Source organism: Rhinatrema bivittatum, chromosome 1 (assembly GCF_901001135.1).
Source record: "Rhinatrema bivittatum chromosome 1, aRhiBiv1.1, whole genome shotgun sequence".
Classification (NCBI taxonomy): Eukaryota; Metazoa; Chordata; class Amphibia; order Gymnophiona; family Rhinatrematidae; genus Rhinatrema; species Rhinatrema bivittatum.
The window spans coordinates 451,420,731-451,564,909 of record NC_042615.1 but is presented as its reverse complement, the minus strand read 5'-3'; the positions used below and the strand labels follow the sequence as shown (position 1 = coordinate 451,564,909).

At 42.1% G+C, this 144,179-nt stretch overlaps 1 long non-coding RNA gene across 1 annotated transcript in view; it reads left to right on the top strand.

Moving 5' to 3' along the window:
* The window catches only part of LOC115093514, a 1,236,544-nt gene extending 1,234,028 nt beyond the window's left edge, over positions 1–2,516 (top strand). The window contains exon 5 of the long non-coding RNA XR_003857332.1: positions 2,409–2,516. This is a non-coding gene — a long non-coding RNA (uncharacterized LOC115093514). The remainder of the gene's footprint in view (positions 1–2,408) is intronic.
* Positions 2,517–144,179: the final 141,663 nt, after the last annotated feature.

Below are 144,179 nucleotides of genomic sequence, written 5' to 3'. Positions count from 1 at the left end.
TTGTGCTCAGCCTGTTCACCCAGTAATACACTCCCCAGGAGGGTTTCAGGTTGCTTGATCAGTAAGTGTTCTGCCATGCAGCCCTCAGCCTGGGACTCCCAACATGTCATGGTTAATTCAGCCCTGCTTGTCAATAGTGAAACAAGATGCTTGCTTATGCTTACCATAAAGAGTGCGTGCTCAGTAGACAAGAGGATGAAATGGATGGGGTTAGTACCCAACAGCTTCCCTGGAGAGTTGACTACCTAGCTAAAGCTCAGTTCTACAAGTGACTAAAGGCCTAAAGCAATGTGTGGTGGTGGGAACTCCTGCACATGCTCAGTAGTAAAAACTTTATTGAGAGAGAAATGGGTTTGTTTGGTGCCATTTCCGTCAATACATGTCATAGATAATGAATCCTGCTATCTACAGAGGGCCCCTTTTCTGGTAAGCAAACATGCTTTACTTTCTAGCAGAGCACTGGAGTTAGTTTAAACTTGTTTCTCTATTATAATTGTTCCCATACTCTGAAATCCATATGAAAGAAGGAGTTGAAGAATTAAAGTTATTATCTCAGGATAGATATGAAGGATAACTTGCTCCATATGTTAAATTTGGAAGAAGGGAGGTAGATTACCAAATGATTTTGTTGCTTGTGGGAAAATATGTAACAGCAGAGATCCAGGAAGATGTAAAATACTTTGGGAAGAAAGAAGGCAGAACTTAAGAATATGTGATTTACTGTTTGTGCTATAATCTAATTCTAACCTATGGCTTGTACAATAACTCTTTTTGGAGTTTAGAAAATTTTGTTTGGGGAAAAAAAATCATAAACTAAGAAATAGCAATGTGTAATCTAGACAGGAAATGAGGAGCAGCTTATGGAAAGACATTTTTAGGGAACTCCATAGAAGCAATCAAACTCATTCATTTCTCTGAAGTATCCTGGGTCTTCACAAGAAAGGAAGAGGGAATTATGATTTCAATCTCCTTAAACATGAAGATATTATGTGCCTTCAGTAGATAACTTTTTTTCCATTATGATCATTTCTTAGATCTGGCTGTGCCTGAAGCCAGCATATATTTTACAAATCAAAAATGTATAAGAATTCCTCCAGGAGTATTGGGGGGAAAATAAATAAACCAGCTGCAACAACATTATTTTTTTTCATTTCAGTTTCTCTCGCTCATGGGGAGATAACATGCAAAACATGATAGTTTCTTCACTGCAGCTACTCCCATTGTTATCAATGGAATGAAATATGTTTGCTGACACTTATCAGTAACTCCATATAGCTATCCAATGAATACATGTAAAGTATGAATATAAGTTGCTAAATTTAAGTGGCAACTGAGTGAAAGAAATATTTTTCATTTTCTGTTAACGTGTGACATCTGTTAGGTTTCACTATATGGTGCTATATTTTATTAGGAACTTTCCAGCAATAGGAGGTTCAAGGCAGAGTGAAGGATAGAGTGAGATACTTCTTCTCCCAAAGAGGACAGGTCATGGAAGTGGTATATACCATGACTCATTGAGTCTTTAGAAGGAGTTTTGAGTGTATGGAGCTACAGTATCTTCGTCTAGTACTGAGAAGAGCAGGGCTAGACTTTCTGATCCACTGGAGAGAGGGGATGTGACTTTTAGGCAAGGGCTAAAGACCAGATAGGAAAAGTGAAACCCCTGATGCAGGAGAACACCACCCAGCCCAGAGAAGGCTGAAGCTAATAGTTTTCTTTTAAAGGAGAAGCTTTCTGTTCTTCATTGGGACCAAAAAAGAAGAAAATGTCCTTCATGAGGTCCTGAGGGGGAAAAATCTTAAATTTGGACTGATAATGATCATACTTTTTGTGTGTGATACTTTGTACCTTGCTTCAAACACTGGAGGGTACAGAATATACATACAATATTCTAAATAAATATTCAAGTGACGTGAGAAAATAACTGTAAACGTTTGGACTGTCTGAGAAGCTCTTATTCTTGAACTGTGACCTAATTTTGTGGAATATGCTGTCTTTATCTTAGATGATTCGTCTTCTGTGCTAAATTCTTTCTTCTATGGTACATCATGTTTTATCCTCTGCACTGACACAAAACACTTGGACTGGCAATACACACCCAACATACAGAACTCATAGACCCCCCTGTGCTATATAATTCTATCACTGTGTGTGCAGATATGTAGGAAGGGTCTTAAGGCCCTGAGTCTTAAAGCATAAAATAAATGTTGTTTCTTAAAATACTCTAAAAGTAAAGGTTTGTTTCCCAGCTTGAGCAAAGTTATGTTGATTTATTAACCTTTCTTTTATTAAAAGCACATGTAGAGTTTTTGTTCAGTAGATCATCCATTATCTCCTTCAGTCATAAATAGGGCATTGTCTTCCATCCAGTTATGATTTATAGAACAGCTGAATTTTTATGTTTTCAGGAGGATTTTGTTCAGTATCATTTCTACAGCTGCTGCTAAGGGATGAGTGTCCCCAATACAACTGACATTGAAAGCTTCACAACCTTTTGGCTTAGATGCAAGTGCAGGATCTGAGTGGATGATGATCCCTTCTTGGTCTTTTGGCTGAGATTTAGAACATGTACAATATGGAGGATGTGAGGGGGTCTTTAGTTCTCTGCCCCCCATTGGAACTTAATGATTAATGATGTCATGATCATTACAAAAGCAGGAGGATTAAATCTACTAAATAAATAAATATACTGAATTGCTACTGAATTTTATGGTACTTTGAGAGTTTATTTCTGGTGTATTAGCCATTCTTGGGTTTTTTTGTTTTATTTTGGTTGTTTCCTTTAGTTTTTTAATCTGCTGTATCAACTGTGAAATTGTATCTGTTACGTATCCCTTTCTTTGCATTCTAAGGTTTCAGAATGCAAAGAAAGGGAATTAGTTATGCTAGATACTTAGCATCTCAATAGAGATGCACACACCTCTTCCTGTTCATTCTGTGGTAGATTATGAAAAAATACGTGTGTGCGTCCATGTGTGCATGCTACCTGGCGTGTACACAGGGATGCACGATTTTATTACAATCGCGTGCTGAGGCGAGCATCTAATAAAATTCTGGGTCAGCGCACGCAAAGGGGGGGGGTATAATTTTGCAAAATTTGCACGGCAACGCATCGGGGCCTTCCCCAGTTCCCTCCAAGTCTGCTCCAATTAAGGAGCGGACTGGAAGGGAACTTCCCAACCCCCTACACCAACCTCCCTTCCCCTTCCCCTATCCCTGTCCTAGCTTCCCCTCCCCCCCCCCCCATTTTTTTAACTTACTTTTGCTCCTGCAAAGGAGCAGGAGCAAGTTGCACATGCCGGCACCCTGCAGGTGAGCAATCCCCCGGCACAGCAGCAATTGGCCGCTGTACCAGGCGCCTGCCCTGCCCCCCAGATCATACCTTTTAAAGGCCCCAGCACTTAAAAGCATCCCGAGGTTTACGCGCGTGGCCGGACCTCTTTGAAAATTGGCCCAGCGTGTGTAAGGCCCGGCTACGCGCGTAAACCTGGGATTTACGCACACCAGGGTTTTAAAATCCGGCCTTCTTTTTTTTTTTTTTATCTGTACCTTACTATTTTCTTCTATATAATAATGTCCATTCAGTTATGATCAAGTGTTTGTTCCTAATTCTGTTATGTCAAAGTTTCATAATTTACTCTCAAATTTTTAATTGTCCTAAACTTAAAATTTATTTCCAAACCCTAATCCTTTTTCTGTTCATAGAAAACATGGACATATTGAGGTTTATATTCAATGACCCTTAGCCAGCTAAGTGACACTATTTGAATATTCAGCTGCATTCAGCAGCAGCCACTCAACAAGATAACTATTTTTCCTGCTAAATAATTATCCGACTAAGTGTTGGGTGAGACAGGGGCATTTGGGGGCATGGCTACTTATCGAGCTGACTTAGGATTAGATTTTTCATTTCACCATAATTATAGCAAACTGATCACCTGCGAAAAACAAAAAAAGAAGAGGCGGAGGGAGATAGTGATCAAGCGGCCCCAATGCTACAGTGCATTTTCGCCCGCCACACTGCACACTATCGCCCCCATAGCACCAATGAAATAGCTGTAGCTATTTCTGGCACTAATGCAGGAGATAATGTGCGATACATTATCACCCGCAGTACTACAGGCCCCTAAACTTCCTTAACCCTGCCCAAACTCCCTTTTCCCTAGTTTGATTTTTAAAATCTCGATGCGGTTGTTATCGTGATTTGAAAAATGACCCCCTTAGACAATAACTTTGAAATAGCCACGCAGGTGCACACATATGCATGTATGCTGGCTCACGTCAGAGGATGCAGCCATATTATAACATGTGCGTGCATGGTATAAAATAGGCTGCATGCGTGTACATGTGCACACAGTTTTATATGGACATGTACATGGGGAGATTTTAGTAGACAAGTGTGATGCGATTACCAGTCTCTCCAGTTCATTCCCAGTTTGCCTAGATAAAGGATAGGACTTCTTACCCCCCCCCCTCCCCTAGTGTATTAGCCTCCCTTTTACCATATTAGTCCCAATTCTTAAAACCCCGCTAAACTCTTTTTAGGTTTTTTTTTTGTTTTTTTCCAGGATTTACCTGCCATCCATAGCAGAAGTAACGTTAGCCAGATAAGTTAAACCTGGTATTGAGCAAGTCTAAAAATAGCCAGATAAGCTTATCTAGTTACATTGTAGCTGGCCAGATATATTCAGGTGTACGGCTATGCCGCATCATATCCTGGCTAAGTTAGTCAGATATGTTTATTTGCCAAATTTTCTCAGCCAGAAAGTAGCAGAGTATCTACCTAGAGTGGTCATCTATCAATGAAAGCTTGAGTGGCACTGCCCTGCTCCTACCCTAACCCCTCCCATGAGATGCAAAATTACCCTTCCCTTCCTCCTTATTTTTGTGCTAGCAGTCCCTTTAAGAAGCATCCTTGGGATCTCAGGAAAAAAATGTTTCACTCGAAATGTGATAGAATAATATGGCTGTTTGTTTTTTTGTTTTTTTTTAATGTCATTAGCTAGTCATTAGCTGCTTTGCATGCCTTTGTTAATTTTATGAATGCAAAGCAGCATATATATAAAGGTGGAGCAAAATAATAAAAAAAATAGCATATAGTATCAAGAGCTATCATAGCAGTATGGCAATAATACATAATAAATTCCAGACAATGCAAAGGGAATGAGTGACATCAATTGAAAAAATCCAATGAAAAAACACAACTTCACTACTATACAATTCAAACACCTCAAATGTGATTACTCCTGGATGTTAAAAATCGGAGGAAAAAAGACCTCCGTGTCTCATGCTTGTTCTAGACAGAACATTTAGCATTTAAGAGGTCATTTACAATCATGAGTCTTAAAAAAACCTCAATACCCTTTATTAAATTTGAAACAAATTTGAAATGCTCATTTTCTATTTTCTTAAAAATTATGCATTTACATGCAGCTGTGCTCAATACTTAGAAACAAATTTCTCTAGATGTAATTCTCAAACATCTTACGGACCCGATAATGAATTAAACTTATCTGACTGATGTATTGAAGAATGCTAGTAATGAGCCGGATGTATATTGTATCCATTCATGGAATCGAGCCAACATCAGCTGATGTTTCGCTGTGAGGCTGCACCAAGGCAGTGACGCTGGATGTTTAACTACACACAGTAATTTTCCCGTCCGATTGTTAGAACTTCCTGCATGGCTATTGAAATATTAATTTGTTTTGAACTAAGAAAAACAAAAGTTCTATTTGTCCCTCCTGACGCAGCCTCACGATGAAACACGGGTCCGTGTCGGGGGACCCCTTTGTACTGATTCCTGTTATCAAACACTGTGGAGTTGCCATTTTAAAAAAATATCTTCAATTGAATGATGTGTGGACATTGAAATTACTCTGCACATTTCCATTTGTTCTGGATTTGCTAGGGAGTTAGCAATCTGTAATAAATCTGCTGTTAGTTAGACTGCGGAGTCAGCAATCTGAGGTGAAAGCTCCATGAGGAGTAGCAATCTGTTAAGAAAGCTGGGCGTGAATGGGAGGAGCAATCTGAATGAATGGCTCCTAAGAAGGAGGAGTCAGCTATCTTGTAGTTCTCAGATTCTGTTATTCCCCTATGTTGCTAGTTAGCAAACTGTTATGAATCTGAGATAGTAGTGGTGAATCCCTGGGCCGGTGGCAGATGACCACGCACCTGGGAGGATTTCCTGAGAGGGACCACTGGCTAGGCTTGAGTATGGAGACAGACAAACATTAGTTCTTTTATTAAACAGGTTTTGGAAACCACCAGAGGTGGCAGTAGTGAGCTGATATGCCGGCAGGGCTGTGGTCCCTCAGGCAATCGAACCAGGATCCAGGATGGCTGAGCTGTTGGAAAAACTGTAGAAAGTGAGTAGGTATAGACAAGGTTCATGAACAGAACTAGATGACAAAACTCACATAAGGTCTCAAGGAAGCTCAGGAGCTGGAAAGGTTTAGGCCCTCGAGGAGCGAGTACCTGGTTCCAGGAAAAGCTCTGAGAGAGCGGTGGTAACTCACAATTGTTTGTAGCAGCGATAGCTTCCAAGCAGTAGAGAAGCTTCAATGTGTTCAGGAACATGGGCCCTCGAGTAGCGAGTACCGGTTCCTATCTGTAATCTGAAAGTAAAGAAAAGAGCGGGGCCCCCAAGGAGTGGGTACCTCTGGTAAGTCTGAGGCAGAGTAGCTTGGGAGTAAAGCCGAAGCAATCCCCTTGCTAACTCAGTTAGATAGTGAATTAGAGACCTTTAAATATTGGAAGCGGATGACGTCATCTCAGGGGGATGCCCCTGAGGTTCACGCCCTTGCTAGTACTTCAATCAGAGCGCGCGCACGCGCCCTAGGTCATCAGGCAACATGGCGGATCTGCAACGTTGAGCCGGTCCGTGGACGCCGGAGGGAGACGGTATGGAGACGCCGCGGCAGCCAGCCGTCCATCAGACCCGGAGGGAGTCGCCACAGAGGTAAAGAGGGCGGGCATCGAGCAGTGACGGACACAACACCATTGCTGATTTGATTATCTGCGTGCAGTCGTGCTTTGTTATTTTTGAAAAATGTATATTAAATGACCACTGTTGGCAACAGCTTGCTGTTATTATATTCATAAGGTCACTACATACCTTCTACATCATGACATTCAACGTCTGATCTGTTTTTTGCTGCAGTCCAAAACCGCTAATGATGACTTAGTATCAAAAATGCCAGCGCATGCACTCTCTTTATATATGTAATCAACCAATAGGATTCACTCCCTATTCGTCTGTGTCCATGATGATTTTACCATGAACTTTCCCTCTTTGTTCAATCATTGTGTGAGAATTATTTACATCTATTAAATCTATATAGCAACTGCTGTATGTTTTCCATTTTATGCTCATTCCAAAATATGTTTTTGTTCTTTGAAAATTTTATGTGATACCCCGATTCAGACAGCCTGTAATCACCCAAGCAATAACACCCTCAGTAAAAAGGAAACCAGTCAATTTTCAGGTTTAACCCCAAAGGGGAAAAGCTCTGCAGCTTATAAATCCATCTTGATTCCTGCTTAATAATCTTCTACCTCTGTCGCCTCCTCTAGTAATTGATTTTACTTGTTCCAGGATACTGTATCTTAGATCCCAAAAATTGTTTCAATTCAATGCAATGGTTTACCAGTGGTGCTTCTATTTTGACAGTTTTTAGGCAACTTTTATACTCAGCCAACCTTGTGCGTAAATGTCTGATAGTCTTGCCCACATATACCAACTTGTATGGACAAATTAGATCATATATCACATAATCAGAGCTACAGGTGGTGAAATATCTCAAACATTTTTTAGAATATTTTAGACTAATGATATCATCTTGCAACATAATTTGACAAAAGGAACAATGTCCACATCGGTGGTGTCTCCTAGGTTTGATATCCCACAATGTATTCACAGTGTCCACCCTCTTTTCAACCAAATACAAGGGGCTCACAATTTCCTTAATATTTTTTGACCTGACATATGATGTATGTATATTACACTCCTTTAAACAAGGAAGTAATTGCAGAATATCCAAATGTGATTTCACAATTTTTGCCAGACCTGGAGTCAAATTAGTGTATCTTGTGACAAAATTAAGATTGATATCCTTTGTATTTGTTCTTAACTTGCTCAGTAATTACTCTCTATTGGAAAATCTCACTCTCTTGAAACATCTCCTCAATAGTTTAGAAGGACAACCACGTTCCAAGAGATCAGTACATTTTTGTTGGGAATGCTTCTTGAATTCCCTTAGGGATGTATAATTTCTCCGGATCTTAAGTAACTGTGAAAATGGTAAGCTGTCTTTTAAATGTGTAGGATGAAAGCTGCTATAATCCAGAAAGGTGATGCACTGGAGGTGGACCCTTGGCCTGCTGCAGGATTGGTACAGCCCTCTGATCGGACCCAGAGAGCACCTGCCACCAGGAGGTGAAGCACAAGAGGAGCAGAGGTTAGCTGGAGCTTCACCAATAACAGTCTGGGGTTTCTACAGGTTGAGCCCATGGGTATCCAGACTGCCTGGATTTAGGTGGGCCTTGGATTGCCTCCCAGAGAGGTAGCGGAGAGGTGTGCCCACCACGGGCAAGGGTACGCAGCTGATGCAGAGAGGATGGACCAGACCCAAACTGGAAGCTCCGGAGACCTCAGGGAGATAACAGTTCAAGAATGTTCTCCGGGTGAGAGAGGCAGCACCTGCAAGTCTAGGTGGCTAAAGGCTGTGGCTGGAATCCAGGCAGGTTGGTCTGGTAGTCACGGAAGGCCAGAAGAGTGTTTGAATGAAGCGCAAGGGTCAAAGCCAGAATATCCATCCAGAAGTGGTCAGCCAAAGCAGGGGTCAATACCAAGGTCAGTCAGAGTGTAGTCAGGGCAAGCAAGGGTCAGTTCCAGGCAGCAGATGTAGTCAGGCAGGCTGAGGCCAGTACCAGAGATCAGTCTGAGAAGGTACTACCTGAATAAGGAAGCTGGAACAAGGAGACACTGGAACACAGGATGAGGCAAACTAGTACACCACTGTGTCGACCCGATTGCCAAGGCGAGGTCCTGGGGACAGGGCCTCGCTATTTATACTTTGGGCTATGTGATGTCATCGGTGTGCATCTGAGTCAGGTTTCCCGCGCTTGGCCCTTTAAAATGGAGGACGTTGGCAGTGCATGCACCTAGGGGCGGCGCCGAGGAGGCCAAAGATGCGGAGTCCTGACGGGAGCTCCACTGTGAGGCCTGCAGTGTGGAGGAAGCTGGAGAGTGCCACAGTGAGTGTCTGGGAGGCCGAGAACTGGCAGCACTGGTAAGACCGGAGCTGGTGGAGGGCAGCGTGAGGTGAGCAGGTCCGGTTGCGGAACAAAAGGTATTACAATCGACAGTTTTTTTTTGTACAGTGTTGTTTCCAATGCCTCCTCTTGTGATTTGTACACTTTGACATCCAAAAAAGAAATGACTGAAAAGTCGTATTGCATGGAAAATTTGATCTCTTCCTCACAGGAATTCAACAATTCCTTTAACTCTTCTACTGAGCCAGACCAAAGTACAAACCCATCATCTATAAATCTCTTCCATAGAGATATCCTGGCTAGAAAAGGAGAATTCTGAATCCATACTTTCTCAAACCTTTCCATGTAAAGATTGGCTAGTGAAGGTGCCATTGTTGTACCCATGGCTGTTCCAGAGATTTGTTGGTAAAATTTCTTATAAAAAATAAAGACATTCTTTGTTAATGCAATTCTCATAAGTTGCATAATACAATCAGTGGGAACCTCAAGGGGTTGTGGTCTATGTCTCAAAATATCTCGAATGGTCTCCATTAATGGTATTTGTGGTATCACAGTGTATAAAGATTTAACATCAAGAGTTACCAAATAGCAATCCTGAAAATCAATTTCCAAATCCTGTGATATATTTAGAAAATGAGTTGTATCCTGTATAAAGGATTCTATTTTATGTACATACTGTGTTTTAAAAAACTGTCAACATAAATTGATGAATTTTCCATCACCGAACCCTTACCTGGAATTACCGGCCTCCCAGGGGTTAAGGGTATATAGTGGGAATGCATGGAAATTTCACATTAAGGAACTTGTGTTCCTTTATAAACAAAAAATCAAGATCAAGAGCTTGAGCTGTTAACTTTTTGATCTCCTTTTGTAATAATTTAGTGGGATCTGACTTCAAAACCTTGTAATTTGGTATGTCCTGTAGTTGGCTCAATAATTCCTTCACATAATTTTCTCAATCTTGTATTACAATCAATCCTCCCTTATCAGATTGCTTAATCACAATAGATTGGCCCTTTTTGATTTAAATAATTCTTTCCTCAGGTTTCAAATTATTGTTGGACTATATACCTTGTTTAAAATTATACTTTTCATACTCCTCCACATCACGAAGTACAATCTTTTTATATGTTTCCAACACTGGATCCATTGAATCAGGTGGGCACCAATTAGATTTATCAAAAACTCTAGAAATCTGTGGGGTGGATTTCCAAAGGGTTACGCGCATAACCCCAAGAATCCGCTCCTGCAAGCGCCGAGCCTATTTTGCATAGGCTCGGCGACATGCGCAAGCCCCAGGACGCGCGTATGTTCCGGGGCATGGGTGGGGCGGGCTAGTCTGGGGGCGGGGCCAGAGCCTCCAGGCACAGCGGCCATTTGCCACTGTGCCCGGGATCGTGGGCTGGCTAACAGCCGGCGCATGCAACATATGCCTTTCCGGAGGCAGGCACAACTTACAAGACAAAGGTTAGGTAGGGGGTTTAGATATGGCTGGGGGGCAGGTTAGGTATGGGGAAGGTGGGGGAGCGGAGGGAACAGTGAAAGCCATCGGGGCTCCCCTAGGGCTCGGCGCGTGCAAAGTGAACAAGTGTGCACCCCCTTGCGTGCACCGACCCTGGATTTTATAACATGCGTGCGGCTGCACTCACATGTTATAAAATTGGGCGTAGATTTGTGAGTGCCGGATTGCGCGCACAAATCTACGCCCGCGCATAGGTACGAATATCTGGCCCTATGTGTCCCTAAAGGCCAGAAGATGGAAATGAAGGAAAGAGTGCATGGGGGTAACTTGCTGGTGCGATGGTTAATACCCTTAACCAATAGGCCTTCACACTGTTGATGCAACTTCAACATTGCTCTCTGCTTCAATAGAAAGAGGTAACAGGGAATTAGACAGCAACCAACAAGGGTCCTGACGTTTACGGTCTGGGAAACTGATAAGTATGGGGGTGACGTATATGATGCAGCTGATTCTAGTGATGTGCATTCGTTTTGAACGAATGCACAATCCGCAATGTATAGGTCCCTATTTGTTGCATTTGTGGGTCCACAAAACGTATGGCGAACCCCCATGAATGCAACATATCATTAACGAATAAAACCCCCACCCTCCTGACCCCCCCCCCCCCCCACCAAGACTTGCCAAAAGTCCTTGGTGGTCCAGCAGGGGTCCTGGAGTGATCTCCTGTACTCGGACTGTCGCTGCCAGTATTCAAAATGGCGCCGATAGCCTTTGCCCTTACTATGTCACGGGGGCTACTGGTGCCATTGGTCAGCCCCTGTCACATGGTAGGAGCAATGGACGGCCGGTGCCATCTTGTGCTCCTACCATGTGACAGGAGTTGAACAATGGCACCGGTAGCCCCTGTGACATAGTAAGGGCAAAGGCTATCGGTGCCATTTTGAATACTGGCAGCCGACGGCCCGAGAGCAGGAGATCACTCCAGGACCCCCGCTGGACCACCAGGGACTTTTGGCAAGTCTTGGTAGGGGGGGGTCAGGAGGGTGAGGGTTTGTAGTTAATTAAATTTAAAGGGTTGGGATGGGGTGTATTGTTTTTTTTCCCCACTTTAATGTAAAGCGAAAAGCGAATAGCGAATGCAACTAATGGACGAATTGGGTTTCCTCAAAAATGGATGCAACGGATTTGGGTCCCGGCGCAATGAATACCAAACAGCAATGAATATTTTCCTTCTGTGAATCCCTAGCTGATACTATTATAAGCTTGCTGGGCAGACTGGATGGACCGTTTGGTCCTTTTCTACCGTCATTTCTATGTTTCTATGCATATTTTGCTAAACTGCTATACATTGTCCATGAAGTCAGACGTGTTTTAAATTATAGCAACTCTGAGGGAGTTCCATTCTGCCTTCTTGGGCACTGAGATCACTGAAGTAATTGATCTTTTCATGGAAGAGGATTTGTTCGTAAGTAGGTATGGGGAAACCCTGATTATGCATTATTCTCATTTAGAAGTTTATTTATTTATTTATTTATTTATTTTTAGATTTTTATATACCGGTGTTCCTATATGAAATAAAGATCACATCGGTTTACATTGAAACAGAACATGAAAATTGCCAAAAGGCATTACATAGAACAAGGTTATGAAACTTGGAAGTGTACATAAGTTCAAAATTTAACAATAACGTTGTAACATTGATGACCAAAAGATAAAGGAGAAAAAAAAAAAAGACTTAAACAATTAAGTTGACAGGTCTTATTGAGCATAAAAATTATAACGTATAAGTGAGAAAGTCTCAAGTGTCCTGCAGCAAGAGATTAGATACCGAAGTAGGTAGTGGTATGGAAAATGGGGGTTTGTGAAGAAGATATGTTCTTGCTGGTTGGAGGGGAAAAAATGATGATCATGGTCCTGGAAAAGCTTGGCTAAAGAGCCAGGTTTTAAGTTTTTTTTTGAATGAAGAGTGGCAGAACTGTCTGGTGGGAGCGCATTCCATTGAATGGGGCCTGCTGTAGATATGGCACGTTTATGATGCGAGGATTTTGTTGAAGGTACATAGAGTGTGCCTTTATATGCTCCTCTGATGGGTCTAGAGGAGGAGTGAGGGCGTAGTTGGTTACATAATTGAAGAGGAGAGATATTGTGAATGGATTTATGAATTACGGTGAGTACTTTATATAGGATCCTTTGCTTTATAGGTAGCCAGTGGAGGAGCTTGAGAATGGGGGTGATGTGATCTCTTTTATTCGTATTGGTAAGGATTCTGGCTGCAGAGTTCTGTAGCATTTGGAGGGGTTTGATGGATGAATATGGAAGGCCAAAGAGAAGCGAATTGCAATAGTCGACTTTTGATAGAATAATGGCTTGTAGGACCATCCGAAAATCGTTGAAATAAAGAAGAGGCTTCAATTTTTTTAAGACTTGTAACTTGTAAAAACAGTCTTTGGTGGTTGTGCTTATGAATTTTTTAAAATTGAGCTGATTGTCTAGCATGATACCTAGATCTCAAACATGTGGTGAGTGATTTAATATGGGAGTGGATGAGTTGAGTAGGTCAGCTGGGTTTAGAAGTTTGATGTTGATGTCTTGATTGATGATTAGGATCTCAGTTTTGTTGTTGTTAAGAATGAGGCAAAGGCTGGAGAGAAGATGATTGATCTGTTGCAAACAATTGTTCCAGTGAGCCAAAGTTTTTTGTAAGGATTCTGAGATTGGGATGAGTATCTGGATGTCATCCGCGTAGAGATAGTGAGTTAGGTTTAGTTTAGTAAGTAGATGACATAGAGGTAAGAGGTAAATGTTGAAGAGGGTAGGGGAAAGGGAGGAACCCTGAGGGACCCCCTGGTTGGAAGGGATCGGTTGTGATTCTTTGTTGTTAATCTTTACTTTGAATTGTCTATTTGCTAGGAAGGATTTGAACCAGCTGAAGACTGTTCCTTTAATGCCTATATCTGCCAGACATTTTAATAGAGATGAATGGTTGACAGTGTCAAAGGCTGCAGAGAGATCTAGTAGTATCAAAAGATGTGGTTGTTTTTTGTCCATATTAGATAGAATAGAATCGGTAAGAGAGATAAGGAGAGATTCAGTGCTTAACGATTTCCGAAAGCCATACTGGGAAGATACAAGAATGTTGTTTTCTTCCAAATATTCAGATAGTTGTTTATTGACTATCTTTTCCATAATTTTGGCGATCAATGGCAGATTAGCTATTGGGCGGAAGTTAGCTGGATCTGTGGTTGGAAGGTTAGGTTTTTTAAGTAGAGGTTTGAGAATGGCTAATTTAAGTTGGTCAGGAACTAGACCCTGGGAGAGAGAGCAGTTAATGATGTCTGCAATTGGTTTTGATATGGAGTTTCTTATTGCGATGAGAAGGTTAGTAGGAATTGTGTCTAAGGGATGAGATGACGGTTTCATTTTTTTAAGTATGTTTTCTATCTCAAGTGCTGAAGTGGTCTCGAAAGTTTCCAGCATTGTATTTAGTTGAGGTGAGGTAATGTGAGGGAAAGGGGGATATGAAAAAGATGATGAGAAAGAGATAGTCAGTTTGTCAATTTTATCCTTAAAGTATTCTGCTAGTTCTGATGCTTTGTTGAGTGCTTGATCATCAGGAATGGTAGGAGGTGATGGTTTAGTGAGAGCTGAAACGTAGGAGAAAAGTGCTTTTGAATCAAATATGAAATGATGTATTTTTTTTGAGAAAAAATCTCTCTTTGTTCTCAGTATGGTGATCCTATAAGCATTGAGGGAGGTTTTATAAATAGCTAATGTTGTGGGGGATGGGTTTCTCCTCCAAGTGTGTTCTTTATTTCTTAGCTCTTGTTTAAGCAGCTTCAGTTCTGGGGTGAACCAGGGTTTCCTGTTGTCTGGCGAAGGTTGTACTACTTTTGTGATGGAAGGGCAGGTAATGTCTGCGATCTTTTTGGTGATGTTGCACCATGAGGTGGTGGCTGTAGATGCGTTGGAGAGATCGAGATGTGATAATTCATTAGTGAACTGATTGATGAGAAGGTCTGTAGAACAAGGTTTCCTGAATTGAATAGTGTTTTTTGGGAACGAAAGTGGAGGATGTTGTGAAAGCTTGAAGGTCGTGTTGATGATTTGATGGTCCGACCAAGGGACAGGTGAACATGTGATTGTATTTGTGTTTGAGATGCACTGATTAATGAAAATAAGGTCTAAAGTGTGACCTGCTTTGTGGGTAGGGGCTTTTATAATTTGTGTGAAGCCCATGTAGTTGAGAGCCGAGAGTAGGGTAACACAATTTGGGGATTGTGGTGAAGCATCGACATGTAAGTTGAAATCACCCAGTAAGATGGCAGGTTTGTCTGGGTTGAAGTATTTGGCAGAGAGTTCAATGACTGGTGAAGGGTCAGAATCTAAAGATCCTGGTGGAGCGTAGATTAGGCCAATTTGTAAATGATCAGATTTAAAGAAAGAGAGCTCTAATTTTGATGTGGTATATGAATGTTGTAAAGATATTCTTAGACCTTTCTTGGCTGCGAGAAGCAGACCTCCTCCCTTTCTTTTGGTTCTAGGTATGGAGAAAAAATCATAAAGCTGAGTTGGTAGTTGATTTAACAGAGCTAAATCTGAAGGTTTAAACCACGTTTCTGTGATTGCACAGATATCTGGGTTTACTTCAGTAAGGTAGTCGTTTAAGATATGAGTTTTTTTTGAAAGTGATTGAGCATTGAATAGAGTAAGAGATAACAGAGAAAGGCCGAGGAATTGTGTGATTGGTGAAATCATTATTGGAATTAGCCTTTGATGACGGTTGTAGTGTTGTGGGAGAGGCTTAGTTTGATGTTTACGTTGATTCTTGATGATTGGTATGGAGTATTCGCCATTGGCAAACATGGTGATGTATAGGGATAGGGAAACCAAGAAGCATGTTGATCTGTTTGTGTGGTATAGAGAGAATATTAGAGGCTTACTCGAGTGCTCCAAAGAAGATGAAGATTCAAGGGCCAGTAAACTGGCTTATTATTGACCCGAAGCTGGCTTTAGGATCAGGGAACACTATCTGTTGAGGTTCCAGGGTTTGTGGAGATTTTGGATTACAATTTCAATTTGTTTTCCTGTTGATGAATAAAGCTTGGGATCTATTCTCGTCTCCCTTACACGAATCAGCTGACTTGAATCTTGTTGCCAATGTAATTTATAGATTTAAAGATGATATGCTGAATTCTAATCAAGGTATGAAAGGAGAATTAAGCAGATAATGAAAAAGAGTATGATCTCAGGGGCTGCACGAAGGGGCGCACAAAGGGGCAAGCCCTATATAGAAGTATATGATATTTCAGATGGGGATACCCTATGGATTTGTCATTGTTTTGAAATAATATGGAAAATGTTTGAATGGTTTGAACCTCCAATACCTACCGAGTGCCCTTTGGATGACACTTTGTGTAACATGAGACCCATGGGATGTGGTTTCTGGGATATTTTAAGGCAACATAGATTAAAGGGTTTTGATGAGGGTGTCCCCCTTAAGAGTAATGAAAGAATATGATTAGAAGGGACATGACCTGGGAAGGTATAAATCCTGGGTCAGATTGGTAGGAGTTGTCCTTTCTAGGTTTGAACTTTGAAAGGGTGGGACCTCCAGGATGTAGAGTCCTACCACAGCCAACCCATGGGCTAGTGAGATCTGGAGTGCGGCCTGCAGGAAATCCCCCCCCCCCCCCCCCCCAAGAGAGAAGGCCTGAGGTTAAGGAGAGGAGATCATGCAATACTTCCTTCTGAAGAAAATATGCCTAGAGCAAGAGGTGAATGGGTGACCGAAAGACTGGGGTATAGATGACACCAGGGAAGCCTGCCCATTGCTGAAAGACAGTGGGAGAGAGGAGTGCCTGAGGTCAAGAAATTGTGAGTAGGTCATGGGGTCGATGTGAATGGCCACAGAAGACAATTGGGGATTCGAGCTCCATTTCCCCATAGGGAAAGAAAACTGAAGGAATAAAAAGGGGGTTCTCTCACTGAAGGATCCAAATTCTTTTCAATAATGGACTGGGTATTTCAAACCTTGGGAATACCAGATAGTTTTAAATCAATATGGGGTAGATTTTAAAAATGTACACCCGCTGCCCAGCAAACACACATGTACTCCCGATTTTATAACTTGTGCGTGCAAGTTATAAAATCGGGGATCGGTGCAATCAAGGGGGTGCACAATTGTGCACCTTGCAAGCGCCAGGCCACGCTGCCTTTCCCCATTCCCTCCCCCCAACCTAACCTTCCTCCCCCCAGCCCTACTCTAACCCCCCCTCCTGTACTTTGTCTTACCTTTTGCGCCTGCCTCTGGGCAGGCGCAATTTTTGTGCGCCGGCATGCGATCCTCAGACACAGCGGCAATGTCCGCTCTGTCAGAGGGCTCTGGCCCCTCCCCTGGACTGCTCCTTTTGTAAAGCCCCAGGACTTACATGATTCCCGGGGATTTACGCACGTCACTGGGCCTTTTTAAAATCTGGCCCTAGGTGTTTTATTCTGATTGCATTCATATCCTGTAAACTCAGATTTCAGTACAGACTGCTTACCCTCTTCTGAAATGTATAAGTTGCTGGCTGTAAAATCCAAAAATATAAAGTTAGGAGTTTGGTTGTCTGTGAGTGCTGTGAGTTTATTTGTGAAACTTTTTGTATGCTAGCACTAATTGAGAATTAGGGGGGTGGGGGTCAGGTTCATGGAGGAGAGGAGAGGCAACACTTTCCCTGTACTAGCCAGGAATGGGTATTCTGCCCCATTGCTTCTAACAGGGTAACATCTCTATGAGCCACAATATTGAACCCATAAAAAATTGAGAGCTTGACCCTCACCATATGTGAAAAGAACCTCTCATCATTTTAAGTGGCAAGGAATTGGGGTTACAGAGGCAAAATACTACAGACAATATCTGGAAACTCTGTCACAGTATCCAGATGGGAAGCACTGAGGAGAGTGGTGCGAGATGAAGACAAAAGGAAGCACATATTTGTGCATGTTCCAAATCTACTTGTCTCCCAATGAAAAACTCCAAGACATTTTTATGGAGCAATTTTTGAAAAGACAAAGTTGGTATGATAGTAACATTCAGCTCTGCTTGATCAAAAGTATAGGATTGGAAGTATCCATTATTACTCTCAATGGAAATATTCATTGAAGTGCTTGTGTGTGTACTTCTACATCACTTTAACATGCAAAAAGCTAGGTTTTCATTATTGAGCATTAGTGGTGAGCATACATTTCTTTTTCATCCCCATTTCGTTTTTGAGTCGAGGGTGGGCCATTTCAGTCCACCCCAGGATCAGAAATTTGTTTTCATTGCCCCAACTCTTCAAATTTAATTACATACTACCCCTACCTCTGGCGCCATTCTGATTACTGGTAGCTGATGGCCCAAGAGCAGGAGTTTACTACCGGGACCCTCACTGAACTACTATGGACTTTTGGCAATTCTTTTTTTGCTTCCTGAAATGTAACACATATGACTTTTATTTTTCTGGGTGTACCACAAATAATCTTTGACCACTGTCATGCTTCAACTGACATCTCGGTCCCTCCGCCATCTTCAGTAAAAGAACACTATTTACTCTGAAATACAAATGTATATTGTACTTGTCAAGACCCTTGTATTCTACCCTTTTTTTCCACCATTACACTGCTGTGTGTTCATTTCATCCATGAAACTTTCTAATTACTTTCTCATTTCCATCAACCTCCTTCCCATGCCTTTTCTCATTTTAATTTATAGTGTCTTCATACTGCTATGAATAATGATTCCCCATGTTAGAAAGACTGACAATCTTTTGAGTAATATCTCTTTTCAAGGTTTTATTGCATAGATCAAATGCAGGTTTTAATTTTTTATTGTTGCTGTTTGCACTGATTAATTAGATGAGTGAAAAATATACTCACCAATCTAGTAGGTCATAAACTACTGTGCAATTCATTGATTACTGTTTTTTTTTTTTTGAAATATTGCAACAATTTGGGCTGACACTTATGACTGCCATGATTTAAACACAGCATTTTGCCAATTAATACTCTAATATACACTTTTTTGAAATAAATAAAATACATCATATTCCTATATGAAATCTATTAAATAGGCAATAGTATTACTTTCTCCATCTCATAGATATTTATTATAAAAATTTACAGTTATTTAAATATTTATAAAATGAGAGTTGAGAGCAGCAGTTTTGAAAAGCAGTTAATAATGAACAGCCATCAAGGGAGTCGTCATAAGCACAAAGTGCTTTGCAACTCCAATACCTTCAATGATGCAGAAGCAGACCATCAAATTTAATTAAAAGCAGTCAGAAAATAAACTGAAAAAAAAAATGAACTGTAAAAGCCTATATTTTGCCAACAGCTCAAGGCAAGCCAAAAAAGAGAGCCTTGAAAGTTGTAATAAGTTTTAGTGCCTGCAGATTGTTATCTGCTCTGTCAGATTTTAGCATCAGTTAAAGTAGATTAATAGAGCAATCACTGATTCCTTATCTCCGATCCTTCTGTACAGTCCATCCATATGAGACTTCAATCATAAATAGAAATCTGGGTGGGTCAAAATTTCAATGTGGGTCCTATCTTGCTTGATTTCTAATTAATTCAGCCAATTAATTGAATTTAGTATTTCTTTTCGCCTTTCGCGACGGGTCAGCTGCTTCAAAGTGGATTACCATGTAATGCCAAGCGCAAACACTTGTTGGACATTTTCCTAGTCAGGAATAAATCATGTATTGGCAGATTCTGATCCACCTAGGAAGTCCCAACAGTTATTTTTCACAGAGACAGAAGTAAAATCCCCTGGTATACACAGTACTCTGTCTGCCACTAGAGGCTCCTATGGTGAAGTGAATGATAAGGTGGTTCATTTGTACTGTGACAGGCAAAATAAATTTATTGCTACTTTAAATGCACAGATTAATGTGGATCTGTGAAAACTGTACCACAAGGACAAAAACAATTTACCCTAGATCATTTTATTTTTTACAATGATGTGCTTTAATGAAGTTAAAGCCATCCTGCTGTGACCTTATTATGTTTTCCCATATCAGTGAGAAATAGAATTTTTTTTTTTTTTAAATTGCAGTAGAACTTATGAAACTGCAAGAAATGTAAAGGTGTACCTCAGCTACAAATGTGGACCTGAATATAAAAATGGGAGGGCAGCAGCATGTAATATGCTATGTCAGGTAAATAGTTTTGAAGACAACATATATTGTGGGCTCTATAAAAGAGGCTAATTGACTAGAGAGGAGTGAAAATGCCTCCTGTGTGAATCCGAGGTACTTTGGCCATCTTGATAGAACAGGGTGTCTCTCTCTCTTTTTTGTAATTTGGTGAGAAAAGCAGGTTTCATGTCTTATATCATGAAATCAACACAATTAGGCTTAAAATGAAAAACTAAAATAATAGTTAATTTTGAAGACTGTTGCATTTTTGCAAATTCTCAAAGGGAACAATATCGGACATTACTTATTGGCATATAACAGCCAAAGTGGGGAATGGGAGCTTTCTAAATTTGCCTCCAGCAAATGTATTGCCTTACTCAATAGTGAAATATATTCAAGCCCTCTGAAGGACTTTCCTAGGCTGGGCAATTTCACCATGCAGCTGTCATCTAGTCCTGTGTTAATGGATGGATGTGGGATTGATTGATCACACAGAATGGAAAATCTGGAGGGGGAACCCAAACCTTCAGGGAATTCTTATGAGCACTGACTTCTGAAAATCAGCACAGGCACTACAAGTAGGGATGTGAATCGTTTTTCAATGATTAAAATTATCGTCCGATAATTTTAAAATCGTCTTAAATCATTAAACAACACGATACAATAGGAATTCTAACGATTTATCGTTAAAAAATCATTAATCGGGTTAGTGCGCACTAACAGAAAATGATACAAATTGACACTTTTCAGGTCAGTTAGGAATGAATATGTATTCCTATTGGCTGGCTGCCCTCTTATTTATTGATGTTACCAAGGTTCCCACTGAGGTGATGGTTGGGGGGATGGGAAATGGAAATGGTTGGTAGCTTGACAAAAAAAGTAATGTGATCAGTCAATGTGACTAGAACTTGTGCCTATCCCTGATACCGGGAGTGTTGTGATCTTCCTGCACACAGTTCCCTAACCCTGATACCGGGAGTGTTGTGATCTTCCTGCACGCAGTGCCCTAACCCTGATACCGGGGGTGTTGTGATCTTCCTGCACGCAGTGCCCTAACCCTGATACCGGGGGTGTTGTGATCTTCCTGCACGCAGTGCCCTAACCCTGATACCGGGAGTGTTGTGATCTTCCTGCACGCAGTGCCCTATCCCTGATACCGGGGGTGTTGTGATCTTCCTGCACTGAGCAGGGATACGGCACTGCGTGCAGGAAGATCACAACACTCCCGGTATTAGGGATAGGGCTCTGCATGCAGGAAGAACACAACACTCCCGGTATCAAGGTTAGGGCACTAGTGTGTGCAGGAAGATCACAACACTCCCAGTATCAGGGATATGGCACTGAGTGCAGGAAGATCACAACATCCCTGGTATAAGGGTTAGGGCACTGCATGCAGGAAGATCACAACACTCCCAGTATCAGGGATATGGCACTGAGTGGTTCTATTTTTCTATTGTTAATACACGGAGTCTGGCTTCTTGGAGTTTCCATTTCAGTTTTTGTCATTTGTGCTACTTCATTTTGTATTCTATATTTGGTGAGAGTTTGTGTTCTGCATGCAAAGACTGAGATGAAGCATTCTTTTAGCATGTGGTTTCTCTGTAGGGATCTGTAGTAGCTTGGCCTGTTCTGTTTTCCTGATAGGAGGTGTATTGATATTTTAGATTCTGGTGTAATTTTTGGTATTCTTTTTCATAGGTGGGGTTGTTATTCTTTGAGTGTTGGCAAATAGTACAGTGTTGATATGGGAGGACCATACCGAAATATAGGGGTGTGTACATATATATGTAAATTATATTGTATATGTAATTGGGTACCCATGGGCCAGTATGGAGAAAAATTCCCCGGGCCATTATTTTCCCCCAATCTGCCCCTGGTCACTACCCAGGAAAAGGATCTAGGTGTCATCGTGTATAATATGTTGAAATCCTCTGCTCAATGTGTTGTGGTCACCAAGAAAGAAAGTAGAATGCTAGGAATTATTAGGAAAAGAAAGGAGAATGAAAATATCATAATGCCTCTGTATTGTTCCATGGGGTGACCACACCTTTACTGTGTGCGGTTCTGGTCATCACATCTCAAAAAGACGTAGCAGATTTAGAAAAGGTACATGAGGGTGGCCAAAATGATAAAGGGTATGGAATGGTTTTGCTAGGAGGAAAGGCTAAAGAGGAGATGAAACAGCTGAGGGGACTGTGAAGGAGGCCTATAAAATAAAGAGTGGATGGAACAGAAACACAAATTTGTTATTTACTCTTTGAAAATGTACAAAGACTAGGACATTCAGTAACGAAACTAGATGGTACATTTAAGACCAATAAGAGAAAATATAATTTTTACTCAATGCATAATTAAACTGGGGTGTGTTGCTGGAACATGTGGTGAAAGCTGTTAGTGTAGTTGGGCTTAAAAAAGGTTTAGACAAACTCCTGGAAGAAAAGTCCATAAATCTTTAGAAAGATGCTTAACTGTGTGGTTTGCTTGCCAACTTTTCCTGCCTTTGCTCTGACAAGGTTGTGAGGTCACGCAGGCAAGAGATGGTTGCTATAATTACCGAGCTTTTTTTGTGTTCACCTGTAGACTTCAATGAACCATAGACTTCAATAGGAAATATAAAGGAATGAGAATTTTTTTTTTGTTTCATTGGACCCCTCCATCCATTTTTGAGTACTACAAATGAAACAAATATGGACTCATTCATTGGAGTTTACCCATTTGTTTCAAACAAATACATATCCCTAGTGTGATCCTCCCAAGACTAGTAGCATCACCAGTATCTATGGGCCTCTTGCATCCCAATTATATTGAGTTCCAGCCGTGTGTTTCTGCTGCCTATGCAGTGATCACACCAGTGACAGAGGCAGGCAATCCATTACTTCTACTGCTGGGAGATGTACAGCCTAAATGTAGGTGCCATCTACATTGGTGTACAGTGTACAATAGATAGTGGCTATAGGTTTAATGAACATGTTTAATTCCTGTTTATTTAGCTAAATTTCAAACTTCTTGTCACTAATATAATTTGATTCTTATATTAGAAGGAAATTATATTTATTCTTGGGCTGCTTCTGAACTTGTCATCAACTGGATAATTTTTTATTTTCATTTCTTTTAACTGTTTTCATATACTTTACGAAAACTTGAGAAACATCGGGGGTAAAAGACAAAAAATCATATCACCAATCAGTACATCTATACAATATCAAATTTCCCAGTTGCCAGTCTACAATATTGGGAGATTCAAGTCTGAACCCTAAAGAAAGCAATAGAAAGAAAAAAAAAAAAAAAGGAAGCTTCATAGGAAGAACACAGTTATATGAGATTCTCTTCTTCAGAGAAACCTATCAGTAATTAAACTAGGTAAACCAAGGGGGTCAACCATCCTGAGCAACCATATCACAAACAGTGAAAGCTGAAAGGATTAAAAAATACATAATTATTTCCTTTATAATTAACAAGGTATTTGCATGAGAATTTCAGAAAGTAAGAAGTGCATAAGCATACTACTTTTGAATGCAATATTTAAAAAGACATTTTTTTTCTGCTGGGTCATTTTAGATACATCAAGAAATAGTCAAATTCTTATATTTCAAAACATGTCATCATCATGTCTAAATAAAACAATCATAATACCCAATTTCAATTAGGATCTATTGCAAAAGTCACTATCAGAACTATCATCTGAGGTCTGTAATAAAACAGTCAATTCTAAACTGTCTTGCAATTACCTGCTCAGATTTTGTAATTTTCTCTTCTGTGATCTTTAAACCCTGAGATAGATGAGTCATCTGCTCTGAGAGGTTTACCCACAAAGATGTAATAGCCAGTCAGGTTCTCTCTCAAAAGAAAACTCTGCAGCTCTCTCCTTGCAGAGACCTCGAAAGCCCATACTGGATAATACAACCTTCTCAATCGCTGTCCCCAGAGGAAATGACGTCTCCGATGTGTTCGGTAGTCCTCCACTCACTCCCGCTGTCCAATTTCTAGCCCCCTCTGGCAGCTGCAGATCAGGGGAAGATGGGGCAAGGAGGTCTCCAATCAAACACAGTCTCCAGACAGCTCTTGCTCTGGCAGGCATGGCTCTAGCAGGTATGACTGGCATGGTGGCCGATGACACACTGGTTCCCCATCCATCTGCAGATTGGGTAGAGGTCGAGGATCATATCTCAGGAAACAATGTAATGTCAGGTCAGGGAGTAATAATGGTTCTCCTTTTCCCAAACGTAACTCCTAATGTAATATCACTCCTAACATTCCTTCTCCCCTTCTCATGAAATGGTCCATCAGGCCACTCACAAGGGGGTATGGTCGATGCATCCCTTTGCATTTAGTCATTATTAAAAAGAGTTTAAAAAAGTAAGAGGTCCAGTCATACAATGCTTCCTTCAGGCTGCCTCTTGGATCCTACAATCCTGAATACATTTTACAAATAGGCACATAGACTTCAAACATAATAGCTCAACCATGGGAGCATAAGTGAAGGCAGGAGAGAGTGTGTGCATGTGTATATCCATCTACCAATCTATCTATCTATACATCTTTAACACAGATTTGAATAAAGCACAATGAAGATTTGACTCTTGAATATCCAAGTAGCCATAAATACACAGGAAGCCCTATTTATTAATTGGATTCCTCCAAATTTAAGTATAGTTGATTAATTTGCTTCACAAACTTTGTTATAAACAAATGGAAAACAAAGAAAATTGTCCTTAGGACAACAAAACAGTGTTAGACACACTGGGGCCCATGGCAGAAACTAAAATGCCATTATCGAGGTGAGTTACAATTCAAATACCGAAAATAGGTCCCTTCCCCAGAGAGGACTCTTAATCTGATTTGATTCCTACAGAAATGGAGAGTAAAGTGACTTGACTTGACCAAGAACACAATGTACATTAGTGGGAGAAGTGAATTTTGAATCTTACTTTCACAGACTCTCAATTTTCTTTTCTAACTTAACCACTGCTTGCTTCCCTTAAAACTGGTCTTGAAAAAAAAATATCCAGGCAAAGGATTGCAAATACATTTTAATGTATAAATAATTTCACTAGATGATACAAAATTGATTTACTGCTGCTTCTGTACCTGGTTTGCAAACAACATCTTCTATATCCATTAAGAACTACTCCACAATTGGCAGTTTAAAAGAGAATTTTTCATAAACTTCTTTAAAAAATGTAAAAAGTAGAGGACTGTTTTTTTTCTTTTCTCCTCACTGTTTGAAATCTAACAAGGCATATCAAGATGTAGCTTTAAAATGATTATCATTACTGATGAGGTGTCTGAAGGCAGTTGACCCTTGACTTTCTTCCTTGTGTACCTTCTGAGATATAATTATGTGCATATAAAAGGATACACTAGTGAATATTACCGCTTAGTTAGCATTATGGTCAGGCACATTTTTCTGTTCTTATAATTACTGAAAGCTTGAATTTTTTTCTAATTTCTTTTAATGTATGATTTCAAACACTGATGCTAATATACCCTAGCCCTAAAATTAATTATGTTAAGATAGCAAACCTTAGCAATTCAAATCTGTAGGCCCAATGGTATAAAATCAGCTATTATGGAGCAAATTATTGAGGGCATGGGAATTCTTAATGTGAATTAGCAGTGGGGTGCTGTCTCCAGCACAAACCGCTTTCTAGATTAGCAAAACTTAGATACAAGACAGATTTAAAACAATATAAATGTCCTGTATTGCTATAGAAAGAAATTAGCTTGAATAACACAAGCAGCAAAGAAATAAACAGTTGGTACGGGAGGAACAAATCCAAATGCATCAATTATATACTTTATGCAAAATAACACAAAAACATTCAGCGAGTTGAAAATGAACAGAGAAATCTGCAGCAACCAATGATAAGACATCTTTTAATATGCATACTAGATAGATGTAACCACATTGTATTTGTATTTGATATTTAGTTAAATCAAGCAGTTTCCTATGTTGCTACTTTTGAAAGAGTAATACATGGGCCTGATTCACTAAGGCTTTTCTCCCATACTGCTTCTTTGGAGGAAAAGGCATTGTGAATCTGGCTCATGGGTTTTTATCATTAGGTACATTTTTGAAGATATGACATTCCAGTAATTGTGCTGGTATTTTTTTATTTAAAGATACATGTTAATCCTTTAAAATCTTCTTTTTTATTTTGAGTCTGCTTCTTGTAAAGGTTCAGATTATTTTCTTTGTTTAATGCTTGCTTTACTGTTTAAAGCCTAACACATTTGTCTTTATAATTATTATTTCATATGATTGTAAGTTAAGTTTTCTTTTTTTTTTTTTTTTTGCTCGTTGTGCGGATAACTTAACCACCCTATCAATCTTGGCCAACACTTCAACTCTTACTCTTGCCCATTCATCCATAACTCACAAACATTTGATCTCAATGTTCAGGTTTCCAAGATTGTCTTCTCCCAAGAAGGGATAGACTAAGGAGGTGAATTGCTCCTGCACGTTTACAAGAACAGAATGATTTTGTGGATATTTATTAAACAAAGGTTGACATTTTAAAATTTGAAAGAATATATGTGGGCCAACTTAATGGTTCGGCGGCAGTGCTATGCACTTGTGGAAGGAATGGGTTTGATTCCCAGGTCAGAGCTTCTGGTCCCCAGTTTGGCCAGGGCAAAGGATTCATGGAGGTAGCATTCACAGTTCCTGAAGAGGAAGTTGCTACAGTCATCGTCCAGTGGCTGGTTTAAGGCCCATGCTCACTCAATTCCAGAGTGGCCTGAAACATTGTTTCTAGTCAGGGGCTTGCACTGCAATGACTGGAGTAAAACAAAATTTGGAGGTGATATAAACTAGAGGAATTATCCCCAGGTACTTCTGAATTGAAGGTTCAAGATGCCAGATGCCAGCTTCAGTTCTGAGTGAGCTCGAAGCCCAAAGGAAGAAAGAAAAAAACTACTAGGCCAACAAAAAAAATATATATATGTATTGTAATATCCCAAAATGTTTTTGGTGTTGGACAAAAAAATGAACCATAGTAATTACCTGTTCTTGTATAGTCAAATTGGATGTTAATATTATGATTAAGGTGATGATGAATTGACCTGATGAAGGAAACCCTAGGTCTCAAAAGTTGTATGGAAGTGTATTAAGTTAATGTAATAAGAAGTTATCACCTACAGCTTCTTTGACCTTTATTTATACATATCCAAATGGACTAACATGGCAGCTATAGTACTTTAGTCTACATAATGGCTATCCCAAGACTGAAAAGCCTTTGTACAAAGGGAAAACTGTGCTTCTTACACTGAAACATTTTCGCATTTTAAAAAAAAATAAATTTAAACTGAAAATCACAGAATATGGAAAAAATATCTGATTGACTTTATTGAATAGACATTACTGTAATCTATATTATGAAAAAAACTTTAAAAAAAATGTACACTAAGACTGAAAATAATAAAAGGGAAAACAAAGTACTGTGGTATGCATTGCAATACAGTTTCCATTAGAGATGTGAATCGTGTCCTCGATCGTCTTAACGATCGATTTCGGCTGGGAGGGGGAGGGAATCGTATTGTTGCCATTTGGGTGTGTAAACTATCGTGAAAAATCGTTAAAATCGTGAGCCGGCACACTAAACCCCCCTAAATCCCACCCCGACCCTTTAAATTAAATCCCCCACCCTCCCAAACCCCCCCCCCCAATGCTTTAAATTACCTGGGGATCCGGCGGTGGTCCAGAACGGCGGCGGTCCGGAACGGCCCCCTCAATAGAATCGTGTTGTCTTCAGCCGGTGCCATTTTTCAAAATGGCCACCGCAAAATGGCGGCGGCCATAGACAAAAACGATTCGACGCAGGAGGTCGTTCCGGACCCCCGCTGGACTTTTGGCAAGTCTTGTGGGGGTCAGGAGGCCCCCCCAAGCTGGCCAAAATTTTCCTGGGAGTCCAGCGGGGTTCCGGGAGCGATTTCTTGCCGCGAATCGTTTTCGTACGGAAAATGGCGCCGGCAGGAGATCGACTGCAGGAGGTCATGGTCGTTGAACCCCCGCTGAACGACCTCCTGCAGTCGATCTCCTGCCGGCGCCATTTTCCGTACGAAAAAGATTTGCGGCAAGAAATCGCTCCCGGAGGACTTCCAGCTGGGAAACCTCTCTTCGAGAGGTAGGCAGAGAAGGGCAGGCTACAAGCTCCGTTTTTTCACCCTCGGAGCTGTTCCATCGTGCCGCCCGTAGCCACGCCCCCTAAGTGACGTCATCGGGAGGGGCCGGAATCGCTGAGATAAATCCAGGGAAGCTGCTGTGACTTTTGGAGGACTTCCAGCTGGGAAACCTCTCTTCGAGAGGTAGGCAGAGAAGGGCAGGCTACAAGCTCCGTTTTTTCACCCTCGGAGCTGTTCCATCGTGCCGCCCGTAGCCACGCCCCCTAAGTGACGTCATCGGGAGGGGCCGGAATCGCTGAGATAAATCCAGGGAAGCTGCTGTGACTTTTGGAGGACTTCCAGCTGGGAAACCTCTCTTCGAGAGGTAGGCAGAGAAGGGCAGGCTACAAGCTCCGTTTTTTCACCCTCGGAGCTGTTCCATCGTGCCGCCCGTAGCCACGCCCCCTAAGTGACGTCATCGGGAGGGGCCGGAATCGCTGAGACAAATCCAGGGAAGCAGCGGCGCCCAGCCGCAGGCGCACAGCCGAAGCCGCGCGCCAAAGGGGCGCGCCCCTGGGCGAAAAAAAATTATTTCTTACTACACCTAACCATATGGGCAGGAAAAGGAAATGCCCTTGTGATTTCTAATGGTGACCAGTTCATAGGATAAGTTTTTATTCAAACTAAAACAAAAAATAAAATAGAAAAATAATTTAATTGCAATAAAGTGTAGTTAGAGGTTTTTGACATATGATTAGAAAAATATGTATGCTTAATTGTTCGTTGGTCATGGCATACAAATAGGTCTGAGATCTTTTTCTCCTTGTATTGAAGCCTTCATTTGAAGTTCTTAGAAGCATTAGAACATAAGAACATAAGAAAATGCCATACTGGGTCAGACCAAGGGTCCATCAAGCCCAGCATCCTGTTTCCAACAGTGGCCAATCCAGGCCATAAGAACCTGGCAAGTACCCAAAAACTAAGTCTATTCCATGTAACCATTGCTAATGGCAGTGGCTATTCTCTAAGTGAACTTAATAGCAGGTAATGGACTTCTCCTCCAAGAACTTATCCAATCCTTTTCTAAACACAGCTATACTAACTGCACGAACCACATTCTCTGGCAACAAATTCCAGAGTTTAATTGTGCGTTGAGTAAAAAAGAACTTTCTCCGACTAGTTTTAAATGTGCCCCATGCTAACTTCATGGAGTGTCCCCTAGTCTTTCTACTATCCGAAAGAGTAAATAACCGATTCACATCTACCCGTTCTAGACCTCTCATGATTTTAAACACCTCTATCATATCCCCCCTCAGTCGTCTCTTCTCCAAGCTGAAAAGTCCTAACCTCTTTAGTCTTTCCTCATAGGGGAGTTGTTCCATTCCCCTTATCATTTTGGTAGCCCTTCTCTGTACCTTCTCCATCGCAATTATATCTTTTTTGAGATGTGGCGACCAGAATTGTACACAGTATTCAAGGTGCGGTCTCACCATGGACCGATACAGAGGCATTATGACATTTCCCATTTTATTCACCATTCCTTTTCTAATAATTCCCAACATTCTGTTTGCTTTTTTGACTGCCGCAGCACACTGAACTGACAATTTCAATGTGTTATCCACTATGATATTGCTGATTGGATTCCTAGTAAATAAATTCAGATGTGTATGGAGTCTCTAAAACTACCAGATTACCCTGAGACTTTAGCCTTGTAAGCCAAGTTTACCAGGCGAAGTATGTTTACCCTGATGCACTGTACTGACACTCCAAAAGAAGGAAAAATTGCAAGGAATTTCAAGGTGATGAAAGTAGCCCAGTGACCAGTGATGCAATACACAGATTCATTATCTGAGTTGTTTCGCTCGTTTAATCTCCGAATGCTGCCACAGCATTTGTCTGCTGTGTTTTTCCTGTGATTTAATCCTGCAAAACTGTCTTTCTCGCTCTCACTATTTTACCAGTAGGAGTGTAGCAACTGCAGGAGTCCATTTTAGCGGTGTTTGGAAATCTGATATATGGCTATATTTATGTCTTCTGTAAGATTTCATTACTTTAAATAATATTTTATTTAAGAGGAGAGGGAACATCAAATTTATGCACCCATTTAGGTTTATGATTCTCTAGTGTTCTAAGCTGATAGAATTTTAGTAATAAACTACTACAGATTTCTTGAAGCCCTATTGATCTTGGTGAAAAATAGAATCTGTGCAACTACTTTTAGTTGGTTTAGATGTCATTACACTTCTAATAGACAATTCTCTCTGTGGTTTAATTTTATATTATGGCTAGAATAGTAAGTCATTTTCAATTTTCTCTACTTATGGGTGAATTTTAAAAGCCCTGCATGAGCCAAAAGTGGGAGATATGCACACAGGTTAGGCTGGCATGCACACAGCAAATTTTAAAAGCCACATGAGTATGTGTATATCTCCCACAACGCACACAAATGAAAAGTTTGAAAAAAAAAAAAAAGGGATGGGGTGTGGGTGAGAGATAGGTGGGGCAAGGGTGGTATATGGTCATTCTGGGCCTTTCATCTGCAATGTGCACGTAAGTATTTATGCACATAAGTGTATGCTAAGATGTCCTGCCATGTAACTTTACTACTGCTATGAATGGCATGTAAGTAACAAACTAAAAAAAATCTAGGCTAGTCAGTGGGGTTTTAAGAGTAGAAGTTAACAGGAGGAAAGGAAGACTATTACACTAAGGGGCTTGGGAAGGCCTATCTCTTGTCTGGGCAAACTGGGAATGAACTGGTGAAACTGGCAATGGCATGAACATGTACCCCTTTTAAATTCCCCCCCCCCTTACTCAGTGGAAGCAGGACTTGCACGCACATGTGCGTACTCACTTAAAATTGTGTGCACATGTACATGCATTCAGCCTATTTTATACCGTGCGCACATATACGTGCATATATTATAAAATGGCCACATCCTTCGGTGCGAGCCTGCACATGCACGTACATGTGCGGCTGTTTTACAGTTGCTATCTTATTGTTTAAATTATTGGATTGTGTTAGAGTATAACCTATTAAAAGACTTCATTCCATAATGCAAGCTCTGAGTTTGACTGTTTGCCTAACAGAATAATTTGTTTTCTTTGGGTGGTGTGTGAACTTTAAGTGAATGACAAAAAAATCACATCTACCAAGTTCAGAATAACATTGGAATGGCAATGTGCAGAATATTGAAATAATTACCTATGTTTATGGAATACTACCTCCTTTTCTGTAGATCACAGTAGTACTATAGACTTAAGATTGGATTTTAAAACCCCGGCGCGCGTAAATCCCCGGAGCTGAAGTAAGTTGCGAAAAAAGGTAAATACCAAAAAATTTTGGCTAGATTTTAAAAGCCCTGTGCGCGTATATCCTCCCGGATTCGTAAAAGGGGCAGAGGGGGCGTGTCTGGGGGTGGGTCTGGGGTGTGGCAACGGTTTGGGGGCACGCTGGGAGGGCGTTCCCGAGTCCCCCAGCACTGCGGCCTGTGCCGGGGGATGCAAAGAGGCACGCGCAAGTTACGCCTGCTTCAAGCAGGCGTAACTTCCCCAACAAAGGTGGGGGGGGGGGGATTTAGGTAGGGCCAGGGGGTGGGTTAGGTAGAGGAAGGGAGGGGAAGGTGGGGGGCCTCGGAGGGAACGGAGGCAGGCTGCGTGGTTCGGCATGCGCAGGCTGCTTATTTTGCACAGCCTTGCACGCACCGACCCCAGATTTTATAAGATACGCGTGGCTATGCGCGTATCTTATAAAATCCGACGTACTTTTAATTGGAGTAGACTGGGAGGGAAGTATGCGATGCATCGCCATGCAAATTAAATGAGAGAGAGAGAGAGAGAGAGACTATAAGGGTCTCATACTACATTGGTATTTATATCTCTATGGGAAGCCCACTTAGTCACTCGAGGTGAGGTTTAGGTATTAGTGTAGGGGTTAGGGGCCACTTTGACATTCAAAGTGAGGCGTACGAACAAAACAGTGTACTCTTGTGAAGATTTTCTGACCTTCGGAGTGAGGAAACTCACCCAAAGATGAGATTTGTGCAATGTTCTCTCAACCTAGCTTGATGGACTCTACTTGGGTAACATCAAGCTAGGTTGAGAGGACATTGCACAAATCTCATCTTTGGGTGAGTTTCCTCACTCTGAAGGTCATCAAATCTTCACAAGAAAGCACTGTTCTGTTCGTACGTCTCACTTTGAAAGTCAAAGTGGCTCCTAACCCCTACACTAATACCTAAACCTCACCTCAAGTGAATAGGTGGGCTTCCCATAGAAATATAAATACCAATCTAGTGTGAGAGCATTATGGCTAGGTTCTCTATCTACCCAGTGGTTGTATGTAGGAAATACATCAGTTCTGGCACTTATTGCAAAATGCAAAAAAGTTATCACAATTTGTGCTAAGATAGTGCTTTGCATAGGTATTAATGCAAATTGCAATAAACTGCCTATTACCATAAATCACACCCCTTTTCCTATTGCATGTGATATTTAGTGCATTTTGATAAATCCAGGCCTTAGCCAGATAAGAAGCTTTCCCCCATCCTGTTCCTCACTTATCCGGATAACTTTTTAGTCAGATTAAAAAGTTATCCAAATGCTGACTATTGAAACAGTGCCACTTAACCGGATACATCCAAATATATCCAGTTAAGTAGAACTGAATATTGACCTCAATAAGGACATTTTTTTGAAGTGATAAAAGTGAGTAAAAAGTGTTTTACCCACATGTCATCTGTCTGAAAATTGCTCATGCTTTCAGCCTGCTTCAGTTATTTGTAAAGCGGCGTGATGTGTCCCACGAATGTTCGGTATAAAAAGTTTTTTAAATAAATAAATAAATAAATAAAATAAATACAGTAAACAGAGTGCATGCGATTACTTTTTGATGCATGGTGAGGAAACATCCCCAAAGGCATTTCTAAGTTGGGGGAGGAAAAGTGCACACAGGGATGGCAACTTTCAAAGCGGTGCACAGGCACACATGTGCGCATGTTTGCTCGCTTGCAGCAAGGGACATAGCTATTTTCTAACATACCCTCGTATATGCACAGGCTATAAAATAGCCTTGCCGCAAGCACATGTGCGCTCGTTTTTAAGTGATTACCAGATTACATTTCACAAGAAAGTGTGCTTTCTCCATTGCAGGTCCTTGTCTTTGGAACTCCATACCCAATTCACTCCGCCAAATATCTAACAGAAAGAAATTTTAAAAATCCCTGAAAACATATCCTTTTCAGATGGCATACAAAATTCCAATAAATGAACAACTCCAATGAAAATTTAAAGTGCATTATAATTTCTAACATAGTACTTAGGCACTATCTTGCTTTCTCTTGTTTTGTAAAAAAAAAAAAAGAATAAAATGACTCTTATTTGTTTATATTAATTAATTTTATGTAATTTTTCTTCTATTTTTGTTTTTATATTTTTACACTTATATTTTTTAATTTTTACTTTTTTGTAAACAGTTTTGATCAATTCACTTGTAAAGGCGGTATATAAACATTTTTTAATAAATAAATAAATACATTCCCGCTTTTGTGACATAAGTGGGGGGATTTTAAAATGAGCCCATACCAATGCTATTGCCCATTTTACTGGTTCATTACCAGTTCACTCAGTTAAGGGATAGGACTTTTAAACTCCCCTAGTTTAATAAGCCTCCTTCTCTCCTGGTATACCAGACCCTTAAAACCCCACCCTTTTTTTGTTTTTTTTGTTTTATGACTTACACACCATTCTTAAAGTAAGTAAAGTTATACAACAGGCATACCAGTGTGTGTAAGAACGTATGCTCTAATTTCAATGTAAAATCCATGCCCCACATATGCGCATATCCAGGCGGCTTTTAAAATCCGCTTGGCGATTGTCGGCCCAATATATTCACGCATCCCCTAATTAATGCACGCAAGGGCTTCTAAAATTCACATGATAGGTTGTATGTTCCAGTCTGTGCGTAATTTTCAAGAACAATTCTAGCAGCACCAAAAGCCGGTGCAAGCCCTCCATGTACACTTTGCTCCCATAGCAATTTTAAAAATGAATGCATGTGTGCATAGTTTGGCTTTGAAAATTGATGCAAAGCTCATGGGTAAAAAGTCTGCAGTCTTTGGGGTGGATTTATCAAAATGTGGTAAGTACCGCATGTGATAGCAAAAGGGGCGTGGTTTATGCTAATATAGCATTTATCGCAATTTGCGCTAATTACCTGTGCGAAGAGCTAAGTTAGCACAAATTGCGATACCATTTTCAGATTCTGTGATAAGTGCCAGACCTGTTGTATTTCCTTCATTCAACTACCAGGGGACCATTGTTAATGGAGGGACTCTCTACCTGGATAACATCAAGCTAGATTGAGAGAACATTGCCCAAATCTCATCTTGGAGTGAGTTACCTCACTCCGAAGTCCAGCAAATCTTCACAAGAGACCACTGTTCTGTTCATAGGTGTCACGTAGCATGTCAAAGTGGCCCCTAACCCTCTACACTCTTACCTAAACCCCACCTCGAGTTACTAGGTGGGCCTACCATAGGGATACAAATACCTACCTATGAGGATGACATTATGGCCAGTCTCTCTCTCTTTCTCTCTCTCTCTCTCTCTCTCAACCCATCAATTCACCTGAAATAGGACTTACAGGAGACATCGCAAATGGCGATGAAACCACACAGTCACAGCAGCTATCGCACAGCCTAACACAATCCAAAGAGGTGTAGTTAAAATCAGTATTACGGCTGTGCAATAGCTCTTCGCAGACAGGCTAACCCAGCCCACTCTCCGCCCCTAACTCCTCCTATTATCTGAATTTGCATCGCACCATACGATATGGTGCGATCGCATGCGTTAATGGGCTTTTCGCATGCGATAAGCCCTTAACTCATGCGAAAACGCCTTATCGCATTTTGATAAATGCCCCCCTAAGTCCTGATGTTGACAGTCTGACATGTACATTTCATTGTTCTTACAAACAACTGCAATCAGATTATGAAATCGATATGAGATATGGTTCCCGTAAGTGCAGTTCTACAAGTGTACTTCCGTTTGTTCATATATAGATCTTTTCACATTGTTTCATAGGAAGTCATCGGGCAAAGCATTTATTAAAAAAATAAAATCAAAGTAATATGGATCAAAGGTTATTTTGCAAAGTTATTGTACTTGCAGAATTGTTTGAACTGAGCAAGCAAGCTGTTTTGCATTTTTTTTCCTTTTACGCAGTGTTCTCGGACTATAGTGACAATGATATTACATTTGCATGTATAATCTATTAACAGATAATGCATCTTGAGTGACTGGGTCACGACCTGAATTTAATTTAATGCTCAACTACTTGCAATTGCTGCTGTTATTTATTAGTACAGCAACGCTACACAAACACGCATGTATTTTCAAATAATTTGACAAAATTTATTGCATCAGGCAAAAATCTGTTACCCACCCTTTGGAAACTGCAGACTCTCTTTTTAAAAGCCATTTATCAGCATGTTAGCCAACCATGACAGAGTTTATGAAAAATACCATGCTAAACACTTATTTGATAGGCAGCTCTTTGGGGGAGAAAACTGTCTGCCTTATTTAATTCACAAGGAGCAATTGCACATGCCTTCGCTATCAGAGGAAATCAAGAGGAAATGGAAGCCTGCATTTTTTGGCAATCTTTATTTGAAGAGCACATATCACATGGGGAAGGAACATGCTTTGACATACTTTGATTGATAAGAAGAAAGCCAGGTCAATAACCTTAAAAGCAGACCTTGGCAATGACATCAAATTCTGTTTAAATATTATTTGTCTTGCAGCATGAGAAATAATTGAACTAGTACATTAGTTTTGTTTTCAAAAGTTTTCTCTTTTAAAAAAAAATATTTTATATGGATAAACACCTTTGTGAATTGTACACCCCCAAATTTTCTTTCTTTACAACCAGAGACTGAGAGGTTTATATTGCTGGGATTCTTGGTTACCAGGGATCTAGGTTTATGGGTTAGAAGGAATGTATCCTTGGGGCTATTGCCAAATGAAACAAGGCAGTAAAACATGCAGACCCATGGAGGGACCTATTCATAACAACCATTTTCACAACCCTAAAGGTCATCTATCTAGTTTCTAAGTTAAGAAAGGTTGAGGCATTGAGCAGGTCTGTGCTCAAGACCTGCTTAAGAATGTGAAACCGTCAGAATTTGCTGTTCAGGGGAATGGTGTTTTCCTTTTGATTCTGGCTTTATCATATGTGACTGTGCTTCACATTCCAAACACATTAGTTCTGCATGCATTAGTTTTTCATGGTCTGGCTATTGAAAGTTAGATCTAACGGAGAAGAGTTTACTTATTTCAACTTTTGGATGAAATTATTAACTTGTAGTATTTTAGTTTATTTTGACTTTTTCAAATATATGTGCTTTAAGTGCACTGCTTAAAGAAAAGATTATTCTACTTTGTCAAAAATTATCTTCATATAGGGCAGATGTGCATCCAGATAATATGTGAAATGATTTAGATTTCAGAAAATTCAACCCATGCTCCCAGAGCTAGACTTCTTCCTACTTTTTATATTTTCCTTTAGGCGTTTCATTGTAACATGCAACACTTCACAATGGTTTACAGTTGCATTAGACATTGCTTAGAATTGTTATATAACATGGACCGGATTTTAAAACATAAACGCGTGGCCTATGTGTGCGCGTACTACCCGGCACTCAAACATGTATGCCCAATTTTATAACGTGTGCGCATGTTATAAAATCCAAGGTCGGCGTGCAAGGTGGTACACAATTGTGCACCTTGTGTGCGCTGAGCCCTATCTGAGCTCCTCTGCCTTCCCCTGATCCCTCCCAGGCCGCTCCAAAATCGGAGTGGCCTGGGAGGGAACTTCCTTACCCCCCCACCTCACCTTCCCTTTCCCTCCTAACTTTGTTGCTTTCTTTTTTTGTTTTAAAACTTACTTCAGCCCTGGGGCTGAGGTAAGATGCGTGCGCCGGCTGACTGCTGGCGCGCGATCCCTGGCCCAGCGGCTGTGCAGAGACCTCTGGCCCCACCCCCGGACCTTTTGAAAATAGGCTCGGCACGCATAAGGCCAGTTATGCGCGTAAATCCAGCCCTATATATATACATCATTTTGGATTCAAAACATTACAAATTAAATTCAACTTGCCCTTTCCAAATGCACTGTTGTCTAAATACCCAACATAAAAGAGAGTAACTAGCTGTCTTACTTATGCTTGGCAAGAGTGTGCCTGTGTCTCAGCAGACTAGTCCAAGGTCTGGGCTCAGGGGCCATTGACAAACACCCATGGTTAGGCAGGAGACACATCCATGTTGTCCAGAGATGTCATCAGGCCACAGATAATAAATGGCTCTGAGAGACAGAGGTTGCAGATGACTCTCAACCACTTATGGACAGGTCCTGAAAGGCTAGTAAGCACAGGCTTTCAAACAGTGGAGACAGGCAGGGACCATAAAGAATGTGTCTTTACGGCAGACGTGGCCTTGGCAAATAGGCACAGATGGGACCAAAGAAGTGGCAAACAGGGAGCTTGGTCCTTTGTCTTGGGCTTATTTAGTTCCTTTCTCTCTGATTTTAAGGGGCCTTCTCAGAATCCAGACAATCTGGATATTCCCATTCCATTGGTATATGATTGGAGGCTTTTAGAAGTTATTTTCTTAACAGGCATATTCACAGCATAGCTGACATGGTGCTGGACTTGTGCTGGTAGAGACAAAATGCTGCTTCTATTGATGCAATGTCTGTCAAGGCAAATTTGTTTCCTGCTATATCTGCTTATTTCAGCTGTGCAGTCAATATCCTGTTTATTGAACAACAGCAGTTCTTACAGTAATTCAGCATCCATTTTGTGTTGCTCAACTTCATTTTGCATAGCCCCTTTAAGGTTGGTCTGGCTAGGTCCTCTAGAAAGTTTAATTTCCAGTGATAGTAATCTACCTTATAAATGGGCTCTGACCGGCCCACAAATGCGCAGTAGAGAGCAGCTCTACCATGCATGCGCGGGCTAGCACGTCGGCCAGAGTTTGCCTGATGACAAAAATGGCGCTGGGAGGACCCATAGCGGCGGCGATTTTAGGAGTCGGGGAAAAGGAAGGCAGAGTAGGAAGGGGTATTGGGAAGTTCCCTTACTTAATTGGAGCGGACTGGGAGAGAAATGGGAACCGGCCGATCGTATTGCCGTGTGTAGTTTATAAAACCCCCCTTCTGTGCACCCGAGTCCCGACCCACCCACACAGGCATGTACGGAAACCATATTTTATAACATGCACGTGCTGACGCGCGCATGTTATACCACAGCCACATCCATGTGCAACGCCAGGAACCATGCCTTATCAGCCACTTCAAAATGGATTACATTCAGGTACCATAGCTTATTTTCTTTCTCCCCAGAGGGATCAAATTAATATTTATACCTGAGACAGTGAACAATAAAGTGTCTTACCCATGGTCACAAGGAGTGGCAGCAGATTTAAACCCTGTCTTTCCTGGTTTGTAGCCCATTCCTCTAATTGCGAGGCTATTCCTCCATGCTGTATAAATATGTGTATGTTATATACTTGCGTAGATCTTCTCATGGCCATATATGCATATATATGACACCACATGCATTTTTTGGAAAGTTATTCTCCCTTATTACAAATTCAAATGTATTCCTCATTTCAACTGGTGGCTCATGCAGAATCATCAAACTTGGGGTTATATGCTTAAATCTCCCCATGATTAGCCATGCAGCCATGTTTTGTATTGTAAAAATGGGGCCTAGGGATTTGAGAATTTGCAGGGTATTAAAATTATTTACAGGATGTTCAGAGGAACTTAACTTAATGGCCCCCTGGAAGCAAATAAATTCTAGTGGATAGAATTATTCTGTCTAGTTTGTTCTTCACAACTCATTCCAGCAAAGAAAAACACTCTTTACAGCTGGAACATTATTTGTCCTAGTTTCTACTAGTGTGAAATAAACAACCTGGTCAAATTATATACTGGTTGTAGAGATATTTTTCTTTTGGCCCAATACAAATTCAGAAATGAAACAACCATCTCAGGTGAAACCACCTCTTCTCAGCAATAATTAATCCTCTCCTCACCCCAGTCCCAAATTTCTTGTCATATTTGTAAGAGACAACTCTGACACACTATTCTCCAAAAAGAAGGTATTTATGAGGCTGCATAACCAATGTGAGATGCAAAATTAGATCTCCCATAAAGAAAAGCACTGGGTCCATAGTCTATGTTGGAGTAACTCCTTGAGTCTGTGGTTGTCCAAGTCACAGGAGACAGGTTTTGTATCCCTGTTATAATACCTGAGACTGCAAGGTGCCGGGTTTGAGGTATTTTGACATGGCTATCATAATCATGCATACCAAAGCAAGAGCACAGATTAACTATACCTGAAATTGCCCTATGTAGTTGGGCAGGGAGTAGGAACTTTGTTGCCGGATATGAACATAAGATTTGCCCTTCCTGGATTTCTCAAGGTATGTTAAGCCCAGTATCCTTTTTCTAACAGGGGCTAAATTAGGACCCCAATACCTGGCATAATTCCAATTGGGTTTGGATAAATTCATGCTGTTTGTACCAGGGATAAAAAGTAGATTTCACAGGACCACCTTGATAATGGTCCCTGCCTGTCCTAACCTCCTTCAAGTGCAGCCAACCACTGAATAGCACCTCTGCCACCGATATGTGATGAGTAGCCAAGCAGGAGACTGCACACACAGAAATTCAATATGCCTGCCAGGCCTAAGGCACTCACATCGACAAGAAAGTATGAGAGGCCAGGCTAAATTATGATTTGGAAGAATAGCTATGCCAAATTGTATGTCGCTGGGTCTGGAAACCTTACTCAAGTGCAATAAATAACTTACAGACCTAAAGCTGACTACGAATTTCATACCATTGCAAATGTATGACCCAAAACGTATGAGCTGACTGAAGGCCGGGTCCTTGCACTACTGTCGGGGGTAGTAGGTGCCTAGATGACACGATGGCCTGTTAAAGAAAAGATGACACACTTAAGATGCTAATGCACCAGTGCTGAAAATGTAGCCTTTTTAACTACCGAACTCAAAGTGCAATAGTGATAAGTCTTTAGCTGAGTGAAACGAGACAATAAGCAAGAATTGTTCAGGAAAATGAAAATGTTTTAACTTGAGAATATATCATTTTAGCAGAGTGGCATGTGCTAATCTTCCTTGAGAAGAAGCAAATTGGGTTTGTTATGCTCTGCTGTGATAATCTGTGCCCAGTTGGTCATGTCTAAGCAGAGGCAATGCACAGAGATGAAAACACCACTGTCCAAAGCTGCAGAACCACATGAAAATATTAAGGCAATCTTAGCCTGCACAGTGGGCTTGAGAATAAATAGGAGGAATAGAGGAGAGATGGTGGTGCATCCCCAATTACTGTATTGCTTTTTAGCTTTTCTAAAGCTATCCTCCCTGCACCATAGACTAGACCTGGTATGTGTACTCCCCACACCGGATTCACCCGCATGGATAAGTATCTGCTGGAATGAGGCAATACATCAATAAAATAGTTCCACTGTCCTCAAGGAATACTGTCGATTGGATCCTGGCGATAAGTGAGTAGCTGAAGTCTTAGTGCATAGAAACATAATGGCAGAAAAGAATGTATGGCACATCATCTGCTCATCCATCCAGTTAATTTAGCATTATAATTCCCATCACTTCCTTAGAGATCCACTGTATTTATCCCATGCTTTCCTTAAGGTTAGATACTGTTTTTGTCTCCATCACTTCAACTGTTTCACACTCTCCGTAAAGAAACATTTCCTAAGATTACTCCTGAGTCTATTCCCTTTGAACCTCATCAAAAGGCCTGCATCCTGGGCATGAAAACTTTTGATTTATTTGAATATCTTTCATATCTCCCCTACCTCATCTTTCCTCTAGGGTTTACATGTTTGGATCTTTAAGTCCATATATGATGAGGATTCCAGCTTTACCATGATTGGACAGATTGCCTGAAGCAGCTGTCTACAGCAAAGCAACAAATCAGAGGTCTCCCTCGGAAGAACATATGGCTTCTGTCTACCAGGCCTACAATCTCAACTCTACTGTTCCTGCTAATATGTGTGCTCATAGTCTGCTTACTGTAATGTGAGCCAAATAGATCTTCTGAGCTCTGAGCCAAGATGGCTGAGAGAACTGTGATTAATTAGGTTACTAAGCATGGTTAAGCTGACATGAAGACTGTAGAGCATCTATGCCAGGGCATAAGTGGCACATCAGGTTAGGTTAAAGACAGACAACTGAAGTCCACCAATGGATACTTCCCTATATCCACTAAGCCATTCCATAAGGTGAATGACACAAAAAGTCTATGCTACACAACAAAAACTTTGGCTGCAGCTTGGAGAAATAATAAGGAAAGAAGGCTGTGCATGTGCTGATCACTGTTTCCTCCAAGCTGTGCATTTATGCACATGCATACAATTTGTGAACCCTGCACACAACAAAATTAGTGCACATAAGAGAACCTGATGATATTTGCATTATACTGGCTTGTTGCACACACATTTAAACTTGGCTTATGGCAAGGCTGCAGAGTTCCTGGGTACATTTTATTCTTTTACACTGGTAGCAAAGGGCTGTTCTCTGCTGAATGATACTCATGTTTGCTGCTCTTGGCACACACACACACAGTGGGTGCCTATTGAGAAATCTGGGGCTGAATGCACAACTGCCAGCTTCCCCTTCATTGCTACCTGACACCAAATTAAAATGGCTACTGCTAATCAATGCTGCCTTCAACAGCGCTGCCATGTCTTCAAGCCTTACTTCTATCAATGATGGGAGATGTATATCATTTATTTTTATTTATTTTATTTATCGAGTTTTATATACCGTCGTTCAGTTTCACCATCACAACAGTTTACAAATCATCCTGTATTGACTCACACCTTGCAATATGCCTGAAACCTATTCTCTACACATCGATGTGGTATAAACAGTATCACGTGGTACATTTAGATTATCAGCCCATTGCTTAAAATACCTTTAAATATAACTCAGCTGGGCTCTGAAACGGCCTTGATATTCCACCAGTTCTAGCTGTTTTACTGCTGCAACATCCCATTTAATAAGAGTGGGACTGGACCTCCATCAGCACAAATGCTGCCATGAAGGCACGATTAAGGCACACCCTTATCGGCTCCGACATAAGGATGCACAAAGTTACAGCAGGATGAAAAAAGGGGATAGATGTCAAAAGTCTTATAAAATTCCTTTATTGAAGTGGAGACACAAGGGTAGCCCGACTCTGGCTGAGTTTCGCCATCTGAAAACGGCTGCCTCAGGGGCTAAAACATAAATAATTATTTAAATGAATAATTATATAAATAAATAATTATATAAATATGTTAAAACATAATAATAAATAGTTAAAAAATATATAACATGATATCTTGAAATAATGGTGACATGTGTAAAGCGCATTCAAAAGAAGACACTAAATAGTTATTAAAACAGCTCTTAAACAACTTCTAAAAGCAACTAAGAAAACTCACGGTTAACACAAATGTATTGATCGAATGGAATAAAATTTATATAAAAGTTAGTATTACCTTACATATATTCTCTTGTATTCACAATTTAGATTCAAGTGAATTGAATATGGAGGGTCATATAAACCACTATATGACCAACAACAGTATTGAATCTGTAATAATGCAAAAAAAGGATGGCAATATTATATAGGACATCATATCTGATAATAAAGAATAATGTTCAGAAACAAAAAAAATTTTGAAAAAAGGTTTTTTATATAAAAGGAATTTTACCAATAGTTGTAGTTTATATATCTGTATAATCATTTTTATTAAAAAATAAATGATCATATTGTCCCTATAATTCATCCTATTATATTTTGAATGAATAGTGGGAATGAAATAGTATGTATATCTAATGAATCAATTGACAACCTATATATATGTTTATTATTGATATAAATATGTGCTATCAAATTATTTAAATTAATAGATTGAATCAATTAGTAAAATTAATTTATGTCAACATATTGATCATAAAATTAAAATGAGATATAGAGAAAATGTACTTAAAAGTGAAATATGTAATGATAATACTCATATCAAATGTGGTGTCTTAAAACATATTCTTATTGAGTTAATGATGTATACATAGTGATGATAATGGTGTTATCTAATGGAATGAAGAGGTGCCTAGTGAGGTAAAGGACGGTGTGAATTAAAATCCCAATTTAAATATACCTATGAACTTGATGACAATTAATTGATAAATGCAGACCAATTGGTACAGATATTCAAAAAGCAGCAGTGAATGAAAAAAATAACGTAGTTAGAAAAACTAATGGATGTGTTGAAATAGATTTAATCAGGTAATTTTAATTTATTTAATTATGATCCACCCATTCCCATAGCCCAAACCGGGTCCCAGAGCCTCAGTCAGGTCAGGGATTCTCGTGCATGTGTGCAGCCCCTGTCAAGACCCACACTGCAAGGGAACATTGCAGACTGAATTAGGCAGACGGCATCATGACCACCCGGTCTATCTACTGACCGCTTTGGGCCCCTATGGCCTGCAGCTTGCATACGGCAGGCCTATCACTACTGGCCTAAGTAGTGATAGGCCTGCTTTCTATGTATTTATTTTAAAATTGAAATTACTTCTCCATCACAGGGGCAGCTGCCATTGTGGGTCTTGATGAGGGAAATCCTGGAGGCCTGGGCCTCACCATCACATGCGGGAGGTGGTGGGGAACCTTGCATTGTGGTTGCCTGTCCCCCTCCCCCCCCCCCCCCCACTGCTGGGAAAATGGACCACTCTCACTGGACCAAACACCAGACTGCTGGTACTCTAACTCCCCATGTGCAAAACTGCATTCCTCCCAACTGACCAGGGCCTTGCAACACTAAACCTTCCACGGCAAATGTAACAGCAACTGTCAGATGTGCCGCAAAAAAAATAACCACAAAGCCTGCACCGTGGCACAAAGTGGCCCTCTCTTCCTACCAATGGACACATGACCGAAAAATAAAAGCCTGCTCTTGAACCTCCCCATTTACTTTTCTCCATAGGAGGGCTGCAATATCTGAAGCGGCTGCTGGCCCTGCAATCGGCACCTATGTGCAATGTGGAGAAGGAATGCAATGGCAAACTGAGCAAGATCCCATCCAATTGAGGGGGCATGAAACCAGTCCCAATCATGGTCGGCTTCACACCAAACCCATTCACTACGAAATCCCCCCCCCCCCCACGTAGCTGCAAAACCAAGGATGGATGCAAGCAGGCATGGGCAGGGTAGCCAGCAGGAGCACATGGCTGGGAGGGGGGCCCTCAAGGAGCGACTGCCCAACAACACCCACCAGGTCTAACTTCAGACGCACCAGCCATGGGGAACACAAGCTATGACCGCTCCCATGCACCAACACTTACCATAAGAAAAAACCTAAGTGCTCCCCATCACATGGCTGAGGGATCGTGGGCCTCCTCTCCAGAAACGGGTGCCTGCCCGACAAAATGCCAGTCCAAACCCCCTGCCCAAGGAACAGGGCATCAACCCCCAGGAAAACAAAAAAACATGGCTGCCGCCCAAAACTGGAGTTGCGGACCAGTTTACCCAGCAGAAAGAAAACGGGGAGCCCCGGTAGGCTGCAACAAAACCACTGAATGAGGAGTGGGCTAATCCACTTTTAAATTGTTAGCTGATCCAGCCCCAGGCTCTGTACCCTCTTATGCTCCGGAGGGTGGCCTCCCCAACTTTGCTGGGGCAGGTTAGATCCTGTACCTTTACATACATTTTTTTTTAACACAGTATTAACTTGGTAAGAAAATTATACTGGAATCTTTTTTTTTTTTTTTTTTTTAACCCAGTAATACTAATTACATGGAATTCTTCTGCAATGGGAATGAAGTTGACATCCTTTGCACTTAAATAAAAGAAAGTGAGACTTTTAGATGTTCAAAAAGAAGTGATTTGTTTGGAAAGATTCAAAAGCGTAAAAACTGTAACTAAAAATATACTTGAGATTTTTATAGTTCAAAATTTCATAAGTGTTGTACTCCACAGTCCACCCCCTGTCTCAAGAACGGAAAGATGGAATCTAGGATATGCACAAAATCTCCAAAGGGTTCCTTTCCATTATGTTTGTCTGCTCAGTCCCTAGCCTCTCTTTCCCCTCCCTCTCCTTTAATGTTGCCACCACCCAGGCTTCAGCAGCCTACGTCCTTATCTCAGAAGAGCGAGGGGTCAACAGTCCAATTTAGTTTCACTTCTCTCCTTCCTCCTCAGTAGCCTCCAAACCTTAATCACCCCTTCTGCCTCAGTAGGTCCCCCTCCCCCAGCATCAATTTCAAGGTATGTATATTAGTTAGAAATTATAAAATCAGATGGTTTCACAGAGCGGAGAAGAAAAGCTCTGTTCAGCAACTGAAAGACAAACAAAACTAGGGCTTTGAACCGCTGGCTGGTGGTGTTGTTGTCTCATTGCTTGGCAACTAATTTAAAAAAATTCTCTCAATTTCTTCTCTCATTAGAGAGCATGATACTCCCACGTGGCTCTTCTCTCCTCCCCTCCTCTTGCTTCAGCTAGACTATCCTGTATGAGACTTTGTATCTTCAGTTGTTATACTCCAAAAATCTGGAACACGGTGCTGTTATTAGGGATGTGCTTCGGGAAAAATGTTCATGTCAGGCTTTGTTTTGGCTCCCCCCCCCCCCCCCCCCCCGTGGGAATTTCGTTTTTCCGTGGTTTGGGTTTTTTTTTTCAGGTGCCCCAATTTTCGGGTTAGTGCACACTATTGGGAGTTAGCGCGCACTAACCTGGCGGAGTTAGCACGCACTAACTCAAAAATGAATTTTTCCTGAAATTTCAGAAAAAAAATAGTTTTTTGGTTCTCCCGAACCATTCCGAATTAGGCAATTTCGTTGACATTCGGGAAAAACGATTGCACATCCCTAGCTGCTACCCCTAGATATCAAGCCGGCTAACCTCACTTTCAAGAAAAACCTAAAGCATAGATCATTGGCCATACCTTCTTTAGAGTCCCCTCAGCAGAGACAGTCAGTCTTTCTCACCTATTTATCTGAACCATCAAATAAGGACTATAAGTTAAATATCCTGGCTTCTCGGTGCTATCCACTAAATTTGATTCAGCATGGACTGTAAATGACCTTCAACCAATGTACTATAACTATGAGAACTTGACTTGTAATCTGCCTTGAGACCACTAATGGAAAAAGGCCAAATATCAAATATGTATTAAAAAATATATATATATATACACCTAGTATGTATAATATCTAGTCGTAGTCATGCATCTAGTAGTAGTCATGCATCTTTGTCCAGCTGTGATGTCTCCCATCGTACACAGATAAAACCCTCCTTTCATCATTGTATGCAGATTATAATATATAAAATTATGAATTAAAATCATTAATACATTCCTCTATTTAATTAGTGCTCTCTGTGTGTGCAAATGTACAAACATCAAAAAAATATTACCCTTTAGGCTTTTTAAGTTTCACTTACCACAGAAAATCTATACTGATGAAGATAACAAAATGAAAGAATAATGACAATATGGCCCACATTCTGCTTCCAGGCTGCATTTTAATCTAAAAGAAAGGACTGCAGTAAAATATACCAACCTTTCAAAAATCACACATACAGCATTTCATAGAAAACACTTATATAGCCAATCTCATATTGTAAAGATTAAATGAAAGCAAGATGTCACCAATTGGAAGTGCCTAGCAGGAATACTCATTCTAAAATTCACAAGGTGGTTATCATAATTTCTATATCAGTAGGCTAGAACAGAAGTAGATCTTTTGTTTACATTCTTTGTAAACAAGTGTGTTTATGGTAAATATTGAATGGGGTTTATTCTCCATGATGCAATTTGTTGTTTGCTTCTTTTTACTGCACCTAGTAATTCATGGATCACAGATTATGATACAAAGGGTGTCTTCCTTCATGTATGCTGTAGCTTTAAATAAAGGAGTTGAAAAAGTTAATGTATGTGCTGTGCACCAATTATTGCCAATGAAAATTTTCCTCAATAACTGATAAGGAAACAATTATGCCACAAGGACTTTTATTGCCTTCACAGCAAGATGACTTCATGTTTAAGGCGCTTCTACAAATATTTAACTCATGGACTGGTACTATACCATTAGCATTTTCTTCAATTTACATCTCTTGCAGCTCAAATGCCTAAACAAACCATTTTTTTCACAGCAGTAGTAAATTAATACATTTCTTTGTAATGAAGTTGTGGCAGTAATTATAGAACTACATAGGAAGCTTGCAATGAAGCTAATATCCATCCTGCAAATTGGAGAAACAATTAGCTGCTATTAGAAAACCTAATGTTATATCTATAAAACATGCTGTCCTCACATTATCCATTCAAACCCAATAAAAATTTGATTTGGTCAGGGTGATGTGTATGGAAATCTGTCTTGATATTTATAGGGCTAATAACGATTAAATTGCAGGGGTTTGATGCATCATTCTCATGGCATTTCACTCTAGCTTTCACAGTAATTTAAAGCACTAAAATTGAGGTAAAACGATGTGACACACCAGGAAATGATATATTGTCCTGTGAAATTAAGAAAGGCACAATGTTCTACCAAACCTAATTTCAGTAAAACTTTATTTAAACTTAAAAGCTGGCTTGCAACTCAACTAAGCATAGGACCTGCTTTGAAACAGATGTTTGCTATCTTTTTGATTGTTTTGTTATAAGAATTGCACATGTGTTGAATAAAATGCTGTACAATCCTATCCTGGGTTCATTGAACACTTTGTTTCTCTCCTCTCTCGTTTTGAAGTATTATATCTTGAATTCTGGCAAAATTAAGTGTACACATCACTGAAGGTTAGGTACAGCACTTTTTCTGAACACTTTGACCTAATTTAGCATTTCAGCAAATCTCAGATTTGTTTACTGAGTATCAGAAGATTTTCATTATCCGGGTCATTAAACAATTGGAAATGTTATTGTCTGTAAAGTGTGTCAAACACAAAGCAGTAGAGAAGAAAAGCAGACCAACAGTAGAAAGAGAACAATTTTGTGACTCACAGAACATTATAGTACAATGTAGCATAATCTTCATTTTATACACTATGGTCAAATTCATTTTCGAAAATGATTTACAATAGGAAGAATAGCTCAATACAACTGCACTTGTTATGGACAAAGATTGAAAGTGAAACAGCAAAGAAAAAAAAAGTATTTTGAGGGGATTTATAAAAAGAAAATCAGAATGTCAGAGGATTTGTGCCAAGCTGTTCCAGATTTTGGTAGCTATACAGAATTCTGCCTTACAGACAGACTTTGTACTAGACCATGATGTTTTTCACACATAACACCATCATACTGGGAAGTACATAGCACTCACCAGGGGCGACTCAAGGCGATCTGCTGCCTGAGGTGAGGGACGTGATGGCACCTCTTTGGCCACCTGCTCACCCCGCCCCATCTATCCTCCCTCCTCTATGCCGCCAGCCTGACCTCTGATGTCATTGTCATTCCTCCTCCCTCCTCCATGCCGCCGGCATCCTTCCTCTCTCCTCCATGCCACTGGCCTGGCCTGTGGTGGCAGTGGCCCTCCTCACCGCCAGCAGCATGGCCTCCGGTGGCAGCCCTCCTCCCTCCCCCCGCTGTCAGCCTGGCCTCTGATGGTGGTGGCTTGTGGTAGTGACCCTCCTCTTTTCTGCTGCCTCTGGCCTGTGTCAGCAGTCACGGCAGAGGCAGGTAGGGTGAGGCAGATGCCACAGTGATGTTCTGAGAGGCATTTTTTGCCGCCTCAAAATTCTGTCACCGAAGCAGCAGACTTACCCTTCCTCATTTTAGAACCACCCCAGCACTCACTTAAGAACATAAGAAGTTCCATGCTAAGTCAGACCAAGGTCCATCAAGCCCAATATTCTGTCTCCAACAGTGGCCAGTCTGGGTCACAAGTCACGACAGACATATTGCACTCCCAGGAATAGGTGCAGTCTCAGTGGTGTGGCACACAGCTAGAAATAGAAGCTTTATTGAAATAAGAAGGAAAGTAATGTCAACAGTATTAGCAATGAGGAAGCACAGTCCTGGGCAAATGGAGAGGATCCGATAGTGGCCCATGGACCGGGGTATGCCAGAGATCCCCCTCTGGCGAGAGTAGGCATCTCAGGATACAGATCCGGTAGTGGCCCATGGAGCGGGGTATGCCGAGGAAGTCTGTAGAATAGATGTTGGTAGCGATGCCAAACTCAAACGCAGTCCCATGCAGATGATGAGCAGGAAATCTGCAGAGGAATGTAGACTTTCACTGAAAAAGGGCGGTAGTAGACTGAGGATTGGGGTACGCCATGTAGGCTCCTCAGTGTTGTCCAGAAATGATGTCAGTAGAAGTACTCACAGTAGGTGGTTCCTGGAGCAAGTAGATCAGAGAAGCAGATCAGTAGTAGATAGGCAGGAAGTCCCTCCGAGGAGCAGATAGCCGCGAACACAGGGGAGCCCCTGAGGAGCGGGTACTGAGAACATCCAATTGCCAAAGCGGTAACAGGAACAGGAAGTCCTTGAATGAGCAGAGTATAGCAAGACCGAATTCCTTACTAACTCAAGGAAGGCAAGGGCTGGCTCCATTAAATATGCTTAGTGGGTTGACGTCATCGGGTGGGGATGCCACCGAGGTTCCCGCCATGACATATTCAAGTAAGGCCCTTGCGCTCACGCGCCTAGGTAACTCCAGGTCCAAGATGGCGGCCGGCAGTGCCCACGCTGTCCTGGGAACGCCGGAGAGTTCGGCGTGAACTGGCAGACACTGCCATTCTTCCTAGACTAGATAGAGTGGAGAAAAAAGAGGTGAGCATGAGAGGTCGCAGTGTCTGTGACCGACAGGCTTAACAATTAGCACCATGATTTCATGTGCCTTGGACCAGTGAGTATATTCAGCAGCCGTGCATCCTCTCATCAATGAACAAATTCTGAGGTCAAATAGATAATGTTAAGATCAACATTAAAAAATTAATAATCTTATGGCCGCTTGCTGAATCAACTTCAAAACATTCAGTTGATTATTAGCCTCGTGTAGAAGCTATTACAGTAATCTCGATGTCCTAAAATTAATGCCTGTAAGACTGATCTGAACAGTCAGTAGATAACAAATATTGCATTGGCTTCAACATTTTCAATTGATAAAAATACATCTTTGCCAATTGTATTATTTGTGCCTTACAAGACAGTTTAGAGTCTAAAATAGTACCAGGATTCCTCGCTTCTGAAGAAGTTGGCAGAGAAATCCCTTCATTAAGTGCTGTCAAATTTTCCTTAGGAGGACTTTTTCCTATCCATAAAAGTTTGGTTTTCTGTAAATTTAATATCAAATTATTAGTCCTCTCCTATTAAGGATAACCAAGCAGTTTTGAAAATGCAGCACTAGAAGAGTTCCATTATTATCACAATGAATATCCAACTGGATATCAGCTTTTATAAAATGTATAACTTTAAGCAAATTCAATAATTTCTCCAGTGGACACATATAAATATTAAACAGAACAGAAGACAGCGCAGAAACTTTTTATGTTATATGACATGTTAAAACTCACCATGTGGAGAAGGAGTTGCCCACTGAGTCTGTTCCTCATAAAAGAAATTAACCACTATTACTCCACCAACAGGTACTAAACTTAGACAAATGACCAGCAATTCATGACTTATAGTGTCAAATGCTGCTGAATTGTCTAATTGGACTAAAACACCAGATTCACCTTGCTCCAATTGATAATAAAGGGAGTATAACAATGACAATAACAATGTCTCTATACTATGAGCTTTTCTGAATCCATACTGTTGATCCTTAAGAACAGCATTCTTCTCTTAAAATAAAAATGCATCCATTTGTAAAAGCACACCGTTTTCCTATCCAACGAGGAAAGGTTTGAAACTGGCTGAAAAATTGATAACTTGCCTGGCTACAGGACTATATTTTTTTTGTATGGGCCTGACAATTGCTAATATCAGCTCTCTAGTCACAGTCCCCTCAGCTAGGGACTTATTTATGATCAGCCTTGTAGCATCAAAAGGAAACATCTTTCAAGCCCTCCACAATATGGAAGGGACACGGATCTAACTGGGAATAGTAAACTTCAATTTTCCCATTACCAGCTTGATTTCCCTAAGAGTGACCTGTCTAATTGTAGACCATTTGCTTCCTATGAATTCCAATTGAGGAACACCAGATGCTTTAATTGCCGAAACAAGCTGTGATTTAATTTTGAGACTCTTGTCCTCAAAGAAATCTACTGATAAATCACAGCTCAGATAATTTTGGATATGCAATGCTGGCTTAGAGATTAAACCCTTGACAGTAGAAAATAACATGAGTGGGTTGTACTTCCTCCAATTTAACCGACATGTTATCATGCTTTGCCTTCTACAACTAAGTCTATATTCTTGTAGCAATTGTACATTCTGCTTCTTGGATATGTTGACATGATATTTCCTGAAAATTCTCTTAGCCACAATATGGGCAAGAGTTAGGCCTTCACCCTTACTCCCTTGCATTCCCCTCCCCACTCACCTCCTCTTGAAATTAAGACCAACAGATAAATTAGAGTTCAAGCGATGTTTTATGGCCAGATTATGGCCACAGCATCATAGCAAAACTTTTAACAAATTAGCAATCCAATTATAAGAGAACTAATATATAGAGCATCCTGCCTTACATATCAACATATCATTGAAATCTCTCCCCAGGTGACCAGCGCACAATCCAATACGCCAACAAGTCGATAGCAGCCTTCACAAACCCAGCTATAGAAGCCAAATGCATTGATGGGGTCGCTGGCAGGCTGAGGTCTTGACCGTAGAAATTACCTGACCTCAGCTGAATGCTGCTCAGCCCCTGCCCCCTTTTCTTCTCCCCTGGCCACTATTGAAGCACCAGAGCTCCAGATCTCAGTCTAGTGGGCCGCTGGCCCTGTGATGTCCTTACCCCCACCATGCCCTCCCCCACGGGGAGGGCATGGTGGGGGTAAGGAATGGGGGTAAGGAATGGGAGGTTCACGGGGCCCTGTTAAATTCATTGGTCACCAGAACCTGTGCTGTGACAGCTCCCTAACTATGGCCCTACCTACCCAATGAAAATTAAGAAAAAATGGGGGTGTAGGGTGGGATGTTGAAAGACACATTGTGTCAAGGGGTAAAGGGGAGCTCCAGCCTCCTGGCTACTCATTTGAACTCCCACCTCCACCGATCCAGAGCTGTCCCACCTCCCTCCCCCACTTCCCAATTCCCTGCTCCTCATCCCACCCCCTCCTTTACCCTTAACCCTTTCCTACCTACCTGCACTATTTGCAGCAATTCCCTCTGGCCTCTCCCTCCCCTATTGTGCCCTGCTCCCCGAAGGTTCCACCACAGGGTCTTTCTAACCTATTGCCTCTGTGTCACTAAATCACATGAGTATCAAGAGGCATCCCTGCACACTGAGTCTTACCTATCATAATGGTGGTACTTTATCATAAAGTCTGTGCTAGACTTAAATACCATCTACTGGTCAATTCTGCAATAGAAAATCCCAGTTTCCAGGTTTTCCCAAACTTTTCTGGCACAATGCCTGGTTTAATATGCGTCCAACACTGGTTGCATTGATTTTGCCTTATGGCTCTAGCTATATTAAATAAAATTAATAAATAATCTGGCCACAGCACTTTAGTTACTAAATTAACCCAATTTTCATGGCAGAACAGCAGTTCCAGGATATGACCAGCTTTGTGCATTGAAGTATGAATCAACTAAGTATAATTAACTGCAGTCATAATAGATCTCACCAGTTACTAGCAGCCTCTTGTACCTGAGCAGCATGGAGGCGGCAAACCTCTCCTTTAGCAGCCCAGGGTAGGCAGTACAAAAAACATATAGAACAACTAGAAATTTGAATAAGTGAATCTCAATGGGAAGTGGAACCTCAAAGTCTATCCTTTGAATATGTCTTTCCCTATAAATAATTTGCACACCTCCTCCATGCCAGACAGGACAGGCTTGTTGCACAGACCTGTACTTGAAGATTTGACTCAATAAAATAGTATAAAAATTACTCTTATGATGAGAAGTAATGTTAATTTACAAAGAAGGCTGAAGAATATTGGATATTTTGTTAAAAAAAATGCAATTTAAGGTTGTTGAATTTTCCTAGGTGTTCATTTGATTCTCCTCTAGAGATGCTTGGGAGATTTTTTGTGGATCTTCTAGACTTTTCCAAGGAGGCCAATTGTTCAATTCTTAAAGTTTATTACTTGCCTTTTATAAGTTCTGACTTCGTGGAAAGTGACCCTAAAGAAGATCTATTCTATCTTACAGGTTTTTTGGAAAAATCTTATTTTCTTATTAAAGATAGGGCCTCCCTTCTAGTAGAATTTCTTAAGGAATCTGATAAGCATTTGGTATTGAAGCTTTTCTTTCGTTTGAATGATTGTATCTTTTATGGTAAAAAAAAATCTATTTTTCCAGATGTAACGTGGAATTCTCAATATCATCCTAAATCATTTCTGGCAAGAAAGAAAACAGTTGTGGACATAGGTGTGTTTTTTTAGTTCAAATTTCCATGTAAGTGCATGCTTACAATATCAGTTATCAAGGGAACAGATATGTTTTTATGATGTAGTTCAGCTAGATAATTTCCTGGCTAACAGGCTGGTCACTCATGGTAGTTGTTTTACTCCTTGAGGGTAGTAATGTCAGTCCAATTTCATATTATGGCTTTTTCTTTGAATTAACAATTTCTTTTTAGTTTCTCTCCCTTTTCTGGTCAGTGATATAGATCTCATTTTTATTTTTGCTTTGGGTTCATTTTTCTTGGCATATATTTAATGTCAGAGATTGCTATTATTTGTAACCAAGTTTACTTGGATATTTGTTTTATAATTTAATGGAGAATTAATAATAAAATAGTGTCAACATCATTATGCCAGGATTCTGAAATTAACAACAGATCTAAATGATGCTGAAAAATAATATCCAACAATTAAACCTCTTTTTTTTAATTTATGGATCTAGAATTCAGATAACCAACCTTCAGAACATGGGATGAGTGTGAAAGGGGATAAACTCAGGAGTAATTTTAGAAAAAATTGCTTTACAAGAGGGTAGTGAATGCATGGAATGCCCTCCCATTGGAGATAGTGGAGACAAAAACAGTATCTGAATTCAAGAAAGCATGGGATAAATGCAAGGGATCTCTAAGGAGGTAATGGGGATAAAATATAAAGCTAAATTAATAGGGCAGACTAGATGGGCCATAGTCTTTTTCTGTCTTCATGTTTCTATGTTTCTCACTTATTTCTGTGTTTCTACCATAATCAATTATATACCTCTTACTGATTTAAAAAAATAATTTTTGAAGGTATACCTTTCCAGGGTTTAAACCCCAAATACCTATCCTACCAATCATTACAGAAATTACCCCCTCCATAATAACACCCTGCATGAAAAGCACAGCTGCAAGAAAATTAATAAACATTTCAAAGCCGGTTAATACCAAACAAGAGCACCTCGAATATCAAAGAAAAGCAAAATTAAAAAGAAAAATGCTTAAAAATTCCACTGAAAATCCACACTTCATAGTCCCATGGCCAATATCCAGTAGGGATGTGAATCGTGTGCCTGATTGTCTTAACGATCGGGTTCAGCTAGAGGGAAAAAAAAATCTGATCGGTGGTGATGTGAATCGGAATCGGTTCAGATTCACATCGTTAATTTTTTTTTAGTGAGGCCCGACCCTTTAAAATTGACACCTTACCTTACCCCACCCTCCCAAACCCCCCCAAAACTTTTTACGAGTACCTGGTAGTCCAGTGGGGGCGCGGGGACCGATCTCCCACTCTCGGGCCATAGGCGCCATTTTGGCTGTCACTCAAAAATGGCGCCAATGGCCCAATAAAAAAAAAACAAAACACCCTTTAAAAATGACCCCTTAGCTTCCCCCACCCTCCCGAGCCCCCCAAAACATTTTAAAATTACCTGGTGGTCTAGTGGTGGTCCCGGGAGCGATCTCCCATTCTCGGGCCGTCGGCTGCCACTTATAAAGATGGCGCCAATGGCCCTTTGCCCTTACCATCTGACAGGGAATCCGTGCCATTGACCGGCCCCTGTCACATGGTAGGAGCACTGGATAGCCGGCACCATCTTTAAAGATGGCGGCCATCTTTACGATGGTGGCGGCCATCTTTAAAGATGGTGGTGGCCATCTTTATGATGGCACCGGCCAGATGACGGTGGCCATCTTTACGATGGCAGCGGCCATCTTTAAAGATGGTGCCAGCCAGCCAGTGCTCCTACCATATGACAGGGGCCGGCCAATGGCACGGATACCCTGTCACATGGTAAGGGCAAAGGGCCATCGGCGCCATCTTTATGAGTGGCAGCCGACGGCCTGAGAATGGGAGATCGCTCCCGGGACAACCACTAGACCACCAGGTAATTTGAAAATGTTTTGGGGGGCTCGGGAGGGTGGGGGAAGCTAAGGGGTCATTTTTAAAGGGTCGGGTGGGGTTTTTTTTTTATCGGGCCATCGGCGCCATTTTTGAGTGGCAGCCAAAATGGTGCCGATGGCCCGAGAGCGGGAGATCGGTCCCCACGCCCCCACTGGACCACCAGGTACTCGTTAAAAGTTTTTGGGGGGTGAGGGAAGGTAAGGGGTGAGGGAAGGTAAGGGATTTGTTTTATAGGGTCGAGGTGGGTTTTGGGGTTGTTTTGGTGTGCTGGTTTTCCCGCCCTCCCCTCCCCCGATTTACGATTTTTCATGATAAATCGGGGGAATTTCTATTGTATCGCGACTCAACGATTTTTGACGATTTAAAAAATATCTGACAATTTTTTTAAATCGTCAAAAAACGATTCACATCCCTAATATCCAGTGTTCAATGTCCAGGGTCTATTGTCTCATGAAAAGGCCCACAGAAGGGCAGGACCTTTGGTGGGCTTTTAGGCAAAGACCCATGAGGTGGCGGTCTACCTACAGGCCTCACTGGTAACAGTTGATGATGTTATGATTCTGGGCCCAGGCTCCTCCAGTTCAGTGGTAGATCGAGATGAAAGTAAGTAAAATGTATCATACTAAAGTACTAGTCTAGCCAGCAGCTTCAGAGTCAGGTTGGGGTGATATATTAGTAGAACTAAAATGTTCTACTCCTTGGAAACCATTTGCTAAGAGATGCAGTCTAACTTAAGGTTCCGGTCAGGAGTTTTGCCTATTTCAAAATGGCATTGTTCTGCTAAAGAACTGTGCCAGCCAGTACTGATTCATTTCATTGATACATTTCAGCACATCTTTATTAATATGAAAATAATTGCTAAGACTCAGGTTTAAAAAGGTAGTTTCAAGATTTATTTCCTTTCACTTTCAATCTCTGGAGAGGGGGTGTGGGGCTGACACTGTTCATGTGACATGGTAATTCAGTCTCTTGCAGTTTGAATTGTTGGTATTTAATGAGTGAAGCTCCAGCAGCATCTTGTTCTAAGGTCCTGGTACTATTTCTTTAGGTTTAGATGGAGAACAAGGTAATGCTCATGGGGGAGAGAGAAAAAAATGCAAAAATAGCAAGATGGGGCAAAGGCTGAAAAGGCTGTATTTTTTATTTTCTAAATTTTTATAGTAGAACTATCTTTATGATTTAATGAGTTGTTGTTCGGTTTTTTATGGTTGAATGGCATTAATATTATTCACCGGTTATGGTGCATTTTTATTACTGTGATCCTCTAAGAGTGCTATTAGTAACTTAATGGCCCAAAAATAAATTCATTATATAAATTAAAAGTAGCAAACTAGAGGAAATTAAAAGTGTTAGCATGAGGAAGAATAGGACGTGAAAGGATGCAAAGAAAAAGAGTAAAAACTCGCACAAAGGGAGAGGAAATAAAATGGCAAAAAGTGAGTGGGTATGGAAGGAAAAGAAAATAGGAATATTAAGGGTAAAATATGAGGACTGAACGGAATGAACCGAAAATTGTTTCCTACAAAAATACCCAAAAATTTAGGGTGTTTTTGTATTTGGTGCTGAGACCTGGTTCGGGTACCAGTTCTAAGGCTTGGGCTAGGCCCAGTGCCTAAGCCCAGATTTGGGTCCTGACCCTGAGGCCTGGACCCAATGTCAATGCCTAGGCCCAGTTCTAAGGTCTAGTCCTGGCGCTGAAGTCAAGCAGTCTTGCCCATGTCCCAGTGCTTGTCTGGAGGAAGCACCAGAGTGATGTAATTTCAATACCTTCATCTGAAGCAGATGGTGCCATTTTGATGGACAGCCATGGAAATGGGCAGACATACATCAAAATAACACTATCGAAATCAGTGGAAGGTACTGAAGTGGCATCATTTCATGCAGATAAAATCATTGATCAAGTGCAAGGATACAGGAAAGACCAATGACTCAGGGCCATATCTGAGCACCAGGACCAGGTCTCATCTCCAGAATTGGGCCCAGACCTTCTCGCTAGGCACAGATAGTTTTTGGACCCTGGACAGCCCATCCAGTGCTGCTGGAGACCTGTTTTTTCATTTCAGTGCTTCAGGTTTTTTATTTTGTTGCTTTTTCTAGGTTAATGGGAGTTTACAGTTTGGCAAATGAACTGAACCAAAGAAACCATTAAACAAACTGAATTAAAAAAAAACAATTTTAGGGCTATGCATCACTAACAAGGATACTTATGGAAAATGACAAAGGTAGCAAAAATAAATAGATAATAGAACAAAAAAAAAGCTAAGAGGAATGAATGGAAAAAGTCCCTAACTATAAAAATGAAGAAAAATATACAAAGAATGAGTCATTCATAAAGAAATTGTAGAAATTGACAGAAAATAAAATTTAATAAATCTGAATAAAAACAGAACAAATAAAACAAAGGAAAATGGAAAAAGGAACTGAGAAGGGTAAAAAATAATTCAAGAAATAAACAAGTTGTATCAAATAGAGATGTTGATATTATAGATATAGGTTGGAACTTGGAAATGCTTAAATTTATATAATCAAGAATATAATTCTGTAATATAATAAAATTGGTGTTATATTTGCAATATCACATCAGATACACAATTAGCAGAAATGTACTTCAATTGCATGTCCTACTATCCTGATAATAATATGGTAATTATGATTGGATTCAATACCAGTTTCAGAAACTAGCAAACAGGAAGCTCTATGTAATTCAATTTTTGCATTTTAGCAGATGGGTTGACAAATTAGTAACTGTGGTGCCCTCCTTTAGGTTTAGGTTCATCAACATAAAGATGGCAATTGCGTTCAATGGAATAGATCACAATCCCAAAGGAAAGGATATAGAGAGACTAGGCCTAGAACAGAACCCAGAGGTATATCACTTGACAACAGAATAATTGTGGAAGAGAATCATTCAGAGGATTCACAGAGTGTCCTGGGATATCTAAGATGAGAATCAGGGAAGGCTGAATGTTAAAGTAAAAGTAAGGCCAAGTGTTAAAGAGCAGGTGGTCAACGGTGTCAAACACAGCATGTGTGAAAATCTGGAATTGCCCATCAACTCTAAACTTTCCTTTCAACCTCGAATTAAGACCATTTTGCACAGCAGGTTTTAAAATTAAGAGTGCTATGGGGACCTAACCACTTCTGGAGTCATCAGATTTTCACACGGTGGTTCAGGTTTTCATATTGACTTTAATGGATTACTGCAGGCTGTGAAAGCAGGGTCACCCTTGGCTCCTCCCTTCTTCAACAGAAGAAAATAGGATAAAGCATAAACGTTGGCAAGTTAAATGTAAGACATTGATAAGGCAGGCTAAGAGAGAATTTTAAAAGAAGTTGGCCGTAGAGGCAAAAACTCACAGTAAAACCTTTTAAAAAATATCTGAAGCAGAAAGCCTATGAGAGAGTCAGTTGGACCGTTAGATGAACGAGGGGGTTAAAGGGGCACTTAGGAAGATAAGGCCATTGTGGAAAGATTAAATTATTTCTTTGCTCCTGTGTTTACTGAAGAGAATGTTGGGGAGGTACCCGTACCGGAGAAGGTTTTCATGGGTAATGATTCAGACGGACTGAACCAAATCACGGTGAACCTAGAAGATATGGTAGGCCTGATTGACAAACTGAAGAATAGTAAATCACTTGGACTGGATGGTATACACCCCAGAGTTCTGAAGGACCTAAAAAACGATTAGTAAAAATTTGTAACCTATCATTAAAATCATCCATTGTACCTGAAGACTGGAGGATAGATAATTTAACCCGAATATTTAAAAAGGGCTCCAGGGGTGATCTGGGAAACTACAGACTGATTAGCTTGAATTCAGTGCCAGGACAAATAGTGGAAAGTGTTCTAAATATCAAAATCACAGAACATATAGAAAGGCATGGTTTAATGGAACAAAGTCAGCATGGCTTTACCCAAGGCAAGTCTTGCCTCACAAATCTGCTTCACTTTTTTGAAGGAGTTAATAAACATGTGGATAAAGGTGAACCAGTAGATGTAGTGTACTTGGATTTTCAAAAGGCATTTGATGAAGTTTCTCATGAGAGGCTTCTAGGAAAAGTAAAAAGTCATGGGATAGGTGGCGATGTCTTTTCGTGGATTACAAACTGGCTAAAAGACAGGAAACAAAGTAAGATTAAATGGACAATTTTCTCAGTGGAAGGGAGTGGGCAGTGGAGTGCCTCAGGGATCTATATTGGGACCCTTACTTTTCAAAATATTTATAAATGATCTGGAAAGAAATACGATGAGTGAGGTAATCAAATTTGCAGATGATACAAAATTGTTCAGAGTAGTTAAATCACAAGCAGGTTGTGATAAATTGCAGGAAGAACTTGAGACTGGAAAATTGGGCATCGACATGGCAGATGAAATTTAATGTGGACAAGTGCAAGGTGATGCATATAGGGAAAAATAACCCATGCTATAGTTACATAATGTTAGGTTCCATATTAGGTGATACCACCCAAGAAAGAGATCTAGGCGTAATAGTGGATAACACATTGAAATCGTCGGTTCAGTGTGCTGTGGCAGTCAAGAAAGCAAACAGAATGTTGGGAATTATTAGAAAGGGAATGGTGAATAAAACAGAAAATGTCATAATGCCTTTGTATCGCTCCATGGTGAGACCGCACCTTGAATACTGTATACAATGCTGGTTGCCACATCTCAAAAAAGATATAGTTGTGATGGAGAATGTACAGAGAAGGGCGACCAAAATGATAAGGGGAATGGAACAGCTCCCCTATGAGGAAAGACTAGAGGTTAGGACTTTTCAGCTTGGAGAAGAGATGGCTGAGGGGGGATATGATAGAGGTGTTTAAAATCATGAGAGGTCTAGAACAGGTAGATGTGAATCGGTTATTTACTCTTTCAGATAATAGAAAGATTAGGGGACACCATGAAGTTAGCATGTGGCACATTTAAAACAAATTGGAGAAAGTTCTTTTTCACTCAACACACAATTAAACTCTGGAATTTGTTGCCAGGGGATGTGGTTAGTGCAGTTAGTGTAGTTGTGTTTAAAAAAGGATTGGATAAGTTATTATTAATTTACTTAGAAAATAGCCAATGCTGTTACTAGCAACAGTAACATGGAATAGTCTTAGTTTTTGGGTACTTGCCAGAATCTTATGGCCTGGATTGGCCACTGTTGGAAATAGGATGCTGGGCTTGATGGACCCTTGGTCTGACCCAGTATGGCATGTTCTTATGATTTTCTTAGATCTGAAGGTTTCCAAGTATGATTTTTAGGCTAGTTATTTGTGTAACTTGAGGGCAATTTTTACAGTATATTTACCTGGATAAAAGTATGCTTAAGGACCAGCAATGGGCAAAACCTAGGCAGGCTTGGGGGCAGAGTTAGTTGGAGAGAGAAATAACAAAAGTTGATTTAGATTTTCAAATCGAGGCATGTTTTGAAGGAAAAGAGTACCAGCAGAGAAACACACGGGCAAATTTCTGAGGGTGACTTTTTCCCGGGCTGTTTTCAAAAGGAAATGATACTCTGTTTCCGTTTGAGAACTGTTGCCGTCAGAAGCTAAAAGTACCCATAGAATTTGCATCTATGCGCCTATTTTCAAAAATTGACCCATGATGTACTATGCAATGAAACTCTGGAGGAGCAGTGAGGCACTTCCATTCTTTGTTCTAGAGGAATAATGAATCATTTGATATGGAGAAAACAGTTTTTCCATATCTACATGGCACGAGATGGTTCACTCTGCACTACCAAGTTAGAGGGAGCCTATTCTTCATCCTATTTCCCCTAGAGAATATTTTAATGATAGTGTTACTTTGAATAAATATAGTGCTAGAAAGGTTCATATGCATACTTGCTGGTTTCTTGGCCATCAATATAACAACACATATTCTTAGTGAATTTATTCAGCTTCCCAAACACTGGCCTGCATGGAAAGTGACCATTCACTTGGTTTCCCATCAAATGTCTTTACTCTTTTAGAGCCTAAATGAAAATTGACAGAAGCCAATTGGATAAAACACAAAGATTGTAGCAACCAAAATGATAAAGATGGAACAGCTCCACTATGAGGAAAGGCTAAAGAGTTTAGGGCTTTTCAGCTTGGAGAAGACATGGCTGAGGGGGGATATGATACAGGTCTATAAGACTGAGAGAACTAGAATGGGTAAATGTGAATGAGATATTTACTTTTTCAGATAATACAAGGATTAGGAGGCAATCCATGTAATTAACAAGTGCTACATTTAAAACAAATCAGATGAACTTTTTTTTTCACTCAATGCACAATTAAGATCTGGAATTTATTGCCAGAGGATGTGCTTAAGGCAGTTAAGAACATAAGAACATGCCATACTGGGTCAGATCAAGGGTCCATCAAGCCCAGCATCCTGTTTCCAACAGTGGCCAATCCAGGCCATAAGAACATGGCAAGTGCCTGAAAATTAAATCTATTCCATGCTACTGTTGTTGTGATTGACCAATCCGGAAGTGGATCCTTGGGCCGACCGTCTCCCTGCGGCGGACGGGAGGCAGACTAGATGAAACGATGAATCTTCACCTGGAAACCCGTGACCCCTCCAGAGGAGCTGTAGAGGCCCGGGTCGCTAGGGCTTAGGAGTCTTCGCCCTGGAAGCCCGAGATCCCCCCAGGAGGAGCCTGTAGGGACCCGGACCGCTGGGTCTTAGGAGATAACAGACGAATCCAAGGAAGCGATACGAACCGGGGTCTAAGCAGGCAGACAGCGGAGTCAGGCAGGCAGAGATCAGGAACCAGGCAGATAAACAATACCAGAGTCAGGCAGGCAGAAGTCAGGAACCAGGCAGGCAGACAATACCAGAGTCAGGCAGGCAGAAGTCAGGAACCAGGCAGGCAGACGATACCAGAGTCAGGCAGGCAGAAGTCAGGAACCAGGCAGGCAGACGATACCAGGCAGGCAGAAGTCAGGAACCAGGCAGGCAGACGAACGATGGCAACTAGCACTCCGAAGAGAAACCTCGTTGCAAGGCAAATTGCATCTTCAAAAGTCCCGGCTTAAATCCCCTGCTCAATCAGCTGACGTCAAAAGAGGCATGTCTGCACATCCGGGTGCAGACGCCTCAAACGCGGCTCCTCGCGCGCGCATACCAGAGCTGGGGGGAGGAGTTTCTGACGGCGTCTCCACGAGGAGACGCCGCTGCCATGCGGCCCTGGAGGCCAGAAACCCGGCGGTTCGCGGCGCCGCGGAGGCAGGTAGGAGCCCGGTCACTAGGCTAGTGACCGGGATCGTAACAACTGTTGCTAGTAATAGCAGTGGCTATTTTCTAAGTCAGCTTAATTAATACCAGGTAATGGACTTCTCCTCCAAGAACTTATCCAATCCTTTTTTAAACACAGCTATACTAACTGCACTAACCACATCCTCTGGCAACAAATTCCAGAGTTTAATTGTGCGTTGAGTGAAAAAGAACTTTCTCTGATTAGTTTTAAATGTGCCACATCCTAACTAGATGAAGTGCCCCCTAGTCTTTGTATTATCTGAAAGAGTAAATAACCGATTCACATCTACCTGTTCTAGACCTCTCATGATTTTAAACACCTCTATCATATCCCCCCTCAGCCATCTCTTCTCCAAGCTGAAAAGTTCTAACCTCTTTAGTCTTTCCTCGTAGGGGAGCTGTTCCATTCCCCTTATCATTTTGGTCGCCCTTCTCTGTACCTTCTCCATCGCAGTTAAATTTTTTTCGAGATGCGGCGACCAGAATTGTACACAGTATTCAAGGTGTGGTCTCAACCATGGAGCGATACAGAGGCATTATGACATTTTCCGTTTTATTCACCATTCCCTTTCTAATAATTCCCAACATTCTGTTTCCTTTTTTTGACTGCCGGAGCACACTGAACCGACAATTTCAATGTGTTATCCACTATTACGCCTAGATCTCTTTCTTGGGTGGTAGCACCTAACATGGAATAGGGGTGTGCATTTGGTCCCTATGTATTGGCAATCCGCAATGGATATGGCCATATTCGTTGTATTCATGGGGAAGCGAAACGTATCGCGATTCCCCACGAATACACAAATCTTCCCTAATTATTCGGCCGCCTAAAGAAACCAATTTAAACAAACCCCCCACCCTCCTGACCCCCCCCACCCAAGACTTACCAAAACTCCCTGGTGGTCCAGCAGGGGGTCCGGGAGCCATCCCCTGCACTCACACCCTCGAAGCCAGTTTCAAAATGGTGCCAATAGCCTTTGACCTACTATGTCACAGGGGCTACCGGTGCCATTGGTCAGCCCCTGTCACATGGCCATTGGTGCCATCTTGTGCTCCTACCATGTGACAGGGGCTGACCAATGGTACTGGTAGCCCTGTGACATAGTGTGGGCAAAGGCTATCAGTGCCATTTTGATTACTGGCAGCCGACGGTCTGAGTGCAGGAGGTCACTCCCAGACCCCCGCTGGTCCACCAGGGACTTTTGGCAAGTCTTGAGGGACCCTCTTGACCCCCACAGGATTTTCCAAAAGTCCAGCGGGGGTCTGGGAGTGACCTCCTGCACTCCGGCCATCTGATGACAGTACTCAAAATGGCGCCGATCGCCTTTGCCCATACTATGTCACAGGGGCTACCAGTGCCATTGGTCAGCCCCTGTCAAATGGTAGGAGCACAAGATGGCGCCAATGGCCATGTGACAGGGGCTGACCAATAGCACCTGTAGCCCCTGTGACATAGTAATTGAAAGGCAATCGGCGCCATTTTGAAACTGGTACCGAGGGTGTGAGTGCAGGAGATGGCTCCCGGACCCCCCTGCTGGACGACCAGGGAGTTTTCGTAAATCTTGGGGGGGTCAGGTGGATGGGGGGTGGTAGTTTAATTTTAGCGAGGGAACGAATTGAAATGGAAGTATTTACGAATCGGGGTGCCATACTGCCAAATTCAACGTATCCGCCCCCTGACGAATCCGAATCCCGAATGCAATGTATGGCGTCCCTCTGCACATCCCTATTATGGAACCTATCATTGTGTAACTATAGCATGGGTTATTGTTCCCTATATGCATACTTGGGTGTAAAAAAGGTTTGCACAAGTTCTTGGAAAAGTCCATAAACTGCTATTAATAAAGTTGACTTAGGGTATAGCCACTACTTATTACTGGCATTAAAAGCATGGGACTGGTTTACTGTTTGGGTACTTGCCAGGAATTGTAATCTAGATTGGCCACTGCTGGTAACAGGATGCTGGGCTTGATGGGCAGTTTCTTATGTTCTTATGAAATAAGAGTGGTTACTAAATGTAAAGGGTAAAGCATCGATCACAAAAGCACAAACATGGACTGTCCTTACAGTAGAGTATCAATAATATGAAGACCCATTAACTGGAAATTTCATTTTGTATATAAAATTTCAGACTACACAGACAACCCAGAATCCCCTTCTTCCCCACAGTCTGACCAGGCTCTTCTGCTGAGTAGTCAGTGGCCCAGCACTTCTCAAACGTGCTCCTTCAGTGTGTCTTCTTCCGGTGCAGTTTTGAATCTCAGCTCAACAGTTTGAAAGGCACAGTGCTCTGTAGATGATCATGGCTCATTCTACTTCCCCCTGTCTCTCCCCTTAAGCATGATTCCAAGCACTGTAGCACACAGATGTGCTTTGATTTGAGGGCCCGATTCTGGAACCTTTAATTTATAAGCCAGCAGCTGCAAATGCCTTAATGAAAAATGCTCTGATGTAAGAATGCATTTGTCTTTGCCTACAAATGGTTGGGATCAAGTCCTTCATCTCCCTTGTTCACAGCAGTAGGTCCTATGAGAAAAATGGATATTTTTAAATTTCCATCTTTCATCATAAAGCTAAGTTGAACTTGTCAAACACTCAGGAGGTAATCTAGTGTTCTGCTGTGGAACCAAGTTTCCTATTCATTATTTTTGAGTTATGCATTCTATTGGCAAAAGAGAGAATTTGTAGAATTACAATGAATTAGAAGTAGATCAATTTCTTCCAGCCTGACAGAATATTTAGAATAGGGGCACATGCAAATACATCACTATTCCAGTGTGAGATGTTGATTTACAACAATCAAAGGTTGATTCCAATTTGTTTCCTTAAAATGCTTTATACAGCTGAATGATCTAATGGAAGCTTTATTTAGTTATTTTAAAATATTTCTATCCTACACGCTAGATTTCTTTTTACATGAGGCTGCTTATGTGATTAAGGCATTCATATTTAAAATCATGTGAACTGTAAAATCTATAAGCAGAACCCTCCTTACTAATAACCTTATTTGTAAATACTTAAAGAGGTTAATCATTCACAATCAATACAATTGTGCATGCTCAACAAATGTTATGCTAAAGAGAGATTTTCACTTAAGAACAGGGCATTAGAAGGTATTCTTAGGTGCTATTTGGATGTCCATCCACCGCCTCTCACCATGCAATGGCCCTAAGTGGTATCAGCGGTAAGCACTTAGGTTTCATTCATTTGCTGGTTCTGCCATATTGCTTTTTCTAAACTAAATCTTACAAATTTTGACTTAGATTTATCAAATTGCTATAAATATCGTGGAAATAGCACCCGTGATAATAAAAGGGGCATGGTTAGGATAATTTCCAGCTTGCTGCATCACATAGGTTCATACCGCACATGGCGTTATGTCCGCGCAACATGCATTGCATCAGGGCGGTGCATGTTGCGTTACCACATTCCACATAATTTTATTGCGCCTATCATAAAATAATGTGTTATGCATTACTTTTTCCAGTTTATATATACAGGCTTCCTGCAGCTGCCTCTTTGAGGGTGTGTCAGGAGTTTGGAGAAGGAGAGTAGGTAGGTGTTGTTGATGGCTAGTTGGAGGTTCTTTAGAATGATTACTGAGTGAGTTGTCTTGTTTTCTGTTTCCATTTGTTTCCCTTTGCCATGGTCTTTTGTCTTCTTGTTGGAGTGAAAGTTTTTAAAGGTTCATCCAGTTTGTCTTTTGGTGTGTGGAAGAGTGGTGATGCAGGAGTGGAGGTGTGAGGAGGAGTAAAGGAGTGGTGGTGCAGGAGTGTGGAGGAGTGCTGTGAGTGTGGGAGTGGTGTTGGTGGAGGAGTGCTGTTTGTGGAGAGAATGGAGCATGAGAGGCAGAGGGGAGAGAAGAGACATCGGGAGAAGGGAGGAGAGGATGTAGGAGGGTGAGGGCAGGAGTACTAGGGGAAGGAGTAGGGACAGGGATGAGAGTAGATAGAGGCAGAAGGGTAGGGATAAGAGGATGTGAGAAGGGAAAGGGGATAGGCAGGTGAGGACAAAGGGAGGAAGACAGGCTAGGGATAGCCAGAGAGGGCAGAGGGGAAGGGCAGGGGCAGGAGGATGGGAGGGGAGAGGGGTACGGGACAGAGAGTGAGGAAAGGGAGAACACCTCTCCAGAAGAGCAAGTGCACCACATTCTGGCAGCCAGACAGCATGACACCCTCGTCTCAGGGCTATAAAGTTAAGCATCATGGAGAACAACATGGTGATTGCAAGTTTTGAAATTCTTACCAATGAAAATGGTCACCAGTATTAGCAGACGATGCAGAGGATACAGAAGAAGATGGCAAGAGTGACTGTTAGCATTGCCTATAAGCATAATAATTTGCAATTATATAGTTTTAGTTTTTCACATGCTCCTCACTACTGTAATGGTCTGGAGCAATTCCATTGAAAACTAAAAATTCTAATTTAAAATGTATAGCATATTAATCTTTCACCAATACAAATGAACAGAAAATACCTTAACATTTTCAGATAGCTTTGGTTTGTTCACAAAAAAAACTTCAAAGGCCCCACCACAGCTTCTTCATGTCCTGGAGGCCTCCTGGGCCCCTCTACTACAGCCATCACCAATAATCCGGGGTTGAGGCCTACATGGGCTGGGCCGAGCCAAGCCTTGCTAATCCTCCTTGGGCTCCTCACTGCCGCGCTCTCTCCCCACAAAGAAGCTGAAGCTAGGGCTGGAACCTTTCACTGCTTCCCGTTAAGTGGAGGTCTGTATCCATGAAAAGGGCAGGAGCAATCGCCAGTCACTCCTGCCCTGCTGTGGTCCTGTTAAAAATAGTGCAGGTCAGCCCTAAGACCAGCATCAAAGGTGACATTGAAATGGTACGAGGCTTAGAAACAGACAACAATAATAACATATGCTAAATAAAAGCTTTAAAATAAATAAAGGAAACTTCAGTGAGTTTACCAGTATCATAACTCTCATATATATACTTTGCTTAAGCAACTGGTTACTAATGAATGTGATTGATCTCAAATGTTATTTCCCAGCTCTATGTTGGAGGCACACCTAACAGATTTATTTTTTTAAGGAATTTGTAATGAATATATATAGGAAAATATATTTGCATATAAGATAGGTGTGTCCCCAGGACCAGACCAAGAAATACAGAGAGATGAGACTGATTTTCAGATTGTGGTTACAATCCAAGAAGTGGGTTTCAATCTGGATATTTTCTCAAAGTTTGGACTGAAGCCATTAAAAACATTGATGGCTTCTTTTGACATTATACTCTCTCTCTCTTTTTTCTATCTCTCTATGAATATATACTTTAAATTCAGCAAGTAGCACAGGTCACCTCATAATTTTAATGTTTTAGCAACTGGCATCCCTAAGTACTATATATCATATTTATTTCCTTTTGTATTTGCCCTTTTGTAAATTGCTTAGAACTCCTTAAGGAAAACAATCTACAAATAAACAATTGCTTGCAGGTGTGTTCTAGTTGTGTGCCACATGGGATCCCATAGTCTACAGGAGCTGCTAGTCCTACATACTTTTTAATCATGGCACGGCTCGGGCGCAATCTCCCTCTTTCTTTGTATCTATGTATATATACATCAAAATCAGCAGGTAATGCATGTTACCTGATGATTTTAACAAGTATGTTCTGGTAAGACTACTAAGTACTGGATATAGATTTCATATATAAAATTGGCAGTAAATAACAAAAATTGGGTTCCTCTATAGGAACAAACACCAAAACAATGTAGAGAAAACTCAAATAATATGACTATGTGAAAAATAATCATTTTATATACAGACTTTTTTCTTTTTTTTTTTCTTGTAACGGTTATAAATTATCTAACTAATCCAAAATCATAAATCTTAATATAAACAGAAAAAGCCAGCTCATACCACTACCTCTGGGGCCGATACAATAATTTATACGTAGAAAGCGGGCACTGAACAGTCAGCGTCCACTTTCTTAACGCGACCCGGACACCCCTAAGGGGGACGCGATGCAATATTAAAATTAAGGGGTCACCAAATTTATCGGTGTCAATTTTTCCTGACCGGCGAATGGCCAAGTCATGAAAACAGACGCCGGGTTTATCAGCATCGGTTTTAATGACTCCACCGTTAAGGAAAACTTACGCCGAGGGTTCAGGAAACCAATAGGGGTGTGCATTCGTTTTGAACTTAAATGAAAAACGCAACTTATTTTTTTTTTTTTTAACTTAAAAAAATGATGAGGCGTAAACGATCGGATTTCCAACTTATTCAACATAGCTATGTTGAATACGTTGGAAATCGCGATTGTTGGTCTAAATAAAAATTTAAACCCCTCACCCTCCTTAATCCCCCCCCCCCCAAGACTTACCAAAACTCCCCAAGCTGGCCAAAAGTTCCGTGAGGGTCCCGGGAGCGGACCCGAGGGGAATCACGTGACGTCTGCGTGACTCCGTCGTGACACGGACGTCACGTGATTCCCCTCGGGTCCGCTCCCGGACCCCTCGTTGGGCCCAAAAGGCACTTTTGGCCAGCTTGGGGGGGCCTCCTGACCCCCCAAGCTGGCCAAAAGTTCCGTTTGTTCAAAACGAGGGCTCCGGGAGCGAAATCCCGGTGGACCACGTGACGGCCGCGTCATCGACGTGACGCGGCCGTCACGTGCTCCTCGCAAAACCACTGGGAGGAATGGCTTCCTGACTCCCCGCTGGACCACCAGGGAATTTTGGTAAGTTTTGGGGGGGATTAAGGAGGGTGAGGGGTTTAAATTTTTATTTAAATTTTTATTTGCACATATGGACATAGACTCAACTTATGGAATTCTCCATATGTCCATATTGACCGCAAATGAGCCCCCCATTCGACTTATGGACTTATGAACATAAACTTTCGGGCTGCACATCCCTAGAAACCAATGCTTGTTAGTCATGTGTCCGTTTCCTGAACCCAACTGTCTTTTTTTTTTTTTTTTTTTAACTTTCTTTCTTAAATTTTTCATCCTACTTAATATCACAACGATATTAAGTAGGAAGCAGTACAGAAAAGCAGTTTTTTATGCTCTTCTGTACTTGTTTTAGATGCACTCAGCTATTAACACCTGCTCCAGGCAGGTGTTAATAGATGACAGTTAAATGTGCATCTGAGATGCACCTTTTTTTTTTTTTATGCATCTGCCGTGAATGCCCAATAGCCTCATTCACACGCATTTGTATGTGATGAGCGCTATTAGATTCACTCCGCGTTGGATGCGTGTTGAATAGGCACTAATCCCCTTATTGTATTAGGGGATTGATTAGCGCCTACTCAACACGTGTCCAACTGTGGGTTAACAGTGCACAGTCATATCATTTTATAGCACTGCTACATATGCAGACTGAAATGTTACAGTCATCACTGGCAAAATGATCCATGCAAAACTCTATAAGATAAAGTAAAAAAAAACAACAAACTAATAGACATGGCATGTGACAGTTACCATATAAAGTGAGCTTGCTCAAAAAGGTTTTTTAGACAGATTCTATTCACTTCAGAAGTTTACCTCATCTACCGGCAAATGCTTGCTAATCAAATTGAAATGAAATCATAAATTCTTTTAAATAAAATCAATATGTTTAGATAAGGAACTGCAGCCCGGCAAAGTTTAAATCATGACACAGTTTGAGCACATAGCAAATGGTAAAAGCATCAGTGGTCTCCTTTATATAAAAACATAAGATCATAAGAAATTGCCATACCGGCTCAGACCAAGGGTCCAACAAGCCCAACATCCTGTCTCCAACAGTGGGCAAACCAGGCTACAAGTACCTGGCAAGTACCCAAAATCTAAGTATATCCCATGCTACTGATGTTAGTAATAGCAGTGGCTATTTTCTAAATCAAAGTGATTAATAACAGTTAATGGACTTCTCCTCCAAGAACTTATCCAAACCTTTTTTAAACACAGCGATACTAACTGCACTAACCTCATCCCCTGTCAACAAATTCTAGAGTTTAATTGTGCGTTGAGTGAAAAATAATGTTCTCTGATTAGTTTTAAATGTGCTACTTGCTAACTTCATGGAATGTCCCCTAGTCCTTCTATAATCCGAAAGAGTAAATAACAGATCCACATTTACCCGTTCTAGACCTTTCATGATTTTAAACACCTCTATCATATCCCCCCTCAGCCATCTCTTCTCCAAGCTGAACAGCCCTAACCTCTTCAGCCTGTCCTCCTCATAGGGGAGCTGTTCCATCCCCTTTATCATTTTGGTCGCCCATCTCTGTACATTCTCCAGCCCAACTATCTTTTTTGAGAGGCAGCAAACAGAATTGTAGATAATACTCAAGGTACAGTCTCACCATGGAGCGATACAGATGCATTATGACATTTTATGTTTATTCACCATGCCCTTCCTGTGGGTGGGGGGGTGGGGGTGAAGGGGGGTCAGCTCAGGGCATCCATGATTTTAGTACTGCTGCAAAGCCAGAGAGGGATGCTTAGGTGACAGCCACCACTGCAAAGCAGATAAAAGTAGGAAAAGTCAAAGCTGCACTGCCGCTGCAGAAGGAGTCATAGAACATCTGTAGACAGTGAGGATCCTAGTTATTCTGCAAGACCCATTTTCTGCCTGCCCTCCCTTCCGGATGCACTTCCATTCAAAACAGTAATGAGCACAGGACCCGTAAGATAGGCTGCTGTGGTTGTGAGCTGTGGATGTTCACTTCTGCTATTGGTCAACCCTGATGCAGCCAGCGATGAAAGGGGAAGAAGACAGCAATGGAGGAGCTAGACACAAACCGGGAAAAGGGGATCTACGGAGAATGGAGAGGGGGATCTCATGGAAGAGAATAGGAGATGGGGCATGGACATAGGATAGGGATGGGGAGAGGAAGAATAGGCTGGGAAAGGAGGATGAGGCAAAAGAGAGAGGAAGTGATGGAGTAGAAGAAAAAGAGAGTGGGGGAGAGAAGAATGTTTCCAAGATCAGGGAAAGAACAGGAGAGACTCCAGGGACAGGTTAGGAATGATCTGGATTGAAGGGAGGTAGATGTTCTGTCCTCAACTCTGGTCCTGTTTCCCTCTTTCAGCCCCTCTCCCCCTGGTCCTCTTCTTTTCTCCTCCAACTATTCCTGCTTCTTTATCTCACCCCCTCCTAATTCCATGTGCACTCTTTCTATCATAGACACACACACTACAAACACACACACATTTAATCTATATCTATTTGTATAACTTGTACTGTTTCCTTCCTTCATGCACACAGAACTGGTTTCTTTTGCCAGCCTCCCTTCTCTCTGCCCCTCCCTTACACTTGTCTGCCCCAGGGTAATGTAACTCACAAACTGAGAGAGAGATGAAAACTTCAAGGATCTGAAAGTTAGGGGGACCCCAAGATAATCGCCTAAAGTTAAGTTACTTGTAAACCGATGCGATGTGCAAACGGATGTCGGTATATAAAAGGTTTTACATAAATAAATAAATAAATAAATAAATAATATTTTGAGAAATCAGTGGGCATTTTTTAATATTTTTCTAAGAAGTAGTAATTTAGAGGGTCATTTATCAATTCGCGTTAGGCCATTATCGGTGCGTTAAGGTCCCAATGCGCATAACACCATAACATGCACGATAAATACGGCATTGTAAATTGTGTATGCAAATTCAAAATTTATATTTAAGTGGGTAGAGTTTGGGCAGAGTAAATGTAAATGAGGGTCTGCTACTGCTGCGTGCAATAGAGCAATGTACACTATCGCAAGAATAGCACCGGAAATAACTATACCTTTGTGTTTATTATCGCAGCGCTTATCACATGCAATAAAGAAAGGGTGACACACACACCTACCTGGCCTTCCAGTCCCAATAAAAACAACTGGTCAACCTTCCTAAAACCATAGGGGTAGATCTTAAAAAAGTACGCGCGCGAGTATGTTTGTTTGCGCAACCGGTGCAAACAAAAGGATGCCGTATTTTATAAGATACGCGAGTAGCTGTGCGTATCTTATAAAATCCGGGGTCGGCGTGCGCAAGGCTGTGCAAAATCGTCAGCCTGCACGCGCCAAGCCGTGCAGCCTGCCTCTGTTCCCTCCGAGGCCGCTCCGAAATCAGAGCGGCTTCGGAGGGAACTTTCCTTCCGCGTCCACCCACCCCCACAGGCCACCTTATACAGTCTTATAGGATGCTGTGGTTTGCAAGCCAGATCTGCAAGTGCTGTGCTATGATTGATGGCTTAAATCTGTCATTGCCACAGGAGATTCTGGGTATGGTTGCAGGACCTGGTTTCTTACCCCCATTGCCATTCCCAACATACCGGCAGAGTTGAGGTACAATGAGGCCTTTTGTGCTACCTGCTGTGTCATTGAATGGAGTTCTCAAAAGTCGATTTTGCTGTATGGGCAAGATGGGTGGAGCTTTAATGTATGCCCCATCCAAAGTTGGAGATATAATGCTTCTCTGCTGTCTTCCATAATCTCGCTGTATGCCATGGACTACAAATGGATATAGCTCCAGATCGCCCCCTGGATCCCCTCCTATGTCCCCGCATGAGCCGAGGACACCATGCTGAGTGGCAGCCGGCTTTGCCAAAACCTTATACAATGCTACTTTGCCTGATAAGCTTCACCTACCACATCCCCTTCCAGGGAAGGGAGACCAGTAGACTGTTTGCTGCTGCTCTCCTCACTATTTCTCTGACTGCTTCTCTGTCTGGGTCACTGTATAACAGAAAACATGTATGTCTTCTTAGGATTCGTCTTGATAATGAAGCCATATAGTGTATTGGAAAAACAGTAGGGATGTGAATCGTTTTTCAACGATTAAAATTATCGTCCGATAATGTTTATATCGTCTTAAATCGTTATAGAACACGATACAATAGAAATTCTAACGATTTATCGTTAAAAATCGTTAAATCGTGTTAGTGCGCACTAACTCGAGTTAGTGCGCACTAACTGAAAATGATACAAATAAACACTTTCCAGGTCACTGAAGGTCAGTTAGGAATGAATATGTGTTCCTATTGGCTGGCTGCCCTCTTATCTATTGATGTTACCAAGGTTACCACTGAGGTGATGGTTGGGGGGATGGGAAATGGAACTGGAAACTAACGAACACCAACAGAAAATGAAACAAAGTGTTCACACTTCCCAGGTCAGTAAAGGTCACTTAGGAATGAATATGTATGTATGTATTCCTATTGGCTGGCTGTGCTCTTATCTATTGATGTTACCAAGGCTAATACTGAGGTAATGGTTGGGGGGATGTGAAATGGAAACAGTTGGAAGCTTGACAAAAAAAGTAATGTAATGATCAGCACTCACGTGACTAGAACTTGTTTGTTTATTATTTTTGTTAGCAGGCACCTGAAATGCTAGTGCATGTTGAATTTGCCAATCACTGTGCATTTTAGAAAGGTGGTCCTGGCTGGAACTGTACACAGTTCAAATATATGTAATTGATTGTTGGTAAGTGTATTTTTTAAGTAGCCACACTGGCACAAGTATGTTTACTTTTCCTCCTACTTAACTCACTAGCTCAGCTTTGTAAGAAGGGCTTCTCTGCTTGTGTGTTGTTTTTGTTTGGTGTGAGGAGAGCAGAAACATCAGATCTTTATTCAATCTACTACAGTCATCTCTTACAGTGCCCTATCCCTATTAATACCAGGAGTGTTGTGATCTTCCTGCACACAGTGCCCTAACCCTGATACCAGTCTGAGACAGCTCCCTCCCTGCATTACTAGTGAGAGGCTGGCTTCACAGACAGGGGGGAGCTGCCTGACCCTCACTCCTGACTTCCCCCATGTCCCAGCTAGTGAATGGTGTGTGGGTGAGGGGGGGGGGAGGATGGTGAAGTCTGAGACAGCTCCCTCCCTGCATTACTAGTGAGAGGCTGGCTTCACAGACAGGGGGGAGCTGCCTGACCCTCACTCCTGACTTCCCCCATGTCCCAGCTAGTGAATGGTGTGTGGGTGAGGGGGGGGGGAGGATGGTGAAGTCTGAGACAGCTCCCTCCCTGCATTACTAGTGAGAGGCTGGCTTCACAGACAGGGGGGAGCTGCCTGACCCTCACTCCTGACTTCCCCCATGTCCCAGCTAGTGAATGGTGTGTGGGTGAGGGGGGGGGGGGGGAGGATGGTGAAGTCTGAGACAGCTCCCTCCCTGCATTACTAGTGAGAGGCTGGCTTCACAGACAGGGGGGAGCTGCCTGACCCTCACTCCTGACTTCCCCCATGTCCCAGCTAGTGAATGGTGTGTGGGTGAGGGGGGGGGAGGATGGTGAAGTCTGAGACAGCTCCCTCCCTGCATTACTAGTGAGAGGCTGGCTTCACAGACAGGGGGGAGCTGCCTGACCCTCACTCCTCTGGGGTATTGTGATCTTCCTGCACACAGTGCCCTATCCCTGATACCAGGGGTGTTGTGATCTTCCTGCATGCAGTGCCCTATCCCTATTAATACCAGGAGTGTTGTGATCTTCCTGCATGCAGTGCCCTATCCCTATTAATACCAGGAGTGTTGTGATCTTCCTGCATGCAGTGCCCTATCCCTGATACCGGGATGTGTGCAAGAAGATCACAACACCCCCGGTATCAGGAATAGGGCACTGTGTGCAGGAAGATCACAACACCCCCAGTATCAGGAATAGGGCACTGTGTGCAGGAAGATCACAACACCCCTGGTATTAGGGATAGGGCACTGTGTGCAGGAAGATCACAACACTCCTGGTATTAATAGGGATAGGGCACTGTGTGCAGGAAGATCACAATACCCCTGGTATCAGGGTTAGGGCACAAGTTCTAGTCACATTGACTGATCACATTACTTGTTTTGTCAAGCTACCAACTGTTTCCATTTCCCATCCCCCATATACTGTCAGTAGGAAGCTTGGTAACATGAATAAATAAGAGGGCAGCCAATAGGAATACATATTCATTCCTAAACTGACCTTAACTGACCTGAAAAGTGTCAAATTGTATCATTTTCAGTTAGTGCGCACTAACTCCCAGTTAGTGCGCACTAACTCGAGTTAGTGCGCACTAATCGGAAAAAACGATTTTTAACGATTTTTTAACTAAAAAATCGTGCCTAAGACGATTTTCTTGCCCTGCCACACGATTTCTATCGTTAAGACGATATGGAAAACGATTCACATCCCTAAAAAACAGTTCTGAAAGTAAAGATGACATAAAATACATGTGGCTTCCATAATGAGTTCTGCCTCATAGTGACATTAAAAGAGGAATGTGTGGTACGTGAGTTTGTGAATGACTGCCAACACAGTGTTCATAGTTTGGCCTAGCTGGTACCATGTGGCTTGCGGGCCCACCCCAGCAGACCCCATCCTAGCACATGTGGATGAGATAGTGCCATAAGTTTGATGCCACCCCAGCTGGTCCTCGAGCATGGAGAGCTACAGCTATAGAAATGCTATAAATATCAAATAGCTCTGAAACGTAAAGGCACAGCCTAAAGTTAGAAGTAAACAGTTAAAGGTTTCAATGACAAAGTTCCCATTTTACTGCCTTATTTCGTAACTAGAAACGTGTGCATATGAACTTACCTCTACTGGGTCGACTCACTGTCACATGGGCATGCTATGACACAGCTGATACCACTACGTCACCAGTTTCAGAGCCAATGCGGTCTAGGTTTTCCAACTGGATCCAGATTTCCAGGATATGTTGATCCATTCCTGGACTTACTCCCATGCATGCAGGTATTGATACTCCTGGTTTTGCTCAGAAAAGCTGTAGGGAAAACTGATGAAATCCCTGCATGTAATGTGTTCCAAACTAGGACAGGATTTACCTGTTCTGCAAATCAGAGGTGGTTGGCAACCCTATTACTGACATCAGAGGGCTTTAGTAGCATGCCTTCTCTTACAGCCTTCAGTAAAGCGCCTGTGCTACCAGTGCCATTCCCACAATGCACACAGGTCCTTCCAAGGTAGCATACCGCTTGGTGGTTGCATGCACCCCGACACACAGGCACTGTACTACTCCTACCTATGCAACTTGTAAATGATAATCTGCAGAAGGTGAGGGCCTTGGTTGTTGTGATGTCGTCATGTAGGTTTGGTTAGCTTCTCAGGGAGTCTATACCAGGATGCACGTCCAGCTCCGTGAAGGCAGGATTGGGAATCAGATGGTATCCTGCCTTCACTTGTATTTTCCTATGAGCTCAGAAATGCCACGATCACCATATAGTTTCTAATGACTCTAAAAGCACACACACATTTCTCCTGAGCAAAGGTTAATGTCATAGAAGGCAATGGATAGCTGTGTTTGAACCTCTTGCCTTCAAATCAGTCGTCACGGCTAGCCTTACAAAGATATTGATATGTCAGGGTACTGCAAGGCCCTTAGCTTTATGGCTCACTGATGGTCATGTGGTGCAGATGTATGTATGTACCTTGAAAATATACAGAATATTTTGCTTTGAGAAATAGCTAGTATCTCTTACAGTTCCTGTGTGATCTGTGACCATCCTTAAAGCACAATGGCTGAGCACTCCAATGCCAAACAGCTTGCAAATGGTTCCGTTTCCAACGTCACTCCACAGGTTTCCATAGTTTAATGGTTGCAGGCACTTGCTGATCCACATGCTTGTCATGACTTGTGGGGAATCAGGAAGAGCTGATGTCCTCTCTGCTGTGCCTCATGTGGTGTAAGTCTCTTTTGCAGTTAGTGGTGAGAAGGGCAGGTATGATCCTACACTCTCAATGATCTGCTCTGTGTATGGCTAGAGAAACTGTTGTCAGTTGATGATTTCATGAGCCTACAAGCTGCCTTCATAGTACACAGTGACGACAATGGGAATCGGATAAAAACAAGCCCTTTATTAAAACGCCCGACTCTGGCCGAGTTTCGCTCCCTTGCACAGAGCTGTCTCGGGGGCAACTAGAAATGGACACATAAATAATTAATACACATATATATAAAATACAAAATATAAATTACATATATATAAAAAAACAAATTATAAACATACACCCATTCAAAGTATATCATAAAATTATCATATTGAAAAATCATAAAAACTAAAATAACTACATATATATGTATATAGACTTATGAATACAATAACTTAAAAGACAACATATATGTATGGCGAACATAAAATTAGAGTGTGTTAAAGATGCATAAATGAATAAGTGAAAGAATGCAAAAAAATGCAAAGAATTGAGAGGAGGCGACTTTGTGTCATATGTAATATGAAAATATATGAATCCCATGGAGTCAATATTGATTCTAAATCAAATTATTAAGACAATTTGTGAAATCTGAATGTTTTAATTACAATATGTCTAATGCTTACTTCATTCAACCAGGACTTGAAATGGTCAGTGTAGAAGATATCGCATTGATAATCCTAAGCAAACAAAAACAAATGAGTCAACTAAATAAATGTGAAAAAGAAAAGAAAAACAGAAAAAAAGAAAAAAATGAAAAAGTGATAAAGATCAAAAAAAATAATGATAAAAAATGTGAAAAAGGAATAAAGAAATGAATAAAAAAAAAACAAAAATGAAAAACTAGTGAATGAAAACCAAATAATAAGGACTCAGTACCTCATTAGCAGTTATGGACAAGCAGCCATAGACATCAATGTAGTTTGAGGACAAACATTCTAGGAACATACACATTGCCCATATGTAGGTGAACAAAGTGCTGCAGGAAGTCTGTACTCAAAAGATAAGTGTGTCAGTGTGCAACTTAGTGAAAGATGTGCCATGTTATCCTCTGTCAATCTCTGTCCCTGGGGGTTCTGTTACACTTGGATGTTCCTCCCTTACCACAGCAATCCGTACCCCAGAGTAAGCAGTGCGTGTGCATTCATTTCGCACACACTGCTTTTGAATAGCAGTGATCGAGTGCTTCCACTCTTAAGAAGGGGGCGCATCTAAGAGTTGACTATGTGGGCTGCAATACGCATTGCCTCCCTTTAAACTCTAAAATTTCCCCAAGTCTGCTCAATGTTTATACCTAGCATTGAGAAAGAGGAGGAGATGTGAAAATTGACTGTGCAACATATCAAATATGCAGTCTTACAAGTGTGCATATTAGTTGACATTTGCGTGTAATGCACATCCTCCACCCCCCTGCCATGGAGGCTTTTCCATTTAAAACTTGGAATGGGGCTAATAGTCCAGTTATTTGGGGGTATGCAGGCTACCCAGAGCTTAAGCTAACACTAAAGCTTGCCACTTTTTGGTAGGAAGAATTGGGTGTTAAGAAGCTCTCCACTGAATGTGGGTATACTGGGATGGCAGGAACGTGGCGTGGCAAAGACCACCTAATGGCTTTGATGTTGGGCTGATTCAGATGAATGGTTTGGATGAGGGCTTAGTGGCAGCATGTAGTGAGATACCCGGTGCAGGGGGTTGTTGGTGGGTACCCGAGGCCTGGCAGCAGTCCTATTTGAGAGTCTCTTTTTTCAATCACTGGTGTCCTTATCTTCCTCTCTGTTGATCATATCATGCACAGTAGACATAGAGGCTGCCACCCAGTCCGCATCATTTGATACTCACTCTGTCCTCTGTATACGCTGGCAGGGTAGTGCTACCTTCTTTCTGCCATATGTAGGTCAATAGCTTTCCTGTGTATACATTGAGGTGGAGTACCCATATCTGCTGCAGATTTTAGGGGAAAGGTTTTGCTAATAACATTTGGTGCTTCACTTTTATACTAACCAACCTTTCCCTTCGACCCCGCTGTGTACTTGGTGACTGTTGGAACAGAGTGTCAACTGCTGTGTGACAACTAGGGAGGAGGAGTGAGGGAGTAGTGTCTTGTCGAATGTCCACAAGCAAAGAACTGAGGGCCTAGAGGGCTGCTGCTACTGTTTGGGACCAGGCAGACCTCCACAGACTGACTGCCATCCCGATAGTGGGCTGCCTTCGGGATCTGGATACTATATGTAAGGTCATCCTTACCTTACACGTATTGTACAGATCCCCAAGCCATGCCATACTGAGAGGCCAGCCAGTCTGTAGAAGTCTGCCTGGTCCCAAGCAGCAGCAGCTCTCTAGGCTTCTGCTGTTGACCTGTGGACATTCTTGACACGGCAATACTTCCTCACTCCTCCTCCCTAGTGTCACACAGCAGCTGACATTCTGTTCCAACTATTAGCAAGTATATGCCATATTTGGTTTAGTGTGAAAGGTACAAATGGTTGTGTACAGATAACCTTTGAGTCATGACACAAGTGAGGGGGCCGAAGATCAACTCTTGTGAGAAGATGATTCTAACTTCCCCTGAATACCACACAAGCTCTACATGTAAACAATATACTGCATTGGGCAGCTAGCTACAGTGTGTCTCACATACAGGCCCATGTAAGCAGGTGTCAGCTAAGAGAATGCAGTGTGAAGAAGGCAAAAAGAGTCAATACTGAAAGTCTGAAGCTCTTGCTGTCTTCCTTAGGAGCATACTCTGAGCATTCAGTTGTATGGCCTAGCCCATATGGTCTTGCCTGCTAGATAAGTGACTACTTGGAATTTGCTAGGGAATCCTAACATGCAAGGTCATGTGGAGGGCCAACCTGATATCTAGTGAACTGTTAATACAAAAACCACACAATGAAAAGAGCCAACCAGAAAGTGTATTTTTCAAACCAGTGACCACTTTATTAGCATAGATGTATAGCCCACTGTTTGAAATAAAGTCAAAGTCTTAGATAGTCACATTCTGCAAGGACAAGATAGCAATTAGCACAAAACATTGTACATTACATGAACAGCACATTCTGTTTAGACCTGTTCATACATTGTTTGAAATGGCATCATTACATATACATGCTTAGCATCTTATCCTTTTGGTATAATCATGATTAGAACAAAGAACATAGAAAATGGAAGTGATACCCCCAATAGCTTCAGTACAGCTCTAATGTTGGAGCTGATAGCGGCCTTGCTATGTGATGGCTAGGAAAAGGCCCCAGTCTATGTTGAAAGAGTGCACTCAAGGGGGCAGCCTAAGGGCCAAGGAAGCAGAATTAATAAAAAGGTAGCAGGACCAGGACCAAAGAGTGCAGAGTGGAGGCAGGAGGCCCAGGAAATGACACAGCAGCATGGAGGCAGCAGCAGCATGAGCTGAGATGAGAAGAGACACCAGCATCTGGAGCAGCAGATGAGATATGATAAGAGGCAGCAGCTAGACCATGACTGGAGGCTGCATCAAGAAGGATGGAATATGGGCAGAACATCAACAAGAGCTTTAGAGTTAGGCTGCTGGACCACAATGGCTGAGAGTAGACCATCTCTTCTCCATGCTGGCATAGAAACTCTGTAATGAGGACGGGCTCAGCAAGCTTCTTTCATCTAGCCAGCACAGGTACACTGTAGAGGGGTCCACCCAGGATTATTGGTAGAACGCTTCTTATTTGGCATTCGATGCCACCACTTTTGGTACTTTATGGCCCCTTACCAAGTTGTGGCTTGCCCCTTGGGGGGAAGAGCATGTCTTTTGGGGGCATACCCCTGTCAGCGATTGTCAGGCTGGGGACTGCTATAGAGTATGGACTCCAGTGATGCTGGAGAAGACTTGGATGGCTGCTCAGGCATCCTGTGCAGGATCTGCTTCAGCACGTTCATCATGACGCTGGCCGCAGCAATCAATAGCATAACATTCTGCATGTTTGTGGCAGTTTGATATTGCAGGTTCTGGTTCTGCCTGTTGACAGCCCTCCTCAGGCACACTAGCTCTGCCCATATGTGTCGGAAGTGTATCCCATGCCTCTTTTCTAGCTGGTCCAGCTGTTCGTGCATGGACTCCTCTGTTGGTGGCGGGGATGTTGCTGGTGCTGGTGTCTCGTCTGTTGCCGGTGCTCTGATGGTCTTATGAAGTGCAGGGCAATGTAGAATGACAGGATTTCAGGGCTGCTCCTGTCGATGGTGTGGTGCTTTAGGCTGGTGGTGTAGTATGCTGGCTCGAGGTTGTGAGGAATCTATTGGTTCCCACTGAAGGCTAAGTTCATCAATGAACACAGAGAGGTTGAGAAACTCATTGAGTGGGCTGGATGAACCCAGGGATTGCAGCATCTGCAAGGCCTCCTGGGCCTATGGCTGCTGCTGCTCCTCGTCCCCCTCCTTACTCTCCTGGGTCTGGGCATCCATCAGGAAGGCCTTGTGCAAAAGAGCTGCTGTGCTACTTGTCCCTGGGGCTTGCTGGCTGATCCCTAGGGCTTCCTCGATGGGAAAGCAGCTTCGTGGGTGAAAGCTGTGGAAACACAACATAAGACATAAGTACCAATGGCACAAGTATCCTTTTGTTCATTTGGCATCAGAGGTGCACTTTGTTTCTTAAGCATTGTGAGCATCTTATGCCAAATGATGTGTACACCCATTGCAGCCTGGACATTTACTGGTGAGGTGAAGTTACCAGCTGTGGCTCACTTGGTGTCCAACTGCTCAGCCATGCCCTTGAAGACATCCAGTTCCAGCCTTTGCACAAGGTACTTCTCCGGGGATATGAGGTTGATGGGACAAGAAGCTCCTCCTCTGGTTCACTGTATATATATTTATTTCTGGCCACCTCCTTGGCTTTCAACTGCGCCTTGATGTCCCGGTACCTGTGGGTCACGTGCTCCCTGCTTCATTGGGCTCCACTGTGCCTGGAGATGCCCTGGGCTATGTTGCGCCAGATCTGGCCCTTGGATGCCTTTGAGGTCTTGGCTGCCTGGTTGCCAAACAGCATGGCATAATGCTTCAGGAGCCCTGTAATGACCAAGTTGTACCAACCATTATTCTGCACACTGAACTTGATAGTCCTGTGATGAGGGCATCCTGATACTTGGCTGCCAGAAGGGGGTGCCACTTACACTTCAGGAGAGGTATACTTCCTTTCTTCACTCTCCCTCCCACTCCCTTCTCCACTCACTTTCTCCCCCCTCCTGCCCCTGCCCTGCCAATTCCCTTCCTGTCTGCCGTCTCTCTCTCACTAGTCTGCCATCCTCCTCCCTTTGTCCTCACCTACCTATCCCCTTCCCCCTCCTGCCTCTTCCTATTTCTTCCCTCCTGCCTATCTTTACTCCTGTCCCTATTCCTAATCCTACTCCTCCTCCTAGCATTCCTCCCTTCTCCCCCTCCTCTCTGCACACCTATCCTATCTTCTCTCCCACACTTCTCACGCCCCATCCTCCTCACTCCTCACTCCTCATCACCACAAACACCACTCCTCCACAGGAAAAGACATACAGACAAACTGGACAAACAAACAAACAAACAAAAACTTTCACACCAACAAAGAAGACAAAAGACCAAGGTGAAGGGAAACAGATGGCAGCAGAAGACCAGGTAACGCACTCAGGTAGTCAAATCAGAAAAAGTTCCTACTCTCACTAAACCACTCAATTCTCCCCTCCTCTCTCTCCCATGCCTGATACACGCTCAAAGAGGCAGCTGCAGGAAGATAGGATATATAAACTGAAAAAATGATGCACCACACACTAATTTACGCTAGCTGGATAAAATTACATGGCACATGCTGACGCAACATGCCATGTGCTGATGCAACACACCATGCGTTATTTACCTATGCGATGCAGGAGCCTGCAAGTTTGCCTAACCATGCCCTTTTTTTTATCACGGGCATTATTTTCAATATATTTATAGCTTTTTGATGAATCTAGGTCTAGGATATCTTTCCTAGTCAGCCAGCTGCTGAATATGGACCTCAGAATAATTAAAAGCGCTGATGGCTGTGTGAGTTTGTGTGATTGCCAGGATCTTTTGTTTTGCTGTGATTGCTGCTGTTTTTTGCCACCCTCCAAAAGCTGGCAACCTAGACAATTGCCTAGTCTACCTAATGGTTAAGCCAGCCCAGCAGTGAGCACAATTGGGGTAGGTTCTCACTGGGTTTGAAATTCCAGGTTTGGAAGAAAGAAAGCCAAGGCTCCCAAAACTTGAAAGCACAGTTTAGAAGACAATCACAAAGTTTATTTTTATTTTATTTTATGCAACAATGTGGTGAGGTTAAGCTATGTAGTTCATCATAATTAAAAGTCAATACAATTTTGTATATTTAAGACTAATATAGTTTTAATTTTCAGCATTAATATGAACAAGCTGCAAAAGGACTTTGTGAACATCATTCAACAAATGCATATTTAATGAGTTCTGCAAGAATGTTTTTTTATTCCCATAATTAATTTTCTTGGCTTATCATAGTAAACCAGGTATCCTGTTAAATATTCATGATTTTCCTTGTGAACCATTGACAAGAGTTGCTCTGAAAATAACTTGAAGATAATTTTGGCAGCTATCATGTGATGTGGGATCTCAGATAGTATAGGAAATACTGAATTATTTTTCACTCTCCTGTAGAATAGGCTTCAAAAGTACTATATTCTGAGGACAGGGTGAAATGGTTTGGCTGAAAATTACAATCAAATAATTACACACAGATTGCTTACAATGCAAGGGCCTATAATGCTCATCTTTTTCTCCAATGACAAAAAAACAAGAGAAACTTTTTAGTAAATTATGCCCCAAGCTAAGCACTTTGTATGTGATATAAACATAGTTTGCCTATGTTCATGTCATGCATGCATTCAGCTTCCAGGAAAGAGTAAAGTACATAAACTGCATGTCAAGTGGTATCCTCGTGAGTCATTTGGAATTTGCATAAGAAGTAGGAATGTGCATAGAAAAATGTTTCATTCAGTTCATTAATTTGGTTTGTCTAGTAATTTCATTTCAAACAAGAAAACTCTTTTAATTTTATTTGTGACATTCGTTCATTTGTTTCCACATTAAAGTCAATGGGTGGAAGCAATGCTGCCTATTTGGGGCTTCAAAATTGGGGTTTTATATTCAAGTTTAGTAAAGCTTTCAGGCAGACATCAGCAGCAGAGGGAAGGGAGCTCAAAAACACCAAGAGTGGGTAAAAAGTGACACCGAGAGTGGAATGAATAGCCCAGGGCACCGTGATAGGGTAAAGTAGCTCAAACAGATTTATCAGCACCCTACGGTACCAAGAGAGATGCAAAGCAGCACCAAGAAAATCATAAGGCCCCTAAAGAAGAGCAAAAGGCATCTATAATAGTGGCAATGACTCCACTAGGTGCCAAATGAGAGGAGTAGGTCACCAATAATAGTGGCATGAACACAACCAAGTACCCACAGCTTGGATAGTAGGAATCCCAAGTGTTGCATAAAGGCCTCAAGAAAATAAGAGCCAAAGCAGCACCAGCAGTGTGATGAATGCCCAAAGGTACCTAAAAAATGGTAAAGGACACTAAAAAACAGTATAAAATATTAGGGATGTGCATACGTCCTGGTTCGGCCAACCCGAAAAACGAAGCAGATTTTCCTGAAATTTCGTGAAAATTCGTTTTTTGGGGTTAGTGCGCACTAAATGCCCGTTAGTGTGCGCTCACATTAAAATGTAAGTGTGCACTAACCTCGTTAGTGCGCACTAACCTCGAAATTTGGGGCGGCTGAAAAAATCAGCCTGAACCGTGGGAAAATGAAATTTCCCACAGCGGGCCAATAATGAAGGCCAAACCAAAAGGTTCAGCCGAATCACATCTCTAGCAAATATACCCCAAGGCACCAAAAGAGGGGTAAAGGGTATAGATTGTAAGCCCTCTGTGGATAGGGAATTACAATACTTGAATGCAATTTGCCTTAAGCTACCAATGAAAAGGCATATGCTAAATACATTTTTAAAAATTTTGGAATTTCCATATAAATGGCAGAAGGACTAAATACCTAAACAATAGTGGAATGAACACTACAAGGCACCTACAGAGGGGCAAAGGGTTACCACAGCAATGGCATGAAGACTCCAAAGCACCAAAAAAGGAAGAAAGCAGCACCTAGAATGGCATGAACATTCCAAGAACTGGAGTAAAGTGTATAGCAGTGAGCACAGTGGCATCAAAACCCTAAGGCATAGAGGGGTTGGGCAAATAGTACTGTAGCATTAAGACCCCAAGATATAAGGTGATGGACAAGACAGTGAGCACAGGGTCATGAAAACCCCAAGATGCAGAATGAGGAGTATGGCAAACCGCAGAGTGGTATAAAATCCCCAAGTCATCGCCTCAGGGGTATAGCAGTAAACAGTAGCCTGCTCAAATACCACAAGAAACTATAAGAGGAGTAAAATGGTGCCAGATAGGCAGGACTTCTCCATGACATCATAAGAAGGCCAGAAGCAGACCAAGAAGCAACAGTAGCAGCATATCATAGTAAAGGCATTGTATAACCAAGAGAGAAACAGGCTGGGAAGACCAGGCTAGGATCCAAGCAGTACAACTAAACAATAAGGGCTGAATCTGGAGATTGAAAGAACAACACAATAGCATGAACAAGAGAGCACCTTGGAAACAACATATCAAGATCCTGAGGGCAATACTGTGGGAACTGGTTCTCTTTCTCAGTCCTTCTGCCACTTAGATGGAAATTGCATACATTTTTAAATATTTATTTAGCACACACATTTTTATTGGTAGCTCAAGGCAAATAGCATTCAGGTACCTTAGGCATTTCTCTATCCCCAGAGGGCAAATAAGGTACATTTTTATTTGAAGCAATGAAAGGAGTAGTTACTTGCTCAAGGTCAAAAGGAGTGACAGTGGGTTTTGTTTTCTGGCTTCCTTGGTTCTCAGCCCACATATCTAACCACTAGGCTACTCCTGTACTCCAATAGAGGGAGTTTTATTGCAAGAAAGATCAACTTTTCTACCAACTCTGGTGCCAGCCATTGACAATGTGAACTCACAATGCCCTCTGCCATTGATAATAGCCATTCACTAGGTTCATGGAGGTTAGGAGAGGAAATGCTTGGCCACCTTGAAAACATCTGACTAGAGAGTGGCCATATGTGCTCAATATGTCAATGTATCTGTGGCCATGTCCTCTATGGGTTCTGTGAGACAGCATGTGCTTGTTATTTGTGCTGGCATTTACTTTGCTGGGGGAGGATAATCTCATCTGCTGTCTCATGTATTAAAGTCTCTTGCCAACCAATCAGATCTTGAACTAGTTGCCAAGTAATGTGACAACCACACTGCCAGCCAGTGTCAGACACAAAGAAGCTCACACACACACTCTTCTTCACAGAGTATGGGTATGTCATTTATATAATATGTGTATGGGTGTCTTTCTGTGTCATGGAGAAAGACACACACACACTCTCTCTCTGAAACATACATTCTATCATTGTGCTGCTGCTCATATTTCACACAGTGAGTGCCCCTGCTCCAGTACTGCCACATCATTATCTAAATAAAAGTTTTTGCTTGCTGTCAGCCCTTCCCCAGCCTGCAGGTGTACTTACCCTCTCCCTTTCCTATTCTCATTCCCACCCTCACTCTAGGAGACTCACTTTTTCCATAGTCAGTTGACCCTTTCAGGAGGAAAGGCCAGCCTACAGAAGTCTCCCCAACACTGCATATGCACTTTCTCTTGGCTCATTCTATCCCTTTTGTGACTGTAGCTTGCCTCCACTTCTCCATATCCCCACCACATTACAGTGTATTCCCATTGACTGAGTGCTACAGGGTCTGCTGCTTTTAAAGTTCTCCAGGCTTTGCACTGCCTACCTATTCTATTACAACTAGCCATAAAACACCAATACACTTGATATTAGGATAACAGAACAAGCCAAGCTGTTTAGATTCCTACAAAGAAACTACAGTTTAGCAGAATACCTCACCTCAGTCACATATGCAGAACAAAACCCCTCACCAAATACAGAATAGACAATAAAGTTTAACTAGACTCAAGCAAACAAAAACTGAATTGGAAATCATAACAAGACAGACTCCATATGCAGTGCAATGATGGAAAAACTGAAACATAACCATTCCTCAATAAACATCAAACAATAAAATCAAAATAGATACACCATCAATCATAATAGTAAAACCATACTCATAAAAAGAATAAATATTTAAAAGCAGCTGATGAACAGAACATTGAATGATTAAAAATATATAACATTTTTTTGTTTTAATTTTCCAATCAGTACAATAATTAAAAACAGTAGACACATCAAATAACACCCAATAATTAAAACTAAGGCTAAAAAAAAAAATCCCTTGCTCTTTATATTTGGGAACTTTAAATTCCAGTCACCCACAAATTGTAATGGATTCGTCAGGGATAGGAGGCATGCACAAACTTTCTCCTCTGTTATATATACTCACTTTCTAACATATATGCTCATTCTCACACAAACTCCCTTATATTCTCTCTCACATACATGCACTCTGGTGCAAACACATGTTCACTGTTTTAAATAGACCTCTTGCTTACCAAAACGCTTAATGGCATGCTCATTCTCTCTCTCACATACATGTTCACTGACTCATTCAATCTTGCTCATACGCATGCTCTGGAAAACACAGTAAGCCTGACTATTATGCATTGCAACAATGGAGAAACAAACATCATTCTTCTTAAAACATTAAGCAATAAAGTCAAGAGATAAAAAACATCATTCATAATATTAAAGCCATACTAAAAAAAGGAATAAATGTCAAGTAGGCAACAGCCATCGAACATCCAGTAATAAAATAGGTTTTTTGTATTTCCCAAACATCAAATATTTCAAAGAGCAGACATGAAAAAACACCCCAAAATTTAAATTAATAGGATTAAAATTTTTCATCTCTCCATACCTGGGATCTTTTGATTTCCAGTCACCAGATTGTTGTGGATTGTGAGAGAGTGCTTCACAATCTAGCTCTCTCTCCACCCCCCCCCCCCCCCAACACACATGTTGTCACACATACAGGTTCTCTCTCACGCACATATACGCTGTCACATACACAGGCTTTTTTGATCTCTCTCTCTCTCTCACACACACACACACACGGCCAGTTTTTAGTTGGTACGCATGGGCGTAAATTTGTGCGCGCAACCCGGCACACACAAATCCACGCCCGATTTTATAACATGTGTGCGCAGCCGCGCACATGGTATTAAATCCGGGGTCGGCACGCACAAGGGGGTGCAAGGTTGTGTACCTTGCACGCGTCGAGCCCTAGGGGAGCCCCAATGGCTTTCCCCATTCCCTCCGCTCCCCAGCCCAACCTAAATCCCCCTACCTTTATTTTCTTATTTACACCTGCATCTGGGCAGGCGTAGGTTGCGCGCGCCGGCGCGCAATCCCCTGGCACAGCTGCTGTGCTGGAGGCCTCAGTCCTGCCCCTGGACTGCCCCACCCACTCCCCGCCCCTTTTTTCAAGCCCCTGCAAATTAGGCTCGGCATGCGCAGGAGCGGGTTTAAAAGGGTATATTACGTATGTAACCCTTTTAAAATCCGCCCCATAGTCTCAGGCTCTCACAGACACACATAGGCACTCTCACTCTATCATACATATGCAGTCTCTCACACATACACAGGATCTGTTGCACTTTCATACCCATGCAGGCTCCCTTGCACACACTTATACAAGCTGTCTCTTACATAGATGCATGCTCTCTCTCATACACACTCCCAGGCTTTCTTTCTCTCATATACACTTGCAGTCTCTCTCTTATACATACAAGCATACACACATACATAGTTTTCAGGCAGCTGCTGCTCCTCAGTGCTGGAAAGGAGGTGGAAGAACACCACTACTTCTCGCAGCTCCTGGAAGGTGGTGGGTGGGCAGGGCCTCTACCACATCTGAGCAGGCCTCTCTTTAGGCCGTAGCAGGATGGGCTCTGCCGTGGCCATGCAGGACCTCTCTTCGGGCCATGGCAGGATGGGTTCTGCTGCAGCTCTGCAGTTTTCTCTTCAGGGCAGGAAAAACCATGTGATCGGAGCGTGCGGTCCACCGGCGGATGACCGATCCCCCGATAGGCCAATCTATACCTGCTCATCACTTCCTTAGAGATCCCCTGTATTTATCCCATTCTTTCTTGAAATCTGATTCATTTTTTTTCTTTATCACTTCCACTGGGAGGCTGTTCCATGTATCCATCACCCTCTCTGTTAAACACACAGGAAGAAAGTGTAAGAACACTTTTTTTTGGAGGGAGAAAGAGAGAGAGAGAGAGCACTTCTGTATAAAGTCAATTTGACATGCTATATATATATATACCACTGTAAGAGGGGATACTTTGAAGTCAAGGTGAGTTGGGGGGGGGGCGGTTTCCATACACAATCATAACTGCAAATTTGATATGACTAATGAATTTCTATCATTTGAATCAATGAAAGGTACCAACAAGAGGAGTTGATTGCTACAAAGCAGTCTCTGTTGCATTGTACAAATCAACTCCTCTTGTTGGTACCTTTCATTGATTCAAATGATAGAAATTCATCAGTCATATCAAATTTGCAGTTAATTTCTCAAACGGTGAATGTAAAACCACCCCTAAGTGAAAGTGTTCCCTCTTAGTGGTATACATAGCATGTCACATTGACTCTATACAGAAGTGCTCTCTCTCTCTCTCCCCTTATTCTGCATACTTTTGCAGCTGTTTTTAAAACCTTTAGAACCCACCATATCCAAATAAAAGATGGCGAAGTGTTACATACATAATGTTATGTTATATTTGACTATTATTTTCCTTAGACATAGACGAAACCAAAATTGTTCACAACATATGAAAATACATTAAAGAACAATGCATCATAAATATAATGATTTGAACTATGTTCAATCTTTCTGAGATTCAATAAGCTATAGCTGAAATCCAGAAAAAAAGTAAACTATATGAGTGACAAAACTCATCCGACGGAGCGCACTGTTAGCCTGCTCTTGGACGCTCTTTTTCCCTTACCCCTTATTCAGTAAGGGGAGGAAAACGCGCGTCCAACCCAACATGTTGATGGCCCTATTAGGTATGCGCGCGGGATATAGAAAGTAAAATGTGCAGCCAAGCCAAGCTGCACATTTTACTTTCAGAAATTAGTGCCGACCCAAAGGTAGGTGCTAATTTCTTCCGGCACTGGGATATTAAGTCAGAGGTCCCGAAGAGTAAAAAAAAATTAGAATTCGGCCCGCGGCTATCGGGCTGAAAACCGGATGCTCAATTTTGCCAGCGTCTGGTTTCCGAGCCCATGGCTGTCAGCGGGCTCGAGAACCGACACAGGCAAAATTGAGCGTCGGCTGTCAAACCCGCTGACAGCCGCCACTCCTGTCAAAAAGGAGGCGCTAATGACGCGCTAGTGTCCCTAGCGCCTCCTTTTGCCCTTTTTTACCACTGGGGCTAATTTAAATACAGAATCGCGTGCACCGGCGAGTGGCCGGTGCGCACGCCGGTAGAGCGGGCATTCACCCGTTCTCCCGCGGACTTTACTGTATCGGCCTGTAAATGAGTTGTATATGGCACCTATAATTTACTCTATTTGTACTGACTTTCAGGAATTATATTCCCTTCAACAGCTCAGTGTAAAATAAACAAATTATACTTTCTGAATATACCAATATCTTGAAAGTTGGATTACAATTTTTACAAACTTGCATATCACCTCCTTTCCAAATATTTTTTATTTTTATTTTACAACTCCAAAAACAAACACTGATGCTGTAATCCAAACTAAAATGTGCTTCTATATTCAGGCAACAATATCCATGGTTCATTTTGTACTGAACTAATAAAAGGGTCTTTGTTTAAGCTGTTGTCTTCAGGAGGAGACCACCAACGGTTTAGAATATTCAGTGGCCACCGCACTAATGCATGGTGCAAACTTTTACAAGGCTAGCAAAAAATATATGAATTCAATTTAAAAAAAAACTTCTCTAACCTACAACTTATTTTTCTCCTTTATTTCTATATGTCCAAGTGGACTAGCATGCCAACCATGCTACATTAAACAAGATAGAATAGCAGTTCAATTTTTTAATCACTTTTATAAAAAAGTGATTAGACACAAGAGTAGAGAAGTGTCATAAATTTGAAATCAAACCTGAACCACAAAAATTTCAGCTTGGTTCAAATTATAACAACATTTTTGGATTTTCCCTAGATTTGCTGGAAACAAATCTAGGAAAAATGTGACATTAAAACTAAGGACCTCATTTACTAGGTAATCTTCCCATAGACATAGAATGGGAGAAAAATTCAGGCCCTAAATTTGCTAAATTTTGGGAATCATCATCAAGAGACCAATGTACTAGAGGGGTCTATGGGAATAGTCCAGTAATATAAGGTTTTTTTTTTCTTATGATACTGGGCCATTTACATACCATAAAATTCATGTTTGCACTGTATTTCTATTTTTTGCAAAGTTCAAGCAAAATCATAAACTTTCTCACAAAAAAACATACCTATACTTACCCAATGTGTGGTTATGTTTCATGCACATTTGCCTATTCAAACATAAGGCAGGACTCATCATTCCTTGTGGAATGATGAATCCCGTGAAAAAGAGGGCATTGGGGGGGGGGCGCAGGCCTGTGAAAGGCCGCTGCCGTTCGCACCGCAGCGGTGCGATTTCGCCGGCCGCAGCCTTTCACACAAATAGCACCACCGTAAAAGGTGGTGCTATTCGCTGCGCTACTGCTGGCGAGACTGTTCCTCACATTATCACTGGCAGCGGTGCCGCAGCAGACTCCTCCCCTCCTCGCCCCCTCCCCTCTCAGTCATTTACATCCTATCACACGCGAAAAGGCCCTTTCCGCTTGCGATAAGGCCTTATCGCGTGCATTAGGGCATTATCTCATGTGAGAAACCTTTAGAAAATAACCCCCATAATGAGCAAATTTACAGTGTATTAGCTATTTTGCATACATTTTGTGTTGTACTTTGCAACAGCTGAATACTGTGCCAGAAATGGCATAATACATATACAAAATTTTGCAAATGGAATAGGATATGTAATTCGCCTTTTTTGATTTTACTGTTAACATTTTTGCAAAGTGCCTCTTTTTTTTATTAGCCTGCTGAGGACCAAGCTTGTGAAATTGATTTAGGTGAATATACTTGAACTCTGATGCAGATTTATTGAATCAAGAAGTTTACATCAGATGAAAGATTTTTCTATTAAATCTAAAGTTCCCAAAACTAATTCAATATACCCACAAGCATTTTGAGGTGTTTTCATTTTGGTTCACAAACTTTTCTTAAAAGACTTGCACATTTATACACAGGAGATAATGCAGGGATTTACATAGCAGGGTACTGTGAAAGTAATTCTCATTGTGAATATTATATTGTTAGCCAAAATAAATGTGCAATATTTCTGCAAAAACAATAAAAGTCCTTGTAAGAGGATAATGTTATGCACATTTCTAATATCACTGGTCGTGGTGAGAGATAGTAATGATTCAGTCACATTGAGGGAGTTATAATGTGATTGATTGAAAACCATGGTATAACAATTTTAAGACAAAAAATCTTATAAAAAGGGCTTAAGTGTATTGTATTTAGAAAAGGAAAAAAAACTGTTATTATTTGGACACTGTACATGTCTTTGGCCATATTCTCTTGAAGCAATTCCATTTTGAAATTAATCCTAGTCTGTAGTATTAGTGCATACACAGAAAACTCGGCACATTATAATGTGATTATTTAACATTTTCCTGTCATTCTTCCTGTCAAAAATTCTGTAAGCTTTTATATTAATGTTTGGTCATATTACAGCAGGTATCCAGAGGAATGAAAACTTAGAAACCATTTCTATGCTAATCTAGTATATACGCTATGAAACCAGGTTGATGAAGGAAGGTTAGAAATAGTATACAGCATCAGGTTTTCTAAGCGATCTACTAAGAAAAGCTCCCAATATAAAATAGGAAAGCACTAAACTGAAAGCAGCAGAACTGACAATATTCTTATCTTCTCTCATTTCTGGTTTTATAGTTTTGCCCTAGACATATTCCTAAGTGGGGAGTTTTCCCCTAATTTAAATATGTTTTCACACTTATGAAACTAAAAAATATACAACTTTTTATGACCATTAAAACAATAACTCTTACCTTAATCAGTGATTCCCAAACCAGTTCTTGAGGTACGCTCAGTCTAGTTTTCCAGATATCCAAAAAATATGCATGAGAGATTTATGTATTCATTTGGATATCCTGAAAGCCAATTGGGTGATCACTGAGGACCAATTTTGGGAAAAACTTCCTTAGACTAATTCAACTGTTCATCTAATATCTGTACTATACTTTACATATATCACAAAAATGTCAGCTTTTAGAATTGGAATATGATAGGGGAAGTGGCTATGGAAAAGGTATTTTCAAAATCTTCAAATACTAATACCAACACAGAAATTAAATAAAAATCTAAGATTTTGAATTCATATTCATGAGAATCCAAGATAATTAAGTGCTAGATTTATCAAATGCTGGAGTGCCAGTGGCCATTCCAACTAGGCACTTTACTGGCAGGCAAGACCATATGGCCTAGGGCCTACAACCAAGAGCTCATTGTATGCTCCCAAGGAAGACAGCAATAGCTACATAGGAAAATCCTTACTGTAGATCTTCACTATTGGCTCCAGTTGGCTTCTCCAGAGAGCTAATTCTTGGGTACATGGGTCTGTATGGGAGATGGTTACTAGCTAACTATTGTTCACCTCCATATGCAGTCTGGTGGAATAGGTGTAGAAATGCTTGGCTAGAAGTGCAGTAGCTATGTCTTCACTCCATTGGGGACCAATAGGTTATTCTGCTATGTAAAGGTCATAGTGCAGCTATAACACCCAGCCGGCGAAAACCTCCCTGAGGAAACGCGCACTATCCACAGCGGGTCCCACACTCTGGAATTCGCACCCTTCGGACCTCCGCCTTGAACCTTGCCATATTACATTCAAAAAGAAGCTAAAGACTTGGTTCTTTGCACAAGCATTCCCGGAAATCTAAGAGTCGGAAGAATACAATATCTATACAGACATTGACCCACCATCCCCCTTGTACATAGGTTTCTGAATAGTTCATTAACGCAAGTTAACTAGACATGTTTATTCTCTATAACCTCTCTAAGTTCCTTTTATGCCCCTTTGTTATCTGTTATTTGTTCAATGTAAACCGCCCTACGAGGCGTCAGTTTTATTTCCTTGTAAACCGTTGTGATATGTATATTATACAGGAACATCGGTATATAAAAACTAAAAATAAATAAGTAAATAAATAAATAACAAAGCATTGGCCTCTTGCATTGTAAAGATATATCACCTCTGACCAAACAATTGGCCTTCTCTCTGGGTCTAGCACCAAATGCTGTCATTAAAACAAGTCTTTAGTCAGTGGGCTGTTTGAAAGTACATAAACCTAGAGGTGTTTTTTTTCTCTAGAGAGCATAAATGTGCAGCTGTCAGGTCCAGAGCCAGAGAGTACATAGCATAGCTCTGAAGCTTGTGTGGTGTTAAGGGGAAGTTAAATTAATCCCCCCACAAGACTTAATATTGGGCCCCTTACTTGGGTCCTCACTTCACTTAAAAGGCAATGTGGACCCCAAACCCTTTTTAGGTTTCACAGTAAACAAAATGTCTTCTACTTGCAGGGTGTTCTTACACCGTATCAGCAGCTGTGTGGCAACTGAGGAGGAGTGATGAAGTTGTATAGGTTATAGAAGCCTCACAGCCCAAAAGCAGACAGCTATGAGGCCTGCTTTTCCTTTAGCAAACAGGTATATAGAGACCCACATGCCAGGCCAGTACAAGGGGGGGGGGGGGGGGGGGCATCCAGTCTGTGGAGGTCTGCCTGGTCCCAAGCAACAGCAGGCCTCATAGCTGTCTGCTCTTGGGTTCTGGGGATTCTATAACCTATACAACTCCCTCACTCCTCCTGTCACACAACTGCTGACATTGTATAAAAGCAACCTGTAAGTAGACAGAGGTTCCTAATGCAAAGGTTTTGTAGTGGATAAGTGATGGTGCAAAAGTTAGCAGCTAAACCTATCCCCTAAAATCAGCAGCACAAATGTGCCATCACTACTTCTTATGCATTTAAAACATATCGAGCTACATATGGCAAAATCTTTGAAGGTCTAACCCACCAGCTTATACATATGGCAGAGTAAGTGTCAAATGATATGGCCTGTGTAGCAGCCTCTATATCTAGTCTTCAGGGTCTGTTTATTTATTTATTTTATTTTAAAAAGTTTTTATATACCGTGAAATGGCCAGGGTCTGACTGTCTAGGCGGTTTACAATAAAACATACATAATTAGGGTAAGTAGGCCACTGCTTGAAAAAGAGAACCTTTAATAGGAATGCTGCCAGGCCTCAGCCTCCCCACCAAAAAAAAATAAATTGCCAACCCTCCATGGCAGCTTCAGCTCTTGGAACCATGAACCCCCTCAAATAACAGGGCGCTTAGGCCCATTCCAGGTACTAGATGGAAGAGCATCAGGGTCCATGGTGGGGTGGAAGGCTGTACACTACAGGCAGATATCTACTCATTTAGAAATGTGACATATCTGAGGTCTGATGCTGGCAAATTTCACAAACACCCCCCCCCCCCCCATCCCTTGTCACAAGAATAAACTGTGTGAGCCCTAGGTGGAATGTTATTATGTTATTTGACTAAGCATTAGGCCATTTTCTCCCCATTCAGTACAATCATATCTCTGACGCACCTCTTGGAAAGAGTGGAAGCACAGGATCAATGGTGTCAAAAGGCAGTGTGTGTGTAAAATGGATGCACATAAACTGCGTGCTCTGGGGAATGCATAGGTGTGGTAATGGAGAGGACTACAAGGCTAACATCACCAATCTGGACAGAAGCTAACACAGCACATCTCTCACCCAGTTACATAAACTGACACATATTTGTTGGCGCATACTTGGATACGGACTTCCTCCTGCACTTTGGGCACCTATACATGGGCAATGTATCTGTTCCTGCCCTGTTCCTAATCAACCATCATTAATGTCTGTGTCAGCCTGGTCCCTAACTGCTAATGAGAGAGTCAGAGTCCAAACTACGCACAGAAGATTATCTACACTGCCAGCCTGACACAAATCCGTGAAAAACATAGATGATAAGCATTTTGTCAGAGGTACTGACATGAGCCCCTCAAGCCCTCAGATGGCACTGCATGCTTGTCTTGTAAGGGACCAACACAGAAAGTGCATAAGCCATCATGCCAAACACATGAGACCTCTGAGAGCAGTTGGCCTGTACATTCAGTACTGTGGTAGGTTTCAGAATGAGGCACGGTATAGGCTCCTGAGATCATCAGCAAATACCTTCTCTAGCCTTTACTTTATACATGGAGCTGCTAAGAAAAATGCATATTTTTGTAAACAGTTATGATGGCTCTACCGAATGACGGTATATAAAACTCAACAAATAAATAAATAAATTATTGAGAGTCTTTCAGCACATCTGTCCTGCTGACCACAAACTGTACAAGTGACAAACCCCACATGAGACACAGTCTATAGCACAGCAACTCTTCCATCTTGGCCACAAGTCATAGTAGCCATGCGACCAGCAAAGGCCTCCAACCATAAAACACCCAAAAGGTAGTGACTCAACTTGGAAAGTAAATATTCTGCAAGCTGTTTGCCCCAGGAGTCCTCAGCCCATGTGCTTTAAGTTTGGCCACAGTGAGCATAAGGAATATAACTGATATTAGAGATGGGAATCGGAACCAGAATCGGTTCTGATTCTGGATTCGGGGACAATCGGGGAATTTTTTTTCGTGGGGTCTGATCGTTTTTTTTTTTTAACAGCTGCGCCCGAGCCGATAAACAAAAAACCCACCCGACCCTTTAAAACACATGCTTTAGCTTCCCCCCAAAAAAAACATTTTAAAAGTACCTGGTGGTCCAGTGGGGGTCCCAGGAACGATCTCTCTCTTGGGCCGTCGGCTGCCACTAATCAAAATGGCGCCAATGGCCCTTTGCCCGTACCATGTGACAGGGTATCCGTGCCATTGGCCGGCCCGTGTCACATGGTAGGAGTAATGGACAGCTGGCACCATCTTTAAAAATGGCACGGCTATCCAGTGCTCCTACCATGTGACACCGTTTCCCCTATGACATAGTAAGGGCAAAGGCTATAGGCACCATTTTGAATACCGACAGCCTGAGTGCAGGAGATCGCTCCAGGACCCCCGCTGGACCACAAGGAGCTTTTGGCAAGTCTTGGAGGACGGTCGGCCCCTGTGACATAGTGAGGGCAAAGGCTATCGGTGCCATTTTGAATACTGGCAGCCGATGGTCCAAGTACAGGAGGTCACTCCCAGACCCCTGCTGGACTTTTGGCAAGTCTTGTGGGGGTCAGGATGTTCCCCCAAGACTTGCCAAAAGCCCCTGGTGGTCCATGGTAGGAGCAATGGATGGCCGGCGCCATCTTGTGCTCCTACCATGTGACAGGGCTGACCAATGGCACCGGTAGCCCCTGTGACATAGATCAAAGGCTATCGGCGCCATTTTGAATACCAGCAGCCAAGGGTGTGAATGCAGGAGATGGCTCCCGGACCCCCCGCTGGACCACCAGGGAGTTTTGGTAAGTCTTGGTCGGGTCAGGAGGGTGGGGGGGGGAGTTGTAGTTAATGTAATTTTAGCCGGGCAAAAAAGAATTAGCATATAAACATATCGGGGACCCCCCTTGCCGAATGCAACGTATCTGCCCCCTGACGAATATGAAACCCGAATGTAACGTATGGCGTCCCTCTGCACATCCCTAGCAATCATCTTCTTGGGCACCTATGCAATGGAGTGTTCCACAAGGTTTGTCAATATCAGCAACTTTGTTTAATGATTGTTCATTGTGTACCCCCTCTGTGATAAACTGCAGAATTTGGAGGTATTTTTTAAGGTATACACAAAATGGCATTCAACTGCTGTTTCCTGTGTGTATGACTATAGATGCTGTTTTTGACCATATTTATGATACTTTAAGTAATTAACGATACTTAGATGAGAGAATAATTTTTTATTGAATGTGTCAATAACAGAAGCAATATGGTTTGCTCATCCTTCAATACCTGCTCCACCTTCTAGGATTCTGCTTGAAGGTACCATACTTACTAGGGATGTGAATCATTTTTGAACGATTAAAATTATCGTCAGATAATTTTAAAATCGTCCAAAATCGTTAGAGTGCACGATACAATACAAATGCCCCCGATTTATCGTCAGGGGCATTTGTATTGTATCGTTAAATAGGGCGTAGGAAAACCGGCACACCAGGATGACTAGTACCACAATTAACAGTGATCAAAAATCTCACAAACAGGAAGAGGGAAAAGAGACTGCTAAACTGATGTCAAACACTTGTATAGTAGGAAAAAAATGGGCAAAACATAGGCAGGCAATCAATCAAGACAACAAAGCAGGCAGATAGCGTGCCAAACAATTTTACAAGAAATAGTCTAAGAACATTAAATGTAGGGGAAAGGGAAGGGGGGAGGGGTGACAGGAGGAAGGGAAGAGGAAAGGGAAAAAAAAGGGAGAAGGGGAAAGGGGGGAAAGAGATGGGTAGGAGGTAAAAGTTTTACCTTTAAAGGAGGCTCACAAATAGAAACAATCCATTAGAGGTGACTGTAAGTAACCTGGGGGGCATAAAGAAGGAAGAGGTAAAAAAAAAACAAGGGGGGGGGGTGTATGCAAGAGCGATTCCAAAGTGACAAAACATTAAAAAAAAAAAAAGGAAAATATCAATCAAAACAGCTGACCCAAGGTTATCAAGCAATAAGAGGACATGTATGTCCACTTAAACAGGAACATCAGGTTCAGTGACAGGAGGTTGAGAGAGAGCCAGAAAAAAAGACAGTTGATTAGGCTCAAAGAAAATGTACATAGAATTCTGATATTTCATATAACATTTGCAAGGAAATATGAGAGAAGAATGAGTTCTTAGCTGTTACACCCTGGGTCTTATCAAAAGGAACTGCTTCCTTTTCTTCTGTGTGATTCTGGACACATCAGAAGAAAACATGTTTCTACACTGTAAAAAAGGTGCCACCACTGTGTCTAAAACATGTCCTGAGAAGCCAACCTCTATCGGAATCAAAAACTAAGGAAACCAATAAGGCAGTGGCATAGCCATGGGTTAAGCCTTGGAGGGCCATGGCCCACCCACTTTGCACTCAGGCCTACCCAATCAGCATTTCCCAGTGCCAAGAAGAGGAGGCCTGTCACAGAGCTCATTCCACAGGGCCTGAGAAAAAGAGGCCTGATGCAGGGCCGTCATGGAGCTCATCCCGCATGTCCTGAGATAAGGAGGCCCAGTGCAGGGCCGTCGTGGAGCTCATCCCATGCAGCCTGAGCAAAGGAGGCCTGATGCAGGGCCATCGCAGAGCTCAGCCCTCGTAGCCTAAGAAGAGGAGGCCCAATGCAGGTTCATCATAGTATTCATTCCACGTGGCCCAAGAAGGAGACCTGACATACCAAGGAGGCCCAGGAGAGAGGGAGAGCCCTGATAGAGTGTGTAGGAGTGAGAAGTCTATGTGTATGTTTGAGAGAGAGCATGGAGTGAGAAACATGTGTGTGTGTGTGTGAGTATACATGAAAGAGAGCATAGCAGTGAGAAGCCTGTATGTTTGTGTATGCATGGGAGAGATCATGGGAGTGTGAAGCCTATATGTGTGTATGTGTGAATGACAGAATGAGAGAAGAGACGACTGAGGGGGGATATGATAAAGGTGTTTAAAATCATGAGAGGTCTAGAACGGGTAGATGTGAATCGGTTATTTACTCTTTCGGATAGTAGAAAGACTAGGGGGCACTCCATGAAGTTAGCATGGGGCACATTTAAAACTAATCGGAGAAAGTTCTTTTTTACTCAACGCACAATTAAACTCTGGAATTTGTTGCCAGAGAATGTGGTTAGTGCAGTTAGTATAGCTGTGTTTAAAAAAGGATTGGATAAGTTCTTGGAGGAGAAGTCCATTACCTGCTATTAAGTTCACTTAGAGAATAGCCACTGCCATTAGCAATGGTTACATGGAATAGACTTAGTTTTTGGGTACTTGCCAGGTTCTTATGGCCTGGATTGGCCACTGTTGGAAACAGGATGCTGGGCTTGATGGACCCTTGGTCTGACCCAGTATGGCATTTTCTTATGTTCTTATGTTCTTAACATAAAATGAGAAGTCTGTGTGCACATGTGAGAGATAACATGGACTTGAAGGGACTGTGTGTATATGTGTCAGAGAGAGTATGGGAATGAGAAACCTGTATGTTGTGAATGTGTGTGTAGGAGCGAGAGAGACAGCATGGGGAGTGAGTCTGTATGTGTTTTTGAGAGAGAGTATGTGTAGTGGAGAATATGTGGGGGTGTGTGATCCTGTGGATGTGAGAGAGAGCAAGCATGTAGAAGTGGGAGCCTCCATGTGAGAGAGAGCATGTGAGAGCCTGTGTATGAATGGGAGTATGAACTTGCAAGTGAGGGAGATTATATGAGAGTGAGAGCCTGCATGTAGGTATAAGAGCCTGGATAAGAGAGAGTGTATGGGAATGGGAGCCTATATGAGGGAGGAAGGAAAGAAGACAGGAAAAGAGAAAAACAAAGAATAGAGACCTTGAAAAAGGAATTAAGAAAAGACTGTTAAGGGGGGAAAAAGAGACACTGACCAACTGATTAGAAAAATAAAATCAGGAAACGAAGGTAATTTTTATTTTTTTTTTTTTTACTTTCAGTGATTGAAATATGCCATCTTTGGGAAAGTGCATTTCTTACATATTTGTATTTTACTTTTTCTTCATTATTCCATTCTTCAGAGTCTGGTTTCTTGGGTTTTCTATTTCAGTCTTGTCTGCATGTTTCCGTTTCTAATTTATTATTAGAAATTATTTTCTTATTCTGTCTGTGTTTTGCATGTGTAACAGAGGTGCAGTATTTCGGCTAACGTGTAGTTAGTTTCTTTGTAGGGATCTGTAGCAGTTTGACTTGTTTGCCCAGTAGGTAGTGTATTAGTGTTATAGGGCCTCTAATGTTTGCCTTGCTGCCTTTTCTTAGATAAGGTTACTGCTGTTTGAGTCCTGAGAGTTACTGCTGTTATGGTATGGTTTGGCAAGGTTCTAGATGTTTTTTTAATATATTTTTGTATGGGTTTGTATTACTTCACAAAGTGCTTGGCAGTGGAGGAAGTTTGTTTTGCTGTTACTGAGGTGACACCGGTATCTGAATATATATTTTTTTGCATGTTGGGTTATAATATGAACAATCCTAGTTCTGCTATGCACCCATTGCAAATCATAAGTTCTTATGATTCTTATGATTTCTGCTGTTTTATTGTAGTGATGATATATTCTACATTTTTGGAAAGAGGATTCATAAAAGAATACATTCATATTTGTTTTATTACATGTTTGGATCTGATGTTTCTGTGAAGTGTTTTTTGTTTACTTTTTATATGATATTTTTGTGTATTTATAAACTGCAACACATATAAAATTAATACAGATCAATAAGAAATTTTTAATGTTGGTAAGTGCTTAGAACTAAATATTTTAAAGCATCACTCATGATGCATGATGGCTGTTGTAGACTACAAAGAAATCCATTGTCAGATAGATTCTAAGGTAGTATTTATTGATAAGAGTACAACTACTAAGACTCAAACCTATATGCCTACTGCACACCCATGTTAACCTTGGGCTCCGCAAAAAATTCAGTTCTGGCTACACCACTGCAATAAGGTAGAAGACTTGGCCATTGTCGAATTAGAGGATTCCAGAAAAGATGTAACATCAAAGGGATTATCCAATGCTGGAGATAGTTCCAGAGATCTTTCTCTCATTTCCCTTCCTTGATGGCAGCATGTAATAAATTCTAGCTAAGAGAGAGAGAGCACTTTCAGGAATTTTCAAAAATTCCAAAATATGTCTTAAACATGTCCTGAGAAGAAACCATTGGAATAGAAGGAAAGTTCACAAAATGTAAGTTCTTTTGTCATATGACAAAAGAATCCTCTTTCCAAAATATATCAATTCTTAATTGAAAGTTTTGCCTTTAATTAAAGCTTCTTGCAGGGGCTTTACATGAGCCAATTGTGAAGCTGTATTTTCTTTGGCATTTTCCAAAACCAAAATTTGTGTTTCTAAAGCTTGAACACAAAGCTTGCATAGTCCCAACACCAAAATTTGTGTTTCTAAAGCTTGAACACAAAGCTTCTATAGTCCCAACTTGAGATGTTATCAGTTGCTCCAAATCTTCAATGGCTTCCTAGATAATCTCAAGGGAGAAAACTGTGGGCATCTGCAGAGTGGAAGACAATTGTGTATACGTATTTTTCTAACCAAACAAAATGGAGAAATTGTCCCTCTTTCACCCTCTCTCTGCCCAGCTGCCAAGTCTACTTGAGAGGTAAAAACTGATGGCTTGATGGAATTTGCTGCCAGGCAAGATTTTTTTGCATTCCCAGCTCCCAGGAGAGTCACCAATCCATCATCCAAGCATGACTACATAGAGAGAAATCAGGCAGCTGGGTCAGCGGGAGATATCCTCATTGCTGGACTTGATGCAATAGAACCTAGAGAAAATGGAGGCAAACTTTCTCCTCCTATGCTCTCCAATGGCTGTTTTGTTGATGGCCTTGGTCCCCAGAGGACATGGGCATTCATCGGGCTGCATGGAATAGAAGCGAGTGGGACAGCAAGGATAGCCACAAGCATGCCTTTCCTCTTATGGCCCATCAGGTGAATTAAGTTATCCAAATGTAAATTTAAAAAGGAAATGATGGAGCTCTGCCCTTCAGCTGCTTGTCACCATGATCTTGGCTCCCCTGGCAGAGCCATTCTCTTTGATTAGCTATTGGCTGGATCTCTTTTATGTTGGAAGAGGAGATTGTTGATGTTTCTGGGGTTAGGTAGCTGGTTTTTCCAGGGTATCTCTAGGCAGGTCTGTTTGGTATAGAATTTTAGATGAGGTGCTAGTTCTATTTTTACAAATGTGTTGAAGTTCATCTTTGTGGTACCTGTGGAGACCATATTAAGTAGGATGTTTAGTAGACAAGTTATCCGGCTACAGTTAGTCTGTTAACTTATCTCATATATTCAGTGGGATAAACGTCCCACTGAATATATTTGCTTAAAGTTATTTGACTATGCTTAGCCATTTAACTTGAAGCATAACTGGATATTCTTTGAAATATCACCGGTTATGTATAAAGTTATTTGACTATGGAAGCACTTCCATCACAGTTGCCTAGGAATGGCAGACGGTTCCCCAGAAGTGCCGGGCCCAGATTACAATAGGAGGCTACTGCGATCTTGGACATCATCTTTAAATAAAGGTATGAAGTGGCGAGAAGGGAAAGAATTGGGGGTGGGGGATTCTGAGGGCTGCGAAAGTTAAAATTTTTGAGTTTAAGGGGAAATTGGAGCAGGGAGTGGGGAGGGGGTTCTCCCAGTGCCTATATATATATATATATATATATTTTTATTTTTATTATTTTTTTTTTTTAAATGGGTCATTTTGGGCTTGGAAAGGTCAGCTCCGGAGGGTCATTGCAACTTGGGTGGGAGGGAGGTTGGGGACAGGCTGCAATGATTTTTTTTTGACTGGACCATAACAGCACACATTCTTTTTTGAACGAATAATGTTGTCTAAAGTTATATGAGGTCGGATAATTTAGTCAGATATACCCAATATTCAACTAAGTTAGCCAGATAATGGGAGCCCTCCCTGGAAAGCTCCCTTTTTATATCCAGCTAAATTATAGCAGGATGAGATATTCAGCTATAATTTAGGAGGATAAGAGGTTCAATCTGCCATTTAAGCCATTTAGACAGATAACTTGTGACTTATCCATCTAAATGACTTTTGAATATCTACAACTGTGTTTTTAGAAATTGTATATGTTTTCTTTGTACACTTCTCTCTTTGTTGGGTTGGGGATGTGGTTTATAACAAAATGTAAAATAAATAAATGAATTAATTTAAATGAGATATCTTTCTCTAGAATTGCCTCTAAGTCCTAAATTTGAGTGACTCAAGCTCTGTTGGTAAAGCAGCACCGGTTTATAATTCGCAGTTGACGTTTCATATTGTTTAGAAGCATAAATCATCAAGTACTTTATCTCCCCAGGTTTCATGATAAACTGTTCCTTTCACCTTCTGCTGGGGCATATGTTCCAAGTAGTATTAAAAAAGAAAAGTCACCTTTACACAAAAAGAAAATGCTATGTTTACAGCTGCATGTGAAAACTAACAATCAGGGAGGTCCCTCATCATCCTGGTGCTGCATGCCTATTTAGGATTGCATGCATTTGGAATCGAAATATATTTTAAATACACCCATATCTATTTCTTTATCTAGCAATATAGCTATGTCTAGCTCTCTGTCTAGCTGTTTATCTCTATATAAAACTTGAAGAGAACCCTTATTATATAGATAGGGGGCATATTTTTACTAAACTGCCTAGCATCAAGCTACAATGATATTTTCCTACCTCCATTATTTTTCTGTTTGAAAAGCTATTAAAGCTCCTACTTCCACAAAAGTACCTGCGTACTTTGCACCTGCTGTATCTGCAGCTGGGGTTAGGTGCGGGGAAACTGTGCGCATACACTCTCAATCTATATACGTGCCTACAGTTAACTCCCCCTGACCCAACCCATCTCCTGAAATAGCTACGTTTTGAGCTGCTAAAATAAAACTAGTTGGCTATATTTGGTTAGTTGTCTCTGCGTAAGGCGATGCTCAAACCTTTTTGATCTAGCCAGCTGCCTCCTTAACTAGCCAGCAAGATCATTCTGAAAACTGCCCTCATGGCTCTTCTACCTAGTATGCTAACCTGAAGAATGCTTGTTTAATTTAAAAGTGATAATATTTCTGACAGCTGGCAATTTGCTTGTTTATAGCCTCTTGATTGGCCTGAGTTACTCACACAAACTGATAATCTCCATTTGAAGGATACTTATTGGTCATTAAGGGGAAGCAAACCTGGCATTCATCCTTTATAGTATCTTTACATTATTATGCAGCTCTTTCCCCATCTTCATATTATAATTTGCATAATGGTATAAACATGGCAGTAGGGTACTATAAGAAGAGTTTAATTGTAACCCAGTGCCCTGCTTTTCTTTCAGTATTAAGTTATAGTGCATTAATATTCTATATACCAGTAGTAATAAAGCTAAAAAGAAGTCCAGTATCCGGGAACGTGTCTCAGTGATATTACTATAGCTGCCTATGCTTAAATTATATGGGGCAGTGTTTATATATTCTGTGCTTCTTTGGCTCTTCAGTCTTTTTTTTTCTCTCTGTCTTCATCTCACCCACTCTTCATCTCTTCCTCTTTTTTTATTCCTGTCTTTCTGGATAGATTATTTTTTCTTCTGCTAAACACTAATGAGAAGAATAAGCACTGCAGTCTCAAAGGGGATGCCATGGACTCAGATCAGGGTTACGAGATTGAAAAGGTTTTCGTTGGGTCCCCTCTGCTATTGTATTTTTTCAACTTTTTGCTGTCGTTCTTAAGACATTTCCTCCTCTAAGAAAATAATACCAGCAGTTTAATGGCAGAATACTGAATTTGCCTTTGAAAATAGAAGAACCAATTTACTTCAATGCTTTAAATACTGCAGGGACTTTATTAGAACTGGGCTAGGAGAGCTGCTCTTTTGACTCATGCTTATGTACGTTTCCAGTCTGAGATTCAGACATTTGGTGCTTGAATTCCCCATGGATACTATACTTGTGATAATGATACAATGCTGAGAACGAATGTTCCAATGGAGGCAAAAATGCAATAATTGGTACTCTGTAAATTAATAGTCCATCTTAGGAAATAAAAAATAAAACATCGATTTCTAGGGTGAATGGCCTGTATAGCCAGAAGGTATATGACAATTAACTTTGGGGAGAAGTTTTCAACTTCTCTAGTACTACATAGGTTCTGCTTTAAAAGATGTATTTTTCTTTTTTGGTTGGCATGAGCAAAATGAGTGACTAGTCAATGTGTGTCTCTCAAGAGCCACCTGGTTTGTGTTATGATACTGTAGAGAGCCACTCTTTCAGGCACACAAATTGGCAGATCTTCTGCTGTGCAAGGTCATAACATAAATGCCATACTGGGTCAGACCAAGGGTCCAACAAGCCCAGTATCCTGTTTCCAACAGTGGCCAATCCAAAACACATGTACGTGTCAAGTACCCAAACATTAGATAGATCATAAGCTACTATTGCTTATTAATTACCCTCATAGCAGTTTATGGATTTAACCTCTAGGAACTTATCTAAACCTTTTTAAAACCTAGTAACACTAACTGCTGAAACCACATCCCCTGACAATGAATTCCAGAGTTTAACTATGAGTGAAAAAGAATGTTTTTCAATTTGTTTTAAATAAGCTACTTGCTAATTTCATGGAGTGCCCCCTGGTCCTTCTATTATCTGAGAGAGTAAATAACCGATTTACATTAACTTGTTCAAGTCCTTTCATGATTTTGTAGACTTCTATCATATCCCCTGTCAGTCATCTCTTCTCCAAACTGAACAGCCCTAACTTCTTTAGCCTTTCCTCATAGGGCAGCCGTTTCATTCCCCATATCATTTTGGTCATCCTTCTCTGCACTTTCTCCAGTGCAGCTATATCCTTCTTGAGATGCGTTGACCAGATTTACACACAGTATTAAAGGTTCGGTCTTACCATGGAGTGATACAGAGGCATTATGACATCCTCCATTTTATTTTATTTTCCATTCCCTTCCTAATAATTCCTAACATTCTGTTTGCTCTTTTGATCGCCACAGCACACTGGGCCGAAGATTTCAATCCACTATAATGCCTAAATCTCTTTCTGGGTGGTAACTCCTAAGATAGAACCTAACATTGTGTATCTACAGCAAGGGTTATTTTTTCCTGTATGCATCACTTTGCACTTTCCACATTAAACTTCAGCTGTCATTTGGAAGCCCAATCTTCCAGTCTCATAAGGTCCTCCTACAATTCATCGCAGTCCGCTTGTGAATTAACTATTCTGCATAATTTTGTGTTGTCCGCAAATTTGATCACCTCACTCATCAGATCATTTATAAATATATTAAAAAGCACCGGTCCAAGAACAGATCCCTGAGGCACTCCACTGTTTACCCTTTTCTACTGTGAAAACTAACCATTTAATCCTACTCTGTTTCCCACATGAAGTACAATTCTGTGGAGGCAATTGTATGTTAATATGAATATACTTGCTTCCTATAACAATGTTCTTCTTTACCATTTCTCTCTTTTTATATATATAAAATGAGTGGATGTCAAGGCATTGATCACGAAGTGCTGCACAATTGAAGCAGAGAAGCTAGTTATTGTTGAAATGCCAGCTGTAGAGAGGGACTATTGTTAGTTTTATTTCTTCAGAGGTTAACCCTTTCTATGCTGTTTTGTTTCCATCAGGTGTATTAAAAATATTTCTGCACTATAAATATCAAACATTGATATTAACAATTAGTGGCCTAAGTCCTAGAGTACAATAAAATTGTTCAGTTACCTAAGATGATGCAGCCCCTATGTCCCAGAATAACATCTTACCAATATTGCCCTAATGCATTAAGCTAGGAACATACATATTGCATAGAACTTTTTCAGCACTAACATGTTATTGCATGTATGGTATTCAACTTACCTAATGGAACGTTTAGTTTAGTAATTGATAATGAGGGGGGATGGGAGGAAATATTGGTATTTCGACCAAATGAAAATGGCAGCTGAACCAAGGGTGAACCAATCTCATTACACACATACACACACACACACATATAACAGGATACTAGAATCCTCTCCACATGTAATAAAGCATACAAAAACAAGAAAAGAAAACAAAGAAAATGTCCAATTTGTGCTTCTTTTTTTTTCACTGCACTTTTCCAACAGGCAAGACATCAGTAACAGTTTAATTCAGGTTGAGTTCATAGCAATGTTCTTGATCAGCTCCAGGTGAGTACCAAGCTGGATCTGGAATCTGTACTAAGTTTCCTCAAGACAAAATCTGGGTCTTTGAGTATTCCAGGGTCTTTTATCGGTATCCACAATGATGACGCATGTTTTCTGATACTGCCACTGGGCATATTGCTTGCTGATGTTGGTGTAATGCCCCCTTGACCGCTTACCATGCGGGGCATTCCTGGGACTGATGGAGTCTGCCCTACGGAGCCCCTCCTTAGGGCAGACTCCATCAGTCCTCACATTCTTGGCTACTGGTGCCTCCACCTGGGGAAGACGGTATAAGTGGGTAGGATTTCTCTCCCTTCACCCCAGGAAAACAAATGGAACAGTAAATAAGACTGGTAGTATGTACAAATATATATACATGTTTATTAGACTATATAAGTATATACATTTCTAAATGAATATGTACATCAGTAATAGGATGTCAAACAGCACACTTACCTACTCATGGTTAATAGTGTCAGGCCACACAACTATATACTGTACATTTCTACTAGGTAGGAAGAATATTTAATATTTGGCAATTTGGGGTTGTTGGCCCCCACAGTTTACCACCATATAGAATAGAAGGGGCCTTTTGTAGGGGTGTGCTTTTGTTTGCAATGTATTAGCAATCCGCAACATATATGTATATTTATTGTATTCATGGGGGTCACGAAACGAATGGCAAACCCCCACGAATAAACGTATCACTAACGAATAAACCCCCACCCTCCTGACCCCCTGAAGACTTGCCAAAAGTCCCTGGTGGTCCAGTGGGGGTCCTCGAGCGATCTCCTGCACTCGGGCTGTCGGCTGCCAGTATTTAAAATGGTGCCGAAAGCCTTTACTATGTCACAGGGGCTGACCAATGGCACCGGTAGCCCCCTGTGACATAGTAAGGGCAAAGGCTATTTGCGCCATTTTGAATACCGACAGCTGACAGCCCGAGTGCAGGAGATCACTCCAGGACTCCTGCTGGACCACCAGGGACTTTTGGCTAGTCTTTATTTATTTGTTTGTTTGTTTGTTTATTTATTTTTGGCTTTTCTATACCGATCGTGTTGCATTGGATACAAATCAAACCGGTTTACAGTGAAACAAAGAGAATACTTGCCCTGGAGCAATTACATAGAACAAAAAACATTCAAAAACAGAAAACTTTGAGTAACATGGTATAAGAGTTAAATAATATCAAACAAAACCATAACAAAGCAAAAAGATGAACATAGGCTTAAGATTGCACAAAATCATTTGGGCATGTTGCAAAAAGGGGTGAACGGAACGATTGAGAGAGTGCACAGAGCATGAAAGAAAGAAGGCGACATGAAAAGCCAGAACCAGAGGAGATCAATGGCCCTTATCGAGGGATAAAGGGTGAATAGAGACTATGAGAGTGCATATGAGAATGAGTTAAAACATATACTTGAGAAGGAGAAATTAGAAAGGGAATGTTGAGGCTAAGGTGAGGATGTATTGGTTAACAAGTGGGTTCTGGAAATGCTAGGCTGAATAGCCATGTTTTGAGTTTTTTCTTGAAAGAGATTGGACAGGGATCTTGCCGGAGATCTGGTGGGAGAGAGTTCCATTGAGTTGGACCTGCTGTGGAAAGGGCCCTATTTCTTAGAGAAGTTCTAGATTGTGTGACGAAAAGGGTGCCTTGGTATGCTCTTCTTATCGGTCTGGAGGAGATGTTAAGGTGGAACTGGAAGGTGAGATCCAATGGTGCTAGGTTGTTTAAGTTTTTGTTCATGATGGTTAGGACTTTGTAGAGAACTCTCGGGAGCCAGTGGAGGTTGTAGAGGATGGGTGTGATGTGGTCCCTTTTTTTTTTAGTTCGTCAAGATCCTGGCGGCTGCGTTCTGTAACATCTGTAGTGGCTTGGTGACGGCAGGGAGCCCGAAGAACAGTGAGTTACAGTAATCAACTTTAGTGAGTATGATTGATTGAAGAACCAGGTGGAAATCATAAAAGTGCAGGAGGGGTTTTAGCTTTTTGAGAACTTGTAATTTGAAGAAGCCTTCCTTAGTTGTGGTGTTTACAAATCTTTTGAGGTTAAGCTGGTTGTCCAGGAGCACACCTAGATCTCTAACTAAGACATGTTTTTCAGGCTATCTGGAATTGTTGAGGTGGAGTTGGTGATCGAGTGGCTGTCTTCCTGAGTTTGACCCACTGGAAGAGGGGTAGTCTCTCTAGTAAAGAGGTTGTCTTCATGGGAGATGATGAGGAATTCGGTCTTGTCTTGATGACTAGGTTGAGTTTCGAGAGGAGTGCGCTGAATTCCTGGAAGTAGCTGTCCCAGAATTTTAGGGATTTTAGTAGTGACTCCTTAATTGGGATGATAATTTGAACATCATCCGCGTAAATGTAATGCTTGATTTTCAGCTTGGAAAGGAGGAGGCAAAGCGGGAGAAGTCTTGGGGGGGGGGGGGGTCAGGAGGGTGTGGGGTTGTAGTAAACTAAATTTAAAGGGTTGAGATGGGGGTTTTTTGGGGAAACAAATACATATGTAACTAATGAACGGATCGGGGTCCCCCGAGAATGGATGCAACAGATTTGGGTCCCGACGAATATGAATGGGACGAATCCATCCCTGCTGTACATCCCTAACCTTTTGAATTCCCACTTAAGTAGTATTATCCTACCCCTTTTATCCCAAGTCTCACCATGTGAGAAGATGCAACTGGGCTGGTGGGAAATGTTGGCCTGGGAGGGGTCTATTGTATATAAACTGCTTCCATCTCCTTGGTGTTGCTTTGGCTCTGCCGAAAGATCCGTGCCAACACAGCATCCACAAATTCCTAGGGACCTCCCTCCACCTCCTGGTTTGTTGCTGGGGACCACACCCTTCTGGGGGACCTGACTCTGCCTTCTGGAATACTACCAGGGTTCACACCTTCCTGGGAAATCCAACTGCACCTCTAGACCTGCCACTGGGGTACCCGTCTTTCTTGGGGACCACTCAATCTGAATCTGCAGCTGGGTTCCACACCCTGCTGGGGGACTACTTAATTTTCTGCTGGAGTCCCCTTGCTCAAGGGGGACCCAGGGTCACCACCTAATCTGCTTGGTGGGGTTCCCACTCTGCCACTGAGGCTACACCCTCATGGGGGACCACTTGATCTACTGCTGGGGTCCCCTTGCTCAAAGGGGCCCCAGGAACACTTCCCAATCTGCCACTGAGATCCCCTTCCTTCTGAGGACTGCTCTACCTCTGGATCTGCTGCTATCATTTTCCCTTTGTAGGAGGGTTTTTCTTGGCTTGAGTTTAACTAACCTTTAATAATTTAAGGTTTGTATTACTGTAAACCGCTTTGATCGGTAAATTTTACTGGAAAACGGTATATAAATTTGTATAAATAAATAAATAAATAAATCTCCACTAGGCTTGTGGCTTGTTTAGCGTTCAGTGATTCAGGTCCTCTACAATCTCACTTTCAGTGATTATAGCTCCACTGTTACCTAGCCTGGATGGGTTACGTTTTCTCAGCCAAAAGACCAAGACCCAAGCAGAACTATGGTTAGAGAACGTTTGCACATACTTTCATCCTTCCTAGCCTTTATTTTCTGTTGTCTGAGAACTGGGTACCCAAGTTAGACAGGGTGAAAATCTGTTTGCTTTCTAGGACTGTTTTTTTCAGTACATTTCTCTCATAAATCCCTCTCTCAATTAGAATTCTCCAATGTAGGACTTTTCCAGTCATAGTTCTGTAATTTAGGATTTTGTTATCCTTTGACTTAAAGTGATATTTCACTGCAACTTATCAATAGTAGTCCAGGGGTCTGTGACATGAAAATCCCCTACCTGAATCTCTGACTCATCTATTCAATGGTTATTTAAATACCTTCACAGTAAGGGTTCTTGCAACCTTTTCAATTTTGTACAGGCAAAAACTCTTAATAAAAACTTTTTAAAATATATCTGAAGCAAGAAACCTATGAGGGAGTCTGTTGGACCATTAGATGACTGAGGGGTTAAAGGGGCTCATAAGGAAGATAAGGCCATTGCAGAAAAACTTAATGAATTATTTACTTCCGTGTTTATTAATGAGGATGTTGGGGTGATACTAGTTACGGAGATGGTTTTCAAGGGTGATGATTCAGACGAAGTGAACCAAATCACTGAATCTGGAAGATGTAGTAGGCCAGATTGACAAATTAAAGAGTAGCAAATCACCTGGACTGGATGGAATGCATCCTAGGGTACCGAAGGAACCAAAAATGAAATTTCTGATCTATTCGTTAAAATTTGTAACCTATCATTAAAAGCATCCATTGTACCTGAAGACTGGAGAGTGGACAATGTAACCCCCAATATTTAAAAAGGCTCCAGGCGTGATCCAGGAAACTATAGGCCAGTGAGCCTGACTTCAGTGCTGGGAAAAATAGTGAAAATTATTCTAAAGATCAAAATCGTAGAGCATATAGAAAGACATGGTTTAATGGAACACAGTAAACATGGATTTACCCAAGGGAAGTCTTGCCTAACAAATCTGCTTCATTTTTTTGAAGGGGTTAATAAACAAGTGGATAAAAGTGAACCGGTAGATGTAGTGCATTTGGATTTTCAGAAGGTGTTTGACAAAGGCCTTCATGAGAAGCTTCTAAGAAAACTAAAAAATCATGGGATAGGAGGTTATGTCCTTTTGTGGATTACAAACTGGTTAAAAGACAGGAAACAGAGAGTAGAATTAAACAGTCAATTTTCTCAGTGGAAAAGGGTAAGCAGTGGAGTGCCTCATGGATCTGTACTTGGACCGGTGTTTTTCAATATATTTATAAATCATCTGAAAAGGAATACGACGAGTGAGGTTATCAAATTTGTGGATAATTCAAAATTATTCAGAATAGTTAAATCACAAGCAGATTGTGATACATTACAGTAGGACCTTGCAAGACTGGAAGATTGGGCATCCAAATGGCAGATGAAATTTAATTTATTTATTTATTTATTTAAAAACTTTTCTATACTGTCGCTAAGTTATATACCATCGCAACGGTTTACAAATAGGCCCATAGACTAAGGTTAGTAAATCTAGGATATCGTACATTCTAACAGGTGCCAATAAAGTTTGGTTACAATTTCATAAATAAAATCATTATTTGAGTAATGTTGGTCAAGTCCAGGTATATTATTGAGTTACTATCTCTTTGAGATATTACTTCTTAAATGTAGGATTGAGTAAATTCATTATCTGCATTACACTGTACTTTCATTCTTTACCCTCCACACTCTTTAGTGAAGGCTTTTTTAAAGAGCCATGTTTTTAATGTGGACAAGTGCAAGGTGTTGTATATAGGGAAAAATAACCCTTGCTGTAACGCAATATTCGGTTCCATATTAGGAGCCACCACCCAGGAAAAAGATCTAGGCGTCATAGTGGATTATACTTTGAAATCATCGGCTCAGTGTGCTGCAGCAGTCAAAAAAGCAAACAGAATGTTAGGAATTATTAGGATTGGAATGGTTAATAAAACAGAAAATGTCATAATGCCTCTGTATCACTCCCCTTTCCTTGCTTGACTCATTTCCTCCTGGGGATGACATCAGATGCGGGGAACACAGTCCCACCTCCTTGGGGATGCACACTTTTGACAGCCATGGGGTTCTCTTACAGCTTGCCAGCAAAAATGGCAACCATTTTGAGGAAAAGTGGCAAATCCAAAAAAGGAAGATATTTCCTGGGCAAGATTGTTCGAGTTTTTACTGAAACTGACAAAAATAATTAAAGAAAAGCATCCTCATGTCTGGTGTCATTTTGTAGTCCCATTTTTACTGGCACTACCATTTTGGCGCAGGAAAGTCATTGGAAACACTCAGCTGAGGTGTGGCAATTTACTCTGAGGTTTGTGGGTTGAAGGCAGGCTCACTCACAAGGCCAAATTGGGCCAAAGATACTACAAAAAAAAAATCACAATGTGCACACCACAGTTGTACTCTAAATGAAAAATACTTTATTTTACAACGTAACCAGTTTAGCAGAGTAAACAGAATCTCACAATTCTCAGTCCAATCTAGCAGAGCAGGCAGAAAAATACAGTTTAGCTTACAAAAAACACAGTCCACAAACTCCACACACCCTCAAAAGTAACCTACCAAAATCTGATTTTCTCTTCTTCATCCTCCCAGATTCACTGCAGTCCTAGGAAATAACTCACTAAAAAAAAAATATCTATTGCTCACATACAGGTCAAGATTGGCTGCAGGGAAATTCATCCCCTGCCCTTAGGCAGATGCTGATTCTCCAGCCCAGCACTGAAATTCCATACAGGCACAGCACATCTTTCTGGTCTTGCACAGTTCCTTATCCTTACTTCAAACTCCAGCTTCTTCAGGTTCTCTTCACTTCAGACTCTCTTTTCATCACACTCATCTCTAAACCTCTTCCCATTCTTTCTCCCTGAAACCCTCATGGAAAACATATATTATAACTTCCTTTAGTACCTACACTCTACTGGGTTGGACCACTCAGTCCTTAACTTAATGGCTTTCATACTTCTTGTTCTCTTTGTGAACTTTCTTTTCTAGAAATCTCCCCATTATAAAGACTAGAACATACTGTAGAATACCTTTTCACTCTGTGACCTTCCTCTGCTGGAAAAACCTATGGTTAAAAAGAGACCCCATTCTTTTATGCCATCAAATGGCCATAGGACCACATTAATAAGACATACAATGAAATGGTGACAATTTTGAGACAGTCCACATTGGAAGAAAGTGCACAAATACATTTTCACCTGTGAATTTTGCACCAAATTTCAAAGAAAAAGTACAGGCTTCCTTTCACTTTGAAACATGCTGTGGGTACAACGTATCTATGGACTTTTGCACCTTCATTTTGTGCCAATACTTTTTCTCTGTAAAATAATATGCTCAAGAGTGAATTTTCAAAGGAATTATGCATGGGGAAAGTAGCATAAATCTGGGCAATTTTCAAAAGCCCATTTAGGCACATAAAACGTTTGAAAATTACCTCCAAGGAGTTTATAGAAACATAGAAATGACGGCAGAAAAAGGCCAATTGGCCCATCCAGTCTGCTCAGCAAGCTCCCACACTTATTTTCCCGTACTTATCTCTTTCATCAACCACCAAGTTTAGGGCCCTTGTTGATAACTGTTTGATTCAAATTTCCTGCCATCCCCTGTCATTGATGCAGAGAGTAATGTTGGAGTTGCATCAAAGGGGTGAGCATAAGGCTTAATGGTTAAGGGTAGTAACCACCGCATCAAGCAAGTTTCCCCAATGCTTGGTTACCCAGACTGCACAGATCATTGCCTTGTTGAATGTTGTCTGAATGCAAATCCTGTTTTCCACATTTCCCCCTGCCGTAGAAGCAGAGAGCGTCTCTGAATATGCATTCAAAGTGATGTATCACGCTTAATTGGTTTAGGGTAGTAACTGCCGTAATAAGCAAGCTAACCCCATGCTTCTTTGTTTACCCAGATTGTGAAGTTCAGTCCTTGTTGGTTGTTATCTGAATGCAAATCCTCTTTTCCACATTTCCCCTTGCCATTGAAGCAGAGAACAATGTTGGAGTTGCGAAGGCTTATTGAGTAAGGGTAGTAATCATCCACTCCAGTACTCCACCCCATGGCTCTTCTCTTCATTCCCATCCTCTAGCCTTTATGGATCCACAGTATCCCATGCCCCTTTGAAATCCTTCACAGTTTTAGTCTTCTCCACTTCCTCTGGAAGGGTATTCCAGGCATCCACCACCCTCTCCATGAAGAAATACTTCCTGACATTGGTTGTGAGTCTTCCTCCCTGGAGCTTCAAATCGTGACCCCTTTGTGTACTGTTTTTTTTCCAATGGAAAAGGTTTGTTGTTGACCATGGATCATTAAATCCTTTCAAGTATCTGAAAGTCTGTATCATATCACCCCTGCTCCTTCTCTCCTCCAAGAAGTACATATATAGGTTCTTCAATATCTCCTCATGTCATTTTATGAAAACCATCCACCTTTTTGGTCGCCCTTCTCTGGACCGCCTCCATCCTGTCTCTGTCCCTTTGGAGTTATGGTCTCCAGAACTGAACACAGTACTCCAGGTGAGGCCTCACCAAGGCCCTGTACAAGGGGATCATTACTTCCTTTCTCTTATTAGATAGATATTCTTCTCTCTATGCAGCCCAGCATTCTTCTGGATTTAGCTATTGCCTTGTCACATTGTTTCGCCGACTTCAGATCATTAGACACTATCACCCCAAGGTCTCTCTTCTGCTCCGTGCACATCATCCCTTCACCCCCATCAAATACAGTTCTTTCGGATTTCCACATCCCATATGCATGACTCTGCACTTCTTGACATTGAATCTCAGCTGCCATATCTTCGACCACTCTTCCAGCTTCCTTAAATCCCATCTCATTCTCTCCACTCCTTCAGGCATGTCCACTCTGTTGCAGATCTTAGTATCATCTGAAAAAAGACAGACCTTACTTTCTATCCCGTCTGCAATGTCGCTCACAAAGATATTGAACAGGACCGGTCCCAACACCGATCCTTGCAGCACTCTGCTTAACACCACTCTCTCTTCAAAGTATGTTCCATTTACCATCACACATTGTTTTCCATCCATCAACCAGTTTGCAATCCAGGCCACCACCTCGGCACTCACTCCTAAGCTTCTCATTTAATTCACAAGCCTCCTGTGCAGGACCATATCAAAAGCTTTATAATACAATGTACACTCATTATTTTCCTCCCCTGTCCTAAAAATGTCCCCCTTGAATACTTCGCCTAAAGATGATTGAAAGTGCATGCATTGTGATACGACATGTTTACTATTAGCTATTAGAGGGAGGGTAATTTTCAAACAGGCAATTTAGGGATATAAATCACTATTTACCCACATAAATGAATTTGAAATATATCCTCTCTTGAACCACATAGGGTTGAAAGAATTATTTGTATTTTCATGGTTCTTTCCTTCTTTATGGAAGACACCGATTTTTTTTTTTTTTTAACAATTTGAATTAATGTCTTCTGGATTTCTAGATAATTATGTACTTTGGAACATAAGGAAGTTCAGTCATTTAAGTGCTTTACCTCAAGAACAGACAAACAGCCTGGAAAATGAAAAATTTACTTATAATAAAGATGATTTGAAAGAATGTGCTTGTTCAAGGTTTAAGACAGGGGTCCCCAAGTTATGGCTGAATTTCATCCACCTACCAGCTGCAGTGGGAGAAGGATGTTGATATGGCACACAACAGCGACAGAAGGTGTTTGATCAGGCCTACAGTGGTGGCAGTGTGAGAGCATTCTGCTGCTATCACCAGCTCAGAATCTTGTAGTCAGAAGTGCAGGTGGCAGCACATCAGAGCAACATGGGCTGAACATGCAGGTGCAAAGCCACCACAAATTGGCTGCATTATGCATTGCTTATGTTAGTGCTGCTTGTGCAAGTAGAGCAGCTTGGGCCAAAGATGGGGAGAGTCTGAAGCACAGCTATAAGGAGTTTTTGGCTGCTGTGGAGAATGGTGCAGGCACTGGCAATACCAAGCCATAGATTATGCAGGGCTGCCAAGGAAAGGCATATTGTGGCTCCTGGAGCATCCAACTGTGCCATTGCTTCGGAGCATGGGGTGGGAATGAGGGTGCTATGGACATTGTTCCCTAAGGATGCAGGATTTGGAGATGTAGAGTACAGAAATCCCAGGTATTAAATCTGAGTGTCTCTCCAGAGGGGGTTGTTTGCTCATACTGGGGTAGATTTTAAAAGGTGTGCGCGCTACCCGGCGCGCACACATGTACACCCAATTTTATAACTTGCGCGCACAAGTTATAAAATCAGGGGTCGGCGTGTGCAAGGGGGTGCATAATTATGCATCATGTGCACGCCAAGCCCTGCTGCCTTCCCCCGTTCCCTACCCCCCACCCCACCTTCCCTTCCCCTACCTCCCCCACCCTTTCCCCCCTACCTTTTTCTTTTTATGTTTCTTGTTTTAATACTTACTTCAGCCCTGGGGCTGAAGTAAGTTGCGCACGCTGGCCGACTGCCGGTGCGCACTCCCCCACCCCGCCACAAATGGCCGCTGTGCCGGGAGCCTCTGACCCTGCCCCCACCCCGCCCCAGACCGCATCACTCCTGTAGTAAAGTCCTGGGACTTACACACATCCTGGGGCTTTACGCGCGTTGCTGGGCCTTTTGAAAATAGGCCCGGCGCGCGTAACCCTTTGAAAATCTGGCCCACTGTGAATCTGACATGTTGTAAGAGAAGGGCGTAACAGGAGAGAAAATGGGAGAAAAGGCAAGGAAGTATAGAGGGAGCAAGGGTTCATGGGGGTATGAGAGAGAGAGAAAGTGCACCACACTAACAAAACCAGCCCATTCCCCCATCTATCCCCCTCCCTCTCCTCGCCCATCTGAGTGGGTAGATAGTGTGGAAGGGGACAGGGGCAAGTTTGCTAGGGGGTGTAGCAGAATTACTGAAATAGGAGAACTCGAGAAATATTAATGCTAAGAGTATCTGTCACACCTAGTTGTCCTTCCCTCTGGGTTGCCGCTTACAAAGCATTTCAAATGATCTAAAAGGCCAGATATGGTTCCTTCCTCAAAGCCTTCTCAGCAAACAATTCTGTTAGGCTCTTTTCTTCCTTTTCCCCTGGCTGAGAAAACTGTGAGAAGGACCCCATCCCCTTCTCTGGCCCTCTTGAATAAATATCCTATGTGACCTTTCTCTTGAAAGGTTTGGGGACCTCTGGTTTAAGGTCTTTACCTGAAGCAAGGTTCTCCATTTACAATCAATTTATAGTCCATCACTTTTGATGATCCTACACAAGATCAAAAAGAGCAGTATAACTAAAGAAAATAAATTCTTAAAAGAAAAAAAAGCAGAGAGAATCAGCACTGAACCCCCCCCCCAAAAAAAAAAAAACCCCAAAACAAAACCCAAAACCGATTATATTCTTAATTCTGAGGATTCAAACATAAACAGGATAAGCATCCAAATGTGATCTGAGCTACACAAGATCAAAATAGACATACTTAGGACCCAGATGGGAGAAAATACATTTGCAAGGATATTGAAGAATAAAGCATGTGCCAAGGATAGTAACCTCTTGGTGAATACTAATATACTTTTTTTTCTTCTGTCCTGCGTGCATAGCCCAAGTGATATCAGGGTAAATCCAAACATGCTGGCCATAGAATAATAAAAAAAAAAAAATGGGTACCTAACAGTCATCTTGATGGCCAGCAGCTTATTTCATCTTTCATGTCCCCCGGTGCTATTGTTTTGGGGAACGACATCCCTGCCACACACTCTAATGCAGAGCCTGGTTTGCTAGGGGAGGACATTTCTCTTGGCCTCCTAGATCTGTGATCCCCTCCGGCTGATAGATGTTTAACTTTGATCTGTTCGTGGCACAGTCCGATAATGCAAACAGAATGTTGGCGGTGGATGGGACTCATAGGATTATGGCGCCAGAGCGGTGAGAAGTAGAGAGGCCGTGTATAGCAAAAGGGAGAGAGAGGGCATTTCCATGGGGCTTACTCCATCATTGCCAGTGTTGGGGGAAGGCACAGACATAGCAGGAGCCTCTAGACCTCATTGTATCTGGAGCAGCCTCTTTTCTCTGTTGAACCCCTCTCAATAACAAACAATCCAGCAGTGGTGACTTTACTCACTGAGGGACTTAATCCCTGGTTTCGGCAAGGATATTAATGACTGCTCCGAAAAAACAGAATCCATTAGTTCTAATTTAAAGCCTATGGTGAAGAGACAAGACCCTCTCATTATAGAAGCTAATAAAGTCAGTTCAAGCCATGGGATCAGATGTTAAAAAGATATTTAGTCTTAATAACTCTATGGTTAAAGGTAAAAATGTCCTTTCAAGAAGAATCGAACTACTGGAAAATTGGAATAGACACTTGAATCTCCGCTTTTTGAATTTTCTTAAAATAATTGGTGAACAGTCATATATTACTTTGAAGAAATATTGCTTGAAGTTTACAGTTTGCAACTGATCAGATTGTCTGTGTGAACAAGATTTTCTTTTTGACTGCTCCTGCTCAAGTTGTTCTGCATTGAATTTAGGAGACCCAGGTTTCGGCAGAATGTAATTAAACACATTTCTTGGAGATCTCTTGAACTGAGATCAAAGAATGTATTACATTATAAGGTGTGTTATATTTTTGTTTCAGAGCAGGATATTAGTAAGGTTATGTATTTATATTTTAGACATTTAAATTCCCTGTTTCATGGTCAAATGGTAAAGGTGTTCCCAGATATCGCAAAAATAACTCAAGAAAGAAGGAGGGTTGCTTTAAGGTAGCAAACTATGGCTTTAGGTGCCTCATTCATATTACGGCATCCATGTAAGTGCATTGTTAAATTTAACAATAAGTGACATATATTTTTTGTACCTGAACAGCCGGCATTTTTTTGGGTGGATTCTAAAGCTGTGGATTGAAGGACTGGCTCACGCATAGTCTTATTCAGCTCTATTGATGTTATGGTGGTATTTTTCATGCTAAGCCGTTACCCATTCTATGCTTACTTATATTTCTCCTTGTTTTTCTGCTTCTTCCATTTAGGTTATTTTGAGATAGTTTAGGAAATGTAATATGATGAGTTTCCTCTTTTGATAATTAATGTACTTTATTTTTTTTTCTTATGTTTCCGTGTACAAGATTTTTTTAATGCTAGTATATTACAAAAAATGTATAAATACAAAATAAATTAAAAAAAAAAAGGTTTTCCCAGTTTCCCACTTGAAACTGATTTCCTCTGAATTCAAACTGCAGTTCCTGTAGAGAAATATTTTCCTGTTGGCCACCACATTATTTTTTTTCTGCAGAAGGGAACAGAACCCATTAAACCTTCCCTCCATGTCCTTCCTTGCTTGCATTTTCCAGAAAAATAAAAAGTGCTGTTGTGCTGCGGGTCCTGCAATGATGTGGCTCTAGTGCAGGCCAGATCCTTCCCACCTTCTTTGATCACTGTCTCTCATGAGTAATTGAGAGAGAAATGGATACTGAAGAAGACAAGAAGATGATGGGATTGCATCTGAGCTGCGCTGCCATGGGAACTGCAGCAAAGCAGTGCTTTTTTTTTTAATGTTCCAATCAGCACTTATGGTAGCTCGAGAAGATGATCCCATTGCACACTGAATCCCACGCTCTTCTGAGGAGAAGAGGCCCTAGAGCAGGGCTGCCACCATGGACCCCATCCTGTGGCAGCCCTACAGGAAGAAGAGGACCAGAAGCGATGGGAAGTTCAAAATAGAGTATGTGTGTGTGTGTGTGTGTGTATAAGTGAGAAAGCATGGGAGTGGGATCCTCTGTGTGTAACAGAGCATAAGGGAGTGGGAGCCTGTGCATGAGATCAAGTGAGATTGAGAGCCTGGGTGAGTGTGGGTTCATGTGGAAGTGGAGAGCATGGGAAAGTGAGAGAATGACTGTCTTTGTGTGTCTGTGTGTGTGAGCCTTGGTGTGAGAGAAATCATGTGAGAATGGGAGCCTGTGAGTGACAGAGAGCATGTGAGTGAAAGCCTGCATGTGTGTGTGCATGTAAGGGAAAAAGCATGGGACAGTGGGATCCTGTGAGAATGGGAGGCCACATGTGAGAGATCCCATGTGAGAGCCTTTGTGTGTGTAACATTGTAAGAGTGAAAGCCTGTATATATGTGTGTGTGTGTATGTGTGTGTATCTGGGAGTAGGAGCCTGCGAGAGAGATTGTGTGTGTTTGAGAGCATGTGAGAGTGAAATCTTTATATGTGTGTAAGAGAGAGCCTGTATGTATGTGTATTTAAGGGAGGAAGGGACGAACATAGAGCAAATGGTAAGAAAAAAGAAAACCTGTAAAAGAAATTAGGGAAAGTCAGAGAAGGGGAACATGGAAAAAAATAGACCTGACTATCCCTTTGTGATCTCTAGTTGCAGTTGTTTTTCATATGGATATATTTCACTTTATTACTATTATATTTGTTGTGTTTTGCTAATACACATTGGGGCAGATTTTCAAAGGCTACGCGCATAACCTGAGAAAATCTTCCCCTGCACGCGCCAAGCCTATTTTACATAGGCTCGGCGGCACATGCAAGCCCTGGGATGTGCGTATGTCCTGCGGCTTGCAAAAAGGGGCAGTCTGGGGGCATGACAGTGGATCGGGGCGGTCCAGGGGCATGGCTGGGGGCGTGGCGGCAGTCCGGGGGCAGGGTCGAGTGCTCCGGCACAGCGGCCTCTGCTGGGGCATAGCGCGCCAGCAGCCGGCCGGCGTGCGTAACCTTTTCAACAAAGGTAGGGGGGGATTTAGTTAGGGCTGGGGGATGGGTTAGATAAGGGAAGGGAGGGGAAGGTGGGGTGGGGGGGCGGAGAAAAAGTTCCCTCCAAGGCCGCTCTGATTTCGGAGCGGGCTTGGAGGGAACGGGGAAAGCCATCGGGGCTCCCCTTGGGCTCGGTGCGCAAGGTGCACAAGTGTGCACCCCCTTGCGTGAGCCGATCCCGGATTTTATAACATGCGCATGGCAGTATGCGCATGTTCTAAAATCGGGCGTAGATTTGTTCGCGCCGGGTTGCGCGAAAAAATCTACGCCCGCGCATAGGTTTTAAAATCTGGCCCAGTATTGATAAAATCCAGGAATGCTTATGCCCAATCAAAAAGAGATCACCCCCGAGTGTGTGTATAATATCACTCCTAAACCCACCTGGCACATATGTTTTTTCAGGTATTCTCTGTTGCCTTACTCAAAATTTATTTTAATATACCAGTTATCACACCAGTACATTTAGTAAGAGGGCAGAGGATGGTTTCATACATTTGTTAATAGGCAACCCCCTCTGTGCCTTGCAAAAAGGGGGTTGCCTATCATTAACTCACCCTCCAACCTCTCTTCCTTTTATACCAAATATGTATTTAAAAACTTAAAGAGATAGGCAACAGGGAAACCGCTATTTTCTTTTCTTTTGCCTAAATAAAAGACAAAAGAAAATAGGGGGGGGTCTCGGTAGGGCTGGGAGGCCGGTTAGGTAGGGAAAGGGAGGGGAAGGTGCGGGGGGGGGGGGGGGGGGGGCCAGAAGGAAAGTTCCCTCCGAGGCTGCTCCGATTTCAGAGCAGCCTCGGAGGGAACGGAGGCAGGCTGTGCGGCTCGGCGCGCGGAAGTTGCACAATTGTGCACTCCCTTGCATGCGCCGACCCTGGATTTTATAACATGCACGTGGCTGCACACGCATGTTATAAAATCAGGCGTAGATTTGTTCGCGCTGGGTTGCACGAACAAATCTGCGCCCGCGAGCAGGTTTTAAAATCTGCCCCAATATTTATTATTCCACAAAAATTTGCAGTTTCCAATCATTGCAGTTTACAATTTAAAAAAAAATCTATTAATTAGATTAAATATAATAAAAAGGCCTAAACTAGTTATTAGAACAATAGCACCTGTAATGTGCTTATATATATGTGGAACACAGTTCTTTAAATGAACCAAATAATCCAATCCAAGCTCTCAAGTTTCTGGTTGTCTTATTGTGAGCACAGCAGGGATTCCTAGATGTTTGTGAAGGCGCAAATGACAGCTGTTAATTATCTGTATGTGTTCTTAAATGCTGAGAAGGCTGATCTGTAAATGTCTCCCCTCAACCAAGCATCCTTTGTTTCACTACAGATTGACTTCCTCAGGAACAGGAGATTCACAAGAGACTATTGGATCATTTAAATCGAAGTAGTATTCTCAAAGCTGATAGTGGATATTTCCTCTTAGATCATACATGAATTATATCGATATTGTAATGTAAATCTTAAATTTACATTACAAATTGTAAACTGTATTTTTTTGTCTAACAAATATGTGTATGATTTAATACACTATAAAGTTTCTGTAATAGTTTAGGTATTTAATTAAGCCATTGGTGTTCCTTTTTTTGTTACTCATAAGATATCTATGTATAGATATAGATATGAAGAGATATTGGCAGATTTGTGGGGAGCCAACTGATTTGTATGGATGCAATGGGGGCTGCAACTCTGTTTGCTAATCTGTGATCTGGAATGTGCTATTTTATTTTGGAGATATTTATGGCTTAATTCTGTCAGCTTCCAGGGTTGGCTTGGTGTGCCTTTGGGAGCTGTTGATGCATGTCCTGCAAGGAAAGTGCACGAGGAAGTAAAATACCCCATAGACCAGTTTTGAATAAATCCACTGGGCTATTTTTCTGCAATCTGCCCTTGTGTGAACAAATAACCTTTGTAATAAATCACTTTATTGGCTTCCTGTTATCTTTCGTACTTAGTTGAAAGTCCTTTACTAGTTTTTTAAGGTCATGCATGGAGGTACAACGGGGTATCTAGAACCATGCGTTTCAGTTTATCAGCCCTTACATAGTTTTGCCCTCACTCATGTTAGCTCACTTGAAATGCATTAGAGAGAGAGCCTTTAGTTGATTTTGGCACACTCTGGGACCTGCTTCCCTTAGATGTGTGGTCTCCGCAAGTTATCTAGCCTTCCACAAGGCTGTAAAGATGTAGCTACCCTTAATGGGGTAAATAAAATTATATTACTTCTGATGCTGGGTGTTTGAGTCTCACACATGTCTCTATAGGTTCAACAGTTACAGTAAGGGTCAAGCAGACAGTGTAGTGGGTTTGGACCCAGAGGCAAGGACTGTATCCTCTCCTACTGGATAAGTAAAAGTGCCAACTCATCCCCTTTCCCCCTTTGTGATCATCTGACTGCACCCCAATAACACTCCTGTAATGTACTCCTCCATTGATTGGAAGACTCACTTTTCTAACCCATGCGCTTGGGCTAAGTAATCTAGTCACACTCAAAGGCTATCTTAAAAAAAAAAAAAAGCTGAGGTTACCAGGAGTCAATTTTACAAAATAGCAAATATTATCAACAGGATGAATCACAGGAATCACAAAGGAGAGCTTATATATTTCCTCTTCCTCTAACAGAATTTTTTCCAGATCTTAATCAGTATCTTACACAACAGAGGTGGCTCAGTCTCCTTTCAAACCAGTTCAGACTCGCATGCTTTCCCCCCATGGTCTCAGCAGGTGCACAGCAGCAATTTCCTTTATGATTCTCACAAGAATGTTGCGGCCTATTATAGCCCCCCCCCCCCCCTTCTAGATACCAGTGAGGTATCTAGGGAGCTTTAGATCATACTCTTTCTTACATGGTGGCATCGCCCTGCTGGACTGGCTGAACCAGCAGACCCACAAGCAACCACTGCAGAAAATCTCGTTTGAAAGCACCTCAAGAAAACAAACTCATACGCTCCTAATCTGAACAGCAGCTTATATTGAGAAAAGGCACAGGCCCCCTAGAGGCACCAAGCACCTAGGCCACAGTTTTTTACTGGAGAATATCACAAATAACCAAAGGTAGAGGTCAATTGACAAAGTTATAGGATTAAGAAAGATACATTTCTAGGATCATGGACCTGATTTAGGGTCTGGGCCAAACTAGCTAACGGGCCGATACAGTGTTAGCCCGCATTTGGACACTCGTTTTCGACGCTTGCTTTACCCCTTATACAGTAAGGGGTAATAGCGCATCGAAACGTGTGTCCAACCCCCCTGAAACTAATAGCGCCCGCAACATGCAAATGAATGTTGATGGCCCTATTAGTTATTCCCACGCGATCCAGAAAGCAAAATGTGCAGCGAAGCCGCACATTTTACTTTCAAAAATTAACGCCTGCCCAAAGGCTGGTGTTAATTTCTGCCGGCGCCGGGGAAGTGTACAGAAAAGCAGAACACTCTGACTTAATATCATAGCGATATTAAGTCGGAGGCCCCCCCCCCCAAAAAAAAAAACATTTTTAAATAAAAAATTTAAATCGGCCCGCAGCCCCGCGGGTCAGAAGGCGGATGCTCAATTATGCCGGCATCCGTTTTCCGAACCCGTGGCTGTCAGCGGGTTTGAGAACAGACGCCAGCAAAATTGAGCGTTGGCTGTCAAACTCGCTGACAGCCGCATCTCCTGTCAAAAAAAGAGGCGCTAGGGACACAGTGTCCCCAGTGCCTCTTTTTAGCGCGGGACCTCTTTAGCATATTCTTCCCCCCTGAATCGCGTGCACAGGAGAGTGGCCATATTGGAAGATCAGAGTTTGTCTAATGATGCCAGGTTTTGCTCTTTGAGCCAGTTGAGACTAAGATACTGGTGAAGTACAGTAGATGTTTGGTTAAGGTGGTATTCTGATTCCTTTTCTGGCTGGGTATACCTATACTTGCTTCTAGGTAATGCATCACTGCTCTGTAATTCAATTATCTCTCACAAGGAAATTATATTTAATGACAAGGCAATATGTTTCATTTTAGATTTCCCTGGTCTGCTTGGAAAATTCATCCAATTTTCTTTTTTTGAATAGACCTGGGGAAAACCTGAAGTGGATCTGCTGCTTTCAAGAAATCTGTTTGGATTTCTCTCAATTCTGCTTCAGATTTCTCACACTTTCGAAACTAATTTTGCTACAAGTATGGATTTATTTTATAAATTAGTATGCTGGAGGTGTTCCATGATTTGGGCTATAGCACTGTGTACTACATTGTGGGGATTCTAGATTCAGAGCCTAGGGATGTGCACAAGGGCCGGATTCGTCAGATTCGCTATTAGTATTCGTCAGGATCCAAATATGTTGCATTCGTTCAATGGCGGCCCCGATCCGTTGATAAGTTTTATTTGTTTTCCGATTCCCATTAAACTCAATGGGGGAAGTATTTGCAGCCTATTTTTGGCTGCAGAATTGGGGTTTTCTTATCAATTTTGATTAAACTTCTGGGGAGCAATCATTAAGAAGAAGAAAAAAGCTCCAACGTACTTAGACTGTGGCCAAGTGGCACCAAAGTGGCATGAAAAGCCTAAGGTACTTTAAAGGGGCAAAGGGGTACCAGGAGTAGCAAGAAGAGTGCTTTAAAAGAGGTGCAAAGCAGCAGCGAGAATGTCAAAAACACACCACAGCTTCAAAAGAGAGCACAGATAACAGTTTATGAATCCTCAAAGGCAGCACAACAGGCAAAGTGGCACAACAAGTGGCATCAACATCCTACAGCACAATGATGGGGGAATATAGCAAGTAAAAAGCCTAGCACCAACACACTGAGCAACCATGATAGTGGCAAGAACACCACAAATAGTTGAGTGAGTCATCTAGTGTATGGCAGCAAGGCAGAGTGGCAGAGGGTAGATACAGGCTGGCTACACCTGGGGAGAGTTCCCTTTCCTTTGCACAGGAAAGGGTTCCCTAGAATGGGTTTACCCCTAGAGTGGGGTGTTTCTGTTGGCATCTAGTGAGCTCTCGCTGGTCTTTTAAAATCTGGTGGAGTTAGCAGATGTACAAATGACAATTTTCAAGGCTGAGGCGGAGAAGGTTTCCATGTAAACAGTGATTCAACATGGGTCAGAGGGTAGATACAGGCTGGCTACACACAGGGAGAGTTCCCTTTCCTTTGAGCAGGAAAGGGCTCCCCAGAATGGGTTGGCTCCTAGAGTGAATAATGGTACAAATTGTTAGGATTTAAGCATTTGCAAACAGATCATGACTTCATGAGCAAGACGGAAGAATTTCTCTTCTCTGCCCTGAAACTAAAGAAAATTGTTTGTTTTATTTAAGGATCCATGCTGTGAAGGATTAGTAGTTTGAATTGCCAGAGACTGAGGTTTCCCTTTGCAACGAGGGTTCAGCCGTTAGGACAAAAAAAAGCACAGACGTCATCTCCCGCCCAAATCTACAGTATCAACTTATGTTGACTTTGTACCCTACAGTGCCTGTGTAAACTATGGGAACACAGAGGATGAACTAGAGTGCCACTACCACCAGTTTTCGATAGTACTAGAAGAAACATTTATGTTGACACCTAGGAAAGATTTAGGGAACATGGCCCATATTATGAAGGTCATGAAAACTATTGAGCATATGAAATACGCAAGCTCTAGACATCTTAAGTCAGCTTTTTATGTTCGTACATTCCAAATGTGGATGGACTGGCACAGTGTTGAGGTCAAGCCCTCGTAGGGACATAAGGCCTGAACGAACAGGCAGGCACAGCATTCAAGGACAGAGGTCAAGCCCACGTAGGGACATAAGGCCTGGATGGACAAACACAGAGTTTGAGGATAGAGGTCAGGCCCTCGTAGGGGCGTAAATCCTGGAAGGACAGGCACAGCATTCAAGGATAGAGGTCAGGCCCACATAGGGACATAAGGCCTGGACAGATAGGCACAGCATTCAAGGATTTCCTTTGTGCAGGCATGTTGTCACTTCTTCTTGAACTAGTTCACTGCCAGAATAAAATGGCATCTTTTTCATTTCTGAAAGATAATTCAACAGAGGATGCTTTTAGAGCAATAGAGACTGCCATTTGTGAAGCAAGAACTGAGCTGGAGATTATTTGTGAATTAACTGTACTTATGCATTTCAGCACTGAAATTAGAAATACCAGAACAAAATTCAGACAGGCATAGTGTTTGAGGTCAGGCCCTTGTAGGGTCGTACAGCCTGTACAGTGGACAGGCACATCATTTTATTCATCTTGCCATTCACAGGGAAAATTTAGAAAACCAAGCAAAGGCAGGTTTATTTTCAAAAACACTAGCATTTCCATCAATTCTAGTGCCAGCCTTGAGCGGTGAGGGTTCATGATATACCCTGTCATTGAAAAGAGACATTCACTGGGCACATTGGTTGGTGGACATGACAGCTATCACTGAGTCACTTTGGCTAGGTGTGGCCAGACAGTGGACTTGTGTGTCCAATATGCCAGTGGATCTGTCTGCATGTCCTCTGTGGTCTCTGAGAGATACCGGGTCACTGACAGTTGTGCTGGTGTCTCCTTTGCTTGGGTAGCCTCAGAGTCACTCATGCCAGCTGCTTTCTCTCTAGCCCATAACACAAAAGATGAATTTTTATTGGTAACATGCCTTTGGCGTACTGAAGCGAAGGAGGAGGAGGAGGTACTAGCTGTTGCTGACAGAGTGCTGCTCATGCTTAGGCTAGCACAACTCTCTGAAATGCCCGCTGTTTCCTCCTCTGCTTCTCGTCTAATCTGTCTCTGCCTATGGCGCTCCTGTTCACGGACTTTTGCTAACAGCAGGTCCTTCACCAATAGGAGACAATCTTACTGAAGGGCGAGTTTCACTTTCACACGGGGATTGCAGTCTGTGGTGAGCATGTACGTGTGCTCTTCTGTTAAAGGACTTAATCTCTCTTGCACCTGCTGCTGAAAAACATCCAGACAATGCAGCACCTCAGCTGTCATTCCCTCTTCCTGTTTAAAGGCCTCCAAATTTTCATCCAGGAAATTAACTATAGGGATGACGTCAGCCAAGGTGGTTCTTCTGGAACTCCGCTTGTCCGTGGCATCTTTGAAGGGCTGCAGGATTTTAACCAGCTGACTCATGACTAACCAATCATGATGCCCTAGTGGATTCTGCACACATGTCCATTCTACCAGAAAGTTCATGAAGGGGTGTCTACAGCTCCACTAATCTCTGCAGCATCATATAGATGGAATTCCACCGGGTGGCAATGTCTTGAATGAGATGCTTGTGAGGCATCTCCAAATCAGTCAACTTTTGTCGGAGAACCTGCCCCGCATTCACATTTCTGTAGAAGTGCGCTGCTATGTTCCTACACTTGTGTATTAAGTCCTACAGGTATCCATTCTCTTGGTGCTTGGACTCCAACCCCAGAGCTGACTTCACTACCAGGTGCAGAGTGTGTGCAAAACATTGGATGTTCTTAAAGCGCCCCTCGGTTATTGCCTTAACCATGTTTGCACCATTGTCTGTGCCAAAGAACCCTGCCTGAGGATTCTTGTCTCACTGGTCTAGTTGCCAGCCCTCCAGCATCTCTCTGATGCATGCTAGAATATTGGCTGTGGTATGGGCCTGGTCCGTCAGGTGGGTGTGCAGTAAAGCCCACCTCCACCCTGATACTTGTGCACTAATAGAGCTGTTGCTTGCCCCTGCCTCAGCCAGGTCCCACCAGTGTGGGACCTGGCTGAGGCAGGGGCCAGGGCCAGGTCCCCCCAGTGTGCTGTCAGGGAGAGGTAAGAGTGTGTAGCATTCATGGCAGTCTAGATATTGCAGGTGAAATGCACACACCCCTGTGCCTTAGCTAGCAGCGCTTGGATGTGACTGCAATACTGCTTGTACAGGCTGGGGATGACCTTTCTACTAAATGTGGTTCTGGAGGAGACTTTGAAATTTGGAACTACGACCTTCAGAAAATGCTTGAAACCCACATTCTCCAGCAAGGGCTGGTCATCAAGGGCAATCATTTCCCCAAAGTCCCTGATTACAACTTTTGAGGCTGCCTGCCTCCTATCCCAGGATAGCATTACTGCATTCCACCCTGTTTCCTCCATGGTGGGTTGTCGCTTCTGCCACATGTCAGGGGGTTGCTGGCTTGCCACCTGACTGCTAGAAGGGGCTGAGGGCATGGGGTGACTCTGCTCCTTTTCAACCACTTTACGTTACTTGGAAGGGGTCCCCTGACTGGTATTGCCATCATCCCCAGATGGCAGTATTGTTGTTGGTTGTTGCCTCTTCATATGATGCATCATGCCAAAATTAGATAGATGTCCCATTTGCTTGCCTCTGCTAATAGACCTGCCACAGTAATTACACCGAGCAAAATACGGGTCCTCCGTTAGTTTATAGTGGGTCCAGATCGCAGATGTCTTTCATGATCCTCCCTTCTGTATAGCCTTGTGGGTGGATGCTGGCACTGGAGCTGATGTAGTGGGTGCATCCTCAGAAGCAATGCCAGGGACATCAGTCACACTCTATGCCTGCGCTGACTGCTCTTCCTCCTCCTCATCATCATCAGTTTCATCTCTCCCCTGCTGCACTGAAGTGGAGGCTAAGACACGACCAACGAATCCTCCAAAAACTTTGTCAGCTATTACTGCTTCCGTTTCTGATGAGAATCCCACACAAGATGATTCTTCATCTGAATCAGAAGCAAACAGTGTCCGCACTACATTGTCAACGCTACGTCGAAACTTCTGCCCCACTGCTGCTTTTGGGTGTCAACATTTTGTCTGGCATGACTTAGCCTCCCCTTCCCTTACCTCCAAAACTACGGGGTCAGAAACAGGTGGTGGCGATGCATCATGTTTAGATTTCATTTTTTTCTGGATGGAAATGCCTGCCCCTCCAAAGAGTTTAGATTGCAACAGGTCCCTTTTTAACTTTAATGGGGGACTGGCACTAGTGCCTTTTGAAGTGCCTCCTCTTCCAGTCCCAATCACTCGACCACATCTAGCTTTACCTGACATTATGGATTTAATGTCACTGCCTACTAGGGATTTCAATTATTTCCAAAAGAGGCCTACTGGGGATTTGGCTTCACAGACACCCATTGTCCCAATATACTTGAGTGTGCAAAACTGGCTGCCCACGGGCACAGTTCCTTGATGTGCACTAATGTAATGTGTGTGCACACACCAAGCTTGTAACTACAAAAGAGGCCCACTGGGATTTGGTTTCACAGACACCCACTGTCCCAATATACTTGAGTCTGCAAAACTACCCAGTGCCCACTGGCATTGATGCCAAGTGCACAGAGAGACTGAGTGAGTTCAATTTAAAAAATGCAGTTAACAAAAAAGCTGGAATTGGCACAGCAGGAAAATTGATGAAATATATTTTTCAATGGAAATTCTAGCAAACTAGCTAGAAATTGAATATATCTCTCCCACCTACAGCACCCAAATGGTGCTTACAACCCTACCCCAGGGGGTGAATTAAACAACAAAATGCCACTGCTAGCAGCTTCTCTCCATGGCACAGAGAGACCGTCTCAGATCAACTAAAAAAAGTGCTTAAAAAAAAAAACAGGGCTAGCTGGAACTTCAGCCAAATGCAGAACAAATATCTTTTTCTATCTAAGTAGCTAGCCTAGCTAGCAATTGAATACAGATTTGAGAACTCAGACTAGTTCTGAGTACAGCCACCTTCCACAGAGAGACCACCTCCCCACACCACTCAACCCTGCAAAGAAAGTGTGTGGCACGCCACGTGCTTAAATATATATAGTGCTGGGTCATCAGAAAAAGCATCACCGACCACTGAGTGTGAGCGCGATTGGCTGCATTGCAAAGATTCTTATCGCTGATACATTGTATTCTGGTCTCCTTGCCAACCTGTCCAACCCACTCTGACAGGGCTGTGAGGTCACTGATGACTCACAGGATGGATTTTGGCTATGGATACACCCTGCAGGTGTCTTCTTTGTTATAAAAAAAGACGGTGGTCTACGCCCTTGCATTGATTACAGGGGCTCAACGCCATAACCCGCAAAGGACCGGTACCCCCTGCCCTCATTAGTGAACTGTTCGATCGCCTTGAAGGGGTGTGGATCTTCTTCAAGTTGGACTTGAGGGGTGCGTACAATTTGGTACGCATTCAACCTGATGATATTGGAAAACCACATTTAATACAAGGGACGGCCACTACAAATATACTGTGATGCCCTTTGGGCTATGTAATGCCCAGCGGTCTTTCAATGCCTTATGAACACAATCTTCCGAGATCTTCTGTACTCCTTCGTAGTCGTATATCTTGATGACATCCTGATCTTTTCTAAAGACCTTGAATCTCGAGATCATGTTCAGATTTTCTTCCAATGCCTGAGAGAGAATCGCTTGTATGCCAAGCTGGAAAAATGCCTGAGAGTAATCGATTACCCTTCTTAGGGTATATAATTTCCGACCGAGGATTTCTATGACCCATGAGAAAATCCAGGGGATCCGTGACTGGCTCCAGCCAGTTGGCCTCCGTGCCTTACAAAGGTTTCTGTGCTTTACCAATTATTACCAAGCTTTATTGCTAATTAGTCCTCCCTAGTTGCCCCACTCAGCACAATGACTAGGAAAGGGGCCAACCCTCGGGTATGGACATCCAAAGCACTAGCCGCCTTTGACGATCAAGGAGGCTTTCTGTTCTGGTCCATGCTTGCACTATCCAGACCCTACACATCAATTTGTTGTAGAGGTCGATGCCTCTGCAATTGGCGCAGGAGCTGTTTTGAGCCAGTTTTTCCCCCAAGGGTAAACTGATTCCCTGCTCTTTCTATTCACATAAGTTTTCTCCTACTGAACAACGTTATACCGTTGGTGACCGTAAAACTCCTCGCAGTCAAGCTGGCACTTCAAGAGTGGCACCCTTGGTTGGAAGGGGCGCAACACAAGTTTAAACATTTTCACTGACCATAAGAACCTTGAGCATCTTAAAGAGGCTCAACTCCTGAACCCTCGTCAAGCCCAATGGGCACTTTTCTTTGAATGATTTAACTTTGTCCTCTGTTTCTGCCCTGGTTCCAAGAATCTCTGCGCTGATGTGCTATCTAGATCATTTGAACCTGAAGATGTCCCTGAAGTTCCTAGCTTCATCATTGATCCCGCCTGTATATCCCTTGCTGTGACCACTACAGTTCTCACTGGGAAAACAGTCATTCCACGTAGACTATGTGAACAAGTTCTGAAATGGGCTCATTATTCCAAGTTAGGCCACCTGGGTCGTGCTCAGATCTTAGAGATGTCGCTAAGACAATATTGGTGGCCCAATATGGTTCAAAACTCCCGAAACTATATGGACTTGTTTCCCATCTGTGCCTAACAGAAACCTCCTACTGGAAAGCCTTGGGGCTTACTTCAACCACTCCCAGCACCTACCAAGCCCTGGTCTAGCATCTCAACGGACTTTATTATGGACCTGCCTCCTTCTCAGAACAATACCGTGATTTGGGTCATTATCGACTGTTTTTCGAAAATGGGCCACTTTATTCCCCTGCCGGGCCTTCTTTCGGCTCCTGAGTTGGCAAAGCTGTTCCTGAAGAACATTTTTTGCCTTCATGGACTCCCCAAGGAGATCATTTCTGATCGGGGACCACAGTTTGCTGCTAAATATTGGCGTTCCCTATGTAAGAAATTGAACATTTCCTTAAGCTGTACATCGGCCTATTATCCACAGGCCAATGGTCAAGTGGAAAGGACCAATCAGACTCTGAAGACTTTCCTTCATTCCTATGTAAATGATCATCAGGATAATTGGGCTGATCTTCTTCCTTGGAGTGAGCTGTCGCACAACACCTATGTTGCTGCAGCCACCGATGTATCTCTGTTCTCCGTGGTATTTGGATGGCAGCCCCCGCTGCCTCTTCCAGTTCCTCTGACATTTCCTTATCCAGCGGCACAATTTATGGCTCACACCATTCGTCAAGTATGGAACCAAGTAAAAGAACGTCTTTCCCAAGCCACTGAATGCTCCAAGCATAACTCTGACATCCATAGACGTCCTGCCCCACTCTTCCATCCTGGCCAGAAAGTGTGGCTAAGCGCATGATACATACAACTGAGACTTCCCTCTCATCGCTTGGCTCCGAAGTACATTGGACCATTCCCTGTAATCCGAAGATTGGGACCTGTATCTTATCAACTCCAGCTACCTCATGTCAGAGGTAGCTGGAGTTCCATGTGTCATTGTTGAAGCTGTTGGTCCTCTCCTTGCCCTCTCGTAGAGTTCCCTCTCCTCCACGGGTCTCTACAGAACCTGACTCTTTCCTCCAGGTAAGAGAGATCCTTGACATTCGGCGGCGTAAAGGAAAATTGAAATACCTCCTAGCCTGGGAGGGTTTTGGGGCTGAGGAGAATTCGTGGAAGCCTACCCACAATATCCTTGATAAGGAGCTTCTGAAAACCTTTCATAGGATTCATCCTGATAAACCACGGCTGCGTAGGGGGAGGCCTAGAAGGGGGGGGGGGGGGTACTCTTACGCATCTCGTACATGCCTGGCCCATGCACAGGCCTGTTCACCTTCATGGTTCCAAGGCAGGTCCGGGGTCGGCCTCCGTAGCAGCAGCTGCAAGTGCTTCCAGGCCCTGGCATCCTGTGGCAGCAGTCACCGGGCCTTCTACTGCACACCAGGCCTCACGTTGGAGCTCGGCGTCCTCGACTATGTTGGCCATGTCCTTATGCGTGCGCGCGCAGACCGCCCAGCCTCTTGTAGGGTCAAGGGCAGGTCCTAACTCCGCGGCGCACCCTGATTGATTGCCTGTTATAAGGAAGTCATTGCCTGCACTTCCTTGCCTTGGCAATCATGTCGGCTTTATGCTAGATTGTCACTGCATTTGTTTCTTGCTCTAGTCTAGTCTTGTTCCAAGTCTCGTTCCAGGATCCTTCTGTTCCAGTTCTGTTTCTGCCTTGTTCCTGCTTCCTAGTACTCCAGCGTCCTTCTGTTCCTGTTTGTCTGTTCGTCTCCCCACATAGTATTCTGGACTGTTTCCCTGGTACTGACCTCGGCTTGTTCCTTGACCTGCCTGCCTGCTGACTCATCTGTTCCTCGACCTGCTCGTCTGCTGCCTGCCTTCTGACTCCGGCCTGCCTGTGACCTCGTCTGACCTCAGGAACCTGACCCCTGCTGTGCCGACCACTCCTTAGACTGATCCCCGGATTCTGACTTCCTCTTGCCTGACCACGTCTCAAGATTCTGTCTCTGTTCCTAGCCTTGTCATCACCTATGCTCTTCTGGTCCTCCTTGTTACATCTGACCTCCAGTCTCGAACCTGACAGCGCTCCCCTTCTGCCGTGGGCATGCTGGACTTCCATTCTCCCAGGAGACCCTGTGAGGCCTGGGTCCCTATGGGCTCCTCCCGGGGCGGGAGGGGGGGCCTCAGGCTTCCAGTGGTGAAGCTCTTCCTAACCTCTGTCTCCTCTAGTGCTCCACACCTTGGGGGCAGTTGCTTCCTGGTTCCTACCAGGAGGCTGTTCTCCACTGCCTCAGGACAAGGGTCCACCCCCGAGCACAACACCTACTCTCTGTTTTCTATCCAGCTAAGCAAGACTGATCTATTGCATGATCAAAGTTGGCTAGCTAAGTTATCTGGCTAACTCTGAATATCAAGTTAATTGTCAAACTTATTTGCCTAACTTAACTTCTCCCAGAAATGCCCTCAAATCATCTCCAAGTTATCCAGTTTAGCCAGACAGCCTGCATGGATTTTCAAATCCTACAACTTGTCCAGCTGAATCCGAATTTAGCTAGTCAAATGGCACTGAATATCACCCTCTAAACTTTTCTGCCACCATGTTCTGCTGTCTGTAAAGGTTTGTGGCTCTGAAATTATTTTTAAATGTATTTTCTTTAGATGAATTGCACAAATCATTTGCAGTGAAATTATCTTTATTACTTCTCCTCCTCTAGGTCTCCCAGTTTCAGCCCTTCACTTCCCCCACATTTTCCCCACCATTGCTGCTACTTGTACTTCTATTTCCTCCTTAATTCCTCATTCCCCTCCTCCTACCAAGTTGCTTCCCTTACCAGTTTCCAGCTATTTTGCTCCCTTGTCCTCCCCCTAATAGCTACCTCCTTTCTGATGCTTTCACCACACAATTTAGATACTTGATTTTTGTAATTTTGCAAACTAGAAGCCGCAGTGGGAATGGGTAAAAAAGTGCCAGTCTGCCTGCATTGATCTCCTGATGCCTGGGCCCACGTGATGGATGGGGAATGGAAAGTAAGATAGTTGAGACAGGACAGGGCCAGTAAGCCTGTGCCAGCACTGATGATAGTTAAAGGAGGAATGCCATTTTTCTTAGGGTTGGGCATTTGCCATACTTTCTTCCATTGGCAAGCCCTCATATGAGCAGGGCTTGCACACCTTGGTTTTGGTAGGGCACCAGCTGTTCTCAATCCAGTACCTCTGCCACTGCTGCTACAACAGTGCAAAGACCGAATACTTGGTTAGTGTCTGTCCAGGAAACATGAGAAACTGAAGTAGTAGCAGTGGCCACAAGGTGTCACTCTCTTATTATTGGAGTAGAAGATACTAATATTTTAAGGTCATTGTTGCTACTATAGCCTCTGACATTTCCTGAACAAATTTTAAGATGATTATATTATAATACACAGTGTGTGTGTGTGTGTGTGTGTGTGTGTATGCATGTACATATACAGAATATAGTGGGTGTGCTCACAATTCTTTGGCTGTATTTATAATAGAATATAGTTGAGCTGAAAATATTATTCTTTCATATGCTCATATGATTTTAAATACATGCATGCTACAGTTATAACTCCCTACTCCTTGCAAATTATGAAATGTTTGCAAAGTCATGTTTGCAAACTGTAATGGATAGGGCACCAAGTAATGCATCAAATAAGTCAGCCTGGGACTGTGGTATCAGTGACCACTTAGTTATGAAATGAGAACAGAAAAAGTCAAATGAAATGAGGCACATCTTCATTTAAAAAAAATGTGTTGAAGTATGGCTGTGTTCACAGCCATACTTCAACCACCTTTTAACTTGGATGTAAAATAAATAGTATATCTTTGCTGCGCCACATACTTGATCACACAAAATGCTTTAAAATGTAAATCTGTATTTTATTTCCTGCAGCAGAAATCAACATTCACCAGAAGGTGGCACTGTAGCAGCTCTATTTAATAGCTGATGATATTCTAGTGCCATAAGCCATTTGTAAGGAATGTGCTTGCTACAAGCAGGGAGTTTTGGAAAGTGAAGTTAAAATATCATAAATCTGAATTCTTGGTGTTTAACAAAAGTTGTACTGAAAGATATTTACAAAAGGAGAATCCCAGGGGCAAAAGCTGACAGTCGCTCTGCAGCACATGGTTTAGAGGGAGGTATCTTTAAATGATACTGGCAAACCAAATAAGTTAGAATGTCCCAATAGAGAAAAGGTTGTAAAAGCTGAAAAGTCCCAGATGTATTTAAATACAGAGCATGCAGATAAAAATGACTCCAAACTGCCTGTATTATTTGATAATAAGCAGGTTGTAAATGCATATAAAAGTACAAATGAAACTACTTTAAAATGTCTTTTTGCAAATGCCAGATGTCTGAAAAGTAAGGATGGAAAGTTAGAATGAATGTCACTAAAGGAAGATATAGTCATAATAGGTATTTTGGAGACCTGATGGAAGAGAGATAACCAATAGGACACTCTGATGCTAGGGAACAAATAATATTGGCTTGACAGGTGTTGTGACCGTCGCTGCTCGACGTCGTCACTCCCCCTCTTTACCTCTGTGGTGACTCCCTCTGGGACTGATGGACGGCTGGCTGCTGCAGCATCTCCATGCCGTCTCCCTCCGGCGTCCCCGGACCAGCTCAACGTTGCAGATCCACCATGTTGCCTGAAGACCTAGGGCGCGCGCACACGTGCGCGCTCTGATTGAAGTACCAGCAAGAGCGCGAACCTCAGGGGCGTCCCCCTGAGATGACATCATCCGCTTCCAATATTTAAAGGTCTCTATTTCACTATCTAACACTCAGGCCGATACAGTAAGGAGCTGTAGGAAGAGCTGCGTTAGTGCCGGGCGCACCCGCGTTTGCCGCACGCACAGTCCGGCTCACCTACCGCTCGATACTGTATTAAAACCGCATGCAAATTCAAGCCGCGTCCAACGCTCGCCCATGAAGCGCAATCCATTTTACTGTATAGGCGCTTTATACAGTGCCTATACAGTATCCTGGGTGTGCTGGTACCTGTCATTTCAAATGACATTTGAAATGACAGGCACCATGAAGTGGATCCCAACTTTAACCAAAGAACACCTAAAACCCCCTCCTCCCGAAGCGACTCGACATGTAAAATATGTGAATAAGTGTAAGCAACTTACTTTTTGTTTCTTTTTCAGCCCTTTCAGCCTTCTCTGCCGTCCTCCGGAGGGGGCAGCCGGAGGGGGCAGCCGGCGGCGAAAGCGGCCTCCAGCGGCCCCTGCCGGCGAAAACAGATGAATGCATGCCCATAGTGCACGGGCGCTCAAGCCACCGAAAGAACATGGACGGGCGTGTGTGACGTATGCCGTGACATCATGCAAGCGCGTTCATGTGCTTTCATTGGCTTGAGAGCCCGTCAATTTGGGCGCTCTAGCCAGCGAAGCACATGACGTCACGGCCAGTGAAGCGTATGCCGTGATGTCATGCGCTTCGCTGGCTAGAGCGCCCAAATTGACGGGCGCTCAAGCCAATGAAAGCACATGAACGTGCGTGCATGACGTCACGGCATACGTCACGCACGCCTGTCCATGTGCTTTCGGTGGCTTGAGCGCACGTGCACTATGGTCGTGCGTTCGTCCGTCTTCGGCGGCGGGGGCCACTGGAAGCTGCTTTTGCTGCCGGCTGCCCCCTCTGGAGGACGGCAGAGAAGGCTGAAAGGGCTGAAAAAGAAACAAAAAGTAAGTTGCTTACACTTATTCACATATTCTACATGTCGAGTCGCTTCGGGAGGAGGGGGTTTTAGGTTTTTAGGTTTTACATATTTTACATGTCGAGTCGCTTCGGGAGGAGGGGATTTTAGGTTTTACATATTTTACATGTCCAGTCACTTCGGGAGGAGGGGATTTTAGGTTTTTAGGTTTTGTTTTGGGGGAAAGTTTGCCGTCTTCCCTTACCCCTGCCTCTAACGCAGGGGTAGGGGTAGGCGGTAAATTAGTAGGTTAAACGCGCGGCTAAACTGCAGGTTAAAAAGGCGATAGTCAGGGCGCGCGTTACTGAATGGGGGGGAATAGCTAATCCAATCATTTACATTTCATATACATGCGGGCGGAAAGGGGTACCCGTTGATTTAAAGAAGCGGTAAGGATGGGTTAAAAGGGATAGTGAATCGCGGGTTGGGCTAACACGGTAAAATTGTGAGTAGAAAGCAGGTTAGAAGCAGGGTAACCACGGACGCACTTTACTGTATTGGCCTGTGAGTTAGCAAGGGGCTGGATTGGGAATGTGTCTCGCTACCTACGGACTACTCCCCCCAAGCTATTCTGCCTCCTCGGACTTACCAGAGGTACCCACTCCTTGGGGGCCTCGCTCTTTTTTTTTTTACTTTCAGATTACAGATAATCCCAACTATAAGTACACAATTCTTGCTTCTCTGTCAGGAGTCACCACCTAGGAAAAGGACCTCAGAGTTCTTGTAGAAAATAATTTGAAACATTTGGCTCATTTTGCAGTGGCAGTCAAAAACATAAAAAGAATGGTAGAAATTATTTGGAAAGGAATAGAAAACAAAACTGAGAATATCATAATACCTTTGTATAGATCTATTTTGCACATCTTGAGTAATGTATGCAATTCTATTCTCCCCATTTCAAAAAAGATATAGGTGACTTAGAGAAGGTACAGAGAATGGTGACAAGAATGATAAAGGAGATGGAAAAGGTCCCCTAGAGAGAAAGTCTAAACAGATTAGAGCTCTTCAGATTGCAGATGAGATAAATGAGAGGGGATATGATTTGAAATGTATAAAATCATGAGTGAGGTGCAACAGGTATATAGAGAACATTAGAAGTAGGGGACACTCCATGAAACTAGCAACCAACCGATTTTTAAACAAATTGTAAGAAGTATTTTTTACTTAGTGCACAGCCAGGTTATGAGATTTGTTGCCAGAGGACATGGTCAGTGCAATTAACATATTCCTAGATTCATCAAAATGCTATAAGCTTCATGAATAATGCCCATGATAAAAAAGGGGTGTGGTTAGCTAATTTTTTAGTTACTGTAACATGTGCTATTTTAGCACTTCACATGGGTATTTTAACACAACATGCATTAAATTTATCACATCCACAATATTTTTACTTTGCAAGCTGCCCAGGAGGCATTTCCTTATAGAGAGAGACAGAGAGAAAGAGAAAGTGAGAGAGCATCAAGCTTGGGCGAGAGTACATTGTACAAATCTCATCCTTGTGTACCTTTCCTCATTCCAAATCACATCAAATCTTCACTGATATATATTGTGCTATTCGTATGTCTGACTGTATATGTAAAACTGCCCCCAAACCCTAGACCACAACCAAAACCTCACCTCGAGTTACTAGATGACCCTCCTATAGTATTATAAATAGATGACTAATATGTGTGCCACACCAGACTGTCTCTCTCTCTCCCTCCCTCCCCAAAACAGGGCTTTCAATATTTATTGCAAATCCCATTTTGGTCATATTGCACCGCATAACGCCAGGAAAAGAGGTGTAATTATTTCCGGCACAATAACATACATTACGCTGTGGCACACATTAACCATCCCTCATTTTCATAAACCCCTCCCAATCTTCTCCACTTTGACTAAATTTTTGTAATTTGCATATACATCGCACAAAGTGAAAAAATTACACATGTGTTATAGCATTATTGTGAGTGTTATTGCCCTAATGCATTTTGATGAATGACCCTGCTAGTGGGGTTCAAAAGAGGATTGGATAAGTTCCTGAAGGAAAAGTCCAGAAACAATTATTAGCCTGGTAGATTTGGAAAATCAGCACTTATCCCTGGGAGTATGATACAAGAAATGGATCAACTATTGTAGATTTGACCTGTACCTATGACCTGGCATGGCAGCTGTCGGATACAAAATTCTGAGCTATATTAACCTGGATCTGACCAAGCAAGGCATGTCTTATGTTGATTTTGATAACATAATAATTATTGGATTTTAGAGCTAAAATGAAATAAAAATGTATTGGAAATACTTGACAAGAGGAGAGACTGAGAATAGTTGAAATGAATACAGTTGAGTGAAAAATGTTTTGGTTTTTGAAATCCAGTAAATGGTATCTTAGATTTTTTAAACTATTTATTCAGTCTTAGCAAATATTAGCAATACATTAAAATTTGTAAAGAAAATAGGTTACAGAGATACACCATCAAATGAAAATTAATATTTAGAAAAATCAGTAACTCTAGTAATCCTGTTTCAAGCCACAATAAGCTGGAGGGAAATCAGAAATAAATAAAAGAAGCCATATTAACAATGAAATAATTTTAAAGAAATGAAAGTCCTAGAGGTATACAATTAATCTAGTGAATTTCTTAACAAAATCCTAAATGGAGGCAATAATAGCACTAGAAGCAATTTTAGCATCAAGGAATGTTTTCAATTGTAGTGGGTCAAATAAAATATAATGCTCATTTTCAAATTTTACAAGGCACTTACAGGGAAAATGAAGAAAAGGTTAATCACGAATAAGAAGCACATCCTACCTCATCTGCAGAAATTGCTTATGTCTAGCTTGTGTCTCAAAGATACATCTGAAAAACAACACATTTTCTGACCCATAAACAAGTATGTCTAAAGAAAAGATGGATAACAGAACTTTATCAAAGACAAAGATGCTAACAAGGTAATCTGAGATGACACTTCATCCTGCGAATTCTCTAAATAGACAGACAGTTCTAAAGTATCTTGACCAACTTCAACTTGCATTTCAGGAGCGGTAACACATTTTTTCTGAGGAAGGAAAAAGATCTTATTTATATACTTTCATTATGAATAATGTACATTTTTATTTAACTTTTTCTGATATTTCTTGTGTGTCCAGTAATTGATTGTTTCCTCTTCACGGGGGGAGAGGGAAGGGAAAGAATCAGTGATCGGTACTGGGAAAGGAGCAATGGGAAAGAGAATATGGAACAGGATCTGGGGGGATGGGGATAAATAGGGGATCTCAGATGAGGGGAAGGAATCTCAGAGGGATAGGGGATGGAGGAGAGATGTAGACAAAGAGGGAGGTGAGGATATGGAGAATTATAGAACACAGGGAGGAGAGGAAAGTGGAGGAAAAGTGGATCAGGGAGAAGGAATAAGAAAGGGGGATTCTTGATTAAGGTGGTGATCTGAGATCTGGAGATGGCAGGATGATCTCTTGCCACCCCACAGATCCTCTGAAACCCTCACTCACTCTCTCCCCACTCCTTCTCTGATCCCCCTCACACTAACCTTTGATCCCCTAAATTTCATCCCACAGCCATCCTGTTTCCCTCACTTATAATTCATAGCCCCTCTGATCCCCTCACTCACTCTTTTCCCATTTCCCCATTCCCTCTCTGATCCACTCACTCTCTCCCTGCCCCTTACGGTCCCCTCACATCTCAAACTCCCACTATAGTCCTCTTAATTATACCTCCATGTCCCTCTAATCCCCTTACACCTGCAGCCCTCCAGTCCCCTCGCTCTTACCCCTCCCATGTGCGTGCATGTTATAAAGTAGGCTGGATATGTGTACATATGCGCACAAGTTCATAATGGACCTGTTCATGTGTGTGCAATTGCCATCTCTGGCACATAAGTGGGAGGATTTTATAAGGGATGCACGCTGATGCAATTGACCTTTTTCCCAGTTTGCCCAGTTAAGGGATAGTACTTCCTAACCCTCCTAGTTAAATAGCCTCCCTTTTACCCTGTTAACCTTGATTTTTCAAACCCCACTCACCTCTTTTTATTTATTTTTTTGTTTTAGGACTTACACATCATATATAGCAGAAGTTAAGTTACGCAGTAGGGGACCCCAGCACGCGCTTCTGCGTGTAAGTCTTTATGCACTGGTTTCATTGAGAAATCCAGTAACGCCCAGGCCCTGCTCACACCCCACCCCTTTTTTGCAAAAATCAAATGTGTGCATGTAGCGGGGAGATACGCGTGTACAGGGGGTGGCTTTTAAAATCCTCTCAGTGCACGCAGGCCCAAAATACTTGCTTATCTCCTGGTTTTGGAGTGCGTATGACTTTTTAAATTCACCTGATTTTGTGAAGTGTAGGTCAATGGTGTGAATACTAAAAAGATCCTTCCATATTTAAATACACATGACAATTGTTAAATATGGATACCATCATAAAGCTGAACTGTGCAAATTGGCAGTATCACAGCTATTAGTATAAACATCAGACTCTACTAACTCTTCCATTAATGGTTTTTAGAATTTTAAACATGCTGCAATCAAACGTCAGGCATCAGGAATGCACTTAACTCAGAGATCTGGACATATTTCAATGCTGAAAAGA